General features: G+C 32.5%; 6 protein-coding genes and 1 long non-coding RNA gene across 11 annotated transcripts; 4 read left to right on the forward strand and 3 right to left on the reverse strand.

The window, feature by feature from the left end:
• Positions 1–35,416: 35,416 nt before the first annotated feature.
• On the forward strand, positions 35,417–65,771 carry LOC105323831 (uncharacterized). The gene is made up of 23 exons (XM_011422914.4): positions 35,417–36,129; positions 45,555–45,608; positions 45,695–45,863; positions 45,980–46,110; positions 50,002–50,121; positions 50,274–50,454; positions 50,705–50,859; positions 52,076–52,189; positions 52,281–52,439; positions 52,669–52,784; positions 52,875–53,020; positions 54,258–54,343; positions 55,165–55,260; positions 55,444–55,681; positions 56,144–56,234; positions 56,334–56,398; positions 56,663–56,795; positions 57,328–57,413; positions 57,696–57,788; positions 58,307–58,408; positions 58,578–58,712; positions 59,666–59,771; positions 59,946–65,771. The coding sequence occupies exons 1-23, from the start codon at positions 35,661–35,663 to the stop codon at positions 60,108–60,110; spliced, it is 3,210 nt and encodes a 1,069-aa protein (XP_011421216.3). The 5' UTR covers positions 35,417–35,660; the 3' UTR covers positions 60,111–65,771.
• A 1,738-nt stretch (positions 65,772–67,509) lies between these two features.
• Positions 67,510–72,145, reverse strand: LOC105318850 (homeobox protein GBX-2). Its single transcript, XM_011416143.4, has 2 exons — positions 71,405–72,145; positions 67,510–69,027 (listed from the first exon to the last, which is right to left on the reverse strand). Exons 1-2 carry the CDS (start codon positions 71,838–71,840, stop codon positions 68,474–68,476), a joined length of 990 nt encoding a protein of 329 aa, XP_011414445.3. The 5' UTR covers positions 71,841–72,145; the 3' UTR covers positions 67,510–68,473.
• A 10,748-nt stretch (positions 72,146–82,893) lies between these two features.
• LOC105318851 (TRAF3-interacting protein 1) lies at positions 82,894–93,779 on the reverse strand. Of its 4 annotated transcripts, XM_034466117.2 has the most exons (16): positions 93,509–93,779; positions 93,275–93,343; positions 92,287–92,335; positions 91,777–91,889; positions 91,283–91,399; positions 90,437–90,661; positions 89,194–90,093; positions 88,487–88,543; positions 88,010–88,070; positions 87,433–87,456; positions 85,732–85,804; positions 85,349–85,432; positions 85,022–85,136; positions 84,509–84,625; positions 83,889–84,112; positions 82,894–83,658 (listed from the first exon to the last, which is right to left on the reverse strand). In XM_034466117.2, exons 1-16 carry the CDS (start codon positions 93,629–93,631, stop codon positions 83,502–83,504), a joined length of 2,508 nt encoding a protein of 835 aa, XP_034322008.2. In that variant the 5' UTR covers positions 93,632–93,779; the 3' UTR covers positions 82,894–83,501. The 4 variants fall into 4 exon arrangements, with proteins under 4 accessions (XP_034322008.2, XP_034322018.2, XP_011414446.2 ...); XM_034466127.2 differs by lacking the exon at positions 87,433–87,456; XM_011416144.4 differs by lacking the exon at positions 89,194–90,093 and having other exon boundaries at positions 93,509–93,777.
• Positions 93,780–95,192: 1,413 nt separating this feature from the next.
• Positions 95,193–95,878, reverse strand: LOC105318852 (uncharacterized). The gene is made up of 3 exons (XR_898559.4): positions 95,724–95,878; positions 95,460–95,533; positions 95,193–95,304 (listed from the first exon to the last, which is right to left on the reverse strand). It is a non-coding gene; the product is annotated as an uncharacterized lncRNA (long non-coding RNA).
• A 539-nt stretch (positions 95,879–96,417) lies between these two features.
• Positions 96,418–104,092, forward strand: LOC105318853 (uncharacterized). 2 transcript variants are annotated; one of them, XM_034466164.2, is made up of 15 exons: positions 96,418–96,702; positions 97,075–97,201; positions 97,292–97,401; positions 98,017–98,161; positions 98,520–98,650; positions 98,980–99,115; positions 99,381–99,476; positions 99,835–99,974; positions 100,142–100,233; positions 100,704–100,776; positions 101,479–101,550; positions 101,759–101,854; positions 102,249–102,404; positions 102,690–102,785; positions 103,609–104,092. In XM_034466164.2, exons 2-15 carry the CDS (start codon positions 97,084–97,086, stop codon positions 103,801–103,803), a joined length of 1,656 nt encoding a protein of 551 aa, XP_034322055.2. In that variant the 5' UTR covers positions 96,418–96,702; positions 97,075–97,083; the 3' UTR covers positions 103,804–104,092. The 2 variants fall into 2 exon arrangements, with proteins under 2 accessions (XP_034322055.2, XP_034322052.2); XM_034466161.2 differs by lacking the exon at positions 96,418–96,702 and adding an exon at positions 96,763–96,970.
• Positions 104,093–106,682: 2,590 nt separating this feature from the next.
• Positions 106,683–111,292, forward strand: LOC105318854 (dnaJ homolog subfamily C member 9). The gene is made up of 5 exons (XM_011416148.4): positions 106,683–106,842; positions 108,458–108,610; positions 109,060–109,179; positions 109,583–109,794; positions 110,584–111,292. Exons 1-5 carry the CDS (start codon positions 106,749–106,751, stop codon positions 110,773–110,775), a joined length of 771 nt encoding a protein of 256 aa, XP_011414450.2. The 5' UTR covers positions 106,683–106,748; the 3' UTR covers positions 110,776–111,292.
• Positions 111,293–112,407: 1,115 nt separating this feature from the next.
• On the forward strand, positions 112,408–121,023 carry LOC105318855 (dolichyl-diphosphooligosaccharide--protein glycosyltransferase subunit STT3B). The gene is made up of 17 exons (XM_011416149.4): positions 112,408–112,609; positions 112,952–113,060; positions 113,850–113,959; positions 114,361–114,449; positions 114,735–114,823; positions 115,043–115,108; positions 115,537–115,636; positions 115,966–116,064; positions 116,161–116,307; positions 116,562–116,765; positions 117,203–117,408; positions 117,634–117,821; positions 118,048–118,219; positions 119,470–119,643; positions 120,024–120,137; positions 120,435–120,641; positions 120,778–121,023. The coding sequence occupies exons 1-17, from the start codon at positions 112,440–112,442 to the stop codon at positions 120,853–120,855; spliced, it is 2,322 nt and encodes a 773-aa protein (XP_011414451.3). The 5' UTR covers positions 112,408–112,439; the 3' UTR covers positions 120,856–121,023.
• Positions 121,024–143,222: the final 22,199 nt, after the last annotated feature.

Here is a 143,222-nt window from a genome sequence, read left to right on the forward strand (position 1 = left end):
GTTTTTAACCGGGTTTTCCGAAGGAAAAATCCGGTTATTAAAATTTTGAAAATGGCTGGCGGGCGGCTGCCAAAAGGGTACCCTCATTGTACGGATAACTCCTCCTACAGTTTTCAAGATAGGAAATTGTTGTTTTGCAGATCAATTGTACATATATCAGAGGTGTGCATATTGCTAGGATTTTGATTTCTGATAATTTATGAAAAAAATACCAGCTTTTGAACTTAGACACTTTTTGGCAAAATATAGCTTATAGGGTACCCTCATTGTACGGATAACTCCTCCTACAGTTTTTAAGATAGGATGTTGTTGTTTTGCAGATCAATTGTACATATATCAGAGGTGTGCATATTGCTAGGATTTTGATTTCCGATAATTTATGAAAAAATACCAGCTTTTGAACTTGGTCATTTTTTGGCAAAATATTGCATATAGGGTACCCTCATTGTACGGATAACTCCTTCTACAGATTTCAAGATAGGAAGTTGTTCTTTTGCAGATCAATTGTACATATATCAGAGGTGTGCATATTGCTAGGATTTTGATTTCCGATAATTTATGAAAAAAATACTAGCTTTTGAACTTAGTCACTTTTGGCGAAATATTGCATATAGGGTACCCTCATTGTATGTAAAATTCCTCCTACAGATTTCAAGATAGGAAGTTGTTCTTTTGCAGATCAATTGTACATAGGGTATATCAGAGGTGAGCATATTGCTAGGATTTTGGTTTCTGATAATTTATGAAAAAAAATACCAGCTTTTGAACTTAGTCACTTTTTGGCAGATCAATTGTACATATATCAGAGGTGTGCATATTGCTAGGATTTTGAATTCCGATAATTTATGAAAAAAATACTAGCTTTTAAACTTAATCACTTTTGGCAAAATATTGCATATAGGGTACCCTCATTGTATGTATAACTCCTCCTACAGATTTCAAGATAGGAAGTTGTTCTTTTGCAGATCAATTGTACATAGGGTATATCAGAGGTGTGCATATTGCTAGGATTTTGATTTCCGATAATGTATGAAAAAAATACCAGCTTTTGAACTTAGTCATTTTTTTGGCAAAATATTGCATATAGAGTACCCTTATTGTACGGATAACACCTACAACAGTTTTCAAGATAGGAAGTTTTTGTTTTGCAGATCAATTGTACATATATCAGAGGTGTGCATATTGCTAGTATTTTGATTTCCGATAATTTATGAAAAAATACTAGCTTTAGAACTTAGTCACTTTTGGCAAAATATTGCATATAGGGTACCCTCATAGTATGTATAATTCCTCCTACAAATTTCAAGATAGGAAGTTGTTCTTTTGCAGATCAATTGTACATAGGGTATATCAGAGGTGTGCATATTGCTAGGATTTTGATTTCCGATAATGTATGAAAAAAATACCAGCTTTTGAACTTAGTCATTTTTTTTGGCAAAATATTGCATATAGAGTACCCTTATTGTACGGATAACACCTACAACAGTTTTCAAGATAGGATGTTGTTGTTTTGCAGATCAATTGTACATATATCAGAGGTGTGCATATTGCTAGTATTTTGAATTCCGATAATTTATGAAAAAAATACTAGCTTTAGAACTTAGTCACTTTTGGCAAAATATTGCATATAGGGTACCCTCATTGTATGTATAATTCCTCCTACAGATTTCAAGATAGGAAGTTGTTCTTTTGCAGATCAATTGTACATAGGGTATATCAGAGGTGTGCATATTGCTAGGATTTTGATTTCTGATAATTTATGAAAAAAAATACCAGCTTTTGAACTTAGTCACTTTTTGGCAGATCAATTGTACATATATCAGAGGTGTGCATATTGCTAGGATTTTGATTTCCGATAATTTATGAAAAAAATACTAGCTTTTAAACTTAATCACTTTTGGCAAAATATTGCATATAGGGTACCCTCATTGTATGTATAACTCCTCCTACAGATTTCAAAATAGGAAGTTGTTCTTTTGAAGATCAATTGTACATAGGGTAGATCAGAGGTGTGCATATTGCTAGGATTTTGATTTCTGATAATTTATGAAAAAAATACCAGCTTTTGAACTTAGACACTTTTTGGCAAAATATAGCTTATAGGGTACCCTCATTGTACGGATAACTCCTCCTACAGTTTTTAAGATAGGATGTTGTTGTTTTGCAGATCAATTGTACATATATCAGAGGTGTGCATATTGCTAGGATTTTGATTTCCGATAATTTATGAAAAAATACCAGCTTTTGAACTTGGTCATTTTTTGGCAAAATATTGCATATAGGGTACCCTCATTGTACGGATAACTCCTTCTACAGATTTCAAGATAGGAAGTTGTTCTTTTGCAGATCAATTGTACATATATCAGAGGTGTGCATATTGCTAGGATTTTGATTTCCGATAATTTATGAAAAAAATACTAGCTTTTGAACTTAGTCACTTTTGGCGAAATATTGCATATAGGGTACCCTCATTGTATGTAAAATTCCTCCTACAGATTTCAAGATAGGAAGTTGTTCTTTTGCAGATCAATTGTACATAGGGTATATCAGAGGTGAGCATATTGCTAGGATTTTGGTTTCTGATAATTTATGAAAAAAAATACCAGCTTTTGAACTTAGTCACTTTTTGGCAGATCAATTGTACATATATCAGAGGTGTGCATATTGCTAGGATTTTGAATTCCGATAATTTATGAAAAAAATACTAGCTTTTAAACTTAATCACTTTTGGCAAAATATTGCATATAGGGTACCCTCATTGTATGTATAACTCCTCCTACAGATTTCAAGATAGGAAGTTGTTCTTTTGCAGATCAATTGTACATAGGGTATATCAGAGGTGTGCATATTGCTAGGATTTTGATTTCCGATAATGTATGAAAAAAATACCAGCTTTTGAACTTAGTCATTTTTTTGGCAAAATATTGCATATAGAGTACCCTTATTGTACGGATAACACCTACAACAGTTTTCAAGATAGGAAGTTTTTGTTTTGCAGATCAATTGTACATATATCAGAGGTGTGCATATTGCTAGTATTTTGATTTCCGATAATTTATGAAAAAATACTAGCTTTAGAACTTAGTCACTTTTGGCAAAATATTGCATATAGGGTACCCTCATAGTATGTATAATTCCTCCTACAAATTTCAAGATAGGAAGTTGTTCTTTTGCAGATCAATTGTACATAGGGTATATCAGAGGTGTGCATATTGCTAGGATTTTGATTTCCGATAATTTATGAAAAAATACTAGCTTTAGAACTTAGTCACTTTTGGCAAAATATTGCATATAGGGTACCCTCATAGTATGTATAATTCCTCCTACAAATTTCAAGATAGGAAGTTGTTCTTTTGCAGATCAATTGTACATAGGGTATATCAGAGGTGTGCATATTGCTAGGATTTTGATTTCCGATAATGTATGAAAAAAATACCAGCTTTTGAACTTAGTCATTTTTTTTGGCAAAATATTGCATATAGAGTACCCTTATTGTACGGATAACACCTACAACAGTTTTCAAGATAGGATGTTGTTGTTTTGCAGATCAATTGTACATATATCAGAGGTGTGCATATTGCTAGTATTTTGAATTCCGATAATTTATGAAAAAAATACTAGCTTTAGAACTTAGTCACTTTTGGCAAAATATTGCATATAGGGTACCCTCATTGTATGTATAATTCCTCCTACAGATTTCAAGATAGGAAGTTGTTCTTTTGCAGATCAATTGTACATAGGGTATATCAGAGGTGTGCATATTGCTAGGATTTTGATTTCTGATAATTTATGAAAAAAAATACCAGCTTTTGAACTTAGTCACTTTTTGGCAGATCAATTGTACATATATCAGAGGTGTGCATATTGCTAGGATTTTGATTTCCGATAATTTATGAAAAAAATACTAGCTTTTAAACTTAATCACTTTTGGCAAAATATTGCATATAGGGTACCCTCATTGTATGTATAACTCCTCCTACAGATTTCAAAATAGGAAGTTGTTCTTTTGAAGATCAATTGTACATAGGGTAGATCAGAGGTGTGCATATTGCTAGGATTTTGATTTCTGATAATTTATGAAAAAAATACCAGCTTTTGAACTTAGACACTTTTTGGCAAAATATAGCTTATAGGGTACCCTCATTGTACGGATAACTCCTCCTACAGTTTTTAAGATAGGATGTTGTTGTTTTGCAGATCAATTGTACATATATCAGAGGTGTGCATATTGCTAGGATTTTGATTTCCGATAATTTATGAAAAAATACCAGCTTTTGAACTTGGTCATTTTTTGGCAAAATATTGCATATAGGGTACCCTCATTGTACGGATAACTCCTTCTACAGATTTCAAGATAGGAAGTTGTTCTTTTGCAGATCAATTGTACATATATCAGAGGTGTGCATATTGCTAGGATTTTGATTTCCGATAATTTATGAAAAAAATACTAGCTTTTGAACTTAGTCACTTTTGGCGAAATATTGCATATAGGGTACCCTCATTGTATGTAAAATTCCTCCTACAGATTTCAAGATAGGAAGTTGTTCTTTTGCAGATCAATTGTACATAGGGTATATCAGAGGTGAGCATATTGCTAGGATTTTGGTTTCTGATAATTTATGAAAAAAAATACCAGCTTTTGAACTTAGTCACTTTTTGGCAGATCAATTGTACATATATCAGAGGTGTGCATATTGCTAGGATTTTGAATTCCGATAATTTATGAAAAAAATACTAGCTTTTAAACTTAATCACTTTTGGCAAAATATTGCATATAGGGTACCCTCATTGTATGTATAACTCCTCCTACAGATTTCAAGATAGGAAGTTGTTCTTTTGCAGATCAATTGTACATAGGGTATATCAGAGGTGTGCATATTGCTAGGATTTTGATTTCCGATAATGTATGAAAAAAATACCAGCTTTTGAACTTAGTCATTTTTTTTGGCAAAATATTGCATATAGAGTACCCTTATTGTACGGATAACACCTACAACAGTTTTCAAGATAGGATGTTGTTGTTTTGCAGATCAATTGTACATATATCAGAGGTGTGCATATTGCTAGTATTTTGAATTCCGATAATTTATGAAAAAAATACTAGCTTTAGAACTTAGTCACTTTTGGCAAAATATTGCATATAGGGTACCCTCATTGTATGTATAATTCCTCCTACAGATTTCAAGATAGGAAGTTGTTCTTTTGCAGATCAATTGTACATAGGGTATATCAGAGGTGTGCATATTGCTAGGATTTTGATTTCTGATAATTTATGAAAAAAAATACCAGCTTTTGAACTTAGTCACTTTTTGGCAGATCAATTGTACATATATCAGAGGTGTGCATATTGCTAGGATTTTGATTTCCGATAATTTATGAAAAAAATACTAGCTTTTAAACTTAATCACTTTTGGCAAAATATTGCATATAGGGTACCCTCATTGTATGTATAACTCCTCCTACAGATTTCAAAATAGGAAGTTGTTCTTTTGAAGATCAATTGTACATAGGGTAGATCAGAGGTGTGCATATTGCTAGGATTTTGATTTCTGATAATTTATGAAAAAAATACCAGCTTTTGAACTTAGACACTTTTTGGCAAAATATAGCTTATAGGGTACCCTCATTGTACGGATAACTCCTCCTACAGTTTTTAAGATAGGATGTTGTTGTTTTGCAGATCAATTGTACATATATCAGAGGTGTGCATATTGCTAGGATTTTGATTTCCGATAATTTATGAAAAAATACCAGCTTTTGAACTTGGTCATTTTTTGGCAAAATATTGCATATAGGGTACCCTCATTGTACGGATAACTCCTTCTACAGATTTCAAGATAGGAAGTTGTTCTTTTGCAGATCAATTGTACATATATCAGAGGTGTGCATATTGCTAGGATTTTGATTTCCGATAATTTATGAAAAAAATACTAGCTTTTGAACTTAGTCACTTTTGGCGAAATATTGCATATAGGGTACCCTCATTGTATGTAAAATTCCTCCTACAGATTTCAAGATAGGAAGTTGTTCTTTTGCAGATCAATTGTACATAGGGTATATCAGAGGTGAGCATATTGCTAGGATTTTGGTTTCTGATAATTTATGAAAAAAAATACCAGCTTTTGAACTTAGTCACTTTTTGGCAGATCAATTGTACATATATCAGAGGTGTGCATATTGCTAGGATTTTGAATTCCGATAATTTATGAAAAAAATACTAGCTTTTAAACTTAATCACTTTTGGCAAAATATTGCATATAGGGTACCCTCATTGTATGTATAACTCCTCCTACAGATTTCAAGATAGGAAGTTGTTCTTTTGCAGATCAATTGTACATAGGGTATATCAGAGGTGTGCATATTGCTAGGATTTTGATTTCCGATAATGTATGAAAAAAATACCAGCTTTTGAACTTAGTCATTTTTTTGGCAAAATATTGCATATAGAGTACCCTTATTGTACGGATAACACCTACAACAGTTTTCAAGATAGGAAGTTTTTGTTTTGCAGATCAATTGTACATATATCAGAGGTGTGCATATTGCTAGTATTTTGATTTCCGATAATTTATGAAAAAATACTAGCTTTAGAACTTAGTCACTTTTGGCAAAATATTGCATATAGGGTACCCTCATAGTATGTATAATTCCTCCTACAAATTTCAAGATAGGAAGTTGTTCTTTTGCAGATCAATTGTACATAGGGTATATCAGAGGTGTGCATATTGCTAGGATTTTGATTTCCGATAATTTATGAAAAAATACTAGCTTTAGAACTTAGTCACTTTTGGCAAAATATTGCATATAGGGTACCCTCATAGTATGTATAATTCCTCCTACAAATTTCAAGATAGGAAGTTGTTCTTTTGCAGATCAATTGTACATAGGGTATATCAGAGGTGTGCATATTGCTAGGATTTTGATTTCCGATAATGTATGAAAAAAATACCAGCTTTTGAACTTAGTCATTTTTTTTGGCAAAATATTGCATATAGAGTACCCTTATTGTACGGATAACACCTACAACAGTTTTCAAGATAGGATGTTGTTGTTTTGCAGATCAATTGTACATATATCAGAGGTGTGCATATTGCTAGTATTTTGAATTCCGATAATTTATGAAAAAAATACTAGCTTTAGAACTTAGTCACTTTTGGCAAAATATTGCATATAGGGTACCCTCATTGTATGTATAATTCCTCCTACAGATTTCAAGATAGGAAGTTGTTCTTTTGCAGATCAATTGTACATAGGGTATATCAGAGGTGTGCATATTGCTAGGATTTTGATTTCTGATAATTTATGAAAAAAAATACCAGCTTTTGAACTTAGTCACTTTTTGGCAGATCAATTGTACATATATCAGAGGTGTGCATATTGCTAGGATTTTGATTTCCGATAATTTATGAAAAAAATACTAGCTTTTAAACTTAATCACTTTTGGCAAAATATTGCATATAGGGTACCCTCATTGTATGTATAACTCCTCCTACAGATTTCAAAATAGGAAGTTGTTCTTTTGAAGATCAATTGTACATAGGGTAGATCAGAGGTGTGCATATTGCTAGGATTTTGATTTCTGATAATTTATGAAAAAAATACCAGCTTTTGAACTTAGACACTTTTTGGCAAAATATAGCTTATAGGGTACCCTCATTGTACGGATAACTCCTCCTACAGTTTTTAAGATAGGATGTTGTTGTTTTGCAGATCAATTGTACATATATCAGAGGTGTGCATATTGCTAGGATTTTGATTTCCGATAATTTATGAAAAAATACCAGCTTTTGAACTTGGTCATTTTTTGGCAAAATATTGCATATAGGGTACCCTCATTGTACGGATAACTCCTTCTACAGATTTCAAGATAGGAAGTTGTTCTTTTGCAGATCAATTGTACATATATCAGAGGTGTGCATATTGCTAGGATTTTGATTTCCGATAATTTATGAAAAAAATACTAGCTTTTGAACTTAGTCACTTTTGGCGAAATATTGCATATAGGGTACCCTCATTGTATGTAAAATTCCTCCTACAGATTTCAAGATAGGAAGTTGTTCTTTTGCAGATCAATTGTACATAGGGTATATCAGAGGTGAGCATATTGCTAGGATTTTGGTTTCTGATAATTTATGAAAAAAAATACCAGCTTTTGAACTTAGTCACTTTTTGGCAGATCAATTGTACATATATCAGAGGTGTGCATATTGCTAGGATTTTGAATTCCGATAATTTATGAAAAAAATACTAGCTTTTAAACTTAATCACTTTTGGCAAAATATTGCATATAGGGTACCCTCATTGTATGTATAACTCCTCCTACAGATTTCAAGATAGGAAGTTGTTCTTTTGCAGATCAATTGTACATAGGGTATATCAGAGGTGTGCATATTGCTAGGATTTTGATTTCCGATAATGTATGAAAAAAATACCAGCTTTTGAACTTAGTCATTTTTTTTGGCAAAATATTGCATATAGAGTACCCTTATTGTACGGATAACACCTACAACAGTTTTCAAGATAGGATGTTGTTGTTTTGCAGATCAATTGTACATATATCAGAGGTGTGCATATTGCTAGTATTTTGAATTCCGATAATTTATGAAAAAAATACTAGCTTTAGAACTTAGTCACTTTTGGCAAAATATTGCATATAGGGTACCCTCATTGTATGTATAATTCCTCCTACAGATTTCAAGATAGGAAGTTGTTCTTTTGCAGATCAATTGTACATAGGGTATATCAGAGGTGTGCATATTGCTAGGATTTTGATTTCTGATAATTTATGAAAAAAAATACCAGCTTTTGAACTTAGTCACTTTTTGGCAGATCAATTGTACATATATCAGAGGTGTGCATATTGCTAGGATTTTGATTTCCGATAATTTATGAAAAAAATACTAGCTTTTAAACTTAATCACTTTTGGCAAAATATTGCATATAGGGTACCCTCATTGTATGTATAACTCCTCCTACAGATTTCAAAATAGGAAGTTGTTCTTTTGAAGATCAATTGTACATAGGGTAGATCAGAGGTGTGCATATTGCTAGGATTTTGATTTCTGATAATTTATGAAAAAAATACCAGCTTTTGAACTTAGACACTTTTTGGCAAAATATAGCTTATAGGGTACCCTCATTGTACGGATAACTCCTCCTACAGTTTTTAAGATAGGATGTTGTTGTTTTGCAGATCAATTGTACATATATCAGAGGTGTGCATATTGCTAGGATTTTGATTTCCGATAATTTATGAAAAAATACCAGCTTTTGAACTTGGTCATTTTTTGGCAAAATATTGCATATAGGGTACCCTCATTGTACGGATAACTCCTTCTACAGATTTCAAGATAGGAAGTTGTTCTTTTGCAGATCAATTGTACATATATCAGAGGTGTGCATATTGCTAGGATTTTGATTTCCGATAATTTATGAAAAAAATACTAGCTTTTGAACTTAGTCACTTTTGGCGAAATATTGCATATAGGGTACCCTCATTGTATGTAAAATTCCTCCTACAGATTTCAAGATAGGAAGTTGTTCTTTTGCAGATCAATTGTACATAGGGTATATCAGAGGTGAGCATATTGCTAGGATTTTGGTTTCTGATAATTTATGAAAAAAAATACCAGCTTTTGAACTTAGTCACTTTTTGGCAGATCAATTGTACATATATCAGAGGTGTGCATATTGCTAGGATTTTGAATTCCGATAATTTATGAAAAAAATACTAGCTTTTAAACTTAATCACTTTTGGCAAAATATTGCATATAGGGTACCCTCATTGTATGTATAACTCCTCCTACAGATTTCAAGATAGGAAGTTGTTCTTTTGCAGATCAATTGTACATAGGGTATATCAGAGGTGTGCATATTGCTAGGATTTTGATTTCCGATAATGTATGAAAAAAATACCAGCTTTTGAACTTAGTCATTTTTTTGGCAAAATATTGCATATAGAGTACCCTTATTGTACGGATAACACCTACAACAGTTTTCAAGATAGGAAGTTTTTGTTTTGCAGATCAATTGTACATATATCAGAGGTGTGCATATTGCTAGTATTTTGATTTCCGATAATTTATGAAAAAATACTAGCTTTAGAACTTAGTCACTTTTGGCAAAATATTGCATATAGGGTACCCTCATAGTATGTATAATTCCTCCTACAAATTTCAAGATAGGAAGTTGTTCTTTTGCAGATCAATTGTACATAGGGTATATCAGAGGTGTGCATATTGCTAGGATTTTGATTTCCGATAATTTATGAAAAAATACTAGCTTTAGAACTTAGTCACTTTTGGCAAAATATTGCATATAGGGTACCCTCATAGTATGTATAATTCCTCCTACAAATTTCAAGATAGGAAGTTGTTCTTTTGCAGATCAATTGTACATAGGGTATATCAGAGGTGTGCATATTGCTAGGATTTTGATTTCCGATAATGTATGAAAAAAATACCAGCTTTTGAACTTAGTCATTTTTTTTGGCAAAATATTGCATATAGAGTACCCTTATTGTACGGATAACACCTACAACAGTTTTCAAGATAGGATGTTGTTGTTTTGCAGATCAATTGTACATATATCAGAGGTGTGCATATTGCTAGTATTTTGAATTCCGATAATTTATGAAAAAAATACTAGCTTTAGAACTTAGTCACTTTTGGCAAAATATTGCATATAGGGTACCCTCATTGTATGTATAATTCCTCCTACAGATTTCAAGATAGGAAGTTGTTCTTTTGCAGATCAATTGTACATAGGGTATATCAGAGGTGTGCATATTGCTAGGATTTTGATTTCTGATAATTTATGAAAAAAAATACCAGCTTTTGAACTTAGTCACTTTTTGGCAGATCAATTGTACATATATCAGAGGTGTGCATATTGCTAGGATTTTGATTTCCGATAATTTATGAAAAAAATACTAGCTTTTAAACTTAATCACTTTTGGCAAAATATTGCATATAGGGTACCCTCATTGTATGTATAACTCCTCCTACAGATTTCAAAATAGGAAGTTGTTCTTTTGAAGATCAATTGTACATAGGGTAGATCAGAGGTGTGCATATTGCTAGGATTTTGATTTCTGATAATTTATGAAAAAAATACCAGCTTTTGAACTTAGACACTTTTTGGCAAAATATAGCTTATAGGGTACCCTCATTGTACGGATAACTCCTCCTACAGTTTTTAAGATAGGATGTTGTTGTTTTGCAGATCAATTGTACATATATCAGAGGTGTGCATATTGCTAGGATTTTGATTTCCGATAATTTATGAAAAAATACCAGCTTTTGAACTTGGTCATTTTTTGGCAAAATATTGCATATAGGGTACCCTCATTGTACGGATAACTCCTTCTACAGATTTCAAGATAGGAAGTTGTTCTTTTGCAGATCAATTGTACATATATCAGAGGTGTGCATATTGCTAGGATTTTGATTTCCGATAATTTATGAAAAAAATACTAGCTTTTGAACTTAGTCACTTTTGGCGAAATATTGCATATAGGGTACCCTCATTGTATGTAAAATTCCTCCTACAGATTTCAAGATAGGAAGTTGTTCTTTTGCAGATCAATTGTACATAGGGTATATCAGAGGTGAGCATATTGCTAGGATTTTGGTTTCTGATAATTTATGAAAAAAAATACCAGCTTTTGAACTTAGTCACTTTTTGGCAGATCAATTGTACATATATCAGAGGTGTGCATATTGCTAGGATTTTGAATTCCGATAATTTATGAAAAAAATACTAGCTTTTAAACTTAATCACTTTTGGCAAAATATTGCATATAGGGTACCCTCATTGTATGTATAACTCCTCCTACAGATTTCAAGATAGGAAGTTGTTCTTTTGCAGATCAATTGTACATAGGGTATATCAGAGGTGTGCATATTGCTAGGATTTTGATTTCCGATAATGTATGAAAAAAATACCAGCTTTTGAACTTAGTCATTTTTTTTGGCAAAATATTGCATATAGAGTACCCTTATTGTACGGATAACACCTACAACAGTTTTCAAGATAGGATGTTGTTGTTTTGCAGATCAATTGTACATATATCAGAGGTGTGCATATTGCTAGTATTTTGAATTCCGATAATTTATGAAAAAAATACTAGCTTTAGAACTTAGTCACTTTTGGCAAAATATTGCATATAGGGTACCCTCATTGTATGTATAATTCCTCCTACAGATTTCAAGATAGGAAGTTGTTCTTTTGCAGATCAATTGTACATAGGGTATATCAGAGGTGTGCATATTGCTAGGATTTTGATTTCTGATAATTTATGAAAAAAAATACCAGCTTTTGAACTTAGTCACTTTTTGGCAGATCAATTGTACATATATCAGAGGTGTGCATATTGCTAGGATTTTGATTTCCGATAATTTATGAAAAAAATACTAGCTTTTAAACTTAATCACTTTTGGCAAAATATTGCATATAGGGTACCCTCATTGTATGTATAACTCCTCCTACAGATTTCAAAATAGGAAGTTGTTCTTTTGAAGATCAATTGTACATAGGGTAGATCAGAGGTGTGCATATTGCTAGGATTTTGATTTCTGATAATTTATGAAAAAAATACCAGCTTTTGAACTTAGACACTTTTTGGCAAAATATAGCTTATAGGGTACCCTCATTGTACGGATAACTCCTCCTACAGTTTTTAAGATAGGATGTTGTTGTTTTGCAGATCAATTGTACATATATCAGAGGTGTGCATATTGCTAGGATTTTGATTTCCGATAATTTATGAAAAAATACCAGCTTTTGAACTTGGTCATTTTTTGGCAAAATATTGCATATAGGGTACCCTCATTGTACGGATAACTCCTTCTACAGATTTCAAGATAGGAAGTTGTTCTTTTGCAGATCAATTGTACATATATCAGAGGTGTGCATATTGCTAGGATTTTGATTTCCGATAATTTATGAAAAAAATACTAGCTTTTGAACTTAGTCACTTTTGGCGAAATATTGCATATAGGGTACCCTCATTGTATGTAAAATTCCTCCTACAGATTTCAAGATAGGAAGTTGTTCTTTTGCAGATCAATTGTACATAGGGTATATCAGAGGTGAGCATATTGCTAGGATTTTGGTTTCTGATAATTTATGAAAAAAAATACCAGCTTTTGAACTTAGTCACTTTTTGGCAGATCAATTGTACATATATCAGAGGTGTGCATATTGCTAGGATTTTGAATTCCGATAATTTATGAAAAAAATACTAGCTTTTAAACTTAATCACTTTTGGCAAAATATTGCATATAGGGTACCCTCATTGTATGTATAACTCCTCCTACAGATTTCAAGATAGGAAGTTGTTCTTTTGCAGATCAATTGTACATAGGGTATATCAGAGGTGTGCATATTGCTAGGATTTTGATTTCCGATAATGTATGAAAAAAATACCAGCTTTTGAACTTAGTCATTTTTTTGGCAAAATATTGCATATAGAGTACCCTTATTGTACGGATAACACCTACAACAGTTTTCAAGATAGGAAGTTTTTGTTTTGCAGATCAATTGTACATATATCAGAGGTGTGCATATTGCTAGTATTTTGATTTCCGATAATTTATGAAAAAATACTAGCTTTAGAACTTAGTCACTTTTGGCAAAATATTGCATATAGGGTACCCTCATAGTATGTATAATTCCTCCTACAAATTTCAAGATAGGAAGTTGTTCTTTTGCAGATCAATTGTACATAGGGTATATCAGAGGTGTGCATATTGCTAGGATTTTGATTTCCGATAATTTATGAAAAAATACTAGCTTTAGAACTTAGTCACTTTTGGCAAAATATTGCATATAGGGTACCCTCATAGTATGTATAATTCCTCCTACAAATTTCAAGATAGGAAGTTGTTCTTTTGCAGATCAATTGTACATAGGGTATATCAGAGGTGTGCATATTGCTAGGATTTTGATTTCCGATAATGTATGAAAAAAATACCAGCTTTTGAACTTAGTCATTTTTTTTGGCAAAATATTGCATATAGAGTACCCTTATTGTACGGATAACACCTACAACAGTTTTCAAGATAGGATGTTGTTGTTTTGCAGATCAATTGTACATATATCAGAGGTGTGCATATTGCTAGTATTTTGAATTCCGATAATTTATGAAAAAAATACTAGCTTTAGAACTTAGTCACTTTTGGCAAAATATTGCATATAGGGTACCCTCATTGTATGTATAATTCCTCCTACAGATTTCAAGATAGGAAGTTGTTCTTTTGCAGATCAATTGTACATAGGGTATATCAGAGGTGTGCATATTGCTAGGATTTTGATTTCTGATAATTTATGAAAAAAAATACCAGCTTTTGAACTTAGTCACTTTTTGGCAGATCAATTGTACATATATCAGAGGTGTGCATATTGCTAGGATTTTGATTTCCGATAATTTATGAAAAAAATACTAGCTTTTAAACTTAATCACTTTTGGCAAAATATTGCATATAGGGTACCCTCATTGTATGTATAACTCCTCCTACAGATTTCAAAATAGGAAGTTGTTCTTTTGAAGATCAATTGTACATAGGGTAGATCAGAGGTGTGCATATTGCTAGGATTTTGATTTCTGATAATTTATGAAAAAAATACCAGCTTTTGAACTTAGACACTTTTTGGCAAAATATAGCTTATAGGGTACCCTCATTGTACGGATAACTCCTCCTACAGTTTTTAAGATAGGATGTTGTTGTTTTGCAGATCAATTGTACATATATCAGAGGTGTGCATATTGCTAGGATTTTGATTTCCGATAATTTATGAAAAAATACCAGCTTTTGAACTTGGTCATTTTTTGGCAAAATATTGCATATAGGGTACCCTCATTGTACGGATAACTCCTTCTACAGATTTCAAGATAGGAAGTTGTTCTTTTGCAGATCAATTGTACATATATCAGAGGTGTGCATATTGCTAGGATTTTGATTTCCGATAATTTATGAAAAAAATACTAGCTTTTGAACTTAGTCACTTTTGGCGAAATATTGCATATAGGGTACCCTCATTGTATGTAAAATTCCTCCTACAGATTTCAAGATAGGAAGTTGTTCTTTTGCAGATCAATTGTACATAGGGTATATCAGAGGTGAGCATATTGCTAGGATTTTGGTTTCTGATAATTTATGAAAAAAAATACCAGCTTTTGAACTTAGTCACTTTTTGGCAGATCAATTGTACATATATCAGAGGTGTGCATATTGCTAGGATTTTGAATTCCGATAATTTATGAAAAAAATACTAGCTTTTAAACTTAATCACTTTTGGCAAAATATTGCATATAGGGTACCCTCATTGTATGTATAACTCCTCCTACAGATTTCAAGATAGGAAGTTGTTCTTTTGCAGATCAATTGTACATAGGGTATATCAGAGGTGTGCATATTGCTAGGATTTTGATTTCCGATAATGTATGAAAAAAATACCAGCTTTTGAACTTAGTCATTTTTTTGGCAAAATATTGCATATAGAGTACCCTTATTGTACGGTTAACACCTACAACAGTTTTCAAGATAGGAAGTTTTTGTTTTGCAGATCAATTGTACATATATCAGAGGTGTGCATATTGCTAGTATTTTGATTTCCGATAATTTATGAAAAAATACTAGCTTTAGAACTTAGTCACTTTTGGCAAAATATTGCATATAGGGTACCCTCATAGTATGTATAATTCCTCCTACAAATTTCAAGATAGGAAGTTGTTCTTTTGCAGATCAATTGTACATAGGGTATATCAGAGGTGTGCATATTGCTAGGATTTTGATTTCCGATAATTTATGAAAAAAATACTAGCTTTTGAACTTAGTCACTTTTGGCGAAATATTGCATATAGGGTACCCTCATTGTATGTAAAATTCCTCCTACAGATTTCAAGATAGGAAGTTGTTCTTTTGCAGATCAATTGTACATAGGGTATATCAGAGGTGAGCATATTGCTAGGATTTTGGTTTCTGATAATTTATGAAAAAAAATACCAGCTTTTGAACTTAGTCACTTTTTGGCAGATCAATTGTACATATATCAGAGGTGTGCATATTGCTAAGATATTGTATTCCGATAATTTATGAAAAAAATACTAGCTTTTAAACTTAATCACTTTTGGCAAAATATTGCATATAGGGTACCCTCATTGTATGTATAACTCCTCCTACAGATTTCAAGATAGGAAGTTGTTCTTTTGCAGATCAATTGTACATAGGGTATATCAGAGGTGTGCATATTGCTAGGATTTTGATTTCCGATAATGTATGAAAAAAATACCAGCTTTTGAACTTAGTCATTTTTTTGGCAAAATATTGCATATAGAGTACCCTTATTGTACGGATAACACCTACAACAGTTTTCAAGATAGGAAGTTTTTGTTTTGCAGATCAATTGTACATATATCAGAGGTGTGCATATTGCTAGTATTTTGATTTCCGATAATTTATGAAAAAATACTAGCTTTAGAACTTAGTCACTTTTGGCAAAATATTGCATATAGGGTACCCTCATAGTATGTATAATTCCTCCTACAAATTTCAAGATAGGAATTTGTTCTTTTGCAGATCAATTGTACATAGGGTATATCAGAGGTGTGCATATTGCTAGGATTTTGATTTCCGATAATGTATGAAAAAAATACCAGCTTTTGAAATTAGTCATTTTTTTTGGCAAAATATTGCATATAGAGTACCCTTATTGTACGGATAACACCTACAACAGTTTTCAAGATAGGATGTTGTTGTTTTGCAGATCAATTGTACATATATCAGAGGTGTGCATATTGCTAGTATTTTGAATTCCGATAATTTATGAAAAAAATACTAGCTTTAGAACTTAGTCACTTTTGGCAAAATATTGCATATAGGGTACCCTCATTGTATGTATAATTCCTCCTACAGATTTCAAGATAGGAAGTTGTTCTTTTGCAGATCAATTGTACATAGGGTATATCAGAGGTGTGCATATTGCTAGGATTTTGATTTCTGATAATTTATGAAAAAAAATACCAGCTTTTGAACTTAGTCACTTTTTGGCAGATCAATTATACATATATCAGAGGTGTGCATATTGCTAGGATTTTGATTTCCGATAATTTATGAAAAAAATACTAGCTTTTAAACTTAATCACTTTTGGCAAAATATTGCATATAGGGTACCCTCATTGTATGTATAACTCCTCCTACAGATTTCAAAATAGGAAGTTGTTCTTTTGAAGATCAATTGTACATAGGGTATATCAGAGGTGTGCATATTGCTAGGATTTTGATTTCCGATAATTTATGAAAAAAATACCAGCTTTTGAACTTAGTCACTTGTTGGCAAAATATTGCATATAGGGGTACACCATTTCACTGGATATGGGTTGACATGAATTATGGATAAAGTTCACATTAAAGAAAACCCGGTTTGCTGTCACATTGACAGCTTTTCACTTGTTTTCTGTTCTCAAAGCTTTTCAATTTCTTTTCATCCAGTAATTCAGCGAGCTTATTTACAGCAAATCTCAAGAAGGGAACATCACTAGGCAGGCAAAGCATGTTAATAAAGCTGCAAAATCTTACACCAACACATGCATAAGTAATGCTGATAACACACTATATAAATAACAGACAAACACAATACGTATTACAGGTACACAGAAAACAGATACATTTGTTTCTTGCTAAAGACTGCTAGACAGGGAAAGAGATAGAAATATGGTAAACAGAAAATACAATGTAGCTACTATTAATTTTTTTGTTTATGCCTTGTTTTGTACTTTTGAAGAATCTGTTTTGTTCCCATTGTCGGTTTAATTAAGACACAATGTCAACACAGGAAGACCCCTAGGATCCGGGTTCGATACACTGAAATTCCAAAAATAAATTTCATATAAATTTAAAAATAAATATGTTAAAGAATATAAATAAAGATTTTGTTCTTGCACTAGATCATTTCATCATTTAGAAAATAATGTAAAATTTACAAAGATATGTTTTGAAGACCCCACCTATGTGTTAAAACAATTCCTTTTTTTTGCCACCGAAAGCTCTTTGAAAATTTTGAAAATAATTTTTGTTTTTATTGTCGCTTTCCATACAACTTTTAAAATTATGCAATCTTTGATATATAATTTTCCAGACTTAAGAGAATCACTTTGTAGTCTGGTGGAGCTGTATGTCGAATATGTAAACTTGCATGATTCATCTAAGAAGGTTTGACTAAAAAGCACGACAGCGTTGCTGCAACTGATTATAAATGTAATTCTCATGGAAAATTGCAAAAGTAAACAATTTTCCATTTCACTTTAAATTCTGATATATTCAAGTACAATGAATTACTACATTTCAAAACACATTAAGTCTGTTAGAGAAGGAATAAATTGATGTTAAGTACAAGCAGATTTTTTTAAATATATTTCAAGAACAGCATTCAAGAAGAGATTTTTATTTGCTTCAAAAAGGGCTTTGATTTATAATATTTTCGAATTCAGCGAAGAAACTTTGTAAGGGATCTAAACCATTGGATGTAACTTGTGACAGGGTATCACGGCGCAGTACTGAGGCCTGTATTTGGTCTTCGTTCTCCTCATGCGAATTGGTTACATTATTTTAAAGTGTCAAAACATTTAAATTCTTTTCGTCTGGCTTAATTGTAGTTTGAATAGCCAAGAACCACGGAAAGGAATATTATACTTCCTGTGTCCTTGTCGTGTTTAAATAATGACAAGCGCTTTGTAACATTCTATTGCTTTTAATTTAACGTCATGTTTTATTGCTTATATTAGAAGAAAATGAATTTAAACTTTCCAATTATCGTGTTCAAACTACTTATTAGAAATAAATGAGTAGCCAATTTATCATATGTTTATACTTGTGTTTGAACCTCAGAAATGGACTAGCAGAAAATGCAAATCTGCGGTAGAAAGGCGAAAACGCTTGGCTTTTTCAGTCACCTAAGAATATATTTTCATTAGAAGAGACATTGCCCTTGACAAATATGACAATTTACTGAAAGCCTATTGCGTTTGTGGGTTACAGCTTGTAAGACCTGAAAAATTAAAACTCCGAGAAAGTATGTTTAATTTCGACCCGGCTTTCGTTGTGAAAAACTACATTAGGGGACAATTGCTTAGATAGGTTTGATGAACTGAATGTTGTATCAAACGAACATCATTAAAGTATTCCGAGTTATCTTCCTTGTTGCCCATTTATATGTTGTGTCACTGGTTTGCTTGCAATATCGAGAGCATTTTGAGGTGCGTTTATCAAACATTCTATTTCTTGCAAGCTCCATAGTCGAGTCAGGCATAATTTGTCAAAGACCTACATACCTTTTTAAAACAAAGTTTTAAAACACATGACTTTCTAATGGCGCTTTTCACGCAATGTACCGTAATTGGTTTGGATTTTCTATATATCTCCTCGAACAATAAAAACACAACCTAAGTTTGCATATGAATGAAAACCTGTCGTACTTTAATGTGTTTGTCTCAAGACGCTAAATCTACGCAAGAACGACAGTAACAGTATCGCTAACACATATATTTTTCTCTTAATAAAATATATACCCTCTACTTAATAATATACAAGGTAAACATCGCCTCATCTTGTATTGAAAACTGTCACATCAGCTAGAACTTTTGCTTGGAACTCATCGTTAAAATTATTTTCCCATTTTCTCCGTCTTCCGATCGGTCCTTCAATTTAAGCTTACAACCGATTTATCCAACACTGCCCATTACACTTATCAGTAATAAAAATCACCCCTAGCTCGATCTGCATCTACCTTCCATAAATATGCCAACTGACTGGCTTTGAACAATGATCACGACTATTTACAAGGTTCACTGGCGTCGGAAGCAAATTGAACACTGGGGGCTAGACTAATCCTCAAAGAATAAAAAAAAAAATAATTCCAAAAATCATAAAAATCCTAATCCGTGGTGGGGGGGGGGGGGGGGGGGGGTATACCTATAGTTCCAAAAAAAAAAAATCTTACCTACCAAAATATTCTTTTCCTCAAATCATAAAATTCCTAATCCGGGGGGGGGGGGGGGGGGGGGGGCTAGTATGCCTATGACTTCAACTTCTCCATATTTCAATCTTTTTAGGAACAAAAATATTTCCTGCGAGAAAAATTGAGGGGCTGAACCCTCTATGATGCTATGTGCCTAATGGTTAGGTCTAATTTGGCAAACAAATTGGGGGCTAAGCCCCCCCCCCCCCCCCGGGTCCGACAGCTATGAGGTTCCCTCCTTGAAAATGGCTTCACAATATGAATATCACTGTCGTGACTGATGAAAAAATAATAAAAATGCATTACTAAAACATAATGATTGAAAACAAAAAAAAATTGAAAAAACCCCAGTTAAATCGTGACCATAACCTTTTAAAAGTTTTATTAGATCTCGGCATTATAATTATTTTTAAAGACGTATTTAATGTTCTGTAGTTTAGAATTGTATAATTTACCTTGGTATGGAAAGACTATACTTCAAGTAAAAATTTTGCGGTTAAAAAGGGCGACGGAAACAAGGCGACCGAGTCCTTTCATAAAGTTTTTTGATGAATTGAACTACTAGTTTTAACACCCTTACAGGTAACATGAGTTGCAGTAGTGGAAATACAAGCTTTATAACAAAATCAGCCTTAAGTGGCCCTATCAAACTTAGGAGAGCAACGTTTTAAAATTAGCCAGAATTTGATGATTAATTACCTCGTGGTGTAAAACCGCAATGCCTCGTTTATATTCACAATTTTTACGAAATTCAATTTTACACTCAATGTATCTACACTTATTTGAATGTGTTTGTGTGCAGTTACAGTGGGTTTTTAGGTGTTCATTCCTTACAATAAAAGGCTTATTTAATTTCAAATCCGTATTTCAAGTATTTTAGATCCCTTTCGCTATCAACAATAACAATTGTGGGAATATTCAACAAGCAACACAAAATAACATTGTTAGGAGTCTCGCCGTCTTGATACCTTCTATAACGAAATGAATTCATTTAAAATATGTCGATATTATGTGGTTAATTTTTTAAAATTATATTTGTCTGAAGTAAAAAAAAAAAGCGCGCAGTGCATCAATTATGAACGTAATTATGTGACCTGAAATGATGCAGTGTTTTTATTATATACATATTTTATGAAGTTTTGACTGAAATTAGCAATAATGGTGGTTTAGAATAAAAGAACGAATGAGTTTTGCAAGAGTTGGTTCTATTGTTCATCCCGTCAGGTGTTCAATACCATATAATACTGTGGGATGGAAGAGCCGGCGCAACAATGAAAACGAATTCAAAAAAAAATTAATGGAAACGGATTAAAATTTAAACAACCTTACATTTATTTATTCAAATGTAATAGTCTAGATCTATTAAGATTTTGCATTAAATATTTTTTTTTTAAAAAAACCAACATACACACAAAAAGATAGAATAGCTGATAATAAACCATAACAATGGATACATCAGCTACTTATTAATATTTCATATCAGTCTTAATTTTATTTTGCACGAAATCTCAACCGTAGCGTTGTTTCATTTTTCTTTTGTTGGTTTGTTTAATAGAAATCCTCACTAAACGATCTTTTTTTAAAAGTGGGAAGCAATTATTTTGCACATATTAAGATTTAATACTCATGAGTTGCTTAAAGTGACACGGTGACTCAAAAAATATGTTTTACTTTATGATTATGACAACAGGAAATAAGAAGAAATATACAACATTTATCATTTCGACAGTTTCATGCATTACAAATTATGACCTATCAGTTTACAAATCTTTAAAACTTATCCGGAATTCCACGTGTAAACAATCCGAGTTTGGTGGGTTGGTTTGTTTTTTTTTTTTGGGGGGGGGGTGGAAATTGATTTGAGTGTCGCATAATTGCTAATGTAGTCTAAAATAATTACAGTGGGATTGACGCACTGAAAAATTTGAAGTTATTTGATGTATGTAGTAAGAAATATGCATTCATAGAGAGTGCATCTTAATAAATACTAAACTAATATTAGTTCGTAAAGACATAATGCTTCACTGAGAGGCCGCTTGCTCATGATTTACGCCACGCCGCAATATTTACATTCCCCTGCGCTTGCGTGGCTATGAAACGGAAGGAACACTTAAAATATTTCTGTGCTGACCCAACGACTAATTCTATTTCTCTCTTTTTAATTTGATTCATTTACTTAATTATTTATCTCCGTAATTTTCATAAGTTCATCATTTTTCATATGATATATAAAATATATGGATATCATGTAAATATTCGAAATTTGGTAAATCATTGGTTTGTGCGTCTTAAAATCGTGACCAGGGACTCGTAACATAAAGGGTACTTTAGTTTTCGTTGGACATGTTTTTGCGCATTCTAGTATAATACAGTGGATTTATACTTCTTATGAATTTTTTCGATATTATTTATAATATTGAACACAATAAACAAAATACGGATAAAAAAGAATTAAGGATTTTTTTTTTTTTAATTTTTAAACGATTTTTCCGTCGTGCGCTTTTATGACGTTACAATAAAATGAAGCTTTGTAGGAGTACGTTATAAGAAATAACATAAAAGGAAAAGTAAAAATTGTACGCCGTTGAAATTTTATACACAGAATGATGCTATCCTCAAGGACATTTCCTTAGTTTTTTTAATGAATCCATAATTATATATACCAATCTTCATTAGTAATGCTCCAAATATATAGCAATATTTGGTGCCTTCTAATATTTTGAGATGGCTCCCACTAAAAACCAGACGGTAGACTTCAGTATTTTTTATATATAAGGTAGGAAATAATATATCTAATCATATATAAGAATTTGAGAAAAAAGGCTATTGTAGTATATTTTAAATCTGCTTCGAAGTGCGGAAAATGACAGTTTCATATAGTCATGTATTCCTATAGTAAATCTTTGGTGTAAATAACATACTGTTAAAAGTTATTCGCTATTGTAGTTTTTCTGCAAAAAAAACCCCTGAATCGGCCTCCTTAAGTCTAACACAGTGCTTAGGTAGAACTTATGAGCATTCTTAGACTTAATTAAGTCCGTAACTACATGTAGAAGAGTACTATTTTCATACATTTAGAAGTTTTATTGTCAATTATTTCAATTCAGCATTTGAATACAGTGTATTGATCAGACACATATTTACACAAAATCAATATTTTCATATTCACCAATATAAAAGTTTTAAATTAATTGATACAAATTTTAACAGTGGTCGTAATGAGCTCTAACATTTTCCATATAGTATGCAACTGGGATGCTGAAGAGGTTGTCAACATGTATAATGGTCAGTTTACAAGAAGTAACTATGTAAACTTGCGAAACTTGAGATTAATTTTTTATTTTTTGAAATTACATACAAATTTGTTTGAGGCAACACCTCTGCAGAGGCTCTATTTATATACCAACACGGGGTGCAAGGGGCCCCCTGGATCGGTATATCTGTAACAAATCAAAGTACTGAGAGTACTGAAAGACGGGGTCTTGAAAGTTTGAATTTGTTATTGTCCTGGATTTCCTCGAATATGCTTCCAAAATTTATGAGTTTGAATTAGTTGTTACAATCTATGTTAATTCGTTTTGAGTTTTTTTGCAATTTTCTGATACTTTGTCTAAATTTTACTCAATCCCAGCCTTCATAATTGTAGAAAATTGACACAACGGTATATTGTGTAAAATAAAACCCCATGGAAAAATTTTAAAAATTAAAACTCACCGGGAAAATCAAACAACTATATCCAGTAGATAATTTTAATCATTAGATTTATTCAATTTTGTGATCCAAGGGAAAATCCACAAGTCGGACGGTATCCGTAATAAAGTTTTATGAAAACCCCGAAAACTCTAAAACTGCTGAATTAACAAACAAAGTGAACATTTGTATACCGATAACAAACACAGGCACCTGACGTTAGAAATATTTTTTTACAATAAGATTCCAAGAACTTTGACAATAAACAGATTTGTCACGGTCGCCATTTTGATTTTTAAGACCGACTTATCTGACACGATTTTCTTCATTTGCGATTCATGCAAAATTAATAGGTAAAAATAAATCCGTTCGCCACTTACTACTTTTTTGTATAAACTCGTGCATCACCTACACGAATTACGATACAACCGTTCCTTTCATTAAAAATCATACTCCGATAATCAGAGACATAAATAACAGAGATTGTCAACTCCGCTATCAGCGTGTAAATGTTACGAGACCAACCTTACTTTGAGAACTACAAGTGCAGCAGCAATCTTGTATAAGTCATTAAATTTGAACCTGATAGTGAACATGAACATGAACCTGTAAATAATTTAAGCATGTTTTATTATGAAATATTTACAAAAACTCTTTATTTAGTTTTTAAATTACTTTTTTAAAACTTATTGACTTTTCAAAAAGTAATGGTTATGCATTACTTTACTCATGTAATGGTAATGTAATGCATTACTTCAAGAAAAATAAGTAATGGTAATGGTAATTTAATGCCCTAATTCATGAAGTAATGGTAATGTAATGCATCATTTTACAATGTAATTCACCCCAAGCCTGATTCCAACTAAGCCGGAAAACATGAACATTAACATTTAACTTGGTTCTTCAATCGATAAGATTTTATATATGATATGATGTATAAGTCTTCCAAAATGTATAATCTATTATAGATTTTGCTTACAATGCATTGTTTAAAATTTAAATTCAGTTTAATCAACTAAAGAGCCAACGAACGAGAAGGCAAATTCAGACTTGTTTTTATTTTCATTGTACAAAATTCCTTTAGAGACGAACAGCAGTCATACCGCAAGTAGACTGGAAGCCAATGAAACTGTAAAACATCTGTGTATAACCCGTCCCGATTTTAACTTCGGTTTGCGCATGAACCTCTTCTTTTGATTAATGAGCTCGTACACCAACTGAATCGTCAACGGCGCTGTGCATTCAGTTACCTAACTCATTCCACATTTGAACCCGAGCAAGAATATTTTGATCAATAAAACTATTTGTTTATTTTCTAAATAGAATTTTGTTTATACACAGAGGACTTAAAAAGATTTAATGCGTATTTTATAATACATACATGTATTCACTGAAATGCATGAAAACTTTCTGCACTATTTTCTTAGGCGTAGACTCAATTCATGTTTTCTACGCGTGCCTTCCGGTTTGAGACTTCGACTGACAGTAAACCAATAGACGGGGTCACGTGACCTCGTCTAAAAATGAACATACATTATACATTTATATTTTTACAAAATAAAGTTAATAAAATGAAGTAATATAATTAAAATCATAGTAGATAATCAAACTTAACAGTGCGAATTTATCATTTGAAGATGTAAAGATTTATTGAAAAAAAATATATGTAAACATTTCTAATTCAGAATTTATCTGTACTTTATGAATATAATAGGATTTGACAATTGCGATTATTGAAAATATAAAATGCGAAATATACTGCGATACTATGCGGTAGGACTTGCTTCCACCTTCACAGTTCTTTTTGTCCTATACCGCATGAATGTACGAGGGCTGGGTCGCACTCTAGTACATTATATTCTAATACTGGTTACCATGTTAATTTTTTTATCATTATTTCATATTTTACTATTTACAGCATTTCAGAAAGAGTTTAAAGTAAACAATAATCAAAATTGACAGTTTGAGCTTGCTTATTTACAAGGAAAAAGCTTGCAAGCGATGACCTTAAAAATAAAATTAGGCCTTTATTTGTGACATTTCTTCTAATATCAATTTACATTTCGTTTTGTATTTAAAATTTTTACTTGCAATGAAAGATATTACATTGTTTAAAACTTCACTGCTTTGGTTTCCATTATAAATAAAACTAAAAACAAGATGTTTCCAAGCAATATTAACTTTAGGTATAGCAGAAACTTTTTTCTAGATATTTTCTACAACTATACAATCGAAAACCATATGTTTTGTATTTTCAGTTTCTCGACAGTACGTACAATATTTATCAATATTTTTATTCCATTTGCTAAGGTATAGAATATTTGGCAACAGATTGTGCAATGATCTAAAATTAAATTCAGCAATACTTTAATCATTAACTTTTACAATTTTTTCACGATATATTTTTCGCCAACACAATGAGTTTATGTCGCTAAATTCATTTTTCCATTTACTCTCCATGATAGGTTTTGTGGACTTGTCATCAAGTAGTATATTGTAGAGGAAGCCAGATTTTGTTTTACTGATCTCTTATTTCTCCTTGTAATTTAAAATGAAATTCATTTTTGATATTTATATATCTCCTCCTGTTTGCATCATTATGTATTTTAGAATGAAAAACGTTTTTCAGTGTTAAATATTCACAAAGATAATTTCTTTTTGACTTTAATATAGTAGCTACTCGTATTTCATTGAGCGATTTAAAACCATTATCATTCACAAGGTCTTTGACATAATGAAAGCCGCTTTCATACCAGTTCTGTAAATATAAAGTTTTTCCCTTGTATTTAAAGTTTACGTTAAACCATATACTTCTGTCGTAATATTTTATCAATAGTATCAATGTTAACTGAAGTTTTGCATTCATTAAATGCAGTAAATACCTCTTTGTAGAATTGTAGAAGTCCTTTCAGACTATTAAAATCAGAAATGTTTGTTACATTCGATTTTCATCTTATGATTTGCTAAACATGGATTTAAAGATTTACTTAAATTACTCTTTATTTTGCATAAGTTTTGATATCAAAGCTGCTTTAGTATCTTTCATTTTGATTTCTGGGTCAATTATTTCTATACCCCCTCTTTTATTTCTCGAATTAATGTGTGCATTTTGATGCGTTCACGATTGTCCCATAAAAAAAAAAAAAATAGTTAATTTAAATTTTTAATGTAATCATCGCCCGGATTTTCTAAAACTGTTGCAGTGAAAATGATTTTTGAAAGAATAATCGAGTTTACAACTTGACATTTACCGAAGATAGTAAGTTTCCGACATCTCCATGAATCCTGTATCTTTTCAAATTTCTTTAATTTACATATCCATTTTTTTTCGTTGCATATATTTTGGTTGAGTCCAACAGAAATACCTAAGTATTTTAAAGTATCTTTGTTTACTTTTATTAGAGATAAATGTGTGTTTGGTGATATAATCTCTCCTTAAGATGTACTAAAATGATGCATTCCGTTTTAGTCATATTTTAATTTGTGCCCAACACCTTGCCAAAAAATTTTAAAATGTTTAGCGCATTTTCAAATGCATATGACAGTTGATCTTCCAATGGAAATGTACGTGCTATCATCTGCATGTTGTATACATTTAATATCTTTTTCTAACGATTTATTTATTTTTAGATTCAGTATTTCCATTACAAATACAAATAAAAATAATAAGGCTGATACTGGACAACCGTGTCTTATTTCACGTTTCATTCTACATTTCCGTGACAGCCAGCAATTATGTTTTACATAAAAAGATGGGTTTTGTAAAGTATTTGTATCCATTTCATAAAGTTCGGCCTGAAGTTGAATTTTTGTAGTGTTTTAAACAGGAAGTTCCACTCAAACAAATCGAAGGCTTTTTGAAAATAAGCAAAAAGTAATATGCCATCTTTGTTATTATTTTCACAGTATTCTAGAATATCTAAAATAAGTATCGAATCTTCTTTTTGACATTAATTTGTGCATAAGCACTACTCTCAATTTCTTCAATTTCCCTTTCAATCAATTGAATTTTATTTCTTATTGTTTTACCTTTTTGTTTACAAAAAATTCATGCTTAAACTTCTTATCTGTATTTTGATTAAATCTCATTTGATGTGCGAATTAATCTCATTTTCAATTTCATCTGGTAGGTTATTTAAAAAATCATTCATTGTTTTAACATAATTTGCATCATGTAAAACAGATACATCTAATTTCCAAAAGCCTTTCCCTCTAGTGTTACACGATATTCTAAACTTAAAAACTATTTGCAGGTGATCATTAATTCTACAATCATTCACATTGGGGGCTTTGCGTAAAAAGATGTTCTCTGGAGCATAACAAAAGTGTTTGCTCGCTATTACATAATCTATTCGACTCGTTGGTGCCCCATTACCATCACACAACGTTAGACCTTTTTTGTTGGGCTTTAATTCCGACCACATATCATAAATCACATCTTTGTATTATTTCGCTGACTATTTTTCCACTTTTATCTTTTTCATTTTGTACATTACAATTGAAGTCACCGATAAAATTTCATCATATTTATTAAATATTCTTCATTCATTGCATATTGTGATATCCATTTAGCAACCTTTTTAAAGAAGTTAATTAGTAGATTTTCTAAGTTTGGGGCATATACATTTACTAAAGTAATAATATTGTTGTCATGCTCAATATTCATCAATAAAATTCGACTATCGGCAGATCTATGTAATTTTAGAGTTTTAAAGGCAAAGTTTTTATGAAAAAATATTGACACACCTTTACTATGTTAAGATTCAGAAAAATTGTGAAAAGCAAAACCATGCCATCTTAAATCATAAATACTCTGTTTTTTATCAACAAAATGCGTTTCTTGTAAGAAAATAATATCACATTTTTGACTGTTTAACCAATCATATAGAATAACCCTTTTATCAGTACTATTTAACCTTCTACAGTTCAGGGATGAAAACTTAATGCAAGCCATAGTCTACATCTTTATTTGCTGGATTTACTTAATTTTTTAACATACCCATCCAGGTCTTTCTGGTCGGATTTGCTGGCATTGTTGACTGTGGCTTTCCTGATCCGAGAACTTGTTCGCTGTGTGCTTGCTTGAACAGCTTTGCAGCAGCTTGCCCATAACATTTTGCCCCGGCCATGCCTTTCGTTTTGTGTGCACGGTTTGCGTCGAGTTTAGATTAGACCGGTTACCCAGAACTGATTATATACTGAGGGCGCAAACACTTTTTCATTTGTATACACATGCGCAATTTTCTTTTTCAATTCAGGAATTTGTTTCACTTTTTCTAGCACAATTTAGCCATAACCTTAAGCGCGTCCTGATGCCAGGAAGAGGAAAGTAGGACGGAGTTTCCGATTTGTTTACATTCCAGCGCAGATTTTGCTGTTCGAATCCTCTCGCCGCCATAAGGTCACCCGTTCGTACAGCCATCCTAAGCTGAAAGGCTTGCTCAGCGGATTCGAAAGATTTGCCGAAGACCGACCTTAAGGTGGCTCACTACACCTTGAATTTTTTTTTTTTAAATCAGCAGAAAATTACTTGATTGTGATAGATCTTATAATGGATAAGAAGTTTTTAAGTCAAATAGGCAAAAAAAGTGCAATTTGGAATGAAAAATTACATTTTCGAAAATTTAATTCAGTAAACATGAACAAAAGCTCCAGGCGGAGTTATCTTCGATGTATTGCGGACACAGATTGGAACCGGGCTTGTGCCAAGTTTCCTTACAAGCGGAATAACGTGGATTATTCTGGCATAGCTTGAAATAGTGCCCAGTTTCCCAGCAGTTGGTATAGGTTGTTGGTGGTTTTTCGACATTTTGTCCGCGACAAAAGATCTTACATTTGAGACCTGCACAGTAACTGAAACGAGGCAAGGCCTTGTTTTGTTCAAGTAGTTCTATATACAGAAATCTGTTGCCATTTAATTTTTAACCGGGTTATTAAAATGGTGAAAATGGTGGGCGGCCGGGTGGGCGGCTGCCAAAAGGGTACCCTCATTGTACAAATAACTCCTCCTACAGTTTTCAAGGTAGGAAGTTGTTCTTTTGCAGATCAATTGTACATATATTAGAGGTGTGTATATTGCTAGGATTTTGATTTCTGATAATTTATGAAAAAAAATGTCAGCTTTTGAACTTAGTCATTTTTGGACAAAATATTGCATATAGTGTGTCCTCATTGTACGGATAATTCCTCATACAGTTTTCAAGATAGGAAGTTGTTCTTTTGCAGATCAATTGTACATATATCAGAGGTGTTCATATTGCTAGGATTTTGATTCCTGATAATTTATGAAAAAAAATACCAGCTTTTGAACATAGTCATTTTTTGGCAAAATATTGCATGTTGGATACTCCATTTCACTGGATACGGCTGGTAGTGTTTATTAATTCAGGGATTGACATGGATTATGGATACAGTTCAAATAAAAGAAAACCCGGTTTGCTGTCACATTGACAGCTTTTCACTTATTTAAGCATGTCATGTATGGCCGAATCGTCCACAGAGAGTGGAACGCCCAATATTGTTACTTTAAGGACTGGATCTTCTGGATCAGTAAGACCCGCTGAGTACGGAGTGGAGTCGTATACTCGCACGTGCGAATACGTAAACAAAATCCACATAAAACACAAAACTTACAATTTGAAATTCACATTAATAACGAGCATCACAAAACTTCACACTACATGTATATACACCTTCCATGAAAAATTCCACGCCTAAGTAGTTTTTAATCTTCCAAAATTATCAGTATGGGAGCTAGAAGAAAAGCGTCCTTCCACCTACTCGTCACGTGAAACGAAAAATTAAAAATAAAAGGACGTTTGAAGACAGAAAATACCTTAGCGATTTTAAAGACGACGATTGCCTCATTTCATTACAATGTATGACTTAATGAAAAATTTATACTCAGAGTATTTGAGTTGCCTTATTTGTAAGGTAGTATGTAGAACAAAGGATAAAAAAGAAATCCACTAAATTATTCTATCAAGTTCTAACGACATTACGATATTACGCCACAGGCAGTCTTCGCGAACGACTAAAATAGTGAATATTCGTCAAAATGAAGAAGTAACAACAATAGACTGAATATATTGCCTAAGATACATCAGCTTTTCGAAGATTTTAGGTACATACGTATGTACATATATACCCATGCCACCTTGAATCTTGTGTCTGTACATTTACATCTACCCCAATCTAATATCAAAGATATCAAGAATAAGCAAGCTATTAACCTTAAACAATGATTTTTTTTACCAATACATTCAAATTCGACAAAAGAAATGAAAAATTTGTTTTATACTTTTTAACATAAGCATGACTTAGACATTACGAAGTTTGCTTTATGTTATGGTATAGGACGTACTTATAAACAGGACTTACAGTTGTATGTAGATCCTAAGATTCCGCCAAAGTCCTATTTATGACCCTACTTTGTTACTTGCCTCTGTAGCCAATTTTCGTGATTTAATTAGTTCTTCAAAAGGACAAGAGCGTACAAGGCCTGACAAATCCCCCGTACCCAGGATTTTGAAATGGCATATGAACATATAAAAAAAAAATCTTTACATTTGAAAGTGTGCATCCCTACATGTACATGTATAATATAGAACTGCATTCTCTGACAAATAAATAATATACATTAATACATGTACTTGGTACTTTTATATCTTTTGTTTTATTTGTTGCTTTCTAAACATTACAGCATGATCTTATATCTGTGCTAGCGCTATTTGTATCCGATATTGTGTGTACAGAACATGAACATTACGTAATTGTTGTCATTATATAAATGGTATTAGATTTTTTTCATAATAATTCAATAAAAAAGCAATAAAATGCAAATAAAAAAATAATAAAACGCCGTCTTTACGATTCGAACACCCTCTACATCGAGAAGGATGGACTACGAGTCTCCGCCTATCACAGTGAGCTACGTTGACACATTAGATTACGGGTGATTAAATTTAACTGTTTGACAATAATTGATAAAGTAAACCATTTCTGGTGAAAACTACAAATTTGACCCATTATGGGTCTAGAATCCATTTTAATAAATCAATAATTAAAATCGATATCAACTTATTCTTTGATTTAAATTACTTTAAGGGGGGAGTGGAGACCCATTCTTACCTAAATTTTGGAATTTAGAACAGTGTATGATCAAAGATTTCGGTATTAAACGTTGTGTAGCTTAGTTTGGAAGCCTATACTTGTCGTGTTTAAAGAATGAAAGCACAATATTGACTTCAATCGTGAAAATAATACTAAAAACAATACATAAAACTTGTAAAACTTAAATTGAAATTCTTTCGTCTTCATTGCTCCGAGTGGGGGATATACAACGCCTTGTACGCCCCTGTTCTTTGTAAGGTTAGTTTGGAAGAGAGTTCGTGGATTGGCCTACAAGTACTAGTACATGTACGAATGAAAAATTAAGGTTGTATTTTATAGTTCTTTGGGAATCGGATCAAAGGGAGGTTAATCATCACTCTTACAAAAGTCCGTCAGCAAGATAGCTTAATTAGCAATAATACCATGCCTTTCATCATAATGACATTATATTTGAATTCCAGGAAGAAGCACTTAATGTATGCACAATTTTTACTGCAGTGAAAACAATTATTACCATTAAATTCTTCATGCAATTTATTACTGATATCGTCACTTTACTTGCCTCTGATAATCTTTTAAACACCATCACCAGCCCTGTAAGATGAAGTGGTGCAGTTTGTTTACATACAAAACTGGCGACTCTCGATCTCGATGTAATTTAACATTTTTGTGATCGGCTTCGGCCGATCACTATTGTGTCCATATGAGGCATCCGGCAAATGCTTCCACGTGCGCACACATTCCGCTTGCATAAGTAGTTCTTATATAAGCTTGAAGTAGTTCTTATATAAGCTTGAAGTTTGGACTAGTATTTATATAACATTTTACTCAGTTTTATTTCATTTTATTTACCTTAAGAGATGCAAACATACATAAAATACAGTTCGACCTGTTAAATCACAAGAACGCACATTTTGTCTCACGCGTAAGAATTTCGATCGAAAGGTTCATTCAGTAATGCAGTTGACCTCGATGAACTGACCTGAATCATAAGATGCTCCATGAACTGACCTCGATCTATTGATGTTGCATATTAGTAGCTAGGAAGACGGCTTGATTTATAAACAAGGTTACGTTATAATGCGACCTCAATAGCAAGTTATGATGGCATTCAATGTTTTTCAGTCGCATTAAATTATTTTAATACAACTCTTTCTTTGTATACGTGTTAATGCTCTTTTAGAGCCCTACTCAGTATTCTGAAGAAGAAGAAGAGACGTAAACATTTAATAATTACGTTAAAAATATTAAACTAGACAAGGAGTTTACGTACGGCTTTCCCCAAATTTATTTCTTCAAACCTGCAGCTATTTAGTCTGACCCTCTTTAACGCGCTTAAATAGTGCTAAATATATGTCTAAAATTGAGAGCAGATACTTGGATATTTTGAACACCGTATGCAAAGGTTATCCCAATATTCCGTAAACTGAGCATAAAATTAAAATTTATTCACCGTAATTGTGCGGAAGACAACTGTGCATTGTTCCGTGAACATTTTGAGAACACTGCCTTAAAGGTACTGTACGTAGACACGATTTGAGATGAAAAGAAGATGGGGGTATAAGATAGAGCAAATGCCCATTCGGTTTTGTCGTGAAATACAATTATGAATTTATTTTTTTCCAATTAAATTTTTTCAAATATATTATAATACAAGTTTGCAAAAGTACAAAATCTAACTATATTCAATTTTTAGTATTTTAACAAAAGGTAAGATAAAAAAAGATATTGCCTTATGTTTTGGTGGTATCAAACCCACAACATAAAAGCCTTTAGGTATAAGGAGACCTAATGTCTGGTGCTTTAACCACAGGGCCATTTCAGTCACAACACGTTGAGCTATTTAAATGTTACATGCTACTTTGGCCACGAATTTACGGACTTGTATTTTTTTTTTTTAACTTTCAATTGTTGGGATACAAAATGATATTTTTAATGTAAAGTGGGTCATCTCTCCACTTTTTTATTGACTGAAATTGGTTTAATTTCCATTATACCTTATTTTGACAATGAGAAAAATATGGAGCATAGACCCACTCTATAAAAGAAAAGGCATTGAAGTTCTAAAAAATGGCTTAATTTGGAGGTTTTGATACATATACGCCAGTTTGAATTAACATATCATGAGTATTGAACATATTTAAAGGTTACAAATCGATGATAATATGTTAAATATATATTGTTTTGAATGATCTTTTGAACATTTATCAGATTAGTTGATATTTTTATTTTTCAGTATCTTGTCCGTTTTTGTGTGGGCATCTTACACGCCTTATCCACCCATCTTCCTTATGTTTAATTTAAATATGTAAAATGGAATACTTGTGTATTTTGATTGATTCACTAAAATGTTAATGTTAGAAATCAAGTTACCAGCGAGATACAGAGCTAACGTAAACAAATCGCGAATCTTATACATGTATTTGTTTACAAATAATCTAAAGTAAAGAATTGGTCATTTCTTAAACAAAATAACTTCAGGCAAACAAGGTAAACTGATTCAATACATGTATGTTCATTAATAATTATATAAACAACAAACAGCAACATAAGATAGAACTTGATACCAATACAGAACAAATGACTTGAGCTTTGTTTACAAAACAAAGCCTACTAACCCCTGCAACCCGCTTGCAACACGATATTTGACTTTCTAATTCTACCAAAGCATTAAAAACATCCATATTGCCCATTGTAGGCATTTAAAGTTTTTTAAAAAAATGAAAAAATCTTAGCTCAAATCGTTCCGTTAAGTTTAAATGCCGCGTTAACTGTATTTCCTGAGAAATAAAGATAGTAAGTATTTGGCCAGGCCGGGCGGCGAAGTTATTGCCAGACGTTACTTCGTTCTTAGACCCTTCAGTTGTTTGATATTGGCAATTTATTTCTGGGAATTTTTGGTACAACAATATTCTACGATTATCTAGCGTGAACTTTCCCGGTGAATTTCTATGTATTTTGAATGCATCCTATAAAGAGGCGGTGCGCGATTCCTTGTTTTACCCTTGGTTTATTACTCAATGTCCGATTTATTTCATTCGCCGGAATGCTACGTTCAACATTTTTCATATTTTCCCCTCCATTTATTGTTTGAGGGTTCTTATTTGTTTCTTTAATGTTGTCATTTTATTCCTCTGCTCATAATCTCACCAGTATTTTCACTGACTATTTGTATACGAATAAAAACAGTATAATGCGTCCATTTGTGTTTCTTACTGCTATGAGAAGGCGATAAATAAAAATTAAGTAACTTGCTTACGCTTGATATTTATATATTTTGTAATGTTCGCTTCTTTCATACCCACATGAAACATTTTATTATTTCAACGAAAACGCGCAGCATAGATTGACGGATATTTTATAGAAAATGTAAAGTATAGATGTTTGTCCTCAATAAAGGGAATTTTTTTATATCAAGAATTGAAAATGTACCCCGTTGTAAAAGTCAGTGTACCTTACAATGATTTCGCATTTCTAAAGGCATAGCAGCGCAGCAATGGACAAAAGATTCCTTTTTTATGAAGAAAAAAAAGAATACAAAGGGGAACAGATGTGATACATCCGTTGATATTGAACTGCATCATGTAATTGTTTTCTTCACCTCCATCAATCAATTAAATGGGGAAACTATAACCAGTTGAAAAATAGAAAAAAGGGAAAATTATTTATGAAGAGATAATTAATAAAATATGACGTTCGAACACTACAAATACAAAGAAATGTGTACAATAATTCCTTGGGGTTAGAAAATTGATACGGATCTGAGAGAGGACTTGTAGCTGAAAAGCGATCGTTTGATAGTGAGAATAAGTTAATACTGTTTCATCGTGCAGGACAGAAGGATGCGGTTGTTGCGATCCCTGGAAGCGATTCTCGTCTCCGTTGGACTGATTTATTGTGTGTCAGTAGACGGGACCTCTGAGAGTCTGAGAGCATCTTTGCAATTAACATATAAAGAACGCATTAATGAAACAGTGGAATTTTTTCAATTCCTTTCCGAAAACTTTGTCCATGATATTGTTGGCATGAGTATCGACAAGATGAAGTTGGAAATCCCCAGAAACCCGGACGATATGGCGACAGTTAACGACACAAAGGGTCAAGATCTACTACGGGTCGTCCGTTGTTCTATACAACTTTCTTTCCAGGAGGAGGAAGGTGGAGAATTAACAGTGACAGGGGAACATATTAACGAACATTCTATTGATCAAGAACAGAGAGAAATTCTTCTGTGCGCTTTCGTGACCATACCAATTTTATCAGAAGGCTCACGGGAATATAGGACTCCGACCTTAGTGATTTCGACTGCAGGTAAGGATATTATTATTATTCACACCAAAGGTATTCTAGACATTTGGCTAAATTTGTGAAATGGAGAAATATTTTTAAAGACTTTTTCTTTAGCCTATAGAAACTCTTTTGTAGTAAATATCGACGCAACAGACCTTTTCAAAAACTGTTTGACATTAATGAAAATCAAGGGAAACAATGCATTCGTTTTACAATTGCGATATTTTGAATTATTCAAAGATCCGTAAATGCTTTTGGCAATTTTCTATATTATCTGTGCCCCATGGGGTATGTCCAAATTCAATTATATTGTTATACGTTGACGTACATTTGTAATATCTATTAATGTTGCAATGGATCCAGTGCTGTGTGTACGACCAAAAATAGGAATTAGGATTGTAAACATCCAATTTAGGACCAGTTAATTACATACTGCTACCGGACAAATAAAGGCCAGAGTTGAATTTGATCATCTGCATTGTTTAATGAGACACTAAAAGAGCCTTAATTAAACATAAAACCATGAAAGGGACTCCGTTGGGAGGGGGAGGGGGAAGGATCCATGGTTTTTTGTTTTGTTTTGGTTTTTGTTGGGGTTTTTTGGGGTTTTTTTTTTGGGGGGGGGGGGGGGTGGCTATTTTAAGTACATCTTTAAAAGTTAAAAATGGCATAGGACGTTAGGCAAATTTATTTCAAATTCCATTACAAAAAAGAAAATTGATCTGTTGATATGCGTGTAAAAAGTTATAGTAATCTTGTATAACGTCTTCGATTAATATCTAGAAATAGAATTGGCAGCAAGATGTGTAATAGAATTAAAGATTGCTTTTACGGTATCGTAACAATTGGCTGTTTCCAGAATATGTTCATTATACGACTCGATAATACTCTGATATGTAACAGTTTTATTAGGAATACACATTTTATTCAACGTTAACCGTTAAAGAATGGATATCTTTTCCCGAGTATATCGATAAATGGCTTGTATAAACGTATGGAAGGGATTTACCACTAAAAGTCTATGTATCTTGCCTTTATTCTTATTATGCCTACTTCTTTATTCTTTGGTACATTTACACATGTATGTCACTTTATTGTTTTCATATTCATGCTTATCAAACTTGAAACTTGTTTCTTTTTTATTTTTCTTTATGTTGTGCTTCATTCTAGTATGTTGCATTATTCTTTTCTTATCCAAGTAAATTCTTGCTTCTTTCTTTTGTATTCAATTCTACATTATTATACTTATCTCTGTTAAAACGTGAATTCAATCAAGCAAACCATGTAGCGCTTAAATTTTAAATAAAGTCAAATGTAAGTGAATTTGTTGCTGCATTATGACGCCAGGTGGCAGTGTGTTCGCTACAAGTACTGCTCCCACACAGGCACGTAGCATCGTTTTTGAAAGTGGGGGGGGGGGGGGGCAGACCCATCCAAAAAATCTTGACAAGCAAAAAAAAAAAAAGGAAATTTAAAGTTTCCAAAAATCTTCAAAATCCTAATCCGTGGGGGTGGGGGGGGGAGTAAACTATACTTCCAAAAAAAATTTCTTACCTACCAAAATTGTTCCCCTCCAAATCATGAAATTCCTAATCTGGGAGGGGGGGAGGTAACTTCAATTTGACTCCTCATTTCGTTATTTTCATATCAATTTTTTACATACTTCCAAAAAAGTGGGGGGGGGGGGGGCCAACTCCATTATAAATCATTTTTTTATATGTAAATTTTAAAAAAATTGTTGCTGCGGGAAAAAGTTGGGGGCCAGGCCCCCCCCCTGCCCCCCCCCCCCCCCCCCCCCCCGATGCTACGTGCCTGCCCACAAAAATACCCGCATCTAACTTTACAAGAATGTGGGAGGTTTCGTACCAGGACATCTTGCTCTGATATGTACATGTGAATAAGAAAACGTTTTCAAGACGGGGGAGGTACCGAGGGATAAATTATATGACTTTGTTTGCCGTAGGGAGTGGGGAGTGTGAGGCCTATGTTTATTTAGTACCTTTACTATGTGAATTTAAGTTTGAATTTTCCAGGGCGGAGGGGTAGCTGAACCCCCCTTACTTCTAGAACCGAGCATAATTATAGTCATCCACTTATATTTAAGAGCAACTGTGTTCTAATAAGCAATGAAACTCACTAATTTGGATACCAAGAAAGCAAAGAAGCTATTAAGCATTTCTAATAATACCAGTGATACAGAATTTCCTAAATGGTTTCTTCGTGGTGATAGAGTAACTTACACCATTCATACAGAATCACCATTGTTTACTGAATTAGAATAATTAAAATCTACTCAAAAGATATTATTGATTCTCAATGTTGCCTATGATAATGTGGAAAGAAAGAAGATGTTTATCACTTTTTATTTGTTTGCAAAAGATTTTCGAATGGAAGAAATTATTTATTCAACGAACTATTCCAAATACACTATGTACATGTAGGTATTGTACGAAGCTTGCGCATATTTTACTGTGGCGTAATTTTAAGTATTATATTATGAAACTAATGTTATAATTTTCACTGCTGTGCCAAAACTGAAAACCAATTTCTCGCAGATTTATATAAGCATTGTGTTTTCACATTTTTTCTTTAGCTTTTTTTTTTTATTGACATATGATGTTTTATGACAATTGAAAATGATTTGTATAAGGCTGAGAACGTAGTAAATTGCAAACGCATGTGTTCAAACCTATTGTATATTATATATACAACATCATATGTTAAAACCAAACAGTTTTCATAACTAGCATCCGTAGCATAATCATTACCATCGCAATTTTGACATGGTAGTCTGTAATTTACGGTAGCTTAAAGACCTTTAGAGCTAAACAGGAACACTTAAATATATGATTGATAAATAAACAAAACTACACTCAGCCTGGATATGAGGGATAAAGATGCATTTCAAAATATTCAAAAATCTATGTAAATTAGAAATATACAAAATTTACGTTTTGTTCGATTGGTTTTTATTTTAGAAAAAGAAATATTCTAATTAGTTAAATATGAATGTATGGCGGCGTGGAAGGGTCAGATAAAAATTATAAATAAGTCTTATCAAACAAATTCTAATTCGTCCAAACAAATCGTATTTCGTCCACAAAAAAGCTATTTCGTCTGAACAAATCCTAATTCGTCCGAACGTACCGTAGCCTAATTAGCCAGCTCTAATTCGGTCGACTGTGTGGGAGTATCGGCGGCATGTCTTTGATGACGACGAAGCGACGGGCGTCTGGATTTAGCGAGCTGCTGACGAAAAAATAAGACTGTCACCAACTGGAAAAATCGACGGTATTTTGAAACGAGCTTTAACACTCGTTTGCGATTAAACTATGGTAGTCTAATATAGAACAGCTGTTGTACGGGCTATTACTTGTGAAAAATAGCTAATGCAACAGTTTAATAAAGATCAAATTTCAGTGAAGGTATGCGAAGTGTGCACATAGATACATATGTATATGTATTAAAACCTAAGCAATACTGAACATGAATAAGTCGTATTTTAAAAAATCATGTAAAGGAAAGAAATCATTATCGCACTTTCGCCTATTAGATAATATGCCTTAAAGGGACTTGGACACGATTTGAGATCAAAAATTCAATTTTTATTTTTTATGCATAAAGTGGTTTACTGGTGCATTTTAAATGATTGACCAAAATATTGAATGTAAAAGTCAAGTTACAAGCAAGATACAGAGGTAAGAATTGGTTGTTATGTAAACAAAGCTCGAGTCTTATAGTTGTTTACAAAATATGTAATTTAGAGATTTACCATTTTTTAGACAAAATGACATGTAAAAAACAATTTAAACTAACTAAATATCTTCATAAATACTAGTATCAACAATAGAAAGATAGATTTGATTGAAACTTACACCAATACAATGAATATGTAAAAATGACAATATTCGAGCTTTGTTAACAAAACAAAGAATTATGAACTCTGTATCTTGCTTATAACTTGATATTTGACTTTCAAATTTTGACATAGCATTAAAAACTTCTATATTTATCAGTATAAACACTGGAAATGGAAAAATAAAATTTGAAAATTTTAAGCCAAATCGTGTCCAAGTCCCTTTAATCCAAGATTGTTAAAAAAGGCGATCATCCGCGCTAAAACCCTCTGTGCGATGCTTGCATGCATAGAAAGGATATAATAGGATGGACTGTTTGTGAAAGTCGAGTAAGGTTTGCAAGCATTTATGGCAGGGATGTTTTCGTACAACTCCGATTAATTATATACATACATGTAAAAGTAAATTGGTTTAGCTTGTTTAATATGATTAGTCAATGTATATATGATACATTTATACATGTAAATAGACAAAAAGTTTCCTTCATATAATGTGCATGTCAAGATTCCAAAGTGTATCGAACATGGCATTGTGCCACTTTTGTTTGACAACTACATAAATAAGTTATAGATTAAATGTAATATCGGCTCAAGTTACAGATAAAATTTCTTTCATCACAAATTAGAAATACGTTGTATTAATCAACGCATTACTGGGATATTGTAATACACAATATTGCTTACGATGATTCAGGGGTATTTTAGATATTTCAAGCGCTTTAAGTATACCACATCAAATGTGTTTCAGGAAAGAGAGGCGGGGACTAGTGTTTAGTGACTTAATAATAATCAATATATATAAATTTGCTATATAAATGTTTTACCAAAATGACTGTGGATTTTGAATTCTATCATCAATATTTAAAACAACACTTGCTAGAACTTGTAAATAGACAGAGGGCAAAATGATCGGTAGACCAGATAAAGTCAAACTGATTTAGGTCTTGCGTAATTGAAATCAAATACATGGCTGAATAACTAAGAAAAGAGTAATTTATATAAAATTACAATGGAATTATTGTCAAAATCATATCATATTCGATCGATGTATAGTCCAGATATTCTAAAATAGTTCTCTGTGTTGTAAATTTTATATAAATTGCTTGGCGTTGAAGGATTTACTATGGTAATGAAAACTAAATTCCAATAAAGATCAAACCGCATTGAAAACATAATTTGTTAGTTGTGTTTTTCCTCATATCATCCTCATTATGACTTACATGTATGTATGTTATCAAACTGCGATATCCGTTTCTGAACTCGATGTGGCGCCAAATATTAAAATGCAAGCGGATATTTTTTTTTAAAGCCACGAATATGGTAAGAAAAATTGCTAAAACTGAAAAGAGAGAATGATGATATATAGAAAATTAAGTCATTATCTAGTTTCGTATCTCAATTTCATTACGTTTTTTGGCATGTTGATCTTCACTGATTTTCTGCCAGAGTTTTTTGCAACTAATATGACAACATATTGCCATTAATCGCTTTAACGTTCTGATCATATGTCATACGTGAACATTCACTGAGAGCTCCGTTTACGAAAAATAATAAGAGCCTGAGAATAGTCGAAAACTGGTAGGGTTTAGAAATTTAATGGTGACCCCAAGATTATATACTACATGTGTATACGCTTGTTCTGAAATACAATGACAAGAAAATGGAAAAATGTAGGAAAAAAAAGAAAAAGAAAAAGTAGCATGTCTCATTTCAGCGCGAAATAATCTACAGTAATTATTGTGATGAAATTGTTAAATCGATCGATGATAGGACGTCAATTGTATAATCACTTTTAATGCCGATCACTCTTCGGGTTCCATTAAAGTTTACGCTGCAGCATAACAGAATCACAATTTTGTTTTTAGCTTAATAGCCATCAGTTCAAAAATACTCTTTTATGAATATAAATATTTTATTAATTTCATCGTTAATGCCTGGAAATCCGAAATAGGGCAAGTGGAAAATTTTTATCAATTTACAAGGTTTTAATGTAATCATAAAGAATGGAGACTAGAGGGAATCGGATTCATGTCATTTTAAACCTTTGTCTCTGACTTTCGTTTAATCAAATATCGTGGATTTCGGTCCCACTGGCTTTATAGATATGGATAGACAGTATTTATCTAAAATGATAAGTTTGGTCAAATATCCAAATAAATCTTGTTAACAAGTGGTTTGTTTTCCAATAAATTTACCAGTAACAGATATTTAGATACCATCAGAAATAAAACGATATATCTACATATGTACCACAAATATTGTTTGTGGTTGATACAGGTATCAATTTTCCCATTTCCATTGTGCTTTAATACATTGGATTATATAGAACGAACATATCCGGTTTAGAAAGAATGTAATCACTGATATTTGAAATATATTTCATTTACTATCGGCGATACTGAGAATACTAGTAATGAGCGTATGTTGTTTTTGGACATCGGACTTATTTTTCATCCATCGTGAAGCGAAATTGTAAATATATCACCCCTGCGAATGTTATTGTCATTCAAATTTTAGACCACGTGGTTTTATTTGACCCTTTCGGTTTCGCAGTAAAAATCGTACCTCGTGTATAAAGTCTATTTCACAGTATCTAGGTTCTTATAGTCAAATATAAAATCTAGAGGTTTATTGATTTTAAACTTTATCTTCATTAATTGGTGAATAAAATGTGTTCTAGAAATAAATGTGACTATACAAAAATTAGTTTTTGTCTGCTGTTGCAACAACTAACATGCTTAAAAGAGATCCCTCCTGAGGATTAATTTTCGATCCGCGCCTGACCTAGTAATAACATCAATAGTGAAACAGACTATACCATTTTATGCAGAATGTTCCTTGAAAATGGCTCGATATACTAAGTTTTAATGCAAAACAGACACCCATTATTTTTTTTTAAACATGGTATTGCACACCACAAGCATCAAACATGGCTATGATTTTATTAAGCAACCCAATGTTTATATTTTCAACCACTCTACACGTGTTTGAACACGAACGATAACTCTGTTCTGAATATTATCGTTTAATATAAATAACTGCTAGATGGTAAAATAAGACATCCATCTTGAAAGCTTTTCCCGTTTTAACATAAATCAAAGTAGGATATGATATGAAAAACGACCAGTACTTACGTATTTGAGAATATTATCCGAACACTCATAATTCCGCTCGAAATTTCACAGGAACTGAACAAATATCGGTGAAGTCTCGTGAACTTTCATTCGAGCACCTCTGGATTTATTATTTACTTAGCAACGATAAAGAAAACATTCCGAACACATTCGCAGGGGTGTATATAATAATGTATAGTTAGCCATTTAGAGAGACTGAATGTTCAACAAATTCACAATTAAATTTATCTTATAAATTCTTGGACACGGTGTTTTTATCCAAAAAAAGTATTATCTAACAAGCATTCTGAGAGTATTGCATAAGCAATACACGTCCCCTACCGGTTTGTAGAAATTTGTGAAAACAATGCCATGTTATGCAGAATATCATTTCTGGACACAGACCACAATTATTTTTCCCTCTTATTCCTTTATACAAAAATAAATCATATAAAAAATTCCACCGGCTCAAATGAGTTCAAATACAGCATACCTATAGAATGACACTAGTCCAACAACATATCCAAACTACAGGAAAATCAATCGAGAGGGGACTGAGATATGGCCCCTAAAATAACCCCTACCATGAAAAATTCACTTTCACTTTGGAATTTGTGTAAACATTGGCCTCTTTACACCCTTTCTATTGCGCCTGTAAAGATAATTTTTCTAAATTTTTTCCTGCCTGTATTTTTTTTCAAACCTTCTTCTTTCCATCCATGCCATAAAAGGAACCAAATTCGACCATTTAATACCCCTAGGAATTTTTGAAATGATACATACATTTTTAGAATGGAACTACTTGCGTGGTATGTGACCTTCTTACCGTCTCAACAGACCAACCCGATAACGAACCCGATTGTAATAATACAAAAATCCCTGTCGATTAAATTTACAACACAATACTTGACACTATTTTACAGAACTTATTTGTTTAATATGTTTGTTAGAAACAATAAAAGGAATGGTCCAAGTAATGCACGATATTATTTCTGACAACTACTTCCCTCGCAATCGCAGCTTCTCGGGCCTTTCCGGCAAGCTCGGAAAAACACCTCGAATGTATTATCTAGGCGTCCATGACAACCCCCCTTTTTATAAAACTTGATATAAATGTAACACATTTTACGATCTGTTGAGATGTGAGCTATACTTCATTAAAGTAAACGATATACACTAAAATATATCACAGAAGCGACATACAAGACTGTCTAGCCAATACTTATTTTAATGGGAAGCGACTCCATTTTGTATAAAATTCTAACATCTGGTGATGTTAATACATTCGAGGTGTTTTTCCGAGCTTGCCGGAAAGGCCCGAGAAGTTGCAATTGCTTCCCTCGTTTATTTGATACACACCGAGTCCGATAACGAACCCGAACATTAAAAAATTGGAATATAAAAAATTAATTTTCTCGAAAATATGTCAACCAGACACTACAAAAGTGTAAACTTGATCTGTAGTTTGACATTTTGAAGCTGTTCAGCAAATTTCATATTATTTCTCAAACGCATAAAGAAAAAAAGTGTGGAAAACTGAAGTGGGACAGACAGACGGACGGACGGACTGACGGACGCAGAGGAAAGCTATAGTCCCCTCCGGTGAAAACCGGTAGGGGACTAATAACGGGAAATTCCTAAAAATGTCTTAACATTAAAATTTGAATATTTTTCTATGTTGTTGCAACTACGAAACTTTTTATCTAAAGAAGATTTATATCATCAAAGTACTGATTAATTCAAGGTCAGTAATATTTCTTTACAACATACTAGGGTAACCATAATGATGCAGAAAACAGAACGGAGACAGACAAATTGAATAGGCTTCCGTTTGCGAGTCTTGATAACGTTTAAGATGGTGTCTTTTCAATGGCGTGTTGACATGCTTTTTATTTGAAGGAAACTAACCTCAGGTCTTATTAACAGAAAAGTAAATTTAAAATCTCTAGGCCTAAATTGTTTACTGCAGACTTTCTTCGACCTGTAAACATCAACATTAATTCTCAGTTACGCAAGGCACTCAAGTAAAAAAAACCCGTGTTATTCTGCATGAAATGAATTTGAATAAAACATGGAAACAGATACCAATCTAAGCATTACGCTTGTTTTCTTCTAGGTTGTAGGGTTATAAAATCTTGTCTTTTTTTGTTGCTATAATGTGTTTTTCTTCGGTCTTGTTGATTAGTCTAGAGACCATTAACATTTTATCTTACAGAAACTGGACGTAAAATACCAATTAGTCTCTTAAATTGGTTTGTCAGTAGTGTTTCCATGGACGCGGTACAAGAGTTTATTGAATGTTAAAGTATAGAATGTGAGCGTTTTAAATAGGACGTTTTTATTAGCTCTGAGCTAAAGCACAACTCATCTGTATATCAGTTTCTTTTGGTGCAAAACATAAAAATTATACATTAGTTTTAAACATTAAAAAGGTCGGTTAATTGTTCTATAATTGCATTTTTCTTTAAATATTTCAGATCCCAAGTGGAAAACATCATCTTGCGAAAATATGACGGACTCTGTTTGCAGTGGTACATTAGTTTTCTGTTATACCGACATTTCACTCTTTATATATATATCTACGATCAAATGATGATACATATAATTCTTCCTTCAGAATTCAATAGCACAACAAAACTTACAACTTCGTCGAAGATATTTGGAAGTGGTAAATGCTGCACCATTGGTCTAAAGATTGCATACCCACTCAGGATAATCCAGATCTTTATTATCACAAATCAAACAGAGTGGTTGCCCCTTGTTTCTGGAAGAAACGCTCGAAAAGGGTAATAAATCATCGCAAGTTAAGAATAAGAACTTATCGCGATCAAAAATATTAAGCAAAACCTTGTTGTAATTTTTTTTTTCGAATTGAAAACTGTACCGGTGTTTTAAATTATAGATCCGCTGAAAATGAGAACCTCTTCTTTGTTGGTGAAATTCCAGCCATATTCAAGATTGTTATTGTCTACGAGGAAGAAATGTCGGCGAGTTTTTCAATATTTTGGAAAAATTGCAACACCATCAAAAGAGGTATTTGGATTGAAAAACGAATAATTTGATAGTGGTGTAACATTGTATCAAATCGAATTAATTTTAAGCCAGAAATACGGGAATACTTTTTAGACATGAATTTAATTGAAGTGGGAATCGTATGAATATCACCAACCATTTCTATCCGACCATTAGTTTTATAACTCAATCAAGCTTAAATTGATCTGGCAAAGCGTACGTCAATCGATCGGATTTTAAAAGTTGCTCTAAGAAAATTGAACGAATTCTGAAAACCACAGATCATTACAGCGTAAATTAATACCTTTTGGAAATTGATGAATTAATTTAAACATCGTATATTTCATGCGAATTTCTTGCTGGTTATTTATATAGATTAAGTATGGTGAAATATGAAATTAATCACTGTGTATATGAATGATTTAGGTATAAATTAATTATATCAAAACCATTCTTATTCTCATTAAACAGAGTGTGAAATCTAAAAAAGTTTTGTGAAGTGTAGCCATGCCTTAGCAACTGCTGACCATGTAACTTTTTAAACGTCTATTTAATTAGTCTAGAAGCTTATGTTACAGGAGATATAATAACCTGGATTTGAAAATTGCCAAATATCTTGTAAACCATTGCATTCCTCATCCCGAATCCTATATATTTTTTGTTCCTTGTAAAGTTGTGTTAATCAGTAGCTAATGTTATGTAGGTCATGACCCAATGGGATAGTTCTGTAATTCTGATTCCTTCATGGCATAAAACAGGAAAAGACCAAATATTTTGAAAACTGTTGAGATCCACTCCCCTAAACCATATATATTCCTGTTTCTTGTACTGTGATGTATTATATGGTGTAAAATGCATAAGAAATTCCCCTAAGAAATAGAAAATGATAAAATATTTTGATAATAACTGTTGAGATCCCCAGCATTAAAATATGTTTATTCTTCATCCTTGAGTTACTGTGCATTTAATAAATACGCATACATGTAGGTGTAGTATACATTAAGATTATGACCGCTTTGAGACACCCTGACTTTCAAGAGTTGAAAATACTGTAGAAGTACTTTTGTCCGCGTGGTATTTATTTACGCTATGAACGCGGGCACAAATTTTCCGCGGAATTTTTTCCCAGTGTACTTAAAGTGCATTTTGGAATTGCATTACATGAATAAGGATACTAGTAATCGGAAGTTACTACATTATAGAACACTTGCATATACGTGTACCCAATGTATATCGTTTTTATCTATGCAAACTGTCAAACAAATTTTTATTGAGAATTCACATAATAAATGATTTAATTAATCTCCAAAATTTACTTACATGAAATTTAAACTTCTCCAAGCTTGAGATAACGGCACGTGTCAGACGACAAATAGCCCCAAGCGGGTCTGTCTTTCAATGACCCAATTAACTACACGCCAAGACCCGTGTTTTTACTGCAATTTTTAGATCCCTTTGTGCTCTGATTTTTAATTGATTAAACTGATCAACTCATAATTTAAACGACATGAGAACCCATAAATTGACAGTTGATAAAGATTAAATGGTGTTTCAGACGATTTTAGCCAACGTCGTAACATCTTGACGGCTAACTAATGACTACCGACCAGTGCACAACCGATAATTACTGTTCACTGTGAACAGTTCTTACAATTTAACTCCAAAGTTTGACAAATTCTAGGTAATGGAAATCGCTCAGAACTATATTTAATAATAGTTATTCAAATGATTTTTTTTTCGTTCAAAGAATCCGCGTAAATTTTTACCCGCGGATTAAATTGATATTGTGATTCCGCGGAATTATGACCCCGTGGAAAAAAATACGTCTACAGTAGTCAAGAATGGTATCTTATTCATTTATAAAGTTTGACCCATGTGAGTAATTTTACCCAAGTGATGACTGCTAATTGTCTCGATTACAGAATACTTTTTGGTTATCTAAAAGATTAAAGGGACCTAGACACGATTTGACCTCAAAATTTAATTTTTATCTTTTTTCTGTATAAAATAGTTACCTTGTGCAATTCGAACGATTGACCAAAACTTGAATTTTAGAAGTTAAGTAATATAGAGAGATACAGAGGTAAGAATTTATTGTTATCTAAACAAAGCTCGAGTCTTATATTTGTTTTCAAATAATGTAAAGTGAGGAATTGCCATTTTTTGACAAAATGACTCGTGATAAACGAAATAAACTGATTCATTGTGTATTTAAATAATAATATCAAGAGAAAAGCCACATTTTATTAAAACTTAAACCAATAAAACACATATGTAAACAAAAACAAGAGCTTTCTTTACAAAATAAAAAATTTCAAACTAACTCTGTGTCTTGCTTACATCTCAATGTCTGACTTTAAAATTTTGATGAGGCATTAAAAATACCCAAACTAATCATTCTAAACTTTAAAAAATGGAAAAATAAAGAAGATAGGGGAATAAGATGACGCAACTGCCCATTCATTTTAGTCGTAAAATACAATTTGAATTTATTTGTATGTATGGGCATTTTACACGCCTTATCCACCCATCTTCTTTTCAATTTTGAGTCGATATCGCGTCGAAGTCCCTTTAAAAACAATTTCCAAAATCCTGACGCAGATCTAGAGAAAAATATCAATCAAAGGATGATAATTGTAAATATGTAAGAAGAGACTTTGAAGCCTTGAGACAAGTTTAATGAAAGTATAGGGTAGAAACACGAAATTTTAACCATTTATTGTCAGTTTATGAAATATTTTAGACAAAAATCATATTTCAATTTTAACAGATTATTTGGCACTTTTAAGTAGTGTAAATGATGGTTTTTTGTTTTAAAGTCATATTTTTACAGTTTAAAAAAGCCCCATGAAGACAACACCCAAATTATATTTCAAGTCATGCAGATTCGATATTTGCTGTGTAAAATGTCACACCAGTTATGGTAACTTGGGTTTGATTTGTTTTTTTGGGTGAAAAATTACACTTCTGAAACTATAAGGCACCCACATTCATATTCAAAAGATAATATGGTTTTTAAGGATATTCTAAGAGATGATGACTGTTGAGAAAATTGTACAAGGAGTTTGGAAAGCATGATTTTTGTGTGTAAAAATGGAATATCTTACAATTGATATTGTTATAATTTTTTTTTTTGCAATATAAACCATGTACATGTATGTATATTTTTGTAAATATGTTTAAGCATTATTGTTAGTGCCCCAAGGGTCGATTTGAAAACTTATTTTTACCCTGTGTTTTTAAAAATTAGATACAGATACCATAAACTAGTAACTGTTGGAGGATGCGTGTCAAACATTTCAAAAATTAGGGTTAATATTTAACTTTTTTTTTATCAGTCATTAAATTACATGTAGAACAAAATAAGAATAACCTAATATACTGTAAGTTTTCTAATGCCGATGATATTTCAACAAGATGGTTTTAAAAATTGCAAAATATTTATACTATATCCTCATAATCGTAGGATTTCAGGATGATTGTCAAATAATATTAGCTTTTGGAATTTAATCTTGAGTAAAACAGTAATATCATTAGGTGAAACAATATTCAAATCAATTACATTATTATAATTCGGTTATTCACAGCCAGTCTCGCATAAAATTGCTGGCCGTTGACCAACTTGTGAATTTTCTTCTTCTCATAAATGATTAATGCTCTTTTCCCCAATATCAAATCTCGCCTTTCTTGTTAATTCTTATAAATTCATCTATCAACAAGACATGCTTTCATAACATGATCATCGTTTTCATACCTCGAAAATCATAAAACTTACGCTTGTAGTTATCGGTGAATTAAGAATGATTAATTTTCCTGCATGAAATCCAGAGAAGATTAATTAGTAGAGAAGTAGGAGACTGACCCTTAGTTTCCAACGATATTGAACATTATTGTTTGCTTTTTTCCTTTTAGCCATTTCAACAACACTGTCAGGTTGGAACTATAATGTGACAGACTTCACTATTTATGACGAGTTTTGTGATTGTAACGAAGCATTACTTCAGCCATTCTACTGCGATGGACCCTCTAAAGGTGTTTTAAATACTTTTGGTTTTTCTTGAAAATCTATAGAGAGTACTAGTCTAAGAATAATTTTATTTGAAAATAAATACATGTTTAATTAGTATTTGTTTAACAAATGAGCACTCTGTTAACCAACTTTGGCCTTGGACTTGTGACTGTAGGTTTGGTGCTTCAGACTGCTGGTAATCTAGCAACGATTACGTCAGAGATGATTACCAGTTCAAACCCAGAGTGTTACTTATCCTTGGTTATGACCACAACATTCAGAACGTATGCCGGGGTAACAATCCTATCAAAAAACAGGACTAAGTTTCGGGTCTTTAGTGAGAACCGCGAGGGAGGGTAAGTTTTATTACATTCTCTCAATCAAACCTCGAATATTTTTGTATGGGTGAAGAATCTAACAAATGAAAAAAAATGGAGCGTAAATATTACAAATTTATGTGAGGAAAATTCCCACAAATATATTTACCAACACCGACCACAGTGATAGTCAAGATATTGTACAATCGCTTTGCTGGGATAAGATAAAGTGCAATAATTAGAAAAGCTACACTAAAGTTTAATATATATTTTTTTTAATTTGCTGCAGACTCTATAACCATCATAGCAAAGAATACCGAATTAAAGTGGGTCAAATTAAAGAAGATTTTAAAATTCAAGTAGACCTTCAACGGTTACAGCCGAGTTCGCTCATGGCGGTTGGATCTATTGCACTAAACAATTGTACAGGACCTCATAGTTTTGGTAAGAAAAACTTGTTTACGAGTTATATGTAAGTAATAGGTAATATGCTGGATATCCTGTTGCTAACATGGAGGTTTTTGCTTGAAACATTTGAACGTGTTCTATAAATTACGTTCATTTTTAAGGGACTAATAAAAGTTTTCTGCAACAATTTGTATAAACCCCACACTTTTACTAGTGTTAATTAAGGACTTCTTATGTAGATTAAACTTTTGAGCATGAGGCACATAATAGTTTGTAAATATATTCGAGATTTGTTATTTGTAATTGTCTTTTCCACATCATGCATGTACTGTCTCGTGTGAGGATAGACAGTAATTCTTTATATAAATTTAAAATGATACAAATGTTATCTCAAACTGATATATTTGTAATATTATCGTATAGAGTATCGTATTCAATTCAAGTGCCATGATAGGTCTTCTGAACACTGAAGATTTTATCAATACTCTTACTAAAAGAAAAATGCCAACAAAAACTGCAAAAATTTAAAATATTTAATAATCAAATGTATACAAAAACAGGAACAACTGAATTCATGTTATCAAATATTAAAAATACAATACCACAACAGCTGGGTCCAATTTAGTTATCAATTATTGATTAGCGAGGGTATGTTGTGAGAATCATCATTGTTTTTGCTCTATTTCACTTTATCTGTCGATTAGATTTGTTTGATATGACATTTGAATGCTCTACACACTATTAAGTATTACAAGTCATGATGAAACACCACTTCGCTTTGCATAAGTTATGAATGTTAAAAAAAGGTTACGTTCTTTTTGTTCTCGAACATTGCCTGCTGTGGGACGGATGTTGGTTTCGATTTTTTGTTTACTTCCTAACATGTGTCATCTTTCGCAGCAGTTTTATATTCATATCTAAATTTATTTCAAGGATATTATGTTTTTATTAGAAAGAGTATTTTTATACGCGACAATTCAATTGTTTTCAAAATATTTAGGTTTTAAATAATTGATCGCATGCAGTCTGTTTGATTTTTTTCAATGAAATCTTGAAGACTTAATCAACTTTAGATGTTTACAGCGTTGACATTGAAATAGATACAAATGTTGTCATCAATGAATTTAAATTGATGAAATGAATATAGTACTAGCAAACTAATCTTCAAGGTTATATATAATAAAATATCAATTGATAAAAAATATATCTATCAAGCACCGAAAATCAAAAAATAACCAATTTATTTATTCAGATTCAAACTGTTCTTCGTCGGAATACATGTGCAAAACTGGTGTATGTATCAGCAAATGGAAAAGATGTAACATTGCGAAAGATTGTTACCATGGTGACGACGAGGAGCATTGTGGTACTTATTTTTAACAAACATTATGCAAACATCCATATTGGTTTTTAACACTCTGACTTCATGAAGTAGTTTCGTTCTCCTATTGTTTTAGGGCGTGAAATTAGTCCATGGCATTGTGATTTTGATGACATGCCCAACAGCACGTGTAATTTCCTGCAATATGAAAATGACAAGTGTGGACAGTTTAAGGTTACAGAGGGGCGTCTATTTGGTCACCCTGGACCGGAACATACAAATACCCACGATAGGGGTTAGAACATGCTAATTTTAAATAATTTTTTTATATGTGAAGATATTCTGCAGGGAATTGTTTTAGAATAACATAATTACGATGTTTTATTTCTTTTCCTTGAATCTTATAAATTTTGTTTAATCAAAGTCAAAACTTTATCGTGTCTCGTCATGTAAAGTTACTGAAATTCTTGAGGATTGCCATATTAAAGTTCCATATGTATATCTTTTTTCTGTTAATTTCATAGGGGCCATGTTATACTTTCAAAGAAATTTTTGCAAGAAACCCTTTTCGGCGGAAATTAGAACGCAACTATTTGAATACACGTTGCCAGAGAAGCAAGAAAACAAGTCAAAATGCACGGTATCTATATCTACACATAACCTAAAAACTGCCTTAAAGAAACAATGTAAACTTCACAACATGCGTAGTTTTTTTTCTTCTATCATCTAGTTAAGTATAGCAAGCAAGGGCGAAAACTCATGTTGGTGGAATTTGTATCTATGTCAAGATTCTTCGTGTACAAGAAAATTATTTCGTGGTAATACTACAGGGATATGGAGAACAGATGTCGTCACTCTAAATCTTATGTCGGGAAGGTAAGAAAAGTAGAACGTTTATTGAGCTATTGGCCTATCATCTGGAATGATTTATATCACTGAATATACTATGTTGCGTTTCATTCACCAAACGCTTTTAACAATTATGGCATAATTTCAGTAAGGTGCATGTAGTCGCCAGAATGGCAGTGCCGTTACTACCTTTATACAAATTATGAAAATAAATGTTTAAAAAGTTTGATAAATTTTAAAACAATGTCCGATAAACTTACACAAGTAAAGAAACATTTATGTTTCAAAGATTCACCTTTTCCACATTTACTCATGCTTAAGTCCTAGCTGCATCAGATTCTAACCCCAGCTAATTTAAACATAAAATGTAGTTTTGAAATGTGCAAATTGGTATGACCTATCGTTTACTACTAGATTTGACACCAAAGGATAGTTTATGAGTTTATGTGGAATTACCTTTTGATGATCGAAGGCCACACGGCGGTGACTTCTAGATTAATGATATTCATTTTCCGGTGATTTTGATGCTTATGATGTTGACCCTTTAACACATACTCCGTATCCTTTATCTTTCATAACAGATTGCAATAAGATTCTTTGTTGATCAGCTTTGTGTACATGGAGTTCTAGTTAATATTAATTATGAAATACATCTTATTGCTTTGTTTAGTGAAAAATGAAAAAAAAATATTAAGAGTTATTAAGTTTATCCACACCCAATCAATGTTGACTTAAGAAAAAGCCTTGTTGGGGTTTTGCGTTAGTGTGTTAATGGCTATTGAAAAATCACTATTTTTTTAAAGGAACATATGTTCATATGATGCAAGTGTTTAAATTATATGTTTTAATGGTAAGAGGCAGTAAGAAAACATAAACTCTTAAGAAAGTCTGTATAGAATGCTGGAATGTATATTTGGAATTACAAATGTAGCTTAAACACTACTCAAAACGTAAACACTGAAAGTATATGTTCCTTTAATCAAAGAAAAAATTGATGTATGAAACTTTGAAAATACGTATAGATATAATAAGAATAATGTTTATATTTTCAAACTCATTTCATTAGATTGAAAAGAAAATTATCTACAAATGATTGTTATGAACCGCTAAAAATAGTTATATTGACCTTACTGCAGCTATCTGAACAGCTGCTTTCAGTATTGCGTGTATATCAATATTTTTTCGTGCATATGTGTCTTTTCAAGGTTTTGTTACTATTTAATTACTTTTTAGGGTATAATTTATTGCCTTTATTTATTGAAAGCTACTACATAAAGCTCAAAGCAAAGGAGCGGTGCGAATGGATGGCAATTGATGATGTTTTCTTCTCACCCAACTGTTTTTCACCAGGTAATGATAATATCAAATCTTCAAACAACATGATAAATAAAACTTACACCGAGGACCTATTTAATACACATGTACTTCATTTTCTGAAAAGGATGCCTCTTTATCCACTCTAGAAACCTAGACTTCAACACAAAAGACAAACAAATAACGAGAACAATTCACGTAGAAAGTAACTAAGTACTGACATAATTTTGTCTTTGTCGTAGAACAGTTATACAGGACGATGTTTCTGAACTGTTAGTCGATTTCTATTGAAGTTTTTGGTGAATGTGTATCATCAAAGCTGACACTTACTAGGCCTGGTAGTGGCATAATAATAATAATAATAATAATGATAATAATAATATGATAATAATAATTTTTCTGCAATAAAAGGGAATTAGGTCTACTTATGTAAAGAAAGTTTCTTTAAAGATGCACACCATCAAAATGTCGCAACAAAGCATTTATCGATTCGATTGTACATGTATTTGCATGTCATGTTTAGTACCTTTTGTTTGCAAGGATTCGACTGTATTTTTTTGCCAAGTACAAGCTAAAATTCTGATGCAATGGGACAAGAACAAGAAGGTGAAAAATCAATAGTCTGTGTTTTCCGTGGGAACCGCAAGAATATTTTAATACATGTAATTGAATATTTCCACACAATTACAATGAAGTTAAAGAAAATAATTTCATTAAGTTAAAGAAAATAATTTTCAACAAGTGTGATTTGCGTGCTATTAAAATAAAGAGGAATGGAGAACCAGAAAATAATCAAATGATATCGTTAAATGAGAGTGGGATTTAGAATTGTTACGAATTATTGCATTACCTTGTAGAACCCGAGGACTTGGATATCACGTGGTGGGTGGAAATCTTCGTTCCCTTTGTGTGTCTTATCGTATTAATAGAAATAATCGTAGTCTCTTGGGCAGGTATGATTTGATTGAGTTTCCAAAAGTTACCCCTCTCTCTTTTTTCTTGAATCCCAATGATCATAAAATTGCAAATTGCGTCGTAAATTAACTTCCCTTTATTTAATTTTTATAGTTTTTTTTAAAAATTAATTATTTAACCCTAATTTTTATAAAATTGTGGATTTTTTTTCATCCTTTCAGTTTGTCAAAAGTTTTCAGTCTGTCAAAAGTCCGTGTTTCTCGAGAAGTTTTACTTCTTACGAAGCAGAAAACATTCGGATATGAAAGACTTTCTGGGTGATCGCTGTGTTTTGCCTAATTCAACTTCTAGATTTAAAGACATGTTAACAGAGGATAACCCGAACTACGCTTTGCTGTCAGAACGAACGCTAAACGAATGCATTCGTAACATCCCATTTACGAGCGTTTGTCTCGAATCGTAAGTCCTAAGTATCCATCTTAACGGAGTCATATTATTCGCGAAATGAGAAATGTAAGAAAACTGACAGGTGTTCAGATACCAAACACATGAGCTCAGATATCAGAATAAGTGTTTCAAATACGAAATCTATATACTAATGCTAATACATTTAAGTCTTGCCAGGGTAGGATTTCATACACGATGGCGCCTATGCATTAATTGATATAAAAACCATATTTTGCGGAACAACACCTTGATACACAATGCAAATTGACAAGATCCATGAATGATGACACTATAAAAAACACTCCATCCAGCTTATAACAATACATGACAAACTCAGTTGCAATAAATGGTTTTATTTTTTTTATTATATGTACACAACAGACATAACTCAGCATTTTCTTGCAATAAAACCATGATTGTCTCGTATACGGTTTGCTATTTTATAAACTTTATTCACTCAAATATTTCACCTAGCTTGCTTGGAGAGGGTTCATTCGGGCAAGTTTATAAAGGCAAACTTATAAAACATGGAGAGACAAAAGAAGATTTACCTATTGCGATCAAGGTAAATTAGATAACTTATGCATAGATGAAGAGATATTGAAAATTCACAATGTGTTTGTTCGGTCTAATGGCATCTTTTTTCTGATATTTTTTAATTCAGAAACTACCGGCAGGATCATTCAACGAAAACATTTCAGATTTTTTATTGGAGGCACTAACATTAGGGTAGGTTTTCTCTCGTCCCCTTTCACCCCACCACTTTTCCTGGGTTTTTTTTATTTACAATATAAGTTTATGCTTTCTGCAGTTGAACTTTTCATTTCATTTATCACTAAAACAAGACCCATTGATATCAAAAGAAAAGATCGATAATTTGCTACCAAAATTTCCTTTATTGGTACATGTATCTTGTTTCAAATAGAAAAAATAGTTAGATAATTTCACAGTTTGGAGCAAAATATAAGGGATATATGTGTCTCTCTCACACAGCAAGTTCGATCATAAAAACATCGTTCGTTGTTTGGGAATTACGTCAGATCCTCGAGGTGAACTGTTACTTATACTGGAACTAATGGAAGGTGGTGATTTAAGAAAATATCTGAGAAGTCACAGACAAAAGGAGGTATTACTTCTAATGAATCCTAAATCAATCGATATTTTCACTGAAACTGATGTCTTTATATCAGTACAATCATTGCTGCTGTTTCTTCACCAGTTAAGAGTGAGAGGAAGCGTGAAGTGGTATTCGATTGGTCTGCAACACTGTTAAGGTCACGCATCGGTCAAAGTGACGATGAGGTTTTAAACGATTTTCTTTGCATGTAGAATTTCTTGAAAATAAAACAAGCAACTTATCTTTACTTATATACTAATATCTTTTAAAAGGATTTTCACAGGCGTATATGGTGCACAAGTACATGTAGAATGTAAATAAATTCAAATTAAGTTTGTTACAATTTAACCTGTATATACTTATAAGCTTAAATTCAAAACAATAGATATTTTTTTAAACTGGTCCGTGGTGTACAAGTGGTTTAAATGTTGGTGTTCAAATACATGTTTTTTCAGTTGCAAATGTATTTCAGTCTCCTTGAAAAAAAAATCAGTCAAAAAAGATATAAGGAATATTTTAACACACTTGTATTAATCTACAGGATTTAACAATCAAAGAACTTTTGAAAATTTCTTTGGACATAGCACTTGGTTGTCAGTACCTTGAAGAAAATAAATTCATACATAGGTAAGAAGTTAGTAAAAATTCAAACTTTTAAAAACATTGTCTTTTTTTTAATCTTTAAATTTTGTTTTTATATCAAGAACATAACAACATTCATGTGGTGACAGAAACTGAAAACTTTATAAATGGGTTATCATATGGTAGACTACATGTACAAGGAAAAATAATCTATAAAACCTGTTTTTAGGTTCTTTATTTATAAATAATATTGTTGTTTGGTATCTACTTCTCTATAGTGTACATGTTTAACTGAGACATTTGCCAGCTTCGGGTTTACTTTTCTAGGGATATTGCTGCCAGAAATTGTCTTTTGTCATCAACCGATTCCAATAAGATTGCAAAGATTGGTGATTTCGGGTTTGCGAAAGATATATATGGGTAAGAAATATTTATTTAGGTCACTAAATTACGAATATATTTGACTACGTAACCGTTTGCACCATATTTTTCTTTACATATGTGAAAGTAATCCGCCTCTTTCTGTTATCGTTGACCGTTGTATATTCCTTTCTATTCAATAGAATATATGATACGCTTATTCCATTCATCCTATGTTTAACTTGTCTGTAAAAGCATTCAGAACAGTTGTGTACATCAATGCGAGAAATATAGCTTTTAAAACGCTTTATATTTACGCATATCTAAACAAGTTCAAATCGGCGCTGGCATTGCCTGAAATATGCACTGATTGCGTATACCCATAGATAAATGTATCTTAAAAGCCGACATTTTGGTTTTTATAAGACGATGGCCTAATGGCTGACCATAAAATAGACAAGGTTAAATCAAATTGCGTTAAACACAAATAAACCGTTGTCGAGTTAAAATTACTTTTCTGAGATGTTATACCGGTATTGTGTATGACAATGATAAAAAAGATTCATTTGATTCTACAGCACAGACTACTACAAGAAAAGCGAATTAACAATGGTCCCCGTTCGTTGGATGCCAGAGGAATCTTTTAAGAATGGGAAATTCACTTCCAAATCTGATGTTTGGTAAAATAACTACAACTGCAAAGACAGACTGATAATTTTTGTTAGATTTGTATTCAAATACGTTTTTAATCAAAATAATAATTATCATGAAATTGAGATAACAAGTGACATAGAAGGGACTATGATAAACTGGATTCAAGTAATATATTCATTTTTTTTTTTCATGCAGGGCATTTGGCGTGTTGTTATGGGAGGTGTTTTCTTTTGGTCAACTGCCTTATGAGGACCTTACAAATTGTGAAGTAATGGCAAAGGTGATGAACGGACACCGACTGGGACAGCCAAAGCTTTGTCCTATTCAACTGTGAGTATTTTTAAACTACCGTGGATATTATTGAATTTGATCTTTATAAATGATTTTCACAAAATAGTCAATTCGTTAGAATTTGCAAATGTCTACAACAGAATGCCGTTGGGGAAAATGCAGGTCGTAAGGTAATTTTTCTAAATATAAATTCGTTCATGGTTAGAAGTCCGCATGGAATTCTCTACTACTATTGTAAATGATATCAATTCTTACCCCATTAACGAAATACTCGTGTGTAAGAAATGACGTCACATTTTAAACCTTAAAGCCGCCTGAATGACTTCGTGTTTAATGTAAACAAATTAGTCAATAACGCAATGAGCAAGATATTATCTTCTCAATCAACTCTGATCATATGGAAGAGAATTCTACATTTAGGCGGTGGTTTTGATAGGTGTTCTTGCCTTTGCGTTTTGATTTGTGAATATTTCTTAACCCTAAATAAGATTGAATTATAAATTTAAGATTTTAACTTAGACAAAGGTGCAGATTCTGAAGTTATTTCAAAAGAGAAAGCTAGCATGATAATTATTTTAACTGCAATATATGTTTGTTGTATCATAAATATAATTTTTTTTTTAATTTTCAAATGTCATTTGTCATATACACTATAAATATGATGTTATACTATCATTATCTCAGACTAAATGTGTGACCAGCTAATCACAAGGCCTTCGTTGTCAGACTCCGATGTTTCGTTAATAGGCTTAGTCCTTTTGTTTACGATAACATCAGATACATGTAATATTAAGAAGCAGTAAACTTCAATGAACAAGGTATAATAAAAGAACGTGGCCAATCTTACAAGTACAGCATATATAATATTGACTCCAGCATACTCTTGCTTATCATTATTTTTGTCGAGTGGTTGATATTGTTCAACGGCTTCATCATAAACATTCTTCAGAACTTCAAATCCAATAAGTTTATTACTTGGCATTTCTTCACAGTTATACATTGATGGGAGACTGTTGGAACACAGAGCCGGAGAAGAGGCCGTGCTTCAAGACAATAGTTACCATTTTTACGACCTTGTATACACATTCATATGCACAGGTATTTATTTTTTACTTAAACTTATTTTTTCAAAATACATATAATATGTTTATCCATAGATACCCGGACTCTAAGTTTAATATATGTCAATATAAATTGAATCGCCCATTTCTTTTTTTTCCTATTGAAATCTTTCTATGAATTTTTCAATTAAATCAACTTTTTTGCTTCTAGAGTGCTTTAACTTCCAATGGTATTTGTTCTCTAAAAGTCAATGGCGGAAAACACCGTTTAAACACATATGATGAAGTCGACAACGCTATACCACTTTTGGAAGGTGACTGTACCATAGTTAGTACTACTGATGATAGTGTTTTCGAGGCAACCATCCCAGTTTAACTTAATTAAATACATGTCATAACAAAACCAAAAATCAATAGTACTGTAACAGTTGTTATTTTGGGGGATCGTCTTTCATCGCCAGTTCAAAGGTCTGAAATGCAGTTCAAACTTGGATAAACTTATTAATGTATATAAACGAATGTATTGTTATTATATTACAGTGACATGTGTTGTTATCTTAATTAAAAATGTATATACACTATGCACATTACATATTAGAGTATTTATAGTCTGTCCGAAGGTATTTATGCAGCACATTGGCACGATTTTCAATAAAAAAAAATATACAAACCATCGGAAGAAGTGCAATTGAAGTAGATGAAAGATGAAATATCCAAGATAATTTCATTCACTATTTATTGCCCAGGCATATCTAAGATTTAAAAGTTGCAATCTCCGAAACAGTGCAGACAATAGGACAAGCAATATCATGATATTTCACAAAAAAGATTAACCGATGCATGTTTAAGATGTCAGCATTTACATTCACAATTGATGAAAATGTTATATGGCATGTAATAACAACAGCGAGCAAGATTTTTCAAGTAAAAGGGACGTTCACCATGCAATGCTCGTGTGTAATCCTGATTTAAAAATAGATCAGCATTCCACCATATTTGAACGGTGAAAAGGGGAAGGGGGTCATTGCTGCAAGTTGTAACATATTGTCTATATTACGGTACAATGTAAGTATTAATTGTGATTATCATTATTACAAGAGAGTCATCAGTTTGGATTAAAAGAAATATATATTTATGCAACTGGATTGTTTACTGGAGGAACTAAATCGCCAAAGCGGGTTGTGACCCAATTTTCGTTCAGTTGGGCGATTTCATTTATCTTGAAAAGGGGTCATCGTAACTCGCGTGTCTTACTAAATGTACATTACTACATTTAACAATTACTAATCAAGTGTGTTTCTTAATTCGATATATTTCTTCCAAACATCCGATACAAAGTATAAATATACATGTATGTAGCTGTTACAAAACAAATGTCAAAAATTCATCTGACCCCCTCCCCATGGATCTTTGCCAATGGATGAGTTCATTTGTTGCGTAAACGGTAATAGCAGGATTTCGCGCCATGATGTCTAATTCATAGTTTTTGAGCGCCGATTAGTTGTCGAGTCAGTTGGGATCATGCGAATACCCCAGAGCACACCATGTGTTTTCATCACAGGCACGTAGCATCGGGGGTTGGGGTGAGGGTGGCAGCTTTCCCCTCGCTACTTTTTTGGCAAATGGCACTTTTCTTTACTTTATATGATAAATGGAATCATGGATTTGCCCCCCCCCCCCCTTCCACTTTTGTTGGAGCATGCAATAAATGAAACTGCAAATAAGGAATTCTATTTGAATTGAAGTTACAGTTAGGGTTTTTCCCATGAATTTGAGAATTCACCCTTTTTTTAATTGCTTGTCAAGATGATTTTGATGAAGCTGCCCACACACATTCAAAAACAATACCCTTTCATATTTCATATGGTTGAAATTTTTTTAAAAATGCATTTCAGTTGATTTTGCATCTTTATATAACAAATATAATTTAATAAAAAAAACGACTATTTACTCTCCCGCTGTCAAGCTTACATGCACTTATATGATATGACTTTGTGTAAATTCCTAAAAATTTGAGTTAATAAAATGAATGAATTTCAAGTGATATATATGTACATGTTCTAGATCGAAGAAAAGACTGACATTAAATTTCGTCTTAAATTTGCACGTTCCGTTTCTAAATTTATGATCAGCAGCGAAAATTAAAATTCATTTCTGATATGATATGATAGCCTGATTGATACATGCATGCTTCAATTGAATAATTTTATTTAGTCAGGCAAGCTTTTTGGAAAGCTATTACTTGCTTTATTTTTACTCGGAAAAATTCTCAAGAACGAAAACTGACTTCTTACGGAGATTTGAATTGGGGAATGTTGACATATTTCCTCCATTCGGAAGATACTCGGAATATGTCGCACAATTTTTCATTGTTATCATACGAGTCTGTTGCAATACAAAATCCCCGCAAACATCACCTTTTTTACCCGTGTATTAAAACCTAATCTGCTAAAGGGGATGTTTCAAATGCTAGCTGTTTGAATTTTCTGCTTTTGATTGAACATCGTTTGAACCATAAGGTATTTACAAATATTGAATAATTAAGCAAATGTTAATCGAGGATATCTTGGGACAAGAGTATACTATACTCTGTCCCGAGTTTTTTTAGAGAAGAATTTTAGAGAGAATTAAGCAAATGTGATTCGATGATATCTTGGGACAGAGTATATTGCCTCCAGCACTTTTAGCTTGATATTGCGATAATAATTAATACCTTAAGTTGTTCTCAGATAATATTCATCCACTAATATGAAAAATGTCTAGATTATCTGTTTTAAAACGCCCCCTATACCGCTACACATCCCAAAATAGAGAGTCTACGGGGATTTTGCATTGCATCAGCCATTAATAAGCCCGGATAATAACGTTGAAAAATTATGCGAGTTGTCCCAAATACTTCCGAATGGAGAAAAGATGTAAACTTATCCAATTTTAAATATCCGTAATTAGGAAATTTGGTTTCGTCCCTGTAAACTTTTATAAGAGTGGAAAGGGATAATTTTCAATGAATATATTAGGATATTTTCCATTTCGTCGGTTTCAACTGTAATTCTTTCACAGGTATGTGTATTTTTGTTCAAAATCATCAAAAAGTGATGGAAGCAATAACTTGGGACAGACTATAGTCAAATTGTATTTAAACAGACAAGAAGTTGTTATACTATAATAACTTGCCACATCCACCAAACGGCCTTAGTTTTATAAGTTTTTTTACGTGTAGAACCATAATACCAGATTGAATTTGATGTAATCTTGTTATCCAGTTAGTGTTCCTAATTGTTCGTTGTCCTCCTTTTTCTGTATGATAACATGTACAACCATTCTAATATTCGAATCAAGCAAACTTGGTGCATAACAAGATGATTGATATATATTAACCATAACTTAACGTGTTCCAATATTGAATTGTCAAGCTCATTGTAAAGTTTTGAGTTAATCCTATAGCTATAATACCTTTGCTATCACTCATTTCATTGTAGCATTGTTATAGCTGGGTAATATGGTATGCGTGTAATTGTCAGAATTTTTTTCGCACGTTTTTGACGTTGATGCTTTTAATGTACATATCCTAATTTGTAACAAGCGCATGCATTTGTTCCGCTAAAACATTATTTATTTCCTCAATTTTGATACAAATATTAGACACACTTGTAAGATTATATACTAGTTTTGCATACATAGTGGAACGAACGACAACTCCGATTAACGCAAAGGCGATGGTAGTGATTTTAAAGCTGCTTGGTCCGATCTTAAGGTGGCATGGAACATCTGTCAATATTAATGTGGATAAAAATGCAGTATAATGAAACTTCTTCCATCGTTTTAGAAGTTTCAAATTTTACAATATATGACCAAAAATGTCTTTAAATTATTTGACAGATAAAAATAAGAAGAAAACAGTTGTTGAGTTATGTTCATTTTCACAGGAAGTACGCCACAATATAGTGTTCCATGTCACCTTAAAGTTACATTTCCTGTCAAACCATAGTTTTGTTAGAAAATAATACGTATGTAAGAAGTTTGTTTTAGAAGCCTTACTCAAACCGATATCGAAGCGACTATATTTGCGTAAGGAATTTGGCATCCGCTGGACCCTTCATAAGTTAGGTTAAAGATAATGTTGGCAGATAAAAGATAGACACATACATGTATGCATTTTTGCACAATCTCTTTTATGCATGTGTGTGATATTGATGCAAAACATTTGCACTTAATCAACCTAAGCAATAGGGGGACGCAATCAAACGATTTCCATAAATGAGGCATGCGCATTGTATATTTGGGGAAACCCGACACAAATGATATTTATTTACTTCGAATATTTCTATGTTTTAAAAAAGAGGCTAATTTTGCGATTACAAATAATTGATGAACCGTTTAGAATAATTGGTTTTCATGAAGAATATTAAAATATAGATAAGATATCACATGAATATATATGATATATAACAAAATATATAAAGGCCCAAAAATCGGACCAAGACACTTTAAGTAAACATTTAATAATGACAAAGAACATGACACTGTTTCATTATGTGACAAAAATTATTTTCATAAATACCTAAGTAAAGTTTTACTCGTTTATGATCAACTGTTCTGTTTTCCTGAACTTTTTTTTAATTTGAGGACACGTGCTGTACTGTTACATTAGTTACATTGTAATTACTTATAAAATGCCCGTCTCTTAATTACCAAGCTTAGAAGAAGACAGTGTCTGCATGAAAGCATGCCGAACTTGTATTATTGTGTTCACAGGGTCTGGTTATCTTGAAATTACATGTACCTACATGTATTAGTATATATTATATCATTCTAGCATTAATGATAAAACATACATTCATAAACATGTAAATTATTCTTTTATCATTATTTGATCACGTTTGTTTCGATCTTCTTGGGTGTTTTTTTCAAATACAAGATACTAGTCGTGTGTTAAAAATCTACCGAGGACTGTGATGATTTTCTTACAAGCATTAGCAATGATTTTTTGTCAATGTAGATGGGATTGTGTTTCCTTTTATATTTTTTCCTTTGATTTGATTACTGATATTTTTGATAGAGTTAATTAAGAAATAAGAATTGTTAAGAATTAACAATTTTATGATGACAATTCTTATGCTTTAGATTCTAAAATTCATTAGCTTTGCATAATTTTATAAATAAGGCATTGTTTTGCTTGATTTTTGTGCATGCTACTATAAAGAGTCAATGATGACCACTATAAATCAAGGTATTTTTATCAAATACATGTGTATATATTTAGTATGCTTTTTTATTTATTGTGTAGGTGTAGAGGGGTAAGTTAGAATTTTTTGCCATTTTGTGATCTCATGTAATTGTAACCACTCGACTGGCATTATTTGACGTCAGGGATTATTCTTCTGTTTTCAGAATGAGTCTGCTAAAGGTTCATCTTAGATGAATGCAATGTTTGTTTTTAAACCATACGTACCTGTAACTTTGATGTCTTCTTGAAAATGAACTTCTCGATATACACCATTCTATGCGTATTAAAAATTTAAAATGATATATTTTATTAGGCAATATGTTTCACGATTTTAAGGAAAACTGGGTTTTATTGAAAATCTTGAATAAACTTAACTTGTATAACTAACACATAAAATATGAAAAAAGAAACCTTTGAATAATGAAAAGCAAAGTGTTTATTATGGGGAAGGGGACTAAATGAGACCAAATGAGACTTTATATGGTATAAAATCCAAATGAACTTTTCTTATTTGTGATGGTGGTTATTTCTCCCTTTCAGACGCCAGTTTCTTTTTTTATGAAGCAATATAGTTATTCTTGTATTTTAATCTTTAATAACATAATGAATATTGCAGAATGTATGATATATTGCCGCAAATTTTATTAATAAATATTATCAATTGCAACAGTATGTAATAACAAAATTGCATTTTTAATGTATCTATAGATATGAAATGAAAATTGCAGATTGTTTGATATTTTTACTCAAATATCACTTACATCACCGTTTATTATTACTGCATTATGACGTAAAAGTCACTTTATGAAATTGCCTTGTATCATTTGCTTGCAATAAATGCTTATTTCAAATAGTTATAACTTAATTTAAGAATTGTGTGTTGATCCTTTAAAAATTGATTATCGATTCACAATATATTTTGTTGTTTCCCACTTTGATTCCATTCCAATAAAAAAGGTGTAAAATTTGTAAAAAGAACGGATAATTTGTAAACAAAAATAATTCGAAAGCAATATTTCCATGTATATCACGTGATAATTTTTTTTTCGTTCCAGTGCCTTAAAAAAGTGTCAAAAGAGGCATTCGACTGCGGAAGTCTTCTCATCGGGTTATTCAAACTGTGTGACCTGCTCCTGGCACAACATTAGCGTTAACTGTTTTTTAAAGATATTTTTAGAATCGTGGACGTCATATTCATGATTATAAACAGTGTCAAAAGTTTTGGTTTAAAATACACGTATTTTACTTCTATTATATAAAAATTGTGAATACTAAATATCAAAATACATGTGTATTGAACAGACTTACTTACTTACTGAATTATTTCGTTATACATATCATGGCATAATTTCAGTAAAACCACGGAAAGACAAATTATCTTATAAAATTTTACAGTTTGGAAACTTGTTTATGAATAAAATACATATGAAGGATATACATAAACTACGGCTATTAAATCCCCCGTGGTTCGAGACACCCGACGATCACCAGTACAAATTTACCTAGATAAAAAGATCTGGCTCTCTCTGACTCCGCCCAAGCAATCGTGTAACGCGGACCCCATTGAAAGAAGGCAAACACCGCTGAAAGTAATAGTCTTCAAGCTGTGGTCATTAACATACGGGTTCTTTGATGTTGTCTAAGGATGGACAAAATTCTAATTAATCACTTTCGCATTCCCAGGCAGTCGCTCGGACACGATGAGTACATTTCTAAAATGTCTTTTACATTAGTAATGGCTATCTTTTAAAGTGAAGTTGAAATAAAATCTAGCAAAATAAAAGTAATGAAAAAACATAGATTCAGTTTTCATTGTTTCATTTTAATTCAGTTTTATCTAGTATTAGTACTAATATATTATAGTAGTTGTTGTCCATAAAATAGTTTTAATTATATAATTTTTTTTGTAGTTTTTAAATGCATTAGCCTGATGGAAAATTGACAAACAAATTAAAAAATATGAAATCTTACAAATGAGAATAATTTTTTTTAAATGGCTTGTTTGATAATTAATAAATAATTGGTAAAGCACGGTCATATATTTTACTGTAATGAACACATGATTTATGAAAAAACAGTAAAAATTAAAATCCTTTAATGTACATGTGTGTTGACAACAATTGGATATCAAAGTCAAATCAGTGCGTAATTCTTTGTCACCCGTTTGCCACCAGCTACACATTTTATGATGCGAATAACCGAGCGTGAATCACTCCGCACAAACCAGAACCTCTAATTTTGACCATAATTTCACACCCTCCAGATTTTTATTTAATGTTCGTGATAGATATCAAGAACTTATCTGTCGGGCTGGGCTTATGAAGCACCGACCCACGCGCCTGTTTCTTATCTGGGTCCTGGTGTTGGTCATTTATATTCGATGGCAAATTAGGATTGCTTTTTAACAATAGCAATGAAATATTGGCCTTTAGGTCAACAGGCTTAATCCGGCCCAAGGACCACTTGATTTTGGCGTTTTGATGTGAGAATCATCTTCACTCAGCAAGCTGGGACTGTATTAATATGTTTTACTGGCAAACAATTTATCTAAATATTTTTGTCGCCCAGTTTTGTGGACGGTAAATATAGAAGGTTAACGGAGGAACGAGGGGGTCCAAGATCATAGACATTTTGTCTGTTTGAAAAAAGATTTTCTTTTTTTTTTTCTTGATCTACAATGCTATCGATTTTCAAAGTATAACCACAATTTCCTGAGAATGCACGCAAAATACATAAGACCCACACTAACTTAAAAAGCAGGTACAATTGGTCAGCAAAATTTGAAGTTGTTCTTTATTTCAGTTCACCTTGCCGGTATATCATGTTCAAATTAATCTGATATTTTTCTATACAAAACAATTGTTACATTTTTTTAAAACTTTAAGTAAGAAAGGTTGACTTATAACAGCCAAATTGAACCGTTTTCAATCATCATAATTACATGTAATGTCAGCGTCTTTGTATTATTTAAATGGAATCATTGTGGGTGGGTTATATGATGTAAACATCGAGCGACATTTATCCCTGGTGGTGTATGCTGTCCAATGCATAAAGAAGCTCTGATCGGTCCTACAGTTTGCTCTGCAATTTTCGATATGTGTTATGCACGTTGGGGAGGTTTTTTGTAGAAAAGAATAAATATTGTGATATTTAAATTGAGGAGTATGGCCATCTCCTCAAACAGCCTGAGTAAACGCCGGAAATTTCAGCTCTCTACAAATCGTCACGCAGATCATTATAGAATAAAGAGCTTGTTCCGAATGCTCACATTGCTCTCCGTAATTAAGGTAACCAGATAGCTAGAACCGACGCACTGGGCGGGGTTGTCAAAATTGACAGGACCAAACGACATAATCTAAATGATGAGAAACTCCAAAATAATCACTGGTGCACTATTTCCTTGTTCAAATATACACAATCCTGTTCTATCGATATCCTAACTTGGTTCAGCATCTGTATTGTATCTTTTATCGTATGTAGTTGGGGTTGGGGTTTTTTAACACTTGGCGGTCTCATGTTGGACGTTCAAACATTTGCACATGACTGTGTGGTGTTCGATTCGTTTTCTCGAGCTGCTGGTGTTGTGAGCGTATGGCAAGTCTGTTTACGTGAACTGGAATGGGAACAACAATTTTGGGTTTGTTCGATAGCTGGTCGGGACCTGCTCTTCCATGAATCATTCCGGCTTTAACTCTTTTCCATTTGGCTCGCCTATTCTGAAACCAGATTTTGACTTGGACTTCACTTAATTTTAGATTATGTGCAATATGAGATCGTTCAGTCAGCGATAAGTACTTTTTGCTGTGAAATTCTTTCTCCAATTCTAGTAACTGTTCACTAGTGAACGCTGTCCTCCTCCGTCTAGTTTTTATGGACACGGGCGCGGATCTATCGGGAATTGTTTTTGTTTCTTGGTCATGTTCGATGTGTGTGTTTGGAGACCGAGGCTCCTCGAACACTGACATCGTTTCTGTATCGTCGTTGTCGTCATCACTTACATCTCTCGAGCTATGACCAAACCCTTTCTCATCTTTGTCTGAAGCTGTGGGATTTTCATGTATGTGGCCTGAAATTTTACAATTTTTAATTCATGTTATTAACATATTAGTAAAGTTTTTAACACGATACACAGCATTCAGAATCTTATAATTCTGTAAATTGCCAAGATTATCCATAAAAAATATATCTTTGAATTGGGATTATCAATAATAATAATCAATAGTTCTTGATTTTTAAGCCTTATTCTTCGTTGTCTGATTTTAAGTAGTGTGTTGAGAAATAAAATATACATGATGCTTAGAAGCTTGACATCTGTACGAACATTTTAATACATATACATGTAGTGCTTACATATTTAAGGTTTCCATATTTTATACATAGAACGATTTTAGAAGACAATTTGTCCATGAAAATACAGTTATTAAAAAGCCCGGAATGTGAAAGGGCAATTAAGACGATCATCCTTTGTTTGCACTACAGTATATACATGGACGTCATTTTCATAAAAGCCATGATGTTAATAATATAGATAAATAATATGTTTTAAAAAATAGTTTTTTATCAGAACTGTATTTTTTAAAACAATATTTTACAATTTGTAAAAATGCTATTTTATATCAATTTTATATCAATAATCATAGTTTTATAATTTAATAATTTTTTTACTAAAATATCTATCGATTTGGTTTTAATTTGAAATATTTCATTGAACTTAAATTTTGCAATTAAATCAATTTTTGAAGAGGATTAGATATTGCAAATGTTATTAAATCTTTTCTGAAAAAATGCATATTTTTTCATCATATAGAGAAACACTTGGTATAGGTTTGAAACCGATTCAATTGAATTATTCAAAAAGTGCACTTACTACTCAAAAATAACCGGTTGGGATGTCATAACTTTAATTACAACAATTTTTTTAATCACTTAAGATTAAGTCTATTAAGTGAGTTATAAGAGGTCTGTAGATCTAGAACTTCATAACGCCATGAATTGAGGTTAGGTCGACATCTCGATTTCTACACGATGATGTTTTCATTTAAACCTCTGTCATCCGTTGATGGCAGTAATTCATTACACGGACCTCGGCGCTGTCCAGTTTCTCTTTGTCCGTCAGTCAGATACCTATTTCAGGTTTCCAAAGCTCTGTCCCCGAAGCATCGTTTTCAAATTGGTTAATTATTTGTCGCATTCACTGGCCTGATTCTAATTTCCAAAGAAACCCGATTCCGTATTTATTTTTGACCACTTATGGTCAAGAATTCAGAGAGAGCAACAGCGAAAATAATGGCTTAGTTTGTGTTTTCATTTTATTACTTGTGATGAGTGGACAACATTTTGGAATGTTTTGTTACGCAACTGACAACAAAATGGTATAATGCGACGACGCGCTAATCCTAAAACTGGTTTTGACTTTCGTGTTCACGGACATTGTAACACTTTAGGGTACCAAAACATTTTTGTAAATACGTTAACAATTCCTGCAATTAGTTCTGCGTTTTGCAAAATTTGATAGGAATGGAAGAAAATTATCTTTAAAAATTATTTTTGACCTAATGGGGTTTTCCAAGGTATCGAATATTTTATTTTAAAATAAAACTTCTTTGTGGGTGCTAAAAATCTTAATTATTACAGGGCATTCTCTTGATATTAAATTATTTTTTATTATATGTTTTTTGTAATATAATATAAAGGTAGGTAAACTTTCTCGTGAATTTTTTTATTTCAAGTAAAATAAAATTGACTTATCTTTATCTAAATTTTAAAATGATTACTATTATTTAAGAAATACATGGAAATGAAAAAAAATAGCAATTATCAATTTTGAAGAAAAAAAAATTAAATAATTTCATTTATATCACGCAAAAGACGTTGATATGAACAATCTTTCGTACACTGTATTATAAGAACGTTTGTCAATTAAGTGCATTTTTTTTAATATAATGTATCAAATAAATCAGCAACCGTACGTCAGGAATGCGATTTTTAACACTTCTACATTCCTCCTAAATATTAAAAACTTATTGAAGCGCGAATTTGTTCCATGCGAGCACTTTTCTGAATATATTACAATATTAGAATCCTTATTTTCATGCTGTTACTTTTACTTTGGGGGATTTATGGTACGTGCTTATTCATTCTCCCCTGAAACTACTAAAATATACCGACATTTTGTTGAGTTGATTAAATTATTATTGAAAGATCTAAGAACATTTTGTATGACCCCATGATAGATATACCCTTTTTACTTCTTCAAAATTTTATATTAAAATCTTAAACATTTAAAATAATAAATATTAAATGTTTAAATTAAAAAAAATTAAAACAAGCCTTTAAAAATACACATAAAATGTATATAATTCCTTGATTAAAAAATAAGCCAAAAACTTTTTTTTCATTTTGTTACAACTCGTTTGGCCTAAATGAATTTGCTGGAAACATACCCCTGGGAGGAGGACGGTTGTTGTCAATGATGTCCGCGGCCTTGGCGTGGCAGACCCCCACGGGTGAGGGGGACCCTGTCGGTGACTCACTGCCCGTGGAGGGGGACATCATCCTCTCACTCTGTACAGGCGCCATTTTCCCGGAATACAGCTGATGTAGTCCGGACCAAGACTGCAACGGTCCAAAGGAGTGAGATCTGGACGGGAAGTAGTTAGCAGGAAGCATGGCTCGCGCGCTGAGATACGGGTGGTGCATGAGATGTTGGAAGGGTAGCGCCATCTCAGGCGAGATGTTTACCGGAGACGGGGGCACGGCGCTGGTTGGCATGAACATCAGGTTGTTGCCCAGGAAACGTCCGAAGCGAGGAGAAGACGCAGAGTTTGCTATCAGGGACTCAATGGAAAACGATCCAATTCCCGACGATGGCTGGGACATTCTGATGAAGGTTTCCTTTTTCCGCGATAATTTTAAAGTCCCATTAAAATAACATTTTGAAAATGTTCTTTTTGGTATCAGTACTCTGTTGCTTTCAATTTCTTTGTAAAAGAACCCCGAATTTTCTCTCAGTCATATATTGTCCAATTTCTTGTCACCTAGACCAAAAGTAACATGGTCACCATAACTATCAATTAAGAAGTTTTTGTAGACAGATTACAATATGAATTACTGATACCCCCTTTCCTAATGGTGAGGAGTGAATTTTTTGGGATCTGTGTCGCTTTCAATTCGTCATCAATTTAGCAAACACGGGCACTTCTATTTTTGTAACTGACAGTTTTTTAATTAATTCAAGTGATTCTATTGGACTATGAAATAACCTTTGACCAAGCCCCTCCTTCGGAACTTCTTTGAATACTTCGACCTTTTGAAGACAGTCGTTTCATTGGCTGAGCGTGTATTTTGGGTCGAAAATAAGGTAGTCAAATGGACTCAATGGGGCACAAGTAATCATGATTAATGCATAGCGATTAAAGATGACACACTATGAATTACTCTTGTTAATATATACCAGTAGATTGCGGCCATTTTCAACGGCCATAAACTACAATTGAACGCCACCTCTGATAAAATTGAAGACCCTTAAGGTTAGGCGAGATAATTTTTTATTAGGGTTTAGAAATTTTACAGGTAAATAAGCACAAAGTCGTTTGTGTATACACAATCTTTCATGTCTTTCCTGTGTCCAATTAGCATAATCCTTAAGCAAATTATTTTTACATTTAATCCAATATTTAAATCACTTTGATGGTCTTCTCTTCGTTTGAAATCAATATCCGTTTTGGAGATTCGTAGTTGTTTTCACATTTTGCAAAAGCAAATATAACTAGGAAGTATTCATAACTTCCTATTTTAGCCATCTTGAAACTATAATTACTAGTATACAAATCAGCAACAACAAAAATGTCCCATAGTTGAAATTCGCAGGTCATATGCATGAATGTTAACATTTGTTTAAATAGATGTACATTTCTATAAGATTTTTTTTACCAATTTCAACTTTATTAATAACGTAAAAGAAATGAGGGTGCAATGTTTTACAGAGATTGATTTCAAATTTTATTGATGATAACTTTGAAAATCTCTCATCATATTTTCAAATTGGTGACATTTATCTTTACTTTACATGACAAACGAGATTTATCGTATAAATCAATCAAACACTTGTTAGATTCAATTCTCTTGTTGGAAGCCCCGACTGTTGACAGACGGTAAATCTCCGTCCCCTTCGTAATCAGTTGGGGGGTGTCAAAAAATTTTCAAAGTTGAGGTTTCGTGTCCCTCCGTAATCGCTGCATTCTCTAACTCATCGGCAACAAGAACTGAGATGTGGTATTGCGATGGAAACTTTCGCGAAAAGTGACAAAAAAGTGTTTATTTCTAGAAATGATTCGACTTCGGTAGATCTTGCAATTGATTTTTATATCATTTTGAAGCAAAGTTGTTTTCTTTGCTGAAAAATCTGTCGATTACTAGTGTTTCTTCGTGTTAGTTTTAGTATATCTCTTATATAATCACCCACCCCTGGGAAAGCTGTCAAAATTTAGGGTTTCTACACAGAACACATTGTACACATATTTCTATTCCTAGCATCTTGTCACATAATAGGTTCAGATGCTAATGATTCAAGCTAATAACACCAACATTAGAACAACAAAATTAAATAGCTATACTAATTGTTAAAAAGACATTGAACACACTTTAACGTTACTTTGAAATGATTTTAAATACAATTTATTACAGGAAAAATTCATACATGAGGTCTTTAAGAATTATAACTATTTAGGAATGAACGAAACTGAACTGAATTGAACATAAAAATTTTCTATCAAAATAAACTTCCTCTTTAAAATTTATTCATGTTCAAAAAGAATTCCTTTACAATATAAGAAACTTATATGTAAATTAAAATTATCATCTCATTGTCTTACCATCGAAACTGGCAGATATAACAATGTTCCATTACAAAGTCGTTTATGTCCTCTATGTACTTTGGATATAGAAGATGAATATCATTTTATATTGAAATGTCCCTATTACTGTAACTTAAGAGAAAAATTCCTTAAGAAGTTTTATTATTAAACCCTCTGTCTTTAAATTAATTCTATTATTGTCAACACAAAATGTAAAAGATTTGTGCTATTTAGGTAAATATATTAAGAATGCTTTTGTAGTCAGAAAACTTCATGTATAAACTTGCCTTTTTCAAGTGACCAGTATATGTATTGTAACATGTGTATATTAATTGTATATGTCTATGAGCTGTACAGCTGTTGACCAATTAACAATACAATACAATTTAATTAATATCGTGTTTTTGTAATATTTAAAAATTTTCTTTAAATAAAAAAAACACATTAAAGAGAAAATTGAAATTTAAATTGCATGGCATTTTTGCTTTACTAGTGTGCAATGAAAGTTTTATGTAGGCAAGAGTTAATAATTACATGTACCATATTTTTACAAAAATTGTAACAAATGTGTATGAGTGGAAATATGAATAAATGTAATGAATTAATGAACCAAATACACAGAGCATAGGCCATTCTCGCACCAGTAGTCAAGTTAACGAGTACGTCTTAATATTTTCGAAACGATCCATCAAGTCTAATTTTATCGACTGCCACACGACAGGGGTCAGAATTAAATTTTTGAAGAAAAAATGAGAATGTCATCGAATTATTTGAGCCATTTTTCTCATTAAAATACACTTCAAAGTTATTCGGCGGGATGGCTTTAAATGGCCGCTCTCTGTATCACATCGGGGGAACCCAGCCGGAAAATTCGAGAGAAATTTAAGCGAGTTAATGTCTCCTCTTCGCAACATGATGTCTCTATGATGTCCCATATAGGTATGCTTCCCATATAAAGCAAAGGAAATTTGAAGGGCTTTTCCAATTAATTCTAATCTGCTAACTTAATTTTCAGGATCTGTATGTTAATATGTATACATGATATAAACGGAGCCAATTTTCGTTTCAATATCGAGTAAGCCCGTATATATTTAAGTTCACTCTCAGTTTCTTTTGAGTAATCAGCAATGAAGCATTTATCTTTTATATCTTGGGTAGTGGGGGAAATTCCCGACTATGGATCTTTGATAATTGTTTGTCGGGGTACATTTTTTAATTGAAAATAGTGCATAAATAATAATTAAAATTTGAAATTCAGAATTGTGGGGGTTTGTAGCAAGATAATTTTTTAAATAGCTCTCGAATTTTATTTTATTTTTTTTTTTTTTTTTTTTTACCTTTTGATGAATATGTAAAAAATTTTACAGTTGAAAACCATTAAATCTTCCAACTATGCAAAATTTAATTAACTCCACATGAGCGATTCGTACTTTCTTTTATTTAACATCTGTTTCATTAAAAGTAGATATAATTCATAGATACCACATAAAAGACCCGTTTTGTGGTGGTTTTTTTTAAAAATAATTATAAAATGGGAATCAAAATATCATTCAAAGCAAATATTCGTTCATGGTAGCAAAAGGTCTATGCCTAGAAAACTATAAGTGTTTTAATTGACAAGTGTCAGATGTTTATAGAGAATGATAACATATACTGGCCTATAATTTCATAGAAAATAATCTAAATGAGAAAATCTTTAAATTAAATTAAATTTGTTTCGCTATTAGTAAGTTCAAGCATTGGTAAATAGAATTCACATTGAACTGGTTTAATTTAATTTAATTCGGCGATTGTTAAAATAAAGAGAATCGTGCGTTGCAAGGCTTCGTGGCCTGTCTGTTTGGAAGTGAAATTTTATATGTAATTCACATAATGTTATATGTATAACACCCAATTAAGCTTGTCTATGCATTTATTAAACTAATAGGACTAGTATCTCTCAGAGATTGCGTCTTAAATTTAAAGACACCTAAAACATACACGCAACGTAACCATTTAAAAGCCACAGAAACATGTCTTGAAAATAAAAATAAAAATAGTCAAAACCTATTTAGTTCATTATACAAGTTGAACATTTTATTTTGGTACATTCATTAATACATTCATTTACTTCTTCCGAGTATGATTGCTTCTATATCTTACGGAAACTTATAATTAATTCATAGGTCTATAGAAACAGCCCCGTTTATCGGTTGATCGAAACCTACAGCGACCTAAGAAAAATCACGGACTGCACGAAATAATCAGGATGATGTAAGACTCAAATTCCCATAGGATACGATTTTGGCTATTTCGTTAGCTTACGTACTGATGTACATTAACAGTAATTTAGTAAATTTTACTTACTTTTTACAATCAATTTATTCAATTTGTTAAGAGAAAGAAGTAATATAAACAATAAATTGCTTTCTTTGGCGATTCATGTGTGTTATGAAGGTAGCGAACATTGCAGAAAAAATTTACATAACCCGCAAACGCGGGTTACAATGTATGTTTTTTTCTGCAATGTCGCCACCTCGATCATATATCGCATGAATCCCCAAAGAAAGCACTTTGCATTACTTATGAATTGAATACTTTTCTTAATTTCTATTTGCCAGTCATTAATTCAGTACTTGAGTTTTAACAATATAAAAAACTTGATGGAAATCACATCATCATTATATATAACATGCAACAAACAACGTTTGATTATGTTGTATAGTCGATTTCATGGCTGCTCATTATATATTTGGACACGTTATTTGTTTTATTCTTTAAACGAACTGTGTTAAAAATTATGAGAACAAATTTTAGTCCGATGCTGAAAAATTCTGTTTAGCGCGCCAAACCGAAATAGTCAGTAGTGAAGAAATCATTCTTTGAGTATTATGAGGTGATAACTTCGGTCGGGGCGTGGTCAAATCCAGAAAAGCCCGAGGGGCTTTATGATAGATTTTACCACGCTCCGACCGAAATTATCACCTCATCATATTCAAAGAATGATTCCTTATTACTTATACTTATATTATTTCCAATTTCTATACTTTAAAACAACATTTTTAAAACCTTTTTTTTTTCATGTAGCATGCTATAATAATGTATTACTACGCGGCGCAGCCAATACCGTGCTCGGTTATGCTATAAGACACGCCCATTTTGTGTTACTTATGTTTTATGAAGTTATCGGGTTTTACATACAATTACACATACAATGACAGCTGAAAATGTAAATATTTAATATATTTATACCCCAAGCAACGAAGTTGCAAGGTAATTATATATTGCATTAGTACTTCTGTCAGTCCGTAAGTCCTTTTTTTTTGGGGGGGGGGGGTGTTTTGTAAGTGCAACTCCTCTTAAACCGTCGCACGGAATTTCGTAAAAATTGTTTAGGCATCTAGGACACAATATGTGTATGTGCATATTACCATGAAATTCCGATTCCATTATTTACTGTAAATTTCGGCCCTTTTTAAAATGATTTTTTTAGTTATTAAAGACAAAGGAATATATGTGCTTATTTGCAGTAATAGGGATGAAAAATGATTAAAGCACTGGCTACTAAATATTTTGCAGTTTTACTTGGTTTTGTTTTTAGAATATTTATCGTCTGGTCAAAGTATACCCTATGCCAACACAACTACTAGTATTGTAATGGTTTAAGGTTTTGCTGCAATTAATATACCTACATGATGTCGCGTTGCAACAGATTGGGCGCTGTAGCAAAATGGCCGAGAAGCGGCAGTTTGTTGCTATCTATTAACAACTAAGGGTTTGAAGTTGTAAATGTTGTTAGGTTAAATGGAAAGCCTCACCCCATCTAGTTTGCCAAACCGCGTGAAGCGGTTCGTCTAATTGAAGTCTTCACCTTGCCTTAAATGGACATCGGCGAGCGCAATTACTACAGATATGGCAGATGTTAAAATGTTGCCGTCATATTTTAATACTTCCTTTCATTTTCATTATTTCTATGACATTTTTTTCTGAAATAGAGCTATAGCAAATTCTCTGCCTAGTTGAGCGTAAGAATATTAATAGACTTCTATTATGATCAATGAAGCGTGTCTATTATTTTCAATTTAGCCGCCATGGGTCCGAGGCGAGTTGCATTAAAATCTGACGCCACTGTAGATGGTCGCTCGTAGAATTCAAATTGACTCTCGTTTGGTGTGCTTTTTGTTGAGACGCAGACAATAAACGGTCAATTTATCTCCAGATTATAGCCCATTGAAATAGCTTTATGCGATAAAAAGCAAAAAATGAAGCGGAAATAATTTCTTGCATTTGTCTCAGGAAACACAAACCAGACTGGTGATATTCCGATAATTTTCATTTTATGGCGATGATAGAAGATTGAAATGTTGGTGCCTTGAGAGTAAATTGTAGAACATCTCTTTAATTTTCAGTGAATTCTGATCAGTCAAATTGGTAGTTTTATTTACGTTTTCCACATAATTATGTTTTAATCAATTTAATTTTGATTTCTAAAATTCATACGCATGCAGGATTTATTCTCTTAGCCTTAACTTTCTCAAATCACCACAAAAAGATCGAGAATTAATAAATGCAATAAAATATACGATAAGGAAGTTTTGTATCCGTTCATGCATAATAAACTACAAATAAACGAACCAAAATTAAAAACCGGTAATACTTGCAATATATATCCTTTCTTTATTATAAAACACATTTAAGTCGCTATTTATTTCATCATAAATTCGGATATTGCTCTTCCGAAATATTCATTAGAAAAGGCAATTTAGCTAAAGCAACGAGGAATTATATGGAACGAATAGAACTGTTCAAACATTAGCTTTCAATTAGTCCACTCTTTCAAACGGTATGGGTTCCATTTAGACAAAAGGACCCTGTCTATTCGTTTACCTGGCGTCTATGCTGAATTAAGGTGGCTCTATACACCACTTTTTGATGACGCAGTACGCAAAAAAGTAAATCGGGAAACATGCATTTCCGGTACTGGCTGATTTAAACTGAGGTGAATTGTATGGGAACCGCTATTTTGAAAAAAATTGTTAAATGGATAGATTTAATTTGATAATTGGAAAATTCATTACTTACAAGTAATGTGGTATGTGACACCTTCACGTTGTGTGGTATTATTTATCGAAATAAACAATAAAATCAAGTATAAATTTTTAAAGAGTTTCTTTAGCCTCATCGATATGTTACACCGTAGCGCAGTGGGTTAGTGGGTTCACTACAAACCAGTAGGTCATGAGTTCGAATCCCGTTGAGAACAATAAATTTTTTAACTTTCCAAAAATTTCTAAAACGTATTTTTGGGTTGAATACCGTGAAAGAAAATTCTAAACAGGTGAAAATATTTCAATTAGAATATACTTTAATGCATATTAATATCGAGACCTAACGGGGATGAGAGGTTTGCTTTGAATTTCTCTCAGGTTGGGATACATAAATCCTATTAGCCTAGTCAATGTTCCCCTTTATTTATTTGACTTAGTTTTGCACTAAAGCGAATATATTCACTTATACAGGGCAAAGTCTATAATGAAATATGCATTTATTTATCATTCCAACATTATATTTAGGAAATTTTCTTCAACTCAGAAATGAAAAGTCCCCAAGGTGTTTGGGCCTTGGGATTTAGGAACGATAACCCTTACATGAGGAACTTTCATACCAAATAAAATTTAAAATATTTTTTGTGTTTATTTGCAATTGTTTTCATTCAATTTTTTATTTCACATTTATTAAAATACATTTTCTTATAACATCAAGCAACTTTTTCAGATGATTTGTCAACAGAGTAAGAAAATATGAAAAAATATGTTTTGGGGAAATGCTAAAAAAATTTGCAATAATAACATTTTTGAATGTTTAGAAGTGTTATATTTTTTTTTATGTGTCCGAAGGAAATATCCATCATATGACAAAATAATTTCTCTCAATTTGTTGATAGCTGTCTTTTTAAAAAATATTTTCCAAAAACACGAAAAAACATTAAAAAATTCTTTAAAAATACCTATAGTATCCCTACCGTCATTTTAATATTTGATAAGTTTATGTTTTGTGGTCTTCTATTGAAAATTGGAATAAACTGTGGGTGTATAGAGCCACCTTAAGAGGAAATTCTTCGTTATTGGATCTTTAATTACAAAGGGCAAAGGATCTCATTTCGCGAAGACTAGACCTCAAGCATGTTACAAATACGTAATTTCTCACTCCAATCAACTGCAATAGCCTGCGCCCCATGTCCTCGGCCATCAGCGAACCACTGAAGCGTGAGTCGTCTGCTACTTACTATGTCTTTTCAATTGTCGGATGAACTGGCGCGAAGGTTCCATTCTATGCAATAATATGGTAAATTAGCAAATAAAATATATATTGAAACTTCAAAAGACGGAGGGCCTTTTTACGACCTAATGAGCCGTGACGTTTATCGAGAGGGTCAGGAAATCGGGACTCGATCGCAACGCAATATATTAAATATCATTGAGTTTATAGAATGATACAAGTATTTAAGACACGCCAAACGTTTGTAGTTACCTTCAAAATAACAAGTCACATTTAATTGCATTCCTCAAACGTAAAAATCCTAAACAAATTAAATATTGTCGATAGAAATATATGTATATATAGAGGTTGAAAATAGATGTCGCTCATCTGAAGAATAGAAAAAAACGCGTGTGTCAAGAATTAAATTGGTTTGGGATCTTTCCATGTTACGGTGCGTTTTTTACGTGATAATAGAGAAAACTTTAAGGTCTTTGGCCATATTTTATAACTGCACCAAAATATTCTTGTAAAATGATATGATCTCTCGTAGAAAAATAAATCGTTTTATTTTATATAGAGTTGCAGAATGTTATAGTGGTGCCAAAACAAACCGAACAACATACATGTAAGCATCTTACATGTACATGTACTAGTATGTTGCAGTTTAAGGCAAAAATGTCGAAAATTTATGCAACTATCTATTCAGAAACTAACAGGTATAGACAATTTGGGTGAAGAACTGACTTTAAACTTTTTGGTACAGTGTAATGCGCTATATCCAGGTTTATAAAGGGTTTTTGAAATACGTAACTTCTCTCTCTCGAAGATCAAACAATATTTTCGAAAAACTTGCAATCAACTGAGTTTAAGCAATTACAATATTTAACAAACTTTTGTTTTGAAAAAAAAATTCACCATAAACAAGCACGAGTTTCAAAAAAGGTTCCTATTTTAATAATCTTTAGTATGATAGTATATGGTATTCAGGAAAGTTTCCGTATTTGAATTCTTTAGCAAAATGGACCCTGGGACCCTCATCAAAGCACTTAGCAAATTGCTTCAGTGATTTCCATTATTTTTATTGGACGTTCAATTAATTTGTATTCGATTGAAGCAATCTTTCTGCATTGGTGAAGTTAAACGATCGAGCTAATATTCGATTTTGCGTAGAAACCGCCTCGCTAAAAAGAAAAAAACCATCAACGGTCGACTTGTGCGTTTACGGTAATTGACGCTAACTCTTTTTATTGATCCCAATCACTAGAAATGAAAGTTGATAAAGACAAACTTAATTGGGGATTGGGTTTTACAAATTAACCCCTTGTTCCGAAAATTGCAACCAGATGACACCCCGAGAGCAGATAGAAGGTTTGAGGACAGAAGATGAAGTTGCAAGCCCATCTCTATATTGTTCCTCCCTTGATTGCTGTGCCATTTTGAGGTGGAATCAGGCCTTTAGGTTCAATCTAATAACAGGCATACGGTAGACAGCTATCTGTTTGTCGGTGAGCTTTCAATTAGGGGATCACAATTACTTGAGGAGACTTCTATTCTCATTAATAAACCGGTGGGTTACGGCGAGGAAACGACAGGACAATTTAGAATTAAAGCAGTGGTGCTTTTGATTAAAAGTAATCAGGATTAATTCACGATTTTCCTTCATTGATTTGATATCTTTTTTTATTTTTTTTATTAAATGTACATGTGTAGAAGTATCTACATTTTCTGGAACTTGCGGTGTCTACTTGCGATGTATACTTATAGTATTCAGAATAACAAGTATCTATCATCTAGAGAAATCTATCATAGAGCCCGAAGGGCTTTAGGCTATTGGATTTAATCACGCCCCATTTAAGAACAAAATGATATAAAGATTGGAAAAAATCAGAAAACTGTGTCTTAAAAGTTAATAAAACTACAACAAAATAAGCCAAACATTTTGCATTAAAACAATTTATTCAATTTCAAGACCAAAAACAAGTCTTCTTTTTTAAAATATGACCTGGACGGAAATGTTTTGACAAAACTGCAACGGTCTTCAAATATCTAACAACTGTAATAATTATCTTATACAATGTAGCACAACATGTACATGGATGTCAGTATATCTTAAAACTGTGACAAGACAAAAAACACATTTCTAATGATAACAGGACTAAATTTATACAATAAATAAAATACAACAGACACAACCCCGAAAGGACTGTAAAGCAGTCTCAAGAACCTACAATGTAAATCATGGATCAAAAGAAAATTGGGGGGGGGGGGGGGGGACTGGTAGATCAAACTTTGTTGTCAGTACCCAGTTTTTAATCACGGAATGTTCTGAATTAATTCAAAAAATTTCAAATGAGCAAAGAGAGATATGAATCATTTAAGTGTGTACATTAAACATTGGTACATGTAATGATGGAAGAATTCACATATAACAGTTTTGAGGAAACACTACAAAAATTCTGATATGATGTATGACAACAACAAAAATTTACATTGAAAAGAATTTAAGATAAAAGATGAAATTTGAGACAGCAATTTAAATTCTTAAGAGATTTCAATTTCACAGAATATAAATTCACACAAAAAACAAAGAAATCGGTATTAATAAAGACACTACAAAAAGAACTTATATTAAGCTGTTGTAATGCAGAATGTTCTTCCATTCCTAACAAATGACAGCACCTAGCATGAGATGAAAAGCTAACAATGCATTTTATAAATCAAATAGTCATTTGCAAAACTAAAGAACGATGTATAAAAAGATAAGTTTCAGATCATTGAAAACATCAACACTCAATGGTGTCAAAAAAAATAGATAACCTGTTCATGTATTGTCATCTTCACATGCACACATTTCACTGCCTTTTATCCAGATCTATAGGGGTATTGAATTTCTGTCATGTATGGTTTTTTCCCCATCTTGTGAACATTTCTGGTATGATAAAATTGTTTATACTGCCAAATAGACAGTGAAAACACATGAAGTATTATTGATTTGAAAGAAATTTGCAACAAAAGTTTTAATTATATAGAAAAAAATAAGATATCCTGCATTAGAAAACGCAATTTTACATTGATAGATATCAGGTTCATCAATATGCTCACCTTTCTCACATAAATAATATACTCTATTCCACTCACTCTCCTTGCTTCATTTATACTTATATAATTTATACCACTAATGTCCATAGGCAGTGACTGAAGCAATCTAGATATTATAACAATCACAATCCTACCTACACCCTGAGTGGCAAAGCCAACACATTCATAACTAACATCTGTCTAACGCCCAATCGCTCACTTTCATCTCGTCTCTCTCACCAATTTACATGTATCTTGGATATTCAGCATAAGTCTGAGAGAATTACAGTATAACTGAGGAGCAATGCTGAGAGTTCTAGATCTAGACCTGCATGAAAACGAATGAGTAGTTTGAAGCAGCAGATGATCAAGATTTGGCTATACTTCGGAGCATTTTGTCGATTTTCTGGTCGTTACGGATAATGTTGGATTTAACAGCAGCAATGAGATCTAGTTGATCTTTAATGGCCTGGTCAACTTCTGTCAGCTGGGCTCTTAGTGGCTCAATGGCTTTATCTGTGATACTGTAAATCAATTTGTACACCACATAAGACATTCATAATGATCTATAAATTACTGATACTCCCAACATGTAATTAAAGTCTTTGATTTTTTGGTTAATAAAAAAATGAAAAAAATAATTTTTATTCAATAACCTACAAGCATGACAACTGCTTTTTCTGTGTGTGACATTATGTCTAGTAAGTAAAGTAATATTCCACCGAAAGCTACATCAAACAGGACTAACACCTACCTTCTTTCCCTCTTGAGCTCTAAGGCATGTTCCTTGTTTTCTTGTTTCCACCTCTGTAGTTCTTTCTGCATGGAGTCCAAGTCCTCCTGCACATAGTCCATCACCTTACCCAGGGGATTGGCACTGCGGGTCAGGGTCTGAATGCTGACCCGGAGCTTGTCTATCTCTTTCTGAACCTGCTGTCTCTGCTTCATGCGCTGGGCATCAGTAATCTTTGGTCTCTCCTATCAATTTGTTGTAAAAACACATTATTTTTTCACACTTCATATAGACCATATGAATTATATACAGTTGAACTTTAATATCTCGAACACTGAGATCTCCAAAACAATGGATATGTTGAAGTAATTTGTTAGTCCCAACCACTTATTTTTTAAGTATTTTACCCTCGACATCTCTAATACTTTGATATCTCAAAGCCTGTATGTAGTTTTATCTATTTCTATTCTATCAACAATCAACATACATGTTTGTAGTAATATACTCCAATAAACATTTATTTTGAAACTCCATTTTTCAACTATCTCCTGAACAAAAACCTGATCACCACAATCAAACTTAATTCATCTTGAAAAGTCTGGTGGATCCTGAATGAGGACTGTTCAGCTTTATCCACTTACAATTTCTGTTTTCTTGACTTGGCTCCCAGACTCCAGCTCTTTCTTGGTTTCGAGCATCTTTTTGACCAGTCCTCCATGATCCTCATCCTCATCATCATCTTGTTGTGGGGGAGGGGCCTGTATAACAACTTACACATAAATAATGTCTCATAAACTAAGTAAGCACTTCATCACAATCTACATTTTTTGTGAATGTCACACATCTTATCTCAAAATTCAAACAAATTTGAGTTCTTCAATTTTTCACTAATGTACATGTAATAGAAGATATACTTTTTTTTAAATAGAGACACATTTAAACAGATTTTTATATCCTATCATCAATACTGTGGAACCATAATAATATCAACTCATTCTTAAAACTTTTCCAAAGTACTATCACACAAACACTGCCTTTTAAAAAAAGATTTAATCCCCAAATCTTCATGAAAAAGATAAATGTAAACAAAATCTGATTCCCCTTAAACATAAATGATTCCACAGTAAATGGACCAATGAGCTGAGTTCACTGACCTGTTCAGGTTCCTGGGGGGCGGCGGTTTCCTCCACCATGAACGTCTCGTCTTCCTCCTCCTCAGAGTCCCTCCCTCCGTCCACTATCACATTGGACGGCTTACCACTGCCCAGCCTCCAAACACAAACACACAATTACTCAGCATTTCTAGTCATGATGATATGAAGTATCAAATTTTGCCATTTTACTAATGAGTTTTTTTATTCTATTCTTGTTTATTGTTTTTTTTTAAACATACATTTAATTCATTGTCTGTTATAGAGGTGTCTTATTTCAAAAAGAAAACTTTTTTATATAGTTATTAATATTGTAGATATTCTCCATACCTCATAGCTGGTTCATTTTCCATCACTTCTTGCTTTCTCCTGGGTGGGGCAGGGCGGGCACTACTAGGGCGAGCCAGGGACCTTCTGCAATCATTACAATTAAATGCTTAATGCTAAACCTACACAACTTCAAAATCACTATCACCCCAACTCTTATTATGACAAGTGGAAGATGGAAATACAAAGAAATTCTACAGAAAGAGTTTATCTTAAAGAGGATACATGTATTTCATTCTACAGTAGTTTTGCCTTGAACCAAAAGTAGAATGTTTTGTTCCTTTCCTTATTTCATATCCTACATTACCATAGTCAATGCCAACATATTGAAAATATTCAGATGACTGAGACTATTTTAATCTCATTAAAAAAACCAGTCTGCTTACGATGCGGAGACTTGAGGAGGCAGATTGTCGTCACCCCCCTCTGTCGCCATCATAGTCTTCGGTGGTTCATCTTCTGTAAAGCAAGCAAACGTGTGAAAAATCCATGCATCGTATCATTGCATACATCACAGGAAAATATGTTTTCATATTCAAGCATACAATGTATCATGAAAAATTCTGAGTTTTTTGGTTTCTTTCAAAATGATTGTCATGCAGAATTGTGATATTGTGCAGATTGATAGCTGTATGTTTATAAAATTCAGTTAATTAGCATACATACACATAAGTACAAACAAGTTACTGCATGCACTGTATCATATATTAATATCAGCACCATACAATAGCATGCATTATATAATATATATTATCAGGCATAAAGGAGCGTAGCTATAGAATATCACAAATGCGTGTGCCTAGTTATAATAAGATAGTGTTTACCAAGATAGATAACTTTTTTGGGAAAACGTTTTCAAAATAACAACCTAATCAAAGTCTCAAAATCTGTCAATTTTTAATTTATTATATCATGAATGTATTTTGCTAAATATCAATTTCAATTTGTATACTTTTGACATTTTGTCCATATTTGTTATTTCTATTAGACTTTCAATTGCTCGTCAATGGCTAGTAGAACATTTAAGGTATCTGTATGTGCTCCACAACCGTGTGTCTTTCCCAACACCTGGGCCCTAATAGCTACGCCCCCAACAAGACTGCATTGTGTTATTTAAAAGCTTTAATTGTTTCAACTGTGTAGTAACAACACTCTCCCATGCTGTATCTGCATGCTTTCACCTTTTTCCTCATCTTAATATCATATGCTTTTTAGATCATTATTCATAAAATACCATTTGTGTCCAAAATCAATTGGGCTTATCATTTTGTAAATAATAATGATGCATGCTTGCAATTACAGGAAGGCTGCAAATATTACTCATTTATTGTGCTTTCCAAATAATTTACTGAATTACACACTGGCCTCATCCAAGTTCGGATCTTAACTCAATTAAAAAACATTTAAAACATAAATTCTGCTAAGATCTAAACATTTTCTAGATTTCTGAGCCACAAACACCATGAAAAGTGTTCACCTAGTGTAATACCAGCCAACCAAAATAAAGTAATATTCTATAGAACACAATGAATGTAAAAAAAAAAATCTTTGGTGTATATTTCCTACACTGTATCATTTAATACTAAGGCTGGTTTATCACATATTAATTCTATTTGATGTATACAAACAATTTTCCTAACTACCACAAAATGTTTCATAACACACACATAAATACCTACATGTACCATAATACCGGTAAATACCGTAACTAAATTTTCTAGAATATATGAATATTCATCAATCAAGGTATCAAAACTTATAGCCAGACAGATTATATGACTTCAAAAACTATTTGTTTTGCCTAAATATATATACATTTTTTCTATCAAGCTTTAAAGTACACATAACTAATGGATATACATGTATGATTCTGCTAGATAATTTTAACACACAAGTACAGCTGCTTTCTGATTACTCACAGAGAAAAAAAAACTAGATTAATGTAAAACCCTATCCACAGCACAGAAAAGAGTCTAGAATCAGAGATATATGGTAATACAAAGAAACAGTGCACTAACAGAACACTAGAGAAGAACCATAGTGATTACACATGTAGGACACAAGTTGTGGTGATAGACTACTCCTACCTTCATCACTAGAGTGTCGACGTCCTGTAAAGTGGGCGGTAAATATACATGCCACGATCAGCAAAGAATAAAAAAAAAAAATAATAGAGAGAGATTGTGAACATCTAATATGAATAAAAATAAAGTGAATCATCAACTCATGATGCAACTAGATAGAGTGGGGAGTGTCATAGCAGTGCATGAGGGGTTTTTCCAGGGGGCATTATCATTCCATTCGTTAAAGTTTCTGTCAAATTTTTGAAAATTTCAAATAAAGGAAAATCTCAATTTAAATCATCAGCAGAAGTGAAAACCTCTATCAATTACGCAATATTTGAAATTATACTTTCTTGAGAAAAAAAAATGATTTTCCCTCATAATATATATATCATTCCCACAAAATCAACATAGTTATATGTATAAACTTTTAAAATAGTAAACTATGAACATATGCAACAAAATTACCCCATAATATTGAATATGGTAAAATAAATTGCCAGGAAATTGGATATTAATTAATGGATGAATCACACCGTTATTTCATTAAATTTAAAAGGCCAAACTTGTAAGCAATGATCAGACTGTAACAACACCTCACCTTCTCGCCTTCTTCTGGATCCTTTAGCAGAGGAAGGGCGGGCTAACTTAGTGGGACCCTCCTGAAATGTACAAGTATGTAAATGTACAAGCTTCCACAAACATTATACAATGGATCATTAAACTGGACAGAAAACCCCCAAACAATCAAATGGTAACAAAACAATCCCCCCTCAAACTTCACCTTTCAGAAATAAGAATGAAATGTTTCTTAATTCTTTGTTTGAGTACAATTTTAAGAAGGTGCAAATCCATCCCCTCAATGTAATAGGTACTATGGTATTTTTATCAGCGCATTTAAATTTGTACCAATAAGTTAAACAACATATTTAAATTAAGAGATAGAATTGCTGCTCTTTGCCTCTCAACCAATAAAAAGAGAATATTGAGCATTTATTAACTATTACGCACAATTTTCATTTAAAATTAAAAAAGATTTGTATTAATAAATGCACACGCAGATCCTGTGTGATAGTACCTCTTTTTCTCCATTCATTTGTGAAGGGTCATTTTCTTTGCTTTCTTCATCCTGGTGCTAAAAGTAAACAAGAGATTGATTAGGGAAAATCAGTGTGGATGGCTGTCTATAGTGTGAAAATCATAATTTAAAAAAAATATCAATACTTAGTACAGTATTGTAATTTGATCTCATTTACAGGTATTTTTAAATAAACATAATTTTCAGTAAATCTTCTATTGATAAAGAAAAAGAGTTTTTTGAGCTGATGAATTCAATTTTTTCCAATATGTAATAAATATATGTAAGAATTTACTTTAATGAAAATGTAAGATCATACACCCGTGAACAGTCTTTAAATATTTAATAACAAAGGAAAGATCCAGAGTCTACTAGACAAAAATGTGTTCGTTCCTAATATAATCTTTAACATTCAGTGACACATTATCAGACAACAAGATCATTTAAAATGACCAAATTCCTAATTCAAGAATGAACCGTAACTGGATCTGTCCTTGATGTTAAAAAATAATAATAAAACTAATTGAAACCATTGACAAAATGCTGAAAATATTTCCCAACAGTAAAAAGAAAATCTCAAAAACATTTTAAAAAAATATCCAATGAAACAATAAAACTGGACAGCATTTGGAAATTCCAAATACATGGTAACCAAAATAAACAACAACAAATCATCTCCTCAACATAACAACTATAGAAACTTGTACATAAGAATCTTCTTCAAGAATCCCACTCCTAGACTCTATTCCTCGGTCACTAGCGCGACTATGCATTGCCCTTTCCGCCATTTTCCACTCTCTTTGAACACTATACATGGAACCTTGCCTTTTCTTTTCTCGGATCTTTCTTTCCATGTACTCAGGGTCAAAGTTCATTCTAGAGTGCTTTCTTGGAATGAATTTGGGAGACTCTTCCCGACTCTCTCTCTTGTTGGGACTTCTGCCACTAGAGACGTCCTCCTCTACTCCTTTCTTGGCAGCATACTTCCTTTCCTTTGAACTTTTCTTACTTGTCGGGCTTTGGTCTTGCTTTGATTTTTCAGCTTTCTGTGCATGTTGAGCAGGTGTTTTTTTCTTTGCCTTTTCAGGCACCTTTTGCTCAACTGACTTTAGCTTGTGTTGAGCCCCAATCTGGTCTTGGCCAGCAGCATCCTGTTTAGTTTGGTCTTGTTTGCCTGCCCTCCTCTCCACTGGCCTCACATCAGCTCTACTTGTAGCTCCATCTTGATGTGGATCAGTTTCCTCTTCTGCTTGACGAACTGCCAGTCTACTTTTGGTTCCAACATTTCTTTTCCTTTCCACCTCCTTCCCTTCAGCAATTTGCCTTTTACTCCCTGTTGTTGACTGCTCAGAATCTTTTATACCTTCTTTTGTCATCAAATCATCAGATGACGTCCTCTCCACTGTTCTGGATGACCTATGTCTTGCTCCTCCTGGCCGCTTTGATTTAATATTGTGCTTAGAATCATTTGCACCAGCTGAGTCGATTGCTGAAGATGCTGTCATATCAGTCTGGGATAACCCTTCCAGTAAATCTATATCCGACGAAGTATTTGAATCGGAATCCAAAATTTCTACTCCTACATTTTTCCAAACTTCATCCTGAGCCTGTGGTATTGGGTATGGTTAATTTGATGATGACTTTTTAATAAGACTTGAAAATTTTGAAGATATACAAATACTCTACACAAAATGGACTATTCTTAATATACAGACTGTAACAAATTATTTTAACTCCTATGAATTATACATGTATGATCACATTCAATATTGGTGAATTGATGAATAAAGGACCCTTGTATTAAGGTGTCTACACACAATTTACAAAGAAATTAATTTACCATGATGTAATCCTGTATGTCTGTACCCCCTGATGGCTTCTGAATCACCTACATAATGTACATTCCATTTGAATGACTTTAACCCTTTGTAATTACACAGAAGTTCATACCTTTCTCCTTTCCTTTTTCTCTCTGTGGCGTTCTTCCCTATCTTTGTGGCGGTCTTCCTTATCATCATCTTTGTCCTTGTGGCGACTCTCTTTATCCCTGTGGCGATCTTTTTTATCTTCCTTGTCTCTATGACGATCCTCTCTGTCTTTGTGTCTGTCTTCCTTATCTCTGTGACGCTCTCTGCTTTTTTCTCTACTGGCACTCTTGTCTCTGTCTTTTTTATCCTATAGGATGAGAAAAACAAAATCATTTACAGCAAATAGAGAAATATATATTATCAAAAAAGTTGAATTATATTTCAGACCATTGAATAATTTTGCTACCAGAATTCAAGTGTTCATAGTTTTAAAATTTTCTTCAAGAAATGAAGCTGAAAAAAGTACTAATGGTTTTTTATATAGGAGACACTTAATAGCTCAAACTTCAAAATCACAAAGTTTGTGATCTCTCAAAGTGAAACACAGACTCATATCATTTTAATTCATGATCTCTTGAACTCTGAACTCTCAAAATTTTTGATCTAATGAAGTAAAAGTTGGGTCCCATTTTGCAAATTGCATTTTTTTTAAACACTTGATATGCGCTGGTTGTGTATACATACCGCCAAGTACATAATTAGCCCACATGGACCTTACCTGAACAGCAATGAATGACGGGCAAGCAAGTTAATGCATTGTTTATATAGATGACACTACCCCTATGCTTCTTCAGAAACGTACACCAGTCATTTTTTGGCAATTTAACAATTTCAATAATTTGTCAAAAAACTAAAACATTAATTTATTTGATATATGACAATTCAGATATCAATGTGAAATGTTTAGTCCCTGTCAATGACCCCCTACCTCAGAGTCCCTCTTCTTGCGATCCTCCCTACTGCCTTCCTTTGACTTGTCTCTCTTCTCCTCTTTGGGTTCCCCTCCTCCTTTGGTCATTTTTGCCACATACTCGTCATTGTCAACCTGCAATTTTATTTATATCGTTATTTTTTATCTCTACATGAAAACAAATTCATTTTTTTATTTTTTATTTTATCTCAGTGGTTGATTAATTTATGAAATTGAAATGCAATGATCTTCAAAACATGGAGGACACATAGCTTTTAGTCAAATGTTTCCTCCTTGAGGTAATAAGTATGTCAAATGACACACAAATACTTTTTTTTAAAGGAACACAGTGGATTCACTTCCATATCTTATAAGCACAGATTTTGATTGACTGCTTCTTAGAGAAAATAATCACCAAAAAATCATGAACATCAAAAATATAAATAAATTGAGGTAAATGAAGAGAAGTCTTCTCTTTAAATTTGAAGACAGCTTATTTTCTAAAAACTTACCCCTTTATTAATGGCAGCAGCTAAACACTGCAGAAACTCATTGGTTTTCTCTGGTTCATGGCCTGCAACAATTTTGGCTGGTTTGACAGACAATGACTTTCCAGTGACCATTGCTGAAAAGATAAGGCAGGTACTGGCAATTAAGTGTATTTAAAATGCAAACTCACGTAAATTTTGAAATAAATGTAAGTTTAGAATTATGTATCTTATAAGGATGACTTATAAATGAGGAAATCATTTGTGATTATTTTATAAGTAAGTGTAATATTTTTAAGCATTCATACACTTGTTACTGCATAAACTGTATTTAATGATCTTCTTGAAAAAGAAAAACTCTCATAAAGAAGCAAAAATTCTTCAAAATAAATGGTTGATTGTTGAATTCAGAAAATCATGAATAATAACTGCATTGCTTGCAAAAACATCAAGTACGATACATGATTTTTCTTCATATGGCAGATCTGAGACAAAGTCACAATATATATATCATATAACATTAAACACACTAACCTGTAAAATCAATGGCCTTTTGTAGAAAAGCAATCTTGCTGTCCTTATCCTGTTCAAGATATAAAACATTAACACATGACAAAGTCTTGACGAAGGTAAATTAATGTGTTTTCACTTCAAATATCTGTGAAAATACCATTCATAAAAATTTGAAAATGAAAATGCATTACAGAACACGAAGAAGTTTTCAACACATTTTGATTTCAAAATAATATAAGAAGGAATTATGTCAACTGAGGGATGAACGATACTGGAAGAAGAATAACTGGTAACTGTATAAATGGGTTATTTTTGCCCCATGTAATTTTCGCTCTTCTTCACATGCAGTTTCGCCCCATCTTGAAATCACATAGACACATGTGCAGTTGTGTTTTAAGAGAGATAATTTAAGACTTTGAAATTTGCCCAGTTTATAATTTGCCCGCTCGTAACAAGTGCGAAAGGGGCGAAAATAAAACGGAAGTGAATATTTCCTTGTATACAGTAATGGTTACTTGGCAGTTGGCATGATAAGAACTGTTTTTAAAGTTAATTTATTGATGCAGTTAAGAAGTCAACAAGTTGGCAATACTGTATCATGAAAAATGTACAGTGAAACATTGCATTAACCCTAAAATATTTTGTGCTTAAAATGAGAAGTGTTTTCAAATAAGAAAAAAATGTACCGGTACATGTACTGTAATGCAAATTTCTCATTGTGCCACAAGTACATGTAAAATAATTTCAATGCAAATTTTTGATTGTGCCACAAGTACATGTAAACGAATTTCAAACATACTGTATCGCAAAGGGTGTCCATCACTTTAGGTCTATTACTTCACAATGCATGTTTATGTGCATGAACCCTTATTTATTTATTTAATTCATGATTTCAAGTAACAAACGATATTGTAGAATAGAAAATTTGAAAATCACATTTCATCCTTGCAGGCAAGGACAGGCATGCATGAGCACTAATGGTGTAAAATTATGGTAAATAGAAACAAACCTTCACATTTTCTGAATTCAACTCTTCTTCTTTGTATAGGCCATTCATAAAACCCGTTGTTTTGATAACCTGGTCATAAATATATGCAGAAGTCAATGGATGTTATTGCATACGCTCTTTAAAGTGACATACCTTAAATTTCTAATGCGTTGTCTTACAATATCTTGATACGATAACAAAATATACGAAATACATTGAGGGTTTTTCAAAACAATTACAATATCCAATACTTACTGAAGTAATAATATCATGTAGAAATCTGAAAGGTGGTTTACTCAATAGTTTTTCGGTAAGTGGTGGCTTCTTAATAATTTTTCCCAAGGTGTCCTGGGTTTTCTTAACTATCCTTGGATCCATTTCAGCTTATTTAGTATAAGGAACCCAAGTTTCCGTTCCTTCTTGTTGATAACTCTCACAAACTTAGCAATATTTCGGTTCCATTAACTTCAAAACTGTCGCTCGCGTTTCTCACTACGGAATTTAGTATCCCATAATTCCTTGCAAATTCCCTACTTGCTGTTTTACACTTCCGGTTATTCGTTGACAGTTGCTAGTAGTAATAGAGGGGCTCCAATGGGGGCGCGCCATCTGATTTAACGTGTCCTAGATTTTGCAATTGCAAGAACCTGAAAGTTGGTACTCAAGTTTATTGTCATATTAAATTAATACGTTTCACAATAGATTGATGCTTGTAAATAAGTCCGTGATACAGATCAAGCTATAATGATAAAACGTTGAAATGTCTACTAAAATTTCAGATTAAATATGTAATCTGAACAATTTCGATAGCGTTAAAATTCTTATCTATAACTAAGAATAATATTTACATGTAATTCTAATTAATTTTTATTTCCAATTACTTCAGTTGTCTAAGACTTATCATATGGGCAATGTCACGATAAACATATACATTTCTAGTTTTAATCTTTGAAAGTATATATATGTAATTTGAAAGTCAGCCAAAAAATGAATGTCAGATCTATTTTGAGGGTTCACGAAAAACAGAGTTCACAATTCTTTAAGTGTTATGTAAAAAAGGCCGGTGTTTAAGTTTGTACTTGCGTTTGTTTAAGATATGTACACTGTAATTAAAAGTTCTAGCTGTTGCAAGTAGGTTTTTTAGTCCACTAATTATTAGTTTGTTATAAAGACACCTTAAACAGAATCTTGTGTTTGTTTCATTCGAATTTGTTTAAAATCTTGTATTTTAAATAGCATTCAGAATGTAAACAAAACATGGAAGTTTTGTTCACATAACAAAGAGTTGTGCTGAATCGTGGCCATACCCCCCCCCCCCCCCACCAAAAAAAAATTATATTTTAAAAAATACCCTTTTTAGAGACATATTACTTTACCCGACCAGCTCAATTTTGACGTGTTAAAAACTTATATATTTTGATAAGAAATTAAAAATACTCATAAGAAACCATATGGATATAAATCAATCGTGATACTGGATACTGTCTATTCACTGTCCGGTTCTTGTTTTGTTTTGCTTTTCTTAAATTTATTAATTAATTAATTTTTGAAGGATAAAATCATGAGCATTTTGAACATGCAATGGAGAGAGAATACGCAAAACAACACAAAAAAATTATCCTTCATTGTGAAAGTATGGTTCTTTTGAACGTTTTGTCTTTTTGCAATCTAAAGTACATTTGTAATTTTAAAATAGTCAGGTTGTTGAAGTCTTCAGAGAATTTAAGTACATGTAAATTATTCTTATATCTATCTGCCTAATCTGAAACCCGTTGACAATGATTGTATCGTGATCTATAGGAAGGTGAGGTATATGTACACTGTGTTATATAAATCAGTTACAACCTCTTTAAAGAGATGGTTATTTTTATCGTAGAAAGATGCCACGATTACCATCATCAAATATCGGTATTAACTTCAAAGTATTGAAAGTAATATCATAAATATCATAGATATATTTTATTTTATCTTCATTTTTTACAAAGAACTTTGAATATTCTCCAGCATCACATCAATCTCCCGTGATATCTCATTGTCAATATCTGCCTCATCTGAAAAATAACATAGATCGTTTCGTATAGATACTGTTTTAATATTTCATTCAACGGCTAGTTCATATCAAAATTTAAAATGCTGCACAAAATTGTATTACCTTACACATGAATATTTCAAACGCATAATAGATAATGATCACCAGTATATTTACCGTCCTTTCTCCACCATTTACAGGTCTCGAACACCACCATCACAAAAATGGTGAAACCAAACATGCTGCTAGATCTATAAAAGCCAATTGGTACTTTAAGATATTTTAAAAATATGAGACCCGAATTGTATCAATTCATTAGATGAAATTATGAAAACAAGCCCTCAAATTGGTGCACGAACCGATAAGCCAAACATGGAGACGGATAGGTAATCAAAGGTAAATGTCAGAATCAAGAAAAATATTTAAGTTAAAGCTACTCACACGATCTGCGGGCCTATTTTGGGTACAATACTAGATTGTTGATCTATGAATACAATATTCCGGTGATGGAATATACGATAGACAGCGGATTTTCTCCAATAAATTTCCTTTTGGAAGCAAACAACGCCTTTCAGTTACCAAGCTGATAAGGTATTATGACGTAGTAAAGGTTGTGACGTCACAATAGCAAATACATACATCTTTATCATTTAGGCGTTTAACTAAAAAATTTCATGGCCGCCCGAGGTGGCCTTATGATGTACATTGTAAGATGTTTTACGGAATAGTTGGACATGAGATGCAATTGTTGTTTTAGCAATTTTTATAGTATATTACAGTATGTTTTGTCTGCATATTTATCTTTATAAATGAAATATGATTTTTTTTTATGAAACACATTGAAGCGTCTCCTTTAATATTCAACTACTTTGAGCAACATGTTTTTGTTGGCCTATGGGAGAAAATTTTATTTCATATCGACTAGTGAATAACATTACAAGCATGCTACGTCACCATTAATTAATTAATTTATGTATGTACATGTACATGCATGCAGTATGGGTTAATTTTTTTGTGGGAGTGTTTACTTTTAGAGATCCAATGACATATGAAAATGAGATGGATACGTAAGCAAATGAATAAAGACAATACATGTATATCCGTCTATAGATTGATTTCTACATCTTACATACAATGTTATACACAGAATGTAATATATACATGTAACTTGCTTTGTGAGTTGACTTATATACATAATAATCTACATGTACACACTACATATAGCTAAAAGTGCACGATCTGTTCTTGGTTTGAAGGGAAGTGAGCGAATCGCTTAAACTGGCTAGCGAAGATGTTATATGATGGAACCTGTAACATTCTGAAGCCCAAGTTGATAGAAATAAACTCTTCATAACGTTTTGTGCCATCCAATGTAAATTAGTCGTGAATTGGATTATTTTTTGGGGCGGTGAAGAGTTAGGTAAGTTGTAGTGATTGTCCATGAATTTCAGTGATTTACAATGAGCAACTTCAAGATCCGTACCATTGTTTTGTCTTTAATCCCTGTAAATTAGAAGGTCGACCAAATGTATGTAGTCGATCTATGTATTATTTAAGGATGCATTGAAATATCACATCCGCAAAGTTTACCACTTAATGATAATATCCTCGTAAATGAGAATGCCTCCCTTAACGAGGGCCTCACATCCCAACCAAATTCTGACATAATATAAAGGAGCGAGTGCGAGGTAGGATGAATTGTTTAATGAACATAAATGCTTTCGCTTAATTAATCATAAAATTAATTTTTATTGAATTTTTTCTTGATATTAATGAATGTTCTTGAGCACAGCATCAGAAAATGGGAGGCTCGCCATCTTCACAACGTGTTAAATTTGAGGACGAAAGAAGGAGATACATACAGAAATCTATTAAAAGGGCAGCAAAGGGTCAAGATGATGACATCGACGGAATTCCAGGTACATTCCAGAGAGAGAGAGAGAGAGAGAGAGAGAGAGAGAGAGAGAGAGAGAGAGTACATTAAGTGAATCTTGTTACATGTCTTTCAGCACGACAGTCTAATATAACCATTAACCCGGCAGCAGAAGATTATCCCTTTGAAAATCTCGTGTTTGAGGGCGGAGGAATCAAGACAATTTCGTACATCGGCGTTATAAAGGTATCTACTTTTTCATTAAATTCTCATTCAAGATGATGGAAAATTTGTTCGAGTTGTTGTAATTCAATTTGATTGCTTATCTGTTTATAGTTAGTGAATGATAAACATTCGTCAAGGCCTTTAAAAATCAAAGTTGTGATATGAAAATGTTTAGTAAAATAATATACGGTATTACATTCTAATACATCTAGATGGTTTATATTTGGCTACCGCATGCGCGGATCTAGAGAGGGGGAGTCCGGATATTCCCACCCCCCCACCCCGAAAAATCCAAATTATTAATTAATTCACGTCTTGAGATTACCAAAACAATAGGCTGCCCTGGCAAACTAAATTATCATTCGGACCCACTTCTCGGAAAAAAAATTCTGGATTCGCGCACGTATAGGGTATTTTCCGAAACATTCTCTATATGCAATAGAAAACCATATAACAGGTGTATACTTATCCCCCCCCCCCCCTTAATAAATTTACTGTACTTTGAAGAAAAAAATAGATAATCGAGAGTCATTTGCACAAATTTCAATATTGTAAAGGACATTCGTGAACTCTTACTCAGGGAAGTATATTATTATCCATTGTTTATTTATATTAAGTTTGACTTATACTCTACAGGCCCTTTCTGATGCCAACATTTTGAAGAACATTGACAGATTTGGTGGATCAAGTACCGGGGCGTACATTGGGTTACTGCTGGCCCTTGAATGTTCAACAGAAGAAATAGAGAAGATATTGCTAAGAAATCCCAGGACATTTTATGGTAAACATTTCATATCGACGGTTTGTCAAATCTAATTCAATATTCACTTATGTATACTAAACGAGAATTAATTTGGCTACTTACCGATCGATAATATCGATAATTGGCCATGATGAAGTTAATGTTTTAAACGATACAAAGATTGTAAAACGGGAAAGCAATTGCTTTTACCCTCATCTATATCCATAGTCCAGAATATCTGACGTTTTCTTGACTTTTTAAAAACAATTTTGATATTTTACTTGCCATGTAAAATATAAGATCGTTAAAAAAAGACAGGAAAACATATTAAGATATTTCGGACTACTATACATGTATATATAACGCATAATTTCTTCCATTGCTCTCTAAATTTCAGAGTCATGGGCGTGTTGCATTTCTTGCAAATTGTTTTCCAACTATGGGTGGCAGCCATATGAAAATGAATTCGACTTCATGGGCAAGATAATCGAGGAAAAGCTGGGCGAGAAGGACGCCACATTTCTTGACGTAAAATTTTAATCTGGTACCCTGTATCTATTCAACATGATAGTGTTAAAATAGTTGACTATATGATATTGAGATTCGGAGCTCGAACGGAAAGCTTCTATATCGAAAAAGTAGAATAGACCAGAAACTTACCGATTGATTTTTTGTTCGTAACGGTCCATCATTGAAATTCAGATATGTTCATTTTAACCTGTATTCCACATTGTCGGGTTCGGTAAAGTCGAGTTTTACTGTATGCACATATCTGTGTAAAATATTTTCAAATATGATGAACGAATTATTATCATTAATGATGATTATATGTTTTTATTTACTTCGTCTAATTCTAGTTGTATGTAAAGACAAAGAAGGAGTTATGCGTAGTCATATCGAATATCAGCCATAAAGAGGAAGAATACATGCATGTTAAAACAACACCTAACCTACCATTAAGGGAGGCTGTGCGCATGTCCACGTCATATCCGGGTTAGTTGATATCGGGTACCAGTGTAACCTCATAAAACAAAAAAATAAGAGAGAGAGAGAGAGAGAGAGAGAGAGAGAGAGAGAGAGAGAGAGTAGGCAAAATATTACCAAATAACATGTACTCCTCTTCTGTTTATTATTCAGTTTCTAGTGAAATTCAAATTACATGTACACATGCATAACATCATCAATGAACATGATTACCGTTTTATATGTTAATTGTGCGTGTTTTTCATTAATACAATCTGCTTGATTGAATGTATAGGATTCTTCCGACCCGTGATATACCAGCAGAATGGGGTGGACTGTTACATGGTGGATGGGGGGCTTGTTTCCAATTATCCTGTCCATTGCTTCGATGGTAAAATTATTTATATTTCCTTTGAAAATTGATACATGGCATTGTATATGGGTCGAAACTTATCTCTTAATAAACATGGCAAAATTCCACTTTTGCTGTAAACGAATAGTGAAAAGTTTAAAAGAAGCTATTTTGATTAAAAGCAATATTTTCTCCTATTTTATTATTTCGTTAAACTAATGTTAAACCAACTCTAGTCGAAGTTCCTTTTCTTATGTAAATCTTGAATTTTTATTTTGATGCATTATATGGACAATCTAAGAACTTAAGATGAAGCAACAACTAAAATTTAATCAAAACATACAAGGACGACACGTTAATGACAGCAACAAAAATATGCCTTTTGACGTCATTACAGGGTGGTGGTTGTCTATGGAACCAGAAGATTCATTCTTCAACAAACTGCACGAGATTTTTGACACCCCAAGCATTATTGGGAAGAGGGATAGATTCAACCTACGGGGGGATGAGAGAGACAGGACTCTTGGGGTTCTTTTGGTAGGGGGTTGATTTTGTTAGAGGCGTGGCTTTTGTAGCAAGATATTTTGGCTAAAATGAAATACATCTAAAATAATTTCAATATATTTGATTTATTTGTGACAAAATTAATTCGGGTGATAAGCTCGCAGCTAAAACAGATTATTGTCCACGTACGTTTGTTGTAGTATAGTGATACAGACGATGATTTGTATAGATCATACTTCAAACACAGCTCGGAATACGACATTGTCCAATTCCCGGATACACCATTAGGAAGGTCAGTTGCAATTAGGTGTAATCCTTATGTATTCAAAATTCATAAATCATAAAATCTGTAACACAGGTATCAAACTTCAGTAGTACTTAAGGCATCTTCGCTAGCCAAGGGTTTTCGGTCCACTCCACTCCCCATGCATGTTTTCGGTCCACTCCACTCCCCATTTATGGGGAGCGGAGTGGACCGAAACCCCTTGGCTAGCGAAGATGTACTTAAGGAGGCTGGATGGTCAACAAATCACCCATCCATCTACCTAAAATTTCTCAAAATAATTTGTTTTTTCATGTTGTAAATTTTGTATTTATACCTACCCAGTAAATTCAAAATTAACAACATGACACAACTTTGAATGTTTTTATATAGTCTAAAAATGACCAACACCATCCAGACCTCTTTAATCTTAAATTATGTTATATAAAGTTTTTAATTTATTAATGCTAATTATTAACAAATTATCGATTATGACACAGAAAAGCCAGGTATAACCAGCGGTTGAGACGAGAAGAACTGTCAGTGAAGGAGGCGTTCAGACGTCTGATTCAGGTCAGTCGACTTCAGTGGTTCAGTGTTGGGGTTATCTCTGTAAACAAGTATGATCTGCTACTACGTGTATTGTATATAGATTAGAACCATTTTAACAAGACCTTGGACTTTCTGTTGGACGTAGCTGTCTATTTCTTGCGTCAAAACAAGTTAAAAATGACGCGGTTTCAAGCGAAATATGCACCGATTGCGTTGTCTTAGCTCAAAAGCCAGACAAATCTTGTTGATTTCAAAGAGCCACGGCTGAGTGGCCAGCAATGAAATAGACAGGCCTACGTCAAATTGCTGTTTGACACAACCTACCCAAAGTCCAAGCTCTTGTTAAAATGGTTCTAATCGGTGGGATTTGGTTTTTACAAATTAAAGCATCACATCACTCCGACTCGATGAAATTCACACGATTATAATATTCTTACCTCAGTGCATATTTTAATGCGTTCTACACAATCATTCGAATACGTTTAGTATACATGAAGTCATAAACTAAACTGAATTACTAGTAACTATATATTTAGCATCATTAGAAAATAACTTATACCATAACACTCAAATCTTTCAGTGAATTCCACCTAGTTACTAGTACTTGAGTTCCAAATGATAATGTCGCGAGTTAAACGATGATTCGAATTTTGTTTTTAATTCAAAATAAGAAATTTTATTTTGGAGACAAAGTAATGGTTTGCAGGGGAATTTCTTTTCCAGGCCATGAGGAAAAGGAACATTACAGCCAACGTGTCCATCCCAGTACCCACACTGAGGGAAATATTGGCGGATGTTAGTTCTTGAAATACCTCATTGCAGTATTATATACAATCTCACATCATGCAATAAATCATATTGAAATATAAGATATAATTGTTTAATTTATGTATATTGTTTTAAATCTATAAATACATGCAGTTGCCATTTTCCCTTTCATTTACTAAAAGGAGAAATATTAAATCGTGTTTAATTCATATTAAATTTTGTTTTTACTTTTAAGGAAAAATTTACAAGTCGGCATAGAGAAACCATATTTGGAAAGAACTGCACGGTTGACGATATAATACAGAGGTTTGATACGCACAACAGTGGATGGGTAAGGATTGGAAACATGCATTGTAACAATAACAAAACTAATATTGATAACAATAACAGAACTAATATTGATTATTATAACACATGTAATGATTACAATAACTAAAATTGATTACGATAACACAACTAATATTGATCGCACATAACATGAATGACGTTTCTAAACTTATTCAAAAATATCTAAACGTACATCTATAATTACATCTGAATGAACCCCTTTATGAATGATTCTTTATACAGACGAGTGCATGTAGAAAATCAAATGAAAAATGATTTTTTTTTATAAAACATAAACTACTAGTATGTGGTCACACAAAAATTCCTTTAATCAGATATAAATATGATATTTTCAATACGTGATGTTTTGTGTATTAGAAACTCCTTTTTTTCTTCAGACAAATGAAAAGTTTATAAAGCTTATGGAAGGTTTATGCTTCGACATTCTTCGCGGAAAGTTCTTGGGAGAAGTGACTGAAATCAAGGATGCGTTTTCCTACGGCTCGAGCGTCCTAGAGGCTGCTACTAGGACGTGTGAAAGGATGCATTTCAATGTAATGATTTTCTTTTAATAACGTGAAGAATAAGCTTCGTCAAATTTATATTCTTTTTTTTTAGAACTGAATTATATAATCCGTATTGTCCTGGTAATTAAACATGGATATTAAAACTTATTGCTATTAATAGAAGACTAGTCAATCGGTTTCCAGCGACGTTAACAACTGCACATATATTCATTAAATTTTATACGCGATATTTTAGATTAAGTATTCAGTTTCAAATGTAATTCTAAGAGGTAAGAAATGATGCAATGATCTGTGCTATAAATTCAACTTTAGCATGACGTTCTGGTAAGGACCATGGGCATTGATACCCACCACATTGGTACATTTACAAAGGAACTGAAAGTAGAGGATAAGGACTTTGTTGTTCAAGTAAGTAAAACATGATGATGGAGCTGTGACCACGTAGATTAGAACGGTGCTAGGTAATTCATCTGGAACTGCATCCGTCGAATGCAGTACGAACGGGGTGAGGGAAAGTTGGCGTAAATTGCGGGTACAAGGTATAGGTGTTACATTTATATTTGAAGGCCAAATTTAAGTCAACTAATATAATTGACTCAACATAGGATGCAAATAGACAAACCATGATATTTTTATGGTTCAATTAAAAATTTCATAAATTAATTAAGGGGGTATGTGGCATTAATTACTTTAAAATCATAGATTTTAAAATAACATGCTCATCTGAATTATTTAAATAAAATAATGTAACGGGACATAAGATCAATTCATTTTTATTCTTCAGTCTGTAGGCTAACAAATATTTTTTTCCTCTCGCCTTTATCTGAAAACAGACTATAGCATACCTGTAATTAAATTCTTTTATTCTGCATCCCATTCCCACTAAGTTAACACAGATCTACCTGTATTTTACCTGTATTTTTTTTCTCAAAACGTTGGCTAAGTAGGAATACACCCTACTACCATTGAACCACAGGCACCTGATGTTATACATGTATATTTTTCTCTTAATAAAAAAAATACACCCTTTACCTAATTAAAGTATTTTTTATTATAAGAAAGGAACTAGTGTATAACAGCAAACACTTATACTAAATTATGATTAGCAAATTAGTGAATTACATATTAGGCACGTGTCAAATTACAACATTTTAGTGCTATTTACATGCTTTAAAAACAACTATGTTATACTACTCTTAAGTTCTTATCTCCCTGACTAATCTACTTTCAGTCTGCTTTTGACGACACCATGAGCTTTCTGAGGAAGTACGCCAAAAACATGAAGGACCCGAGTGCGTCGAGTTCTATCCCTTTACAATCCTTTGTACCGACTAGTGATGTTTCTGTTGTATACAACCATGAAGAGTTTCAACAGGACGCCGATATGACGTACGCAACCGTAGGGATACGAGGCGTGCCAAACTGACGTCATCAATCATTACACTCTATTCAAAGCAGAGACGTTATTTATGTCTCTGAGTGATTCAAAGCATTTTACTTTTGATTGCTTTACGGAGGAAACGTGCAGTTGCTATTTCATACTGAATAATTGAATGTCATATTCTGGTATAATTATACATTATTATTGTATTTCACTCCGATTCCACGTGAATAGATCTTTTGAACGTTTGCAAGTGTCACAGTGTACATTTTACTTGAGCATGAGTTTTAGCATTTAGTTTTTATATCCGTGCTGTTTATACATGTATACGAAACAATTTTTTTGGAATAAATATGTTTAATATCAATATTTGCCGCTGTTTTTCCCCGACGTCGACGAAGTATATTTAAGGAATGAATTCAATATTTAATTGTTTTCTACGATATAAAATGGTTTGGGGCAGTTTCCGCTTTATAAACCGCTTCGCGGTTTATAAAAAAAGCGTAAACTGTATCAAACCATTTGATATCGTATAAAACAAATAAATATTGAATTCAATGCTTATTATTTAATTTTTTTAACTCTTCATTGTAGATTAAAACGGTCATTTGACCTTTAAAATGACGTTAAACTGTACAAAATTCAAACGTAGCGTCAGGCGTATCGATACGTTTTTGACGTTAGTCTTACTATGACGTAGGCAACATTCTTTATACGATATAAAATAATTTTTTAGCCAATCATGATCAGAAAGCGCGTAACAACCAGAATTAAATTATTCAATAATAAAACTACCGATATATCTTCGTCAAATATAGGTGCCCGTTGATAATTAGATCTCAAATACATATCAAAACTGATGAACAATCATTTCATAATTATATTCCTGTAACTTCTTTCCCTAAAGTAATAGCTCACCACGCGTAAATTGTCATTTACATACGTACCGGTAATCATTTTTATAACACTCCTTAGTATACTAGTCTTGCATAAATGTTCTTATAAATTGTCACACTTTTTATCATCTTTTTAAAATATAAAGTATATATATGTCGTTTTTATCTATTCAAATACTGGTATTTCGCATTGAGTTTACTTATACATGTAGTCTAAATCATTTTATGACAATTCGTCAGTTTTCTTGATATATCTGCGTTATCGACTTAAAACAAAATACCATGGAGTTTTAAGTAATAATCTAAGAACGTGTTCTAGTCATATTGAGGGAAAAAATATTGATATAAAACAATTAATCAAAATGTGAATATATTAAAGTAATATGGACATACGTGTTTTTCATATTGCGAAAATTTGGTGTCTAATAAACAGCGGGACGCTTTGACTTGGTCTCAAAATTAATGCACTTTGAGGTGTATTTTTTTTTTTCAGAGTGCGTATAGCAATTGTTCAAAGCGCGTTGTTACAATGCTAACGCGCAACATGGAGTAGTACATTACATGCTAAAATATATATAGAACCATTTTAACAAGAGCTTGGACTTTGAGTATTTGAGTCTAACAGCAATGTGACGTAGGCCTGTATATTTCAGTGTCGGCCACTCGGCCATGGCACGCTGAAATAAACAAGATTTGTCTGGCTTTTGAGCCAAGACTATGCATATTTCGCTTGAAAACGCGTCATTTTTAACTTGATTAGATAGTTACGTCCTACTGAAAGTCCAAGGTCTTGTTAAAATGGTTCTAAAATAATTGCATCTCAGAACACCCTGCATATTCCGTGAAGCATATTACACCAGAAACCCACCTCTGACAACCATAATTATAATTTTTGAATCAAACGCTTTTAAAATGTTTAAGACTCAAGTCTTTGGTGTTGTGACGTCATAATCTTTTCTACGTCATAATACCTTTTCTGCTTGGTAACTGAAAGGCGTTGTTTGCTTCCAAAGAAAAATTTATCGGAGAAAATCCACTGTCTACCGTATATATTCCATCATCGGAATATTGTATTCATAGATAAACAAGTTCAGTATTTTTCTAAAAAGGACCGCAGATTGTGTGAGTAGCTGAAAATTCAAATGTTTTTCTTGACTCTGACAATCCATTTATCTTCGAATACCTATACGTATAGATCTATATTTTTCTGGTCTCTCTGTTCATTTATTAAATATGACGGGGCTTGTTTTCATATATAATTTCATCAAATAAACTAGTGAAATTTGGGTTTGATATTTTGATATCTAAGACTACGTACAAATTGGCTTTTATAGATAACAGCATGATTGGTTTCACCATTTTTGTTATGGTGGTGTTCGAGACCTGTAAATGGCTGAACCTAAAAAACGTAAAATGGAACCGCACATTCTTTTTTGTCAGCGTAATAACATTTTGCAACAATACGCAATCTGAAAAAAAAAAACTAACCATGACATTAAATGTTGACACGTCAGGCATACGAAATAAAACATGCTTTGTTTTGTTAAATTAAATACATAATATTATTTTCAGATGAAACAGATATTGACAATGAGATATCACGGGAAATTGACGTGATGCTGGAGAACATTCAGAAGTCTTTGTAAAAAAGAATGTACTAGTATATGAAATAAAATATATTTACGATATTTATGATGTTTCTTTATAGTTGATATTTGGTTGTACTATTAATTTTATACTCTGCATGGTTTATAAAGAAAACATTAATAAACATAAAACATTAAATGTAACTGATTTATAATGCAGTTTACAAAATATGCTGTCCTACATATACTAGTAAACAATGTGTGCCAACAGATCAGGTTGATCTATTAGTAAGAATAACTTACTCAAATGCTCGTAAGACAACAGTAAATGTCTTGAGAGAATGGGCTTAAATAAAAGAAAAAGTCTTAAAAGCCATTGAAACGAAATATCATTCGTACGCATTGGTGATTATTGTCTAATCCGCTCTTCAGTACATGAAAGGTAATTTAATACAAATGAAAACCGCGGCAAAAGTGTTGTGCGAAGAATAGAAGAAGACGAAGAAGAATGCCCGGATTACTAGATATATGTCAGGATTTGTTCGGGTCAAATGACTTATATGAAATACTCGGTGTTAAGAAGGAATCTACAGCTAAAGAGGGTAATGTAAATCTCATTATTTTAACTACCAGGTACATTTAATATGCATCGAGCAGTTGTAAGCTGCCTCTATCTGCCTGAATCTAGTCGTTTCGGCCTTTCCCTCGTTCGGTCCTTGATAAATTCGGACCCTAGTAGGTTCGGCCCCAAGTAGTTTGACCCTTAGTCGTTTCGGCCTGAGTTTTATTATTTGTGTATTAATAAGTGTTTGAATACTTATTACTCTTGTATTTAGAGTGTATTAATAAGTCGCTGAAATACTCTTAGACATTCTCCAATTTTTGGAACTCTAGTGTTTGAATATTTATTTATTATTCTTAGACATTCTTAGCCTATTTTCGGAATTTTCATAAATAAAAAATTATAGAAGGTTAAATAATTATGATGTAGACAACTCTCTAAACCCAGGTAAATAATCAAATGAGAATTAAGTCAATCAAAAACTTTTTTATTTGAATTATGACACTGACGCCAATTATCGTCTCATCATTTACAGTCGTTTTACCGGTAACGAATATTTGCCAGTATCGAATAATTTTTAGAAAAATTATTGGTGAAAAACGCAGTTAAGATTTTTTAAAATAATCCAAGCTATTTAATTATAATACAGAAATAAATATTCTATCGGTGTGTGGAGTTGTTTGACATTTGCATGATTATTTACCGTATTATTTACAAATTAAAAAGGTGACCCAGATATGAACTGCCGGAAGTGCAAGCCAGAAAAAACGAAAGTGTGAAAACAATTAAACCTAACTATGAGAATAAGTTTGTTATTGAACCCTTTTTAGTGGATAATTAGTAATTGTAATCCATTTAATGATATTATGCATCAAATCAAAAAATAATTGAGATTTGAATGAAATTACGACTTCAGATAGAAACACGTGTAGTTTTCCTAGTATCGGTTCATTGCGACAGAAGTATTATTTGGCTGGATATATTGATAGATATACGAGAAAAACAAAGGCAAATGGCAACTACTTATCATTAATTACTATTATAAAGTGTTTTCATGAAAATTCAATTTCATAAAGTAACGCAAAATGAAAACTGTTCAAGTCCAGTTTCAATTTGACGGGAAAACGGTACGATAAAAATAACGATCATATTATTTGTTTAAATTACATATTTCCACACTTATTTTTCCTTCTTCATTAATAAGTCTATTGACATGTACCTCTAGTGCAATTTTGAAATTAATCCGCCCCAAAATGTTCGGTCAGAAGTGATAGAGGGCGCTTGATTCGATACTAGAAAACGTATTCGAAACTACATTGTAGGAAAATGGAGGGGGTATTGAAATTACTATCTCCGAAATTCATCCTTTATATTTTCGAACTCTGGGGCCGAGCGTAGAAAAGGCCGAAACGACTTGCTACCGTGAAACATATGATGAATACAAAACTACAGAAAGTCACTTTCATTCTGATTTATATCAAAGCTTCACTTGCTCCTTTTTAATTTTTTTTTTTGAAATAGTTTAATTTTGCAACAATCTAACTAAGAACGTCTATTTAAAGTTCGATTATAATCAAACTAAGAAATTATCTGTGGCGATTGTTTTTATAAATTGACAGCCATTTTAAAGAATCAATCGTATTTATTTTCATCAGTGAAAAAAGGATATCACAAGGTGTCACTCAGAGTTCATCCCGATCGTGTATCGCCTGAGGAAAAGGAAGAGGCGACCAAAAAGTTTCAAGCCCTTGGTCGAGTGTACAGCATCCTATCCGATGAAAATAAGAGAGGCGTTTATGACGAAACAGGTATGAATATATATCTTGTTTCTAAGTTGATCATAAATTGTTCATGACAAACAAATACGATATATCTAGGATTATTTGCTTTTTCGTATTGAAAATGACATCACATCACTATGACATTGTGAATTGTGCTATAATACTGTTAGCATTGTAATGTGTACGTTAATTTTTCTGATTTGATATTTATGCATAACATTTAATATCAATATTTTTTATATGTGCGTAATCATGAAGTGGTAATGCAATACAAATTCTAGAAGCATTACACATAAATGACTAATTTCTGAGTTTTCAGAAAAAAGGAAAGACACTATTTAACTTTTGCATTCATGCATTAATATTCTAGGCATCATGTACATTTAGATTAGAATACTGGTAATATGAATATTGATTATAAGTTCTTACAAACTGTGCAACACCTGGGTTATAGGGATGGTTTATGACATTTACAGGTGATGTTGACGATGACGAGAGTGATGTCACACGAGACAGGGACTGGAGTGATTACTGGAGGTTACTCTTTAAGAAGGTGTCAGTAGATGACATCAAGACATTCGAAAAAGACTACAAAGGTAGCTGTCACCAGGTCGTTTCTGTACATGACATTACTAAGTCTCATTATCAGTAGAAGATATGTATATACATGTACATGTATATGTAATAATCAATTAATGATAATATATATATGCATCTATCACAGGTACCAGGTAGGCTAGGTTCTGATAGGGCTAAAAACTATAACAGTCAATTTTTCCTTTTAAAACATTTATATTAGGGGGCCATATTTTACCCTTGTTATAAATAAGCTTTTTTATTTATTATTCCTTGTGTTAAATGAATGTATATTTAAATATTTATCTGTTCTTTTAACAGTAAAGATTATATTAAATATGCTTGTTTTAATCAAAAGATATATACACTGAATTATCATCGTTTTTCATTTGATTGTGGAATTTCATATTTGTATGTAAAAAGATTCAGCTGAAGAACTGGACGATCTGAAATCAGCGTACCTAGAAAATGAAGGAAACATGGATGATATCATTGACACAGTCCTGTGTGCAACCATTGATGATGAACCAAGATTTACAAAGATTTTAAAAGGCTTGATAAAGAAAAAGGAAATTCCAGATTTTCCAGCTTTCTCCAAAGAAGGAAAATCTAAAAAGAATGCTAGAAAGAGAAAGGTTTGTAAAATCAAAGCTCAGACCTCAATGAGTTTGAAGTATTTTACTTTAAATTCATGCTACTCATTTGAAAAAAAAATGAAAATATCCTATAAGGCTTAAATGATTAACAATGTATTTCCTATTTTAATCTTGAAGAAAAAAAATAGGGTTTGGAAGGTAAAGGAAAGTAGTTTTATGACAGATTAAACATTATATTGTTGTTATCAAAGTTAGTCATATGTCTCCTATAATAAGACATTTCAAATACATGTACATTCATTGTCATTGATAAACACATATTTATTGTTTCATGAACACATTACCGATAGTGTTTTCTAAGAGGCAGAAGAGACCAAGATGATAAATTTGACAGTGAAACTCAAAATGATTTATGTTGATAAAATAATCAGGCTGGCAGTGTCACCATATTGGATTTAGAGCTGGTTAGAACACAATACATTTATTGTGCATTTATTTGACTGTAGTAATTTGAATCAATAAGTCACAAATGTTGGAGGTCAAAAACAAAAATACTCCTTAGTTAACATTCATTTACATTCAATAAGTATTTGCTGATATAGAAATGATTTTTAGTTGTTTGAAGTTATTTTAAATCTATTTACTTTTTAAGGCAAGATTATTTGAAGACACTTTTGATTGTTGATTGATATTAATTAAGCTAGCACAGTTACACACCTGTATCATGTAATATGTATTGTTCAGAAAAATTAGGATTTCATCAAGATTCAAATAGTTTCCCTTTGACTAATCGTATTGAAATATTAAATCTCCTTTTAATTTTAACAGCATGAAGCAGAGGCAGAGGAGGCAGAGTTAGAGGCCAAGAAGCTAGGTCTGAATGGGGAGGGGTCCCTCCAGGCCCTCATCCTGAAGAAACAGCAGTCCCGGGGGGCCGCAGCGGACGACTTCTTCTCTCAGCTAGAGGCCAAGTATAGCAAGCCCCAGAAAGGGGGTGGCAAACGGAAGGGCAAGAAGTGACAGACTTGCTGGAATGTTGCCAAATGTGGATATTTGTTGAACTAATGTTATCTGTTAAATTGGTTATTATAAGAATATGTGTTGTTGAGGGATATAGCAATCGGTCAATCATGAATACTTAAGAACAAATACTAGTATTTACAGTTATTTCATGAGATGTATAAATAATACAATCTCAGCATCTGTACAAACTCAACACCACCCCCCCCCCCAAAAAAAACCCCCCCAAAAAGTGGAACTTGCATTAAATTGAAGAAATAGGTACAGTAAGTGTGTACTCAAGAAATTTTCAGACAGTCTTGTCTCAGGAAGTATAATCTTTAACAGACGTATACATTGTATAGCCCAAAGTTAAGGTGCATGTATACATATGGAATAATAAAAAAATACTATTTACATGTATTATATTACTAAAAATTTGTGAAATAAATGCATACTTTTGTATACCTGGTGTTGTTGATTCAGACACTGAATATTTTTTGTTGTTGAATAAATAAAAGTTATATAATAAATTATTTTTTTGTGTTGCATATTTTTTGTAGATAAAATCATTGTGTTTGACCTATTTCCAACTTGAAATTTTATTATTTGGAGCCATCCACAAAATTCACCCATCTTATTAGAATTTTTAACATCAAAATGCTGAATAGAAAATAAATAAAACAAATTTAAATGTGACAACTCGAGAAACTACCTCTTGTTCAAAACTAGCAAAGAAACAATATGCTTAAAATGAACCTTTCAGTATATAGTTAACAAACCTAAACAAAAACATGGCACGAGTCTTGTTTACTTATATGTAACTATAACTCATATACATGTAACTCGTCAAATGACATCCAAATTGCAGGCCACTAAAAATATACAGTCACAATTAATCACGGAAGCATATATATAACAAAATAGACAAAAACTGATTTTACAGCAGCAATCGTGACCATGTCTCTGGTTATGAACAAAATGTTCTTTATCTATTTAACTCTAAAAATAGAAAAAATGTTTATTAATTTCAGTTGCAAATTAATATCATGACATACGGTAAATTGGACACACGTGTTCCTGAAATAAAACTGTTGTTTTAAATGTGCATTGCGCCTAGTGGTATGTACATATCTACCCTAATATCGGCACGTAGCATCAGGGCATTGGATCTGACTGATCGTTGTATTTTATTTGATTCTAAAAATGATTTAAAAAGAAGTATAATTTTTATAATGATAATTTTTTCGTAGAATAAAGATAATTTGTCAGCGGAAAAGTTTGGGGAGGTTGGTATGACTTGAGTTGAAAGATGTATTTATGAATCATCAAAATATTATGTAATAACAGGTGTTTCAAACACTTTGCAAAGACCAACTATCCAGGTTACCCTGACAACGATATGGGATATGCCCTGTAGACATGAAAAAATGATGAAAATAGATACAAGTGCATTTAATAAAATTTTTCTCCAATAAAGTTTATTGTGCAATTAGAGAATTGCAAGTCTCTAAAGATCTCTTTTTTCAAAAAATCCATAGCTATACAGACAAAAACATTTTATCAGTATCTTCTGAATGATACATCAATGTTCAGCAGAGGATCGATTAGCCGAACGAGATCGGGCACTTGCCAATCTCTGATTGGCTGAAACTTTGACGTGGCGGAAGCTTGTACACACTGTCATGGCGGACGCCGGTGTGAAAAACGACATACGCTCAAATATGTGGCGAACCGGAGCATGGCAGAGTTTGCTTACATTCTTCATTTTATCGCTAGCTTGGCTCGTTGGATTTAGCTCTAGATTGTTTGCAGTCATTCGATTTGAAAGCATCATTCACGAATTTGATCCATGGTAAACAATCTTGCAAGAATAAGTCCTTCACCATGTGCAGCTATGATTTTCTTCCTTATAATGGTTTCATGAATGATAGGCATTTTATTTTCGAAAATTGAAATATAATCAAGCGCTTTTACTTGCAACGGTGTCATGACATTGCAATGGGAAGAAATCCCAATTAGTTATTTTAATGCTCACAAAATTATGCATCTTAAATTAATATAGTCTTAGACTTTTACCGATGTGCTCTTTAAGTCAGGAATAACATCGCTGAAAGTGACAATAGTCACCTGGATTAGTTCTGGATATTTGTATGTTTTTTTCATTGTTATTCTAAATGTAACTTATTTTTGACAGGTTCAACTACAGATCCACCCATTACATGGTAGAACATGGTTTCTACAATTTTCTGAATTGGTTCGACGATACAGCATGGTACCCATTAGGCAGAATTGTTGGAGGAACGGTATGAGTGACTGTTTTTGTATGAATTCAATGATTTGGTTATACTGCAACCTTATGTCATATGTATGCAGGGCATTTGATTCACAAATGGAGTATAAGTGCACAGACTTTAATGGGGTGGGGGTGGGGGTTAATTGGAATGAAAAGACTTGGGATAAGTCCATTGATTCTGCTGTATGTTGCAGTCAACATTATAAAGTTCGGTTTAAATCAAGGTAGCTAATAAATATTTTTCTCTGTCATAAGAAAGAATGTTTTTCTGTTTTGGCATGTAAAAATCTTTACAATACTTCACAACAAGTTTTTAAAAAAAAACATATTATAAAAGCTTCCAATAACCACTCTCCCTTCTAAGTTTATTTTAAATAGTGTTAATGATAGAAATCAGTTTGGACATATTGATATTTTCTCATAGTAGGCGTGTTAATGAATAATTCTTGTATATACAATGGTTGCATTATCCAATTCAGACTAGTAAAATGAATGATGCGATAGGTAAATTTATTTTCACCCTACACATTGCCTTAAGCAACAGTTAAATTTATAAAAACCTGTCTTTAAAAAATCACTAGCTAGCTGTTTAAATCCCTATTTTGCAACCTGATGTATAATTTGTTTTTTCATTTGATCAATATTGTATTGATTACTTAACTATACCTGTTATTTGAATCTGATCTTAACCATTATGTTTATACAGCCATGAATAATGTATTTTTGATGATTGCTTTCTCAATTTTTTTTCTGAACTCAAATACAGATTATGATTCATCTTTTGTTTTTCTTGCTGTAGGTGTATCCTGGTTTGATGGTTACATCAGGGACCATTCACTGGATCCTCCATATGCTACACATCCCTGTGCATATACGAGATATATGTGTGTTTCTAGCACCAATATTTAGGTAATTCCCAAGGGAGCATATTAAGCATCCTTAAAAAATGTTAGTTTAGAATTGCCGCAGGTGGTTTCCAGACCAAAGAGGGAGAGAGGGAATTTTTTTTTTCGAACTTAAAGTTTCATTAATTTAGAATTGATAAAATATAAAAATCTCATACTTCAAAGATGCTCAATGGGTTAAGGACAGAAATCAATGCCAATGTCACTGATACATATTCTATGCCAAATTGACTTCCTTATGACCTTATACATTTATTCCATGAATGTTTGGGAAATATGAAGATTTATTCCCCCAGAAAAATTATATTTCACTTGGGCAAAGCCCTTGGGAAACAATATGGTCACGTTGATATGTATATGATTCTATCTTTTGTATAATGATGTGTTTTTTCCCTTTTTTAACAGTGGAATGACAGCCATTGCTGTGTATTTTTTCACCAAAGAAATCTGGAGTGCTGGGGCAGGTCTGTTTGCAGCCTGCTTCATTGCAATAGGTAGGTACCTGTTTTGTTTACCTGTACTACCACACAGCAAAAAACCAAATTGTATGAATATTGCATGAAGCATTTTTATGAGGAAAAATTATCAAGTTGTAAAGTGCAGATTTTCAAGTCTTATTGAAATACAGTAGACTGAATATTTTTTCATGTAAAATAAAATCAAACAAAAAGAAGACGAGAAGTCATCAGCATAATTATATACATGCATACTAAACACAACCAGTTAAACAACCCTACAAGTTATGCCTGTTATCATCATAAATGTTTCCTTCCATTTAGTCCCTGGTTACATCAGTAGATCTGTTGCTGGTAGCTACGACAATGAAGGAATTGCTATTTTTGCACTTATGTTTACTTATTATTTATGGGTAAGTGCTCTTTGTTTTTTGTTTTTTCAAAGAATATTTTGTATAATGATGATCTATTTAATGTGCCATTTTAAAGTCATTTAAATAATTATAATAAGATATTTTTGCAGTTCAGAAATTGCATTAACATATGATTTTCGTTTATATTATGCATTATATTATGATTTCTTTCTTTCTTTTTCTGAAAGGGTTGTGATTTTTTCCTGATTTCTATTCCAGATTAAATCAGTTAAAACAGGCTCCATGTTCTGGTCCATATTTACAGCTTTATCATATTTTTACATGGTGAGTAATGTTAGAACCATTTTAACAGGAGCTTAGACTTTGGGTAGATGTTTCAAACATCATTGTGGTGTAGGCCTGTCTATTTCATTGCTAGCCTCTCAGAAATGGCTCTTTGAAATCAACACGATTTGTCTTAGACTGAGCTAAGACTACGCAATCTGTATATTTCACTTGAAACCAGCATTATATTTAACTTGTTTTGAAGCAAGAAAAAAGATAGTTACATCTTACCCAAAGCCCAAGGTCTTGTTAAAATGGTTCTATATTGTGACGACCTTTCTAGGTGTATTTTTGCGAGGATTTATTTTGATTAATGATTTATAAAGTTCCTTCACATTTACTCCTTTGTAACAGATTTATCATCTGTATGTATATGTTATATGAAATGTTACTATGTAATCTACATGTAGTTTTTAAATTGTTTTCAGGTGTCAGCATGGGGTGGTTACGTTTTCATTATCAACTTAATTCCATTACACGTGTTTGTTCTCCTGTTAATGGGAAGATATTCTAAGCGTGTTTATATAGGTAAGTGTTTTAAATGTACATGTTCTACATCTGTATAGTACATTATTAACAAATATACAAAATACAGTGCAACCTTATTTTTCCTAATGCCTTCATACCCAGCCGGTTGAACTGGATTAATTAAGCATTCTTATAAACGAGTAAACCATGTCCAAAAAAAATTAATTATTGGTAAATTTATCAAGATGGTGATGAATATAGTTATTAGACATCCAAATTAATGATTATAATGCCTTATGTACATATGGCACCTTTAAAAATTTTTGTCAATTTCATTTGTATTGGAAAAGATTTGTTTTTCTATATTTTGCATTCCAATTTCCTTTCAGCATATTCAACCTTCTTCATCACGGGTTTAATATTATCGATGCAAATTCCCTTTGTTGGGTTCCAGCCAATCAAAACCAGTGAACATATGGCCTCAGCAGGTGTGGCACAACTTTTTTATTTCCTTGGAATCCTTTAAAGCTAACTTCTCGTTGCTTTTATCTTGGTTATAATTCCTTTTACTTCTTATGTTGCAGGTGTGTTTGCTTTAATCAATGCATACGCTGTGATTAAATATGTTCAATCCTTCCTGACGAAGGCAGAATTCAAGTTCTTCTTCATCAGTGCTGTAGGGGGAGCTGCATCAATCATTTTCTGTACTGTTGTTGGCCTGACTTGGGCAGGTAAGCAGTCCAATGTTAAAAATTGGGACATATATGTAACACATGTACACACATGGTTGAAATTTTTCTTGTAAAGTAAATTCTAAATCAAATGTAAATAAAGGTCAGAAATGCAGAAATATTTTTGTAAACACAGGAGTTATCAAATAGTAAGGAAAAATTTTTATTTAAATTTCAAATTTAATGTTGTACATCACACAGATTTTATGTGCTTTAGTAGAAAATCTACCTGATTTCGATTGTTTTCATTACAGGAGTTATCCACCCCTGGAGTGGTCGTTTCTATTCTTTATGGGACACAGGGTATGCCAAAATCCATATTCCAATCATCGCCTCCGTGTCCGAGCATCAGCCCACCACCTGGGTCTCCTTCTTCTTTGACCTTCACATCCTTGTGTGTGCGTTTCCTGCCGGCGTTTGGTACTGTGTGAAACATGTTAATGATGAGAGAGTGTTTGGTAAGCCTTTACGTTTTATTTTATTTTTATGATAAGTTGCCGCACTGATGAGGTTTATATTATTTAAATTTTTTTGTAAAAGGATCTTTGGTAAGAAATATCTACTTTGAGATAATTAATTATGATTAATATATCCTTAATGTAATTTTTGAGATGAATTATGAGAGGGCGAGGAGTGGGAGTGGCTATTTTTTAGTAGAAAAAGAATACTTCGAAGAAAATGGAGGCAATGACTTCAAAAATTAAATAACATGTATGTTTATTAGTGATGTAAACAATCATTTGAGTACTCAACTATCCCTCAGTCACAATGATCATTGAATAAAATTTTCTTGGTTGATTTCTCGTTACAAATGAAAAAAATTTAAAACATACAAATTAATTAACTTTAGTCCACAGCTGAACTAATGGTGTAACGTTTTATTTTTCTCTTGCAGTTATTTTGTATGCCATATTTGCCAGCTACTTTGCGGGTGTGATGGTTCGTCTCATGTTGACACTGACTCCAGTCGTATGTGTTCTGGCAGCCATTGCCTTCTCCAAGACATTTGAAATCTATCTCAAAGATGATGCACCAAAGTCCTCCAGTAAAGAAACCAGTGAGGAACCTGCTGAGAGCAAGAATGACAGATTGTATGACAAGGTGAGGGGGCGGGGCAGAAACTCATCAATATGATGACATGTTCTTTGAAACTTTCTTAAACTGACTATTCAAAGTTTATTAAAATATAATCAATATAACCTTATCTTAATAACTACTTACACCATGATTTGTTTGTATCTTACTGGTCTTTTTTTGTAAGAAGATGCATGCTAGAGTGTGTCACATTTGACAAGCCTTTCTGATGTCTTTTTTATCTGATGAAAGGTTGGCAAAACCAAGAAAACAAAAGAGGAGAAACCCAAAGACCAGGACGCCATGGGAATGAACATCAAGACAATTGTGATCATAGCCCTGCTGATGATCCTGATGCTGTTTGCTGTACACTGTACCTGGGTCACTAGTAGTGCCTACTCCAGTCCTAGCATAGTGCTGGCCTCCTACAATCATGATGGGTAATGCAACAATTTCAGTGGACTAAATTTTGCCCTTTTGAATTGGTTAACAAAATGCACAAACCATTGTGAAATTGTATGATCCTCTCCTATTTGGCCAAGAAAAATTGTTAGTATTCTAAAATCTGTAAACTTATCTCCTTTATATTAAGAAGAAGAAAACTCATGATTTTGTTATACATGTATGTGCGATAAATGCAATAAATAAATTTTCTTATTTTTGCAGGAGTAGGACAATCTTGGATGATTTCCGAGAAGCTTACTATTGGCTGAGACAGAATACAGACGACAAGGCTCGTATTATGTCCTGGTGGGATTATGGGTACCAAATTGCAGGAATGGGGAATAGAACAACACTGGTGGACAATAATACGTGGAACAACAGTCACATAGCTTTGGTAAGTGGAAAAACTAGTTCTCTTCACTGAGGGCATGTTTTCAATGTACTTTGGTTTAAGTTGACCATGACCAATTCTTTTAATACATGTATGTTATTTCAATAAATCTGAAATCAAGAAAGATTGATATTTTCTGTATATTCTTCATCCAGAACCTTTAAGTAATGAAAAGATCATATTAAGTAAAAGTTTAGAGATTAAGAAGGGAGTGGAGGGAGCAATAATGATCAAAATATCTTTAAATTTGACAATCAAATGTTATTTTTTTTTATGGCTCTCTAAACTGTCAGTTAAACATTTGATATTGCTTTGAACTCTAAGAAATACTAAATGATGAAAAGCATCCTTTAGTTAGAATATTTGGGGGGGGGGGGGGGGGGCATCTAACTGTACAGTGTAGGTACATGTATATGTCAAGTGATTCGTAGTGTTTCCATTTTACTTAAAATGCGCATTACACAATTTACACACAACCTTTGATTTATCTGTACTGCGTACCCCGTTATTTTCATAAACGGGCAACCCGAACGTCTCCCATACTCCAGATTTACTACCGAACGGTTTTGTTAACTTGATGTAATCTTCTTACGCCATATTTGTACTTTCATATTTGACGCGCGGACTAAAAATAACCGATTTACAAAGCTCGGATATTTTTGGAAAATTTTTTAAAAACATTAGCTTTGGTATCATGATACTAATGATAGGTGTAACGATCCATGGATCGTCAAAATAAATACCGCGATGCACCGGTGCACCGGTGGATCGTCCCATCCCTAATGTCAACCAATCCCCATACTAGTTTTGCTGCCTCTACCTTACCCACAAACTACAATGTTCCAAAATCTTGTGACAAGTTTAGTGTGCAGGTTGCAATGAACCATTTTAATGCCCTTTGTCAGTGACACTAAGCTGATCACAACATTTTATTTGTATGCCAAGAATACAAAATGAACTGTGATTTTCTTAAGTGCTGCATGTACTGCATTACGTGATATGAAGAATCTGAAAATGAATCGATTAGAAACTCAAAATCCAAAAATGAAATTGATCAACTTTTCTTTTCCAGTGGGTTTTTTTTCAATTCTCAAGAACATGGATATCTATCTTTCTTATGTATGTTACCCGGTAATTGTTTTTGAGCTGTTTGGGTTGAGTCTTTGATATTCAAGGCACTGATACTCAACCTCTATGCCCTGAGCAATTTGCAATTTCAAATAGTAAAAATGTCTTGTTTTTGCTTTTGATAGGTTGGCAAAGCCATGTCTTCCAATGAAACTGCGGCGTATGACATCATGAGACAACTGGATGTGAATTATGTCCTTGTCATCTTTGGGGGCGTTATTGGCTATTCTGGGGACGACATCAATAAATTCTTATGGATGGTCAGAATAGCAGAAGGAGAACATCCCAGAGATATTAAGGTAGTTGCTATAAAATTTAGGATATGATAACAATAACAAACAAATATCTGTTTCTATATATAGAGCATGTACAAGTGCACTGTGCATGTACAAGTGCACTGTATTTTCCATACATGTTATGCATGTGTATTTAAAAGAACTGCCAATAAAAGTTTATGAAATTAAAAAAATTTGCCCCTTCATTTGATTAAAAATACATAAGTTTAACAAAGGTGATGGAGTGAAACTTTAAAATTTTATTCAAATTCTGTTGATGTTAGATTAATAAATGCTTGTAGAACATGTATGTGTGCATTTGGATTCATAGGTAACAGAGCTATTAGGAGTGTAACAAATCTGTCACATGCAGTGTTGTTTACGTCCTGTTAATAATTTTGCAGGAAGCAGACTACTTCACCCCACAGGGGGAGTTCAGAGTGGACTCGGCGGGCTCACAGACCTTACTTAACTGTCTGATGTACAAATTGTCTTATTACAGATTCGGAGAGTTACAGGTCAGTAATTTATATGGAATCAAGATACACATTTGTTTTTAAGTAGTCAAAGCTTGTAAAATTTCAGAAAAACATGTGAATTATTTTTTTAAAACTTTAGATTTATTAAGAGGAGTATGAATTTTCTTTACTCTAATAGAACTCACCATGCAATTTCAATTTCTAGTTTCTTGTATTATTTTCATGTTTTAAAACAAACTTTAACTTACATGTAAGTTAAGTGAAATAAATAAAAAGGAATAGATTATACATTCTGAAAATCAAAACAAACTATAAGCTTTATTTTGTTGGTTTCAGCTTGATTTTAGAAGTCCAGCAGGGTATGACAGAACAAGGGGAGTAGAGATCGGCAATAAGAATTTTAAACTGACTCATCTGGAGGAAGCCTACACGTCTGAGCATTGGCTTGTTCGCATTTACAAGGTCAAGGACCTAGAAAACAGAGAAAAGGTCGCAAAACCCACAATACCAGCCCAGAAGTGGAAGAAAAGAACATCCAAAAAAGTATGATTTCCTGTGCACTTGTTGCTCATTTCAAATACTTTGCTTTCATGTTCAATTCTTGATGATGTTTTTAACTTAAATTTGTAGATCTTCATTCCAGATTATTTTGTAAAACTGCTTTTTTTTTTTTTTTCAGACATCAAGAAAGAGGACTGGCAGCATTAAAAATCAACCAAAAATTGTGAAAGGCAAAAGAAAATCTGGCAAGAAGTAAAACTTCCTTTGTCTATTGTGAGAGTTGTCTGTCTTTGGTGTACGTTTCCAAAGGCAGTTGGGACCATCTTAATATGGGAGAATTTTCTGGTTTTGTTTGTTAAGTGTTACATCTGTGTCTGTGTTACTGTAAACTTGAAACTAGGTTAGTAAAGTTGGTGTCAAGCAATTTCTTAACTTCATTACATGAATGGTTCAGCAATGTTTGAGAGAGTGTACAAGTGTAGATGAAAACGATGTGTTTTTCTGAATGATTAATGATTAATTTTCGTTGTTATTTGTTTTCCTTTTGTAGTGAGAAAGTGTCTGTTTGTGAATAGAAGGTGTATATGTAGGTCTCAGTTCAAAGCTGAAGTGCTATTTATTTTTAAAAAGAGCTGTTCACAAATATATTCATGATTTATTCTTAATGCATGTATATATATATATACATAATCATGTCCTCATTCCAGTTTGCTAAGATACATGTATAATAAATTGTTTATATATGCTTTATTTGCCCCCTATACCCACCCACCCCTTTTCTCATTTTGCATCTTATTCAAGAACGCATTATTGGGATAAATTCATACCAGTCTCTTTGTACTTATCTTTTCGCATTTAATAATCATTCTACTAGACCAAAACGTACAGAGTGAAATGTTGGATGTGGCACACTGTTTGACATTGAATGAACGTTGACAGCTGAATGTAACAGAGTTCCTTGCATTTATAGACTTTCACATACCACATCGAGCATGTGTTGAAGTTTTATGCATTTTTGTTCAAATTTAAAAATGCTGTGAAATCGAGATGTATTGAATGACCATTGGAGAATGTGAGAGATGTCCAAGGTTTTAGTATGGATTGCATGTACGTGTAGTTGTTGACTTTATGATAGAATTTTAGTTTTCGTAATTTTCTTTTTGAGTTTAAGACATCAGGTTTCATATTGGAAATCACAAAGGGCATACTTCACAGATATTTTTTTGGCATCTTCCACATCCATATCTAATTTATTTAAGTCCCAATTTTCCACTTAAATCATAAAAAAACCTTTTCTTTACATTTTTTGGAAGATCTTAATGATACACTATTGTATGAATACATGAATCTAGTCCTCTTCAAAAACATTTTAGAGGAATAATGATTAGAACATAATTAGTGTACATGTAGTGAATTTATGTAGAAACCTATTTAACGAAGATTCAGGGCAATCTATTTTTGTAAATCTTTTTGTTTGGTCAGTAAATCAAAAAAGACATGTTTATCTATAAACTCTTATCTTGCTAATAACACAAGCAATTTGATCAGCCTCTACGACATCTTTGTAATTAGATTTATTTTGTCTAGTCAATTCATTGCGCCATACAGTTGAGCCAATATTGCTGTAAAATGCCTTGGTGCATTACCCTATAAACTACTTGCCCCATGGAAGCTGTTCATCATCTTTACCTACTGCAATTAGATAGTTCTCTCAGATTAAATATTGTACTGTTCTTGGTTGATTTTTTTTCTGTTTTTGTTGTAACTTTTGGACTGGATGACTAAGGTTGATTGATTTTACTGCAGTGATTGAATGAGAACCCAATGTAGGGTTGATACACAGAGTGGGGTTCAGTGCGATTGTCGTTAGATGCCATCATTTTTCTCCTCTTTTTTTTTTTTTAAATTACTTATACAGTATGTGCAGATTAAGTCAATTGACAATTGATGATGTGATTTATTAAAATCTCTGAACTTTTTCATTGTCCTGTGTATTAATTGTCCTTGCTACATGTACCACATGAAGAGTAATGCATGATTTGCGGCTGTCTTATCATATCAGTATCCCCTCTTATTGCTTAAACAGCATATGGTATAGTGGCTTGTATTAAAAACCCTTGTTAGTTTCTGTTATAATAAGATCTTGTCCCTGCTCAGGTTCTTTGATTGAACTTCAAATCTATAAGTAGAAGCACCCGAGATGAAAAATTCTGACGATTTTATAAGTGAAGTTCTACCTTTAGGAACGTAGCATTTTTAATATGGGGGGGGGGGGGGTGCATTTTGGTAGACTTGGTGGAGCTAGACAAGGACGCCTCTACTAAAATTAGGAAATATTTATTCTTATGTCTGGGACATTATGCTATAGAACTGGGCTCTGTTGATCAAAGAAATCAATCCCTGCTTTGCAAAATGTGGATCGATTTATTTTTATCGGCGAGGATAACTCAAAGGGAAGCATTTTCCTTGGTTTTGATTTTTGTTAATGTATAGTTATCCACATTCTGGGACACTCTAAATACAAGATAGTTACAAGTATATCACATGACAAATTTACAAACCCCTATTTTAAACTACAAAGGCTACTGAGAAATCTTTGGAGGACCCAAAAATTGCGACCAATTATTTTTGGAGAGTGCAGATTCAACTATTGGGAAACAATAAGTTTTCTGACGAAATTCAATATCATATGAGTGGAATTGACAACGCCTGTAAAATAGCACCTGTTCAAATTACTGCAAGAGCCATTATAGTGTGTATGAAAAGAGTAAAGGTTAAAGCAATAATACTAGTATACGTTTTCCTAAGAAGCAGGAAGTTAGTAATAAATAAAAATAGTATGTTAGTGTTTGATCAGTACAATATATTATTATATTATTATTAATTTAATTAAAATTCAGGATCCTACAAAACGAACGAGGTAATAGGATCATCTTTTCTTCCTGTCCGCTTACGAGTCTAAGACCCAATTTTTTTTTTATTTCAATAATAATCTTAAAAGATTCTTATGAAAATTTCTATTATTTATTACAAACTGCTCAAACCAAACCACACTAGTAGACCAGTTTCTTTGTTTAAGAGATAATGATAACAGAGAATGCAGATACATGTAGCTTAGAAGACAAAAACCAAAGATCACATACCAGAAGACAAACGATGGATGATTACGTACATCCGAGAAAAAATAGAGTCTCATTCAATTCAATTCAATTTTAATTTAATTTGTTTCACTCAAGTCGTCAAGGTGACGGTTTATGAGGTACATATATTTATAAATATTTACAAATGTAGGTATAGAGTCAGAGGTACATGTACAGTACAAATCGGAGAAAAATTAAGAGAAAAAAGTACAAATGTTCAAGGAGGACAGACTGATTCAAAAATTTCATGTATAAATAGAGTTTTCTGAGTTTTTTAAAGTTTTAAAGTAGACAGTAATCGATCTAAAAATATATTGATCACAGAAGGCGAGAAGGCCAAGTCTGAGGAATAAGACTATATATGTGATTCGCGCTGATCTAACATGTACTGGTTACAGATGCCTTTTACATGTATCTCGTACAATTTGATATTTATTAATAATATTTGGACAATTTGCGAAAAATTCACACATTGATTTTTTTTTCCTTTAGAAGTCGATTATGCAACACCGTATAATTGATATTGCTTAAAACAGAGTAGTAAGTCTATCACAAATATTAAGAGGTCATATACATGTATAAGCATACATTGCTTCTCTGTAAACTCACATCATATCTACATTTGTCAGTTTTACTTTATTAGATAGTAATTTTTAGAGAGAAAAACATGGATTTTTGAAAAACCTTTTTGATATTTTTAACCAAGAGTAGTCTTTCTTTTGTTGATGTAAAGTAACTTTCACAATGAACTGTCCAGACACTTAGATTTTGGTTTCGTGTGCGATGTTTGATAGTAATTAGAATACTGTTGGACATAAGACTTTATGAAAAATATTCACCAAAAATCCGGAAATACATTTATATTTTTTAAATAATTTTAAATCTAACAGAAATCATTTTTTGTAATCAATATCAAATGTTTGAACATGTAGTTTTGTTAGAATCTAATAAAGTTTATATATATATATATATATATATATATATATATATATATATATATATATATATATATATATATATATATATATATATATATATATAAAAACGGTCGACATGTAGTGTTGAAATCTCTAAATGTTCGAAACGATTGTCAATCAAAATTATCATGTTAAAGAAAGATAAATTTATTTTTGAAAAATAATTAAGGATCGGAGAAACTGGTGAAACTAATGATGAAACATTCTTATTATAGAATTATTAAGAGAATCACCTGGATTAAGAAAATTTCCATCATCGATATCTTATCTATTAGGATAAGATTACATTTACATTTATATACACATACTTATTTTCTCTGTGAAAAAGCTTGTATAGATAAGACTGTGTTCACCTGTGTTGGGGTCAGAAAGGAGAACAACGGAGATATTGACAGTTTACATGTATAAATGTTATCATAACATAAGTCATCTTTTAAAGTGTTGGTATTACATTTTGTGAAATAATGATCAATATTAGATCGTGCTTTTAAAGTAAATAATATTTACAGTAAAAGGTATGATTAAAATTTGTGAGATCAACATTGAATCAAGATGTTGCAGTAAAAGTAGCTTAAACAGAACTGGAACATTATAAATGAGATCTTGGTTATAAGGAAGTAAGCCTCGGGATCTTCATATACTTCATTTATTTTGTCGTTATGTTAAATGGATGTTGAAAACTCCATTCTCCTTTAACTAAAAACCACATAAGCAAACTCTACTGCATGATGATTTCTCTGATTTTTGTTTTCAAACATTGTTTAGGAGGGTTTGAGAAAGGGGACACAATATGGAATCTGAATAACATACTGTGTAATACACGTGTGTACATTATCGTAAATGTACACGTAGTTAGCTTCTTAAAATTTGAATTAAATAAAATGCTGATGGGGCAATCGGTTTTTAGAACGCAGTTCGCAGTTCGCAATTGAATAATGAACTGCGTTCTATCTAGAACGCAGTTCGCAATTCAAAATTTAGAATTCATATTCGCAGTTCGCAATTGAATAGTGAACTGCGTTCTATCTAGAACGCAGTTCGCAATTCAAAATTTAAAAATCATATTTGGGGCCCGATTGCCTTATGTGCAATTGAATAGTGAACTGCGTTCTATCTAGAACGCAGTTCGCAATTCAAAATTTAGAATTCATATTTGGGGCCCGATTGAATTATATGCAATTGAATAGTGAACTGCGTTCTATCTAGAACGCAGTTCGCAATTCAAATTGTTGAATAGTGAACTGCGTTTTATCTAGAACGCAGTTCGCAATTCAAAATTTAGAATTCATATTTGGGGCCCGATTGCCTTATATGCAATTGAATAGTGAACTGCGTTCTATCTAGAACGTACATGTAGTTTGCAATTCAAATTGTTGAATAGTGAACTGCGTTCTATCTAGAACGCAGTTCGCAATTCAAAATTTAGAATTCATATTTGGGGCTTGATTGCCTTATATGCAATTGAATAGTGAACTGCGTTCTATCTAGGACGCAGTTCGCAATTCAAAATCTAGAATTCATATTTCGGACCCGATTGCCTTATATGCAATTGAATAGTGAACTGCGTTCTATCTAGAACGCAGTTCGCAATTCAAAATCTAGAATTCATATTTCGGACCCGATTGCCTTATATGCAATTGAATAGTGAACTGCGTTCTATCTAGAACGCAGATCGCAATTCAAAATTTAGAATTCATATTTGGGGCCCGATTGCCTTATATGCAATTGAATAGTGAACTGCGTTCTATCTGGAACGCAGTTCGCAATTCAAAATCTAGAATTCATATTTCGGACCCAATTGCCTTATTTGCAATTGAATAGTGAACTGCGTTCTATCTAGAACGCAGATCGCAATTCAAAATTTAGAATTCATATTTGGGGCCAAGTTCAAGTTCAAGTTCATTTATTCGCTCAAAACCATTTCAAACATATGGTACATGAGGACAAAAATAACATTAAAATATACATATAAATTGGTCAGAGGTAAACATATATTAATATAAAGGTTATAGAGTTAGGAAAAGTTATACAAAGTGAAACTCATGGAGGACAGACTACCTCGTATATCTTTGTTATAAAAATGCCCGATTGCCTTATATGCAATTGAATAGTGAACTGCGTTCTATCTAGAACGCAGTTCGCAATTCAAAATCTAGAATTCATATTTCGGACCCGATTGCCTTATATGCAATTGAATAGTGAACTGCGTTCTATCTAGAACGCAGATCGCAATTCAAAATTTAGAATTCATATTTGGGGCCCGATTGCCTTATATGCAATTGAATAGTGAACTGCGTTCTATTTAGAACACAGTTTGCAATTCAATTTGTTGAATAGTGAACTGCGTTCTATCTAGAACGCAGTTCGCAATTCAAATTGTTGAATAGTGAACTGCGTTCTATCTAGAACGCAGTTCGCAATTCAGAATTTAGAATTCATATTTTGGGCCCGATTTCCTTATATGCAATTGAATGGTGAACTGCGTTCTATCTAGAACGCAGTTCGCAATTCAAATTGTTGAATAGTGAACTGCGTTCTATCTAGAACGCAGTTCGCAATTCAGAATTTAGAATTCATATTTTGGGCCCGATTTCCTTATATGCAATTGAATAGTGAACTGCGTTCTATCTAGAACGCAGTTCGTAATTCAAAATTCAGAATTCATATTTGAGGCCAGAAATTTTCAGGGGCATCAATTATTGGTATATTGGTGATGCAGCTATCTCTAGTTTTTAAGAATCGGGCTTATATGCAATTGAATAGTGAACTGCGTTCTAGAACGCAGTTCGCAATTCATATTTGCGGCCCGAAATTTTCAGGGGCATCTACTAGTGGTATTTCACTACCACTGTGAAAATATGGTGATGCAGTTTTCTATAGTTTTTGACGCCGTCGCGCTAACACAACTTTGCACAACACGCCGTCGCGCTAACACAACTTTGCACAACACGCCGTCGCGCTAACGCAACTTTGCAAGTTTCACAGTCTAGTAGAAGGCGTGTCCGGAAATATTAGACTGCGCATGCTGAAATTTGTAGGCCTGCATGCAAGTATGGATGAAAAATAAATAAAATGCACTTTGAAATTCATATATTATTTTCAATTATTATCAATACTGAAATACTTGATGAAAGTGCGGCGGGGGGGGGGGGGGGGGGGGGGGGGGGGGGGCTAGACTGATCCTCAGAAATATTTAGAGAAAAAACCTAATTTCCCAAAATCATGAAAATCCTAATCCGGGGGGGGGGGGGGGGGGGGGGGGTTATCCTATACTTCCAAAACAAATCTTTCAAATGTACATTACGGAACAATTATGTTTCCTGCGAAAAAAAAGTGGGGGGGGGGGGGCTGAACCCTCTATATTCTGCTATGTTCCTAATGGTTAGGTATAACTTAGCAAAAAAATAAAAGACAGCCCCCCCCCCCCGGTTCCTACGCTTATGTGTCATGAATATATTATTGTTGATTTAATGAATTTTATTAAATATTTAAGGTAAATGTATCAATTGGTAGATTTTATAATAATTCATATCCTTATAATATAGTGACACACTAGTAACTATATTTTTATTCATATGCACTGATAATAAATGAAAATAATATATATTTTTCAAAGTACATTTTATTTATTTTTCATCCATGCTTGCGTGTACGCATATTTCAGCATGTGCAGTCTGATATTATCGGACACGACTTCCTACTAGACTGTGAAACTTGCAAAGTTTCTATCTATCTAGAACGCAGTTCGCAATTCAAAAGTTAAAATTCATATTTGGGGCCCGATTGCCTTATATGCATTTGAATAGTGAACTGCGTTCTATCTAGAACGCAGTTCGCAATTCAAAATCTAGAATTCATATTTGGGGCTTGATTGCCTTATATGCAATTGAATAGTGAACTGCGTTCTATCTAGAAGGCAGTTCGCAATTCAAAATTTAGAATTCATATTTGGGGCCCGATTGCCTTATATGCAATTGAATAGTGAACTGCGTTCTATCTAGAACGCAATTCGCAATTCAAATTGTTGAATAGTGAACTGCATTCTATCTAGAACGCAGTTCGCAATTCAAAATTTAGAATTCATATTTCGGACCCGATTGCCTTATATGCAATTGAATAGTGAACTGCGTTCTATCTAGAACGCAGTTCGCAATTCAAAATCTAGAATTCATATTTAGGGCCCGATTGCCATGCTGATGTTGTTGCTTAGGTGAGGGAAGGAGATTTCGGATATGAGTAATTAAGCTCGGGTACTTTACAGTAGCATGGTGGTAGATTAAGGCAGCCATTGAGTGGTATTACCGGTATATACGTTGTCCCAGGTCTCCATTTCTGTCATTTTTAACAATTTAATCATATATATACATACCTTTGAATGAAGAACAGTGGAAATCGATACAAGAATAAAATCATAAAACTTCTCCATTGACATTTTATCTATTCCCTCACCCCAGAGAATTTTTTTAAAAATCGGGAGATTTAAATGAAGCAATTTGACATCTTTGAAACATTCAAAAGTTTTCGTCACATCTTTCCTGACATAATCATCCGAGTACTCTCATGTTGTTTCTAGAAAACGTTCGTGATCATTAAAGGGTCTTGGACTTCTTCATTTTATAGCAAGCGAATGAGCAAAGTTTTGACAAAGAGTCATTTCAAACAAAAATGACGGAACAAAAATTTTGGATAGTATATATATATATACACTTTTTTTCATCCAAAGTATGAAATGTACCATTAAGTATTCAAAAGTAAAATGTGGTGATTTTATCGAAACGTTTTAACGTCGAAACATTTTAAAGCTATACACGCTATAATTTACGTCAATTTTGAATGACAGTGAAAACACATGTGTTTGTCTACTTATAAAAGTTATCCTTAATCTGCAAATTACAATGATGAATTCCATCTCGTTACAAAGATATAGATTTTTAATTGTTTATTTTCCTGCCAGAAAAATATACCTTTTCATGAATATTGATGAAGGAAGAGCAAACCGACCTCATTGCGCATGTCCGCGGAGAACTAGGTGGTCGTTATTGTTTGCCTAATTAAATATCCAACTTGATTTTTGATATGCTTAACAGTTGTTAATTTGAAATACATACATGTATACTGAGTAAAATACGTTTGTCATTCACGATACCCTTACTTCTGCATTAACACTTATAGGATCTATAAATAGCACATAGGGGAAAAACACAGGTCTACGTCATTTTTTTAAAGGTAGTATTCATATCTACTTACAGGCTTGTATTTTTTTCTTTTGTTTGTACTCGTGTATCGGAAAAATTATGCTTTACTGAAAATATCCTTTCCTTTGTGAAACTATCACAATTATGAAGATGTTGACCCTTCACCAGTTTTGGTATGATAGACTAAATTTAGCTGTCGATATCACGTGATAGATTGATATTCACGAGGGGGCATTACTTTCCTGGCAGGAAAATAAATATTTTTTATTGTTTGATATTTGATATATTTGTTACGTGATCGAATTGAGCATTATAATTAACAGCATAAAGGTAACTTTTATTAGTAATCAAACACATACATTTTCCCCTTTATTCAAAATTGACGCAAATAATAGCGTGTATAGCTTTAACATCGAGTCATTCAAACAGTCGATAACAGCCGTGTGATAGTCACGTGATTTTTGTGGAAGATCATGTTTTAGTTCTTTCGAACGTTGATATGATAACATTCCCTACCATGGCCCCTACATTCACGATACATGCTCAAAAGAAGTCACTACTTAATTCTCATGGAATAAAAGAATTTTTTTTCAGTCAAATGATATTTATGCAATTATTTTTATGTACAATAAAGTGCATTGCCAGGATCATTAATAAAGTCTCTACAAAAGGAAGCAATGCAAATTATCTATTATAACCGATTCATTTAACAATAAACATATTCGTGATCTAGCAAAACGTTGGCAACATATTTACAAAAGACTGCATTTATTTGTGATTTACATATTATGCAAACTTAAGGATATATCTGAAACGAGAGAACATCGGGTGATACAGTAAATTTTGTCATCATTGAACTTGCTTATATCGAATATGTTTCAACACTGATGAACTAGCGCTAATTTGACAACGTGTTCTCATAAAGCGTATTTTACGGTTTGATTGCAACTATGAGCTCAACATTGAAACGTTGTGAGAAAGTTGAAGTTGTAAAATCGACATCTTGAACTTTGTGTTTAAAAATAGGAAGCTTCATCATATCACTCAATTTTGGAGAGTTTCTGTATAGTTGAGCGCGCAAATTTCACAAAAGCACCCATCCATCTTTGTCAAAAAAATAAATTGACATAAAAAAGAGAAAACACTGCTGCCAATGCGTGATTCTATTTTCACACTTTTAGAATGACCCCTTTTTTTACCCTTCCTGACCTCTAATGATGGTCCATATATTGACGTAAACTCAGTTTTCTACTCAATTAGCTTTTCATAATACCCCATAAAGTAGTTTTTTATCTCTCCCTTCAATGCACAATAAAAATCAAATAATTTTCATTTATAAGGTCTTTATATTTTGCCAATTAATTTATCTACTATTCCATCAGGTGTTTTGCAGGTGTCGTCGATCTAACATCAGATACCATCGCCTCTACTTAAAGAAATCAATTAATGGTTATATAATTTTGATGTGTCAATTTTCCTCCCGCAGTAAAACTATTATATTAGCATATTGACAATTCAATTACAGAGACGAAATAGACCAATTTCGTTTATTGCAGATTTTTTTTTACCTCTGTTGTTCATTATTTCATGTTGATATCTCTTTCGTTTTTTAAACACTTAGATCTTTATTGCATGACGGGTTTCACATACGGGCTCGAAGTAAAATTGCAACTTGTAAGAGCAAACTTTTTGGGGTGGGAGGTGGTGCTTTGTAAATTTTTATTATCACATTTCGAACAAGTTGCGATGTGAATAATTGATTCTCATAACATTTTCCCCAGATAAAAGAACATTGAAATTCAAATTACAAAATTAATAATTGATTTAAAAAGTTCGTGCTCTCACAATTTTCTGTAAACTATCCATAAATCAAACGTTTTTGATTTGCATATATATGTGCACATGTGATTTTGTTCTGCTTCCCTTGGGACGAAGAGTGAAATAAAAACTTTTTGCTGATGGATATGACTTCTTTGAGAATTACAATTCCGAAACATTTGTTTGCAATACTTCATAGTCCATCGTTTGCTTGAATTCAATTTCGAGAATTGGATGCATTTTTAACAGCTCTTTCAGCTGAGCAAAAATGATGTTACAGATTCCAATCAGCATTGCAGCAATATTGATAAAAATCTTGTAAACTATTAGTACATACCGTGAAAAAACCGACCGTTAGACGGTTGCCATTTTGGCACGTTAGCTACATAGCAACATATGTTTCCGGTGACATTTACGACACGATTGAAATGTATATTACACTATAATTGAAAGATTTACGATCTTTGCGAATCCTTGTACCCAATGACAGAACCTCTAATTAGTTAGCTGTGGATACGTCTGTCAACGAGCTAGACTTTTGCTCACTGTTTCGGCTAATTTTCAAGTTCCTTGAAAGTTATCTTAATCGACGCTACTCTCTAATTTGCTCATTTTCGCCTGTGCGTTACCGATTTCATTTTTCTCTTTGGAGTTAATTGCATTCAAAGACAGCTTATTTTTCAACAACACATGTTAAGATCCAATTTGGCAGACGACTTTTGGCATCTATTTTAGCTATGTTATGGTAATTGCATATGTTTAATACATATTTTTGCAAACACTCATGGAACAAATGAAAAGCAACTGATCTGTAAGATTAGGAAATGGGAGAAAAAGAAATCAATTGTGAAACGAACATATACTGGTTTTATAGCCGAAGCAGACTGGATAAATTGATACATGCCAGCACTTCAGAAACAGTATGTCCATAGAGGAGAAATAATTTATAGCAAGATGCCCAAATACATGAAAATCATTTTAACAAGCTATTATATGTAGATTTGTTTACTTTGAACGTTATTATGTTTGCTCGTTTTGTGATTTTTTTCCCCTGTACAGTGGTGTTGTTTATCAATTTTTTATGGATTTTATTTCTCTAATACAACAGAGTTCATGAGATTATGGAAATGGCATATTGTATTTGATTTGTCATTCCAATTTTTGTTTATAAATTATATAATTGTGAATTGTAGGTTTCAAGACTGTATATCTATTTTATTTTGATTTTGATTTTTGATTGAAAGTTGTTAAAATTAAGTTTGTTAACTACGTTTAAGAAAAATATTCAAGGGTTAAAGACCTACAATGCAAAAACTGTTTTAAGTTCCTTTACTTTACACATTTCCAAATTATAATGAACAGTTTCTGTTGCATTTGTAAAAATGATCATTTAGAATAAAATTTGTCGATCTACTCTTCAATTCACACCGACACATATATTTAATTTGATAAAAGAAGTGACGCATATTCGGTAAATCTTTAATAATCACCAAAAATAAAATAACATGAAAAGCTACGTCACTTCCGGCCAGGGAGTCCGGGTTTTAGGCAATGGCAAGCGTCACCGCCCTGCTGCATGGCACACAGAATATCACACAGTTCCTGGGTGGTTTTGGGAGCCGGGGTTATCGTAGATGTGGTGGTGGGCTCCTGGGTGGTGAAATGGTGGTTTAAGTGGTGGGGGTGTTCCGTATGGTCAGTGTGGGGGTGAGTCGTGTGTTCACTGTGGGTGCGTGACATCATCAACGCTGGAAATTGACGAAGAAAACAAAAAGAATAGTTAAGAAATGCCATGCATAGAAGGAAATAAAACTTAATCAAGCCAGATCTAATTTGAGATAGATATATAGGTGGTAGTGAGATAATTGATTTACAATTGTCTCCCAAAGATTTAAAAGAGTTTTGTTACGATGTAATTTCTTTGGTTGATCATCATCAGATTAATATGTTTAAACATAGATGCATAGTACGCATCACGTGATCACAGAAAAGAGATATTTTTCTGAAACTGATATTGGAAGCCTGAAGCATTATATCACTTCTGTTGCCCAGGTATTCATGAAGGTGACAGTTGTGTTTTTCATGTTATTTATTGTCTATGTACTTTCTGTGACATACGTTTGGTGTTAGTCCTATAAATCACTTATTGTTTGGACTTCAAAGGAATTCAATTCAATGATAATATATCTCAGATTGTTAAAAACGTAATCATCGCTCTTTTAAAAACAATCCGTGTCAATTTTCAATACGGTATATGTGAGCTTTTAATCTGGTGATTTTGTAAATGATATTTAATATAAAAAGGACACAATTTTAATTATTCAAGGAACACGTACATACAGGCAATCTAGATTATTGTTCATAGAGAAATGTTTATCGTACAAACCTTTAAGAGCACGGCAATCACAGCTTGAAGCTTGTGTTTTCGAATTAAAGGCAAAGTCACATTGCAGGATGCATAATGTAGAAATGGGATCCGCCTCAGACACTTGCAATGTGATCCCACAAAAGACAAGGGCCCCGAGTGTTAACGTGGTAAGCATAGTGGAAGGAGGGCTGGAAATATAACGAACTGAGGTGAAAATCGTGAGAAAGAGAGGAGGTCAGGGATAAATCATATATCATTATTACTTGTTATCTTCACATTGTGAAGTGATAAAGACAACCATGATTAATTATAACGATATTAGAAGATTATAGATTAGTATAGATTTGATATCGTTTCCCATAGCTTTTTGAATTATGAATAAGTAAATGAGAATGAATTAATATTCGAATAAAAAGAAAGTAAAGTCTGAAAATTTTAAATATTAATAAAAATGCAATCGGTATATTTACAAGGTTAATTTTGATAAATTTATTCACAGAATATCAAAAGTTCTAAAATTAACCTGTAAATTATTAGGAACGTTTTCACATTAAAAAACTAATAAAAATGAAACATTCCCAAAATGGTAGTAAAGGCATCAAATACTTCTTAAATTTTAAAATTTCAATCATTTTCTAATATATATGGTAAATGTGTTCATTAAAGTTGCTCCTAGTTTTTGTTTTATCGAAATGGGAATTATATTTAAAAAGCCTTACCTTTTTTATGATTGCACGCGTTAAAACCCCAAAAGTAAAATTATTTTTCCAAATGCAAAACGAGATTGCTGTTCTATAGCTCACTGTTTATGTTTCCTTTGTACGTATTCATGCAGTCTAGCTTAATATTGAATACTTTTTTAGGCAATATGGCGCTGTTTCACGTGTAATATAGTCCTTTATTTGAAGTGCACATCAGAGGGTCATCGATTAAAAGATTAGCAGTGGAGGAGATATCTTGAGCTAAACAAACACTTACTTTTGATTTAGACCATTTTGCGTTCAGTGTCAACAACTCTATGACGTAGCTTCTTTGAAGACTTGATTGTCGTGATTCCAGTAGAGATAGAACTTGGTCTATAAAGAGATATTGAGGTTGACAAGGTCAGAGGTCACTTAGCTTATCATGAAAAGATTGTTATAATGTAAAAGCTTGGAGATTTGTTTAGTAAATATTTGAATTAAATGAATCATTCAACTTTATTAGGTGTTGTTGACACTTTATACGTATTTTACACGCCCATGGTATTAGTTTGCTTATCATAGACGTATTTCGCCTGTTTCTTTCATATTTTGTTAAATATTTTTAATAAAACTTGTAGTAAACATTTTAATGCATAATCTACAATGAACACGTGCATATTTATCTTATAAATGTGAAAACAAATTTTATTTTAAAAGATTAATGTTTTAGGAGGGACCACCTGTCGTTATTTAGAATTATAGAAAAAAGATTCATTTTCATATTGTTAGAAACTTTAAAAGAATCAAATCTATACACATTGATATGACTGAAAAAAATATTATTCATTTTGAAAGTGGTGTTCTTTCTTTTTTATGTGATAATTTTCATTCTGTTTATTTATGTTTCCTCAAGCTGCACCAATGTATAATGGATAAAATATGTCGTTTATTAATATTCAAATCGTCAATTCAATCTAAAAAATAAATATGAATAACATATGTTAATGTAAGGGTTCAGACCCAACACCTGACGAATAAATTGACATAAAAATTCAAAATGTTCCCAAAACAATCACTTTGTATTTCTAGATAAACCAAATCTTTCTTGTATTCAGTATCTGAGCTATTTTAAGTACGCATTTACAATAAAATTAAATAATAACAACATGCTAATGAATTACAGCGCCGTAAACTTATTACTGACAAAACCATAAATTTTAAAGAATATAATTATATGGAACAACTCCACATCTCACAAATCTTGACAGTATAGATGATAGGTTTCAGCGTTATTGGTACCAGTAACGAAACTCTTCGTGTAAATCGTATATTTTGCAAAATGGTTGACATTTGGGATCTCCTTCATTCGGCGGATGATATTTGCATCATCATGTCAAGGGATGTAACTTAATCATCCAGTTTTAATTGCCTTTAAATGACAACAAAGCAGATTAAATTTTCACTTCATATACAGTCGCAATGTTTAATTATGGACAATCTTGAGATAGAGGAGACGGGCTAAAACTTCGTTTTGGAGACGAAGAGACTACGCGAAAGCCATAAAATATGTTATATGTAAATTTGAAGCACTAAATTTCTGACATTGCTACCCTCCATTAAAATACGCGATGTTTCTTATTCTTTTGTATTTTGCTTTATACTTCTGCAGCAGTGTGGTATTCTACAGGAAAGAATATGATCCATTCTTTTTCCTTTGCAATTAAAGTACATGATGAAGATTTTATTCCGACTTTATGGCCCACTGTTGGATATTAAAGCTGATACCCCTAGCAGCAATAAACCCACCCCACGACCATTCCACCCCTGTGGTTTATTTCATAGAGACATCACTCCTATCAGACCTACCCAGCTAGCCAACCCTATCTGTTTCAGCCTCAAGTTTTATTAGCTAATTATTCTGTTATCTCCATTGCATCGAACTTTATAGTAATTAAATATCATTCCCTTGCCACCCGTGATGTAAATAAAACAGCATATATTTTAATATATATGAATCCTTAATCGTTGTAGACGAATAGAAAAGTACAAACCATCATGAATTTCGGGGGGAAACGAAAAACAAAAGTAACAAACATGGGAATTGGTTTGATAAATAAGATAGATATAATTACTATATATATATTGCTCAGCCCCATTGCAGAGTTTGTGAAATAGATTTACTAGCTGTTAACACATGTATCAAAAATATAACATTCTTATGTAAAAAAAAAAAAGAAGAAAAAAAGAAAAGAAAGAAGGTACAACATATTGAATGCTGTACTTTAATGGAAAAAAACCCTTGTTGATGTTAATACCTATGTCTTATTACACTTAACTGAATCATTTAGACCGGTGTGTTTGGGTGATAAGTAAATAAGTAAGTAAGTAAATAATTTATTACAGTGACATTTGTTATAACTTAATATGTAATACAAAAAAATAATGAAACACCCGGCTCATTGGGCCTATATGTCACTGCAATTATAACATATTCATGCATGTATACATATATAATGCATTGCGTTTTTATACAGTAATGACTGTCTGTAAAGGTAATAAACTTTCAGTAAATATTTAGAGGTTTGTCTCAGGAAGATTTGACAGTAGAAGAATAATATACAGTCAAAATTAGACATTGCTATAGTTGGATTGTATCCGATATCATTAAATAGTTCCGTTCTAAAATGAGAATATTTTGTACAATTCTACAGAAAATGACTCTCGCCTTCTACTAGTATTTCATTTTTAAATAAAACACACAAAATTACATATTCTTCCATTGAGAGGTTCCCCATTATATCGCCCGTTTCAATTCTAATTGGGAATTTTAATGTTTAATACCATTGCAATGAGAATAATATGTCAAACTGTTTAAATTAGAACAAATAGGACTTTTGACATAAAGACTACAGTAACTACTAATACCACTTAGATTTGTTGTCATAAACGCATCATTTGTTTCTCTGCAAATCACCCACTCCAATGAACCATATGGCCGTTGAGTTGATACTAGAACTATATTTTGTATAGTTGCTTTCTGATATGAATACTCTTAAAAATTTGAAATAAAAAGATGTATTTGTTTCTGTTGTAATCGTCAGACATTGATAATGGGCATATGCCATCTCGAGATAAAACTTTCTAACACTCTCATCTAATTAACCTTTCTGACAGTTTCTCCAGTGCACCTGAAAGGACTTCATTCAAATATATCCAACAGGAGTCAATTTGTACGGCCAGCTAATATACCTGCTCACATGCTCGCTTTCTACCAATCAGTAATTAAGTTTGTTAACATTTGACACCCTTAATGATTAGCTACCCGATAACCGGCGATTGACGACGCATTAACAGAGTCCGGTAATTATGGGTTTCGTTCAGAATGGGAGCGGGGCGTCCGACACACAGCTTTCTAATTATCACAGTGGCGCTGGTCAGATCATTCATCAAGACATTTCGACCAGCCCAGAGAATACCGAAGGGCTCGGACTGACCATCGTTACGAAATCAAATTGACCCAGTGTCAAACTTGGAAGAATACTGGATGGGGACTGACGTACCCTCGGCCCGCATTTCCAAATATTTCATTGAGAAAGTGGCATTTAAATTTGATATATGATGCTCACAACTAGTTGTTGGAAGACGATTTATAACCTGACAGAAGACTTTGGGTGAATCATTTGTATCTTAATGAGATTTGACATCTTAGATCTCTAGAAATAATCTACTACCTGTTCAGAAAAAGAAGAATTTTTTCAAAAAAACGCCAAAAGAATACAACGTACGTTTAATAACATTTCATAAAATAATCATTCACAAAGGAAATAAATTTTACAAATAGATGAAACTTTGGCTCAAAGTTCTCAAAATATTTAACATTTTAACATTGTAAAAAATATACACGTATGATCTTGAGATTCAAAATACATTTTTTAAGACATTGTTTTAAGCAATACAAAACACACGCATACATATTTCATTCATTAATCGACATTTTTTATGCAAGAATTATAATGTTCCTGAATATGTTAAATAATTCATCACTTCACATCTCCATTTTCTGTAAATTCTTATAAATTATAGTACCCGATATTCTATTCTTTCATTAGAGTCAAACATGTACAGGCATTTTAACATCACTGCTCTAAATTTTATATCTTGTTATTCCAAACTGTCCTTCGTCCAACCGATATCTTTACAAGATCTATTTTTTCCTATTTACCTCCCGACTACATCAGCGATATACATGATAAATCTACTTGTAAAGGGAAATGAAAAGACACCATTTCGAGGTGGTTTGTCCGCTTCTTTGCTGTTCCTTTATTTGGCTGACATGCAAAGCCTCATTAATTTTTGTGGTCTGAATGAACGGGGTGTCTGCATCTGCAGATGCTACGGTAATTATGGCGATACCATCATTTCATTTATTTCAAAACGGTCCAGTTTCATACGTGAAAATAGAGTGAAAAGTAACTAAACCAACTGTATCTGTAAATATAAGGTTTACTTCTACATGATTGTATAAAATTAAACTTTCGAATGTTTACAAGTTTTTTATGTTTAAACAATTTGTACACGTTCTCCATGATGTACAATATATGTTTTTTCATAATATAAACAACATTAATTAACATGTTGAAATCAACGGTTATATTAAGGTAATGTATGTTTGTCATTTATATTAAATATTTACATTTATGTCTAAATATCTAGAAAAGAACATTACATATCCATTATTAATTTATCCAAGTTTATTAATTTACTTAATTTATCTTATACAGGCGTACGAGTGCATAAAGTATAATTTCTAAAATGTGCTGCTGGTTAAAATAAAGTAGTTGCTTTATTTCTGATGATGTAGATATTAGTATATTTTCTTTGAATGAAAATAATAGAATCTTCAAGTTAGCTTTTTTTGTACAAGCGTACAAAAAAATAAGTCATAAGTTATACTAAATGATGACTGAAACCAAAGCAATATACATGTGATTAGATGCTCTTGGACTTTCGAACATGATCAAGTTGTTCCTCGGAAAATTGTCGTTAGGTGTGGAAATCAAATACCCGTGAATAAAAAATAAATATCCTGTTAAAAATACACAAAAAGGGTTTTATTATAAAAATCAAAAAACTTGCCAGTCCAGTTATATGAAATTCTTGTAATAAAAGAAAATCACAATAAAGTTTCTTAAATTTTGGAGGAAGATCATAATAAAATGAAATGATTGAGTCAAATAAATAGAATTTTTAATATTATAGTTTTGAAAGTATATATATTTAACTAAGTTGTATATAAATACATGAATCTGTTCAGATATAAGACAAAGAACGTTAATTAAATATAGTCATTTATAATTAATTGATTGTGACAAAGCATTTATGACATCAAAAAGAAACGAATTGAAGTCGCTGAAGACAAGACATTCATCATGATAATTAAAAAAATTATACACAAAAGATTACAAAACCAATATTCTGGATTTCTACAGGATACAAAACAGTAGTAACAGAAAAACCACCAAAGAAGGATTGCATACATATATTTAATGGATAATAAAATATATCAAATGTGCTCTTACCATGCAACTGATATTAAAATATAGTTTAGAACAAAAGACAAGATTGCAGTAATGTTTGCACAATTTGTTGCCTATCTTGTGTTCAACATTGTTTACAAACTACAGTTTGTTTCGGTACACCTTGAGCTATTGTGAATAAAAGTATATCAAAATATAATTACCCTTTTCAAAACTCTTAGATTGTACAATATTTTATAAAATGTTAATCAACGTACACCCAGCAACTTTCCAACTCATATCTTGCAGATCAGTATCTGACGCTGAAATATATTGCGCCTCGTTGAAAGACATTAAGCCATTAAGAAAGAAAAATATAAAGTTAAAGTTGATTCCATTATTTAATTCGAACGAGTGTACGTCACAATTTGTAGGTGCCCCATACATTCTTTTGATTTGTATTGAAAGCATGTTCAAAATCAGCGACAGAGTACCATTTTCAAGTACACTAAGATAAATTGGTTAAAAAAACCTAGGCGTTGTTTCTATATAAAATACTTCGAGTTGAGATTGTGTTCGTTGTAGTGGTCAATAATCATGATTTGATTTGAACATATTTCATTGTTGGCTGGCATGAACAAAGGGATTGGGCACAAGTTCTTAAAACTTAGAACGCTCTTTCCTACATAGTTAGTACTAACACAAAGTGATGTTCAACATAAAACACATGTGTCAAAGGTCAACAGATACAAATACACATTATAATGGTTTAAATTATAGCAGTAGATATACAGGCAAAAAATATTAAAAGACAAACTGTATAACCATCTTGACTCAACTTGAGTTCAAAATAAATAAAAACAAACATATAATTAAACTCATACAGGCATTTACAGTGTCAATTTCACTTATGACCAACTACAGATACAGATTAATTGTAATCCTACACAACGGGTCAGTTAATAAAACATGATTTATTTATTACATGTAATTATTGTTTCACTTAAAAAGAAAACATTCAAGTTTTGTTCTATTAGTTTTTATTCATGCTAACCACATAATAGGACTGGTCCTACCTCAACAATTTTAACAGAAAGTTTATCTTTAAACCTGACAAAGAGAAAATAAAAATCGCCTCTTTTCAGCAAGAAGGGAAAGAACAAACCCTGCGAAACACATTTAGGGAGGGTTAAGAGGGTGTAATATGGTAAATATTGGCGATAACTCATATTAATTAGGGGCTCATTTTCATCCATCAAGTTCCGACATTTTACACCCAAGCCTAAATTTGATTAAAATTCCTACCCTGAATGTCGTTTTGACAAGCTGTGTAAATGATGTCCTCAAATCCAAAGCTCTCCAATTACAGACCCTCGCTCAGAGCTCCTCTCTTGACTTTGTGATTTGATGTCTTTCTTCCTCAAGCGTGACATAGATGTTTATCTGGAAGATGCTAGTGAAATACACAATCTTATGTACCGTGAAAAATATAAATATGTGGAAAATTGAAAAATGGGAGCCAAAAGGGAATGAAAAAAGTATGCTGGAAATTGGAACAGGTGTTATCCGATAGGATCTTTAAATTGATTATAAATATCATCATAAATTGACAAGATGGATCCGATAAGATCGTTTCCTCTGTGTTGAATAGCCAGATAATGACTCGAAAAATTGAAAGCCCGCCTAATTTGATATGCATCTTCCACCAATTCCCTCCTCTCGTAAATGACTTCATTACCAAATTTCGAAAAAGAGCCATAGAAATTCTAACCTACCTTGAAAGACTAAATCTGGGCGAATGGACGATGAAAAATAAAGTTAAATTACATGAGCAATTTATCATCTCTGTCTTAAAAGAAATTGAATGTTAATGGAACTTTACGACTATGATATATTGCTTGGACATCTCTATATGATAGTGTTCACAATACGTTTGTTGATAGTCGTATGAAATATAATTCAGGTTTAATTAATCGGGGTTCTTTTTTATCATAGGTAAATAGTTTTGGTTTCAATTAAAAAAGGTGGGGTATATTTTCAATTTGATTCTAACTACCTGTAGATTTATGTGTCTTTGTGAACTTTTGACTTTTTGCAAATAAATTCTTGAGCGAACAGAAAACAGTTATATATAGGAGGTAAGAGGAGGATTATATCCACATGGGTTAGCTACTGTGGCATCATGTTCACACCAGCCAAACTTCTTAGTCAACTGTTTTATGCTTTATTTTATAACTTCATTTAAAAGATAATTTTATGGATATTTAAAACCACTTGAAACTTTATTTCGTTACCTTTTGAGTTTATTGTATAATTCATTTGGTTTTACGAGTTTAAAGCGCTCATTTAACATGATAAAATCATCAAAATAAAATTTTATTATTTCGTACGGTTGTGATAGATTATCCAATATTGCAATCGGAGCATAACAAAGCAAATGGATCGAAGGTCTGCAAAAAATATTTTAATTCAATCTGAATACTAATTTCCAACAGAATAACTTTATAATCATTTGTGCATCTAGAATTTTGAACTTATTCAAAACATTTACTCACAATTGACTACTAGTATGACGGAATGCTATCATTTCAAACTACAGATATAGATAGATATTGTTTACTATCATAAGTAGTGCTACATGTATTCTTATGTTTGTGGTAGTTCTGTTACAGTAAAGTATTTAGTCACAATCTCAGGATACTGTGTGATATTTTCAAGGTTTTTGTATGCATATTGTTCTTTGAGTTAAATGTCATTTATTGGAGGAAATGCTTATTTTCTACTTGCCACATCACATCACATATTCTTCGTTTTGTATTATATTATGTTGTGACTCTGACTATGGCATTAAGTTAATGTTTCATGCATCTTTTACGCTATGCATTCTTCAATAAATGACATGTTTGTTTCTTTATGAAAGAGTTGA

This window comes from Magallana gigas, chromosome 5 (assembly GCF_963853765.1).
Source record: "Magallana gigas chromosome 5, xbMagGiga1.1, whole genome shotgun sequence".
Lineage (NCBI taxonomy): Eukaryota > Metazoa > Mollusca > Bivalvia > Ostreida > Ostreidae > Magallana > Magallana gigas.

What these genes read in the sequence shown, in the direction of transcription:
- LOC105323831 (XM_011422914.4), top strand. Translation starts at nt 35,661, where the DNA reads ATGCGGTTGTTGCGATCCCTGGAAGCGATTCTCGTCTCCGTTGGACTG. An exon ending in CTTAGTGATTTCGACTGCAG is followed by an intron (nt 36,130 to 45,554) that starts GTAAGGATATTA and finishes TAAATATTTCAG; the next exon opens with ATCCCAAGTGGAAAACATCA. An exon ending in CTGCGATGGACCCTCTAAAG is followed by an intron (nt 50,122 to 50,273) that starts GTGTTTTAAATA and finishes TTGTGACTGTAG; the next exon opens with GTTTGGTGCTTCAGACTGCT.
- LOC105318850 (XM_011416143.4), bottom strand. Translation starts at nt 71,840, where the DNA reads ATGTCCCAGCCATCGTCGGGAATTGGATCGTTTTCCATTGAGTCCCTG. An exon ending in CAACCGTCCTCCTCCCAGGG is followed by an intron (nt 69,028 to 71,404) that starts GTATGTTTCCAG and finishes GTAAAATTTCAG; the next exon opens with GCCACATACATGAAAATCCC.
- LOC105318851 (XM_034466117.2), bottom strand. Translation starts at nt 93,631, where the DNA reads ATGGATCCAAGGATAGTTAAGAAAACCCAGGACACCTTGGGAAAAATT. An exon ending in TACATGATATTATTACTTCA is followed by an intron (nt 93,344 to 93,508) that starts GTAAGTATTGGA and finishes ATTTATGACCAG; the next exon opens with GTTATCAAAACAACGGGTTT. An exon ending in ATCCAGAAGAAGGCGAGAAG is followed by an intron (nt 87,457 to 88,009) that starts GTGAGGTGTTGT and finishes CCCACTTTACAG; the next exon opens with GACGTCGACACTCTAGTGAT.
- LOC105318853 (XM_034466164.2), top strand. Translation starts at nt 97,084, where the DNA reads ATGGGAGGCTCGCCATCTTCACAACGTGTTAAATTTGAGGACGAAAGA. An exon ending in CATGTCCACGTCATATCCGG is followed by an intron (nt 99,116 to 99,380) that starts GTTAGTTGATAT and finishes TTGAATGTATAG; the next exon opens with GATTCTTCCGACCCGTGATA. An exon ending in CGTTCAGACGTCTGATTCAG is followed by an intron (nt 100,777 to 101,478) that starts GTCAGTCGACTT and finishes TTTCTTTTCCAG; the next exon opens with GCCATGAGGAAAAGGAACAT.
- LOC105318854 (XM_011416148.4), top strand. Translation starts at nt 106,749, where the DNA reads ATGCCCGGATTACTAGATATATGTCAGGATTTGTTCGGGTCAAATGAC. An exon ending in AGGCGTTTATGACGAAACAG is followed by an intron (nt 108,611 to 109,059) that starts GTATGAATATAT and finishes TGACATTTACAG; the next exon opens with GTGATGTTGACGATGACGAG. An exon ending in AGAATGCTAGAAAGAGAAAG is followed by an intron (nt 109,795 to 110,583) that starts GTTTGTAAAATC and finishes TAATTTTAACAG; the next exon opens with CATGAAGCAGAGGCAGAGGA.
- LOC105318855 (XM_011416149.4), top strand. Translation starts at nt 112,440, where the DNA reads ATGGCGGACGCCGGTGTGAAAAACGACATACGCTCAAATATGTGGCGA. An exon ending in AGCCTGCTTCATTGCAATAG is followed by an intron (nt 114,450 to 114,734) that starts GTAGGTACCTGT and finishes CCTTCCATTTAG; the next exon opens with TCCCTGGTTACATCAGTAGA. An exon ending in ACAGATTCGGAGAGTTACAG is followed by an intron (nt 120,138 to 120,434) that starts GTCAGTAATTTA and finishes TGTTGGTTTCAG; the next exon opens with CTTGATTTTAGAAGTCCAGC.